We start from the raw sequence: 144,179 nt of genomic DNA on the forward strand, positions 1-144,179 counted from the left end.
TTTCTGAACTAGCACCAGTCTTCCTTCTGAACTAGCAACAGTCTTCTGAACTAGCACCAGTCTTCCTTCTGAACTAGCAACAGTCTTCTGAACTAGCACCAGTCTTTCTTCTGAACTAGCAACAGTCTTCTGAACTAGCACCAGTCTTTCTTCTGAACTAGCAACAGTCTTCTGAACTAGCACCAGTCTTTCTTCTGAACTAGCAACAGTCTTCTGAACTAGCACCAGTCTTTCTTCTGAACTAGCAACAGTCTTCTGAACTAGCACCAGTCTTTCTTCTGAACTAGCACCAGTCTTTCTTCTGAACTAGCAACAGTCTTCTGAACTAGCAACAGTCTTCCCTCTGAACTAGCACCAGTCTTCTGAACTAGCAACAGTCTTCCTTCTGAACTAGCAACAGTCTTCCTTCTGAACTAGCAACAGTCTTCCTTCTGAACTAGCAACAGTCTTCCTTCTGAACTAGCAACAGTCTTTCTTCTGAACTAGCAACAGTCTTCCTTCTGAACTAGCAACAGTCTTCCTTCTGAACTAGCAACAGTCTTTCTTCTGAACTAGCAACAGTCTTCCTCCTGAACTAGCAACAGTCTTCCTTCTGAACTAGCAACAGTCTTCTGAACTAGCAACAGTCTTCCTTCTGAACTAGCAACAGTCTTCCTTCTGAACTAGCAACAGTCTTCTGAACTAGCAACAGTCTTCCTTCTGAACTAGCAACAGTCTTCTGAACTAGCAACAGTCTTCCTTCTGAACTAGCACCAGTCTTCTGAACTAGCACCAGTCTTCTGAACTAGCACCAGTCTTCCTTCTGAACTAGTAACAGTCTTCTGAACTAGCAGCAGTCTTCTGAACTAGCAACAGTCTTCCTTCTGAACTAGCAACAGTCTTTCTTCTGAACTAGCAACAGTCTTCTGAACTAGCAACAGTCTTTCTTCTGAACTAGCAACAGTCTTCTGAACTAGCACCAGTCTTCCTTCTGAACTAGCAACAGTCTTTCTTCTGAACTAGCAACAGTCTTCTGAACTAGCAACAGTCTTTCTTCTGAACTAGCACCAGTCTTTCTTCTGAACTAGCAACAGTCTTCTGAACTAGCAACAGTCTTCTGAACTAGCACCAGTCTTTCTTCTGAACTAGCAACAGTCTTCTGAACTAGCACCAGTCTTCCTTCTGAACTAGCAACAGTCTTTCTTCTGAACTAGCAACAGTCTTCTGAACTAGCAACAGTCTTTCTTCTGAACTAGCACCAGTCTTTCTTCTGAACTAGCAACAGTCTTCTGAACTAGCAACAGTCTTCTGAACTAGCACCAGTCTTTCTTCTGAACTAGCAACAGTCTTCTGAACTAGCACCAGTCTTCCTTCTGAACTAGCAACAGTCTTCTGAACTAGCACCAGTCTTCCTTCTGAACTAGCAACAGTCTTCTGAACTAGCACCAGTCTTTCTTTTGAACTAGCACCAGTCTTTCTTCTGAACTAGCACCAGTCTTTCTTCTGAACTAGCAACAGTCTTCTGAACTAGCACCAATCTTTCTTCTGAACTAGCAACAGTCTTCTGAACTAGCACCAGTCTTTCTTCTGAACTAGCAACAGTCTTCTGAACTAGCACCAGTCTTTCTTCTGAACTAGCACCAGTCTTTCTTCTGAACTAGCAACAGTCTTCTGAACTAGCAACAGTCTTCCCTCTGAACTAGCACCAGTCTTCTGAACTAGCAACAGTCTTCCTTCTGAACTAGCAACAGTCTTCCTTCTGAACTAGCAACAGTCTTCCTTCTGAACTAGCAACAGTCTTCCTTCTGAACTAGCAACAGTCTTCCTTCTGAACTAGCAACAGTCTTCCCTCTGAACTAGCAACAGTCTTCCTTCTGAACTAGCAACAGTCTTCCCTCTGAACTAGCAACAGTCTTCCCTCTGAACTAGCAACAGTCTTCCTTCTGAACTAGCAACAGTCTTCCTTCTGAACTAGCAACAGTCTTCCCTCTGAACTAGCAACAGTCTTCCTTCTGAACTAGCAACAGTCTTCCTTCTGAACTAGCAACAGTCTTCCTTCTGAACTAGCAACAGTCCTCTGAACTAGCAACAGTCTTCCTTCTGAACTAGCAACAGTCTTCTGAACTAGCAACAGTCTTCCTTCTGAACTAGCAACAGTCTTCTGAACTAGCAACAGTCTTCCTTCTGAACTAGCAACAGTCTTCCCTCTGAACTAGCAACAGTCTTCTGAACTAGCAACAGTCTTCCTTCTGAACTAGCAACAGTCTTCCTTCTGAACTAGCAACAGTCTTCTGAACTAGCAACAGTCTTCCTTCTGAACTAGCAACAGTCTTCCTTCTGAACTAGCAACAGTTCTGAACTAGCAACAGTTTTCCTTCTGAACTAGCAACAGTCTTCCCTCTGAACTAGCACCAGTCTTCTGAACTAGCAACAGTCTTATGAACTAGCAACAGTCTTCCTTCTGAACTAGCAACAGTCTTCTGAACTAGCAACAGTCTTCCCTCTGAACTAGCAAGTCTTCATTTTCAACTTAAGTTGCACTTAATGACAGAACCAGTAAGATCCAGAACCAGTTATATATGGTTACAGCCACGGTGTAGCCATATATAACAACTGGGAAGTGTGGAAGGTCACCCCACACGCAGATATGAAGATAAGACCCACAAGAGACTGATAACAGTGATAGGAATCATGGCTGCTGATACTGGCTACATATCCCCCAGAAGTTGCACATCACATGTAGCGAATTGATAAAATCATCATTATTTAACATCTGCGTGTAAATATTTAAAGTTAAAAATATACAAAAGCTTTATGTAATATATATATATATATATATATATATATATATATATATATATATATATATATATATATATATATATATATATATATATATATATATAAAACGCACGACCCAGCAGCAAGGAATCAAGCCTTCACGATAAAATATCGCCAAGATCTGATTCGTGATCAGATATACAAGGCAGAAAATGAAATCAAAGACAACAAAGCGCAACTACTTCATGCTACAAACGAATGGAGAAACAGCAACATCGACGAAAGTCTCTCGTACTCGCATTGAACAACACCTCGACATCCTCACAGACCGACATCACCTCAGCACTGAAACAAGGATAATCAAGAAACTAACAACGTTATATGGAGGACCTATGGCAATTCCACGACCAAGAGATGGCTTCCTGAACCTTGCAGGAATCAACCTCACTGAGGACCAAGTCTCTCTCCTAAATCTGGGTATAAACTGTCACGTTATATCCAGACCGAGTGAGATGGCCCGGAAAGTGGAGCTGGAGATTCTGTTGGACGACATGTTCGACCTCGAAGCACAAAAGAAGGTCACCACCAAAGATACCTTACAAGCAGAACTGATTGCGGAAGGAGGAAAGAATCGAGGCAACTACAGAAGCACCATACTGTCCCCCGAGCTCAAAGTGGCAGCTAAGAGCCTTCGTGAGAACAAGGAGATAGTTGTCAGGAGAGGCGACAAGTCGCCAATATACGTCATTCTTAAAAAAGACGAATATCTGGCGAAAATGAACCTCATACTCTCTGACCAAACTAAATTCCAAAGGGTAACGAAGGACACTACAGCCGAACTGAAAGCGAAGGTCAACAAATTGATTGAAACTGTGAGCGCCAAGAAATCTGGACTCCACCTGCCAAAGATTATTGGGGAATATAAACCTGGATATGCGTATGGAAATGTCAAGACACACAAGGCTGGAAACCCACTTCGGCCAATCATCAGCCAGATACCCACACCCACGTACAGACTGGCTAAACGACTCAACGGCTTGCTGACTCCTTATGTCCCTTGCGCCTTCAGCCTGAAGTCTCCAAAGGAATTTGTTGACTTGCTGCGGGGAACACGGGCCACAGGGATAAGAGCCTCGTTGGACGTAGAATCTCTGTTCACCAACGTACCTGTGGATGAAACAATCGGGATGATAGCCGACAGAGTGTACCGTGATCCGGCCTGTACTTCTCTTGACATACCAGAAAACATTCTAAGGAAACTACTCCAAGCTTGTACTAAAGAGGCACCCTTCTTGAGCCCAGATGGGCACATGTATAAGCAAGTAGATGGGGTCACCATGGGTTCTCCCCTAGGTGTCCTGTTTGCGAACTTCTACATGGGTACCATCGAACAAAAGGTCTTAGTCGACATGAACTTGAAACCGGCCATATACTGCAGCTATGTTGACGACATTTTTACACAGGTACCTGATGTCAGACATCTGCAGGAGCTGAAGGAGGCATTTGAGCAGAATTCTGTGTTGCGTTTCACTTACGAGATGGAGAAGGATGGGAAGCTGCCCTTTCTAGATGTAACAGTCATGGAAAGGAGCGGAGTTTTCCACACTGCAGTCTACACTAAGGAAACAAACATAGGAATGTGCCTGAATGCCAACAGTGACTGCCCGGACAGGTACAAGAGGAGTGTCGTTAACGCTTATGTCGACCGTGCTCTCAGCCACAGCTCAGGATGGAAGCAAGTCGATGAAGAACTCTGTAGGGTAAGGCAGGTCCTAGTCAACAACGGCTTCTCCGATAGTTTCGTTGAAGACATCATGAAGTGAAACGCCATGCAACCTCTGAAGAGACAACTAACACAACACCTGTACCCCCTATTAGACTATTTTACAGGAACTTCTTTTCCACAGCCCATAAAACGGAGGAAAGGGTCCTGAAAGATATTGTCAGTAGAAACGTTATCCCTACAGACAAAAATCAGAAGATACAATTGACGATCTACTATAAAACCAAGAAAACGGCCAACCTACTCATGAGAAACTCTCCAGACACAAAGCAGAACGCTTTAAAAGAGACCAATGTGGTCTATGCCTTCAAATGCCCACTTGGGGACTGTAAGCCTCAAAGAATTCAGTATATAGGCAAGACAACAACATCTCTTTCCAGGCGATTAACGATGCATAAGCAACAGGGCTCCATTAAGGAACATATAATCTCTTCCCACAACCAGACCATCACCAGAGAAGTCTTAACAAAAAACACGGAAATCATCGATAGATATAGCGATAGCAGGCGGCTAGATATCTGCGAGGCACTACACATTAAGAAGTCGACACCAGCAATCAACAATATATATATATATATATATATATATATATATATATATATATATATATATATATATATGCGGAAAATCCACAGAGAAATATGAAATGAGGTGAACGTTTCGGCTTTGTTAAAGCCTTTGTCAACACCAGACTGATTGAGTCAGTCTGGTGTTGACAAAGGCTTTAACAAAGCCGAAACGTTCACCTCATTTCATATTTCTCTGTGGATTTTCCGCATAAAATGATCAGTGTTTTGTGATCGTCAATTGCATATATATATATATATATATGTATGTATGTAAAAAGTAACTTTATTAAAATGTTCATTACCTTAATTATTATTATCATTATGTGGAAGCTTCAGGGCCTCAACACACTGGGGAACCCTAAACAAGTCCTGGGAGGTGTGGAAGCTTCAGGGCCTCAACACACTAGGGAACCCTAAACAAGTCCTGGGAGGTGTGGAAGCTTCAGAGCCTCAACACACTAGGGAACCCTAACCAAGTCCTGGGAGGTGTGGAAGCTTCAGGGCCTCAACACACTAGGGAACCCTAAACAAGTCCTGGGAGGTGTGGAAGCTTCAGGGCCTCAACACACTAGGGAACCCTAACCAAGTCCTGGGAGGTATGGAAGCTTCAGGGCCTCAACACACTAGGGAACCCTAACCAAGTCCTGGGAGGTATGGAAGCTTCAGAGCCTCAACACACTAGGGAACCCTAAACAAGTCCTGGGAGGTGTGGAAGCTTCAGGGCCTCAACACACTAGGGAACCTTAAACAAGTCCTGGGAGGTGTGGAAGCTTCAGGGCCTCAACACACTAGGGAACCCTAAACAAGTCCTGGGAGGTGTGGAAGCTTCAGGGCCTCAACACACTAGGGAACCTTAAACAAGTCCTGGGAGGTGTGGAAGCTTCAGGCCCTCAACACACTAGGGAACCCTAACCAAGAGCTGACAAGGGTGAGGCTATGACTGACTTAGCGGTATTGCACCACCATCAACCATGCGCTCTGGTACTATCATAAAGTTAGCAATATTTCCACACTGATTATTTACAACTTATTAGCACTACGCGTAATATAATGAACAATACAAAGTATACACCCAAGGCCAGAATATATTAGCGTACCAGTATACTTACTAGCTGGCTGTAGGAGGTGCCGAGGACCCTTATCTTGCCCGGATGAAGAGGAGAATGGCGCACGTACACCCCAAGAGCCTTGCGGAAGCCGGCCGGCAGAGTGGCAGTGCGCGTGCGCCAACTCTCGTCACATTGTTTACATACGTTCAATTATTAATAATTCATTTTGTCGGGGACAGGGAGCCTGTGTACGTTAGGCTTATATCGAGGTCTACCCACAATTAAGGTCCATCTACTAATTCTATTGGTCCCAGGATGCAACCCCCACAACAGTTGCTTAACTTCAGGGTACCTATTTACTGCTAGGTGAAAAGTGGCATTAGGTGACAGGAAACGTGACAAAGTATTTCTGTCTCACACAGGATTCGAACCCGGGATTCGTGATTGTGAGTCGACAATGAACCCGACGGTACTACAGCTGGGAGACCCTGAATATAAATCCTGAGCCGGGATAAAATTATGACGTCATAGTGACGTCACACTGTGTGCCTTTAACTAAATCAGCATAAAATCTGTTTCATTAAGTTGTGACGATGTGCACTGAACTTTGTAACTAGCTCATCAAGATTGTAACTTGCTTAGCTAAATGAATTGTGGGGTTCTTCAACTACCACCCACATTCCTAGGCTTATTATAGCACATATATGTGTGGGTATAACACATATATGTGTGGGGTATAGCATATATAAGTGTGGGTATAGCACATATATGTGTGGGTATAGCACATATATGTGTGGGTATAGCACATATATGTGTGGGGTATACCATATATAAGTGTGGGTATAGCACATATATGTGTGGGGTATAGCACATATATGTGTGGGTATAGCACATATATGTGTGGGGTATAGCGTATATAAGTGTGGGTATAGCACATATATGTGTGGGGTATAGCACATATATGTGTGGGTATAGCACATATATGTGTGGGGTATAGCACATATATGTGTGGGGTATAGCACATATATGTGTGGGTATAGTACATATATATGTGGGTATAGCACATATATGTGTGGGGTATAGCATATATAAGTGGGTATAGCACATATATGTGTGGGTATAGCACATATATGTGTGGGTATAGCACATATATGTGTGGGTATAGCACATATATGTGTGGGGTATAGCACATATATGTGTGGGTATAGCACATATATGTGTGTGGGAATAGCACATATATGTGAGGGGTATAGCACATATATGTGTGGGTGTAGCACATATATGTGTGGGGTATAGCACATATATGTGTGGGTTATAGCACATATATGTGTGGGTATAGCACATACATGTGTGGGTATAGCACATACATGTGTGGGTATAGCACATACATGTGTGGGTATAGCACATACATGTGTGGGTATAGCACATACATGTGTGGGTATAGCACATACATGTGTGGGTATAGCACATATATGTGTGGGGTATAGCATATATAAGTGTGGGTATAGCACATATATGTGTGGGGTATAGCACATATGTGTGAGTATAGCACATATATGTGTGGGTATAGCACATATATGTGTGTGGGGTATAGCATATATAAGTGTGGATATAGCACATATATGTGTGGGTATAGCACATATATGTGCTATGTTTTTGTCTAGGTTAGCATGTATGAAGCCTCGGACAGGTATGTATGTTGGTATACAACATGATGTATGTTGTTTGGTTACTCCTAATTAGCTAGTAAGGCAGTTTGGCTAGTTCAGTAGTGCAAGATGTGAACATTTACGGTGCAGCAGTTAACTGATAGTTACGATAAGATAGTTCTTATAGGAACTGTCCTTTCAGGAAGTCTAGCGACTTTGTTCGTAATTTACACAAATCGCCTTTTTGATAGAGCGGTTTCGTTTCATGTCACTAGAGGCTTCGGTAAGAAACACAACTCTTAAGTATCATTTTAGAAGCGCACATAAACTAACATCAGCAGCGTATGCAACAAAAATATTTTTGAGAAGGTCCAGATACAAGAATGACGCGAGAAATGGCAGACCTGAACCACGACGACAAGGTCATTGACACCAGCCTGTAACCATTGGAGGGAAGAGGCTCCAGAGGAGACATTGTCACGACATACACGATACTGAGAGATGTAGCTATAGGGAGGACACAGGAGAAGTGGAATTAGAAGACACAGTTGCTAACTGGAAACATTTAAGGGTAGATACGACAGAGTACAAGGAAATTATGCCTTGTAGTACACTAAATAAAGGTAGAGGGGGAAGAGGCGGGGCCCAAGAGCTAATTCTTTCTACCCCACACACGCTCTTAGCAAGAACACACACACATACACACTCAGTTTTAACTGTTGCAAAGTTGATTCTGTGAGATAATCACAGCTACACGACTCTTAATAACTTGGCTGGGGCATGACCTGTCCGCCCTCCCCTCACCCCACCACTGGACCCACACACTGGACCCCACACACTGGACCCCACCACTTGACCCCAGCCTTGGACCATATATCGTAAGCAACAGAGTCTATATATATATATATATATATATATATATATATATATATATATATATATATATATATATATATATATATATATATATGAACCTCATACTCTCTGACCAAACTAAATTCCAAAGGGTAACGAAGAACACTACAGCCGAATTGAAAGCAAAGGTCAACAAATTGATCGAAACTGTGAACGCCAAGAAATCCGGACTCCACCTGCCAAAGATCATTGGGGAATACAAACCTGGATACACGTATGGAAATGTCAAGACACACAACCTGGAAACCCACTTCGGCTAATCATCAGCCAGATACCCACACCCACGTACAGACTGGTGAAGCGACTCAACGGCTTGCTAACTCCTTATGTCCCTTGCGCCTTCAGCCTGAAGTCCCCAAAGGAATTTGTTGACTTGCTGTGGGGAACACGGGCCACAGGGATAAGAGCCTCGTTGGACGTAGAATCACTGTTTACCAACGTACCTGTGGATGAAACAATCGGGATGATAGCGGACAGAGTTTATCGTGATCCGGCCTGTACTCCTCTTGACATACCAGAAAACATTCTAAAGAAACTACTCCAAGCTTGTACTAAAGAGGCACCCTTCTTGAACCCGGATGGGCACATGTATAAGCAAGTAGATGGGGTCGCCATGGGTTCTCCCCTAGGTGTCCTGTTTGCGAACTTTTACATGGGTACCATCGAACAAAAGGTCTTAGTCGACATGAACTTGAAACCAGCCATATACTGCAGCTATGTTGACGACATTTTTACACAGGTGCCTGATGTTAGACATCTGCAGGAGCTGAAGGAGGCATTTGAGCGGAATTCTGTGTTGCGTTTCACTTACGAGATGGAGAAGGATGGGAAGCTGCCCTTTCTAGATGTAACAGTCATGGAAAGGAGCGGAGGTTTCCACACTGCAGTCTACACTAAGGAAACAAACATAGGAATGTGCCTCAAAGCCAACAGTGACTGCTCAGACAGGTACAAGAGGAGTGTTATTAACGCTTATGTCGACCGTGCTCTCAGCCACAGCTCAGGATGGAAGCAAGTCGATGAAGAACTCTGTAGGGTAAGGCAGGTCTTAGTCAACAACGGCTTCTCCAATGGTTTCGTTGAAGACATCATAAGAAGGAAGGTGAAACGCCATGCAACCTCTGAAGAGATAACTAACACAACACCTGTACCCCCTATTAGACTATTTTACAGGAACTTCTTTTCCACAGCTCATAAAACGGAGGAAAGGGTCCTGAAAGATACTGTTAATAGGAACGTTATCCCTGTAACGGGGGGTGGGGGAAATTGCTCTATCTTGTCCATTATTCCACCCCCCAGTTAACTAACGAGGCCGGGGGAACAGCTCTCTCTAGTCCGTTATCCCGTCCCCAGTTAGCTAACTATTCTAGAGCACTTCCAGAGTTCCTAAGGCAACCTCTCTCGTTCAACACCTTGTAACCTAGGTATTTGACTACCTAGGTGCTAAGACTACAAGGCGTCGTAACTGGATCAGCTACCCGAAACTCTAGAGAGAACTCTAGAATACATTTCACTGCCACAAACGTATAAGAGAAAACGAAAGGAAAGAAATGAATAGTGAAGTAATTAGTGAGGGTTTGGGGTGAGAGGCAGAGAGGTCGGAGGAGCGAGGAGGGTCATTAGTTGAAAGTGAGAGTTTAGAGAGGGGTGGAGGGAGAGGTGTAGATAGGTAGAAGTAGAAGAGTAGGTAGTAGAAGTAGAAGAGTAGATAGTAGAAGACGAAATGCTGCCACCATCCATTCTAGACCATTACATACAAGACAAGGAATGGAACTTGTCTGTATCAAAATTCACAAAAGATGTTATTACCATGTATCAACTCCAAACATAGGGAACACAGTTAAAGGCCATTTAAATAATAAATTCAATTATATTTCACATACTAAGTATCATAATTTAAGCAATGTTCAAGATCTATATATGTAAAGTGAGTCATCCTCCAAGAATCTGAGAACACTACAACTGACTGCCCCTGATCATCACACCACACTTGTAAAACACGACCAAGTCACCTTACTGTTCAACTCACCAAGTGCCTCTGCCTATAGCTGGATAGAGGGGGGGGGTCTGTAGCTTGACAGACTGTCTCGCCCTGCCGGCCGACAGCCTCCCTGCTAGGACCGCCTGCTCTGCTCTGCTGGCTCGTCTGCTGTTCTTCTCTTAATGCTAATGCTCTCGAATCGATAGTTCTCCGAGTATATATTGGGGATCCTAGTAGCTAACTCCGCCCACAAGTAGATAGCCTCCGACTCTCTACCAAGCTACTCCTTAAACGTCGGCATGTTTGAAGGCTACCAGGCTCCAATTATAAGATTAGTAGAAGTAAGGTGAAATTCGCATGATCTGACCTCAGGTCACTTGGGGTCATTAACTCTTAAGAGGTGTGACTTTCTGGTGGACAAACTGGCGCCTTCTCAAATTCTTGTCTCTGACTCATGTATCTTTATGTATTTTAAATAAACTAAACCAAACACTTTTACAGTGTTACATCCCTACAGACAAAAATCAGAAGATACAATTGACGATTTACTATAAAACCAAAAACACGGCCAACCTACTCATGAGAAACTCTCCAGACACAAAGCAGAACGCTTTAAAAGAAACCAATGTCGTCTATGCCTTCAAATGCCCACTTGGGGACTGTAAGCCTCAAAGAACTCAATATATAGACAAGACAACATCTCTTTCCAGGCGATTAACGATGCATAAGCAACAGGGCTCCATTAATGAACATATAATCTCTTCCCACAACCAGACCATCACCAGAGAAGTCTTAACAAAAAACACAGAAATCATCGATAGATACAGCGGGAGCAGGCAGCTTGATATCTGCGAGGCACTACACATCAAGAAGTCAACACCAGCAATCAACAGCCAATTAATGCTCAACTATATTCTACCCACTTCAAGACTCCGCAATAATATAGAAGCATCAAGAAATATGGGCCAATAGGCCCTCTGCAGTTACTTCCATTCTTCCCTTAAAACTTACTCAATATTATACCCATTGTTTCGTGTTCTGTCTTGTGTTTTCACCTCATCCAAAACTGTTGTAACATATCACCTTACCCAAATGCAGGTATATAAAATGAGAACCATTTAAATTATAGCATAGTAAGATTCTGTTTAGTGTTTGCAGGTTATAGTTGTGTGTGTGTAAACTAAAGTCTTTGAAAATGTAATAAGTTATTACGAAACGCATTCAAGTGTCGCGTCAGACTAGAAATAAAAATGAATTTTGGAGAATTGATTTTTCAATTACCATCGACAGTGAAAAGAAACATAAGAAATATTGAGAAAATTCGTGTTAGAATTATTAATCTTACTTTTTCGGTCATATTTAATAATATATGTTTACAAGAAAGACTGCTACCAAAATATACTAATTATATATATATATATATATATATATATATATATATATATATATATATATATATATATATATATATATATATATATATATATATGCTAATTTTTATATGGGAACCATCGAAGACAGGGTCGTCAGTAGCAGACAAAAACCAACTGTATACTGCCGTTATGTAGATGACATATTCGTAATAGTAAAAGACTCAGATGAACTAATTGACCTAAAAAGCCTTCTAGAGAGAGAGTCAGTACTCCGATTTACACATGAAAATAGTGAAAATAACAGTCTGCCATTCCTAGATGTACTAATAACAAAAACAGGAACCTCTTTAAGCACCAACGTATATACCAAGCCCACCAACATAGGATTATGCCTAAACGGTAGAAGTGAGTGCCCCCAAAGATACAAAGCCAGTGTTCTCAATGCTTATATTCGTCGAGCGCTTACCCACTGCTCTGAATGGAGCAACGTGAGTAGAGAGTTTGAAAGAGTAACTCAGGTATTGGTGAACAACGGATATAGCAACGCGGAAATAAACGCTGCTATAAGAAGACACTTGGACCGTTGGTATAATCCAGACCCTAGAACAGAAACCACAACACCCCCAATAAAATTATATTACAAATCAACCATGCTCAGTGAACATATAAAAGAGGAAAGAATAATGAAAGAAATAATCCGTAAAGGAGTAAAAAGCACTACTCCTAACCAAAACATAAACCTGATAATATTCTACAAAACCAAGAAGACTTCCGAACTCCTTATCAAAAACAGCCCGAAGCCGACGGAGAACCCTCTACAGCAGTCAAGCGTTGTATACATGTACACTTGCCCCCACGAAGGATGTAACCTTCAATGTAAGTACATAGGTATGACGTCGACCAAGCTGACGAGGCGTTTGACATGCCATCTTCAATCCGGTGCCCCTAGGAATCGCATGAGACAAGCCCATGACATCACTCTAACAAGAGAAATGTTGAACAAGAATACTTGCATAATAGACAAACCCCAAGATGCAAGAAGATTACAAATTCTTGAGGCAATTCACATAAGAATAGAGCGACCTACCATGAACACCCAAATCACGGAACTATTTACTCTACCCACCATGAGAGTAAGGACAAGACAAGAACATATCGATGCCAACACAGAAGACAATGTCCAACATAACAGGCCAATTACACTGGATTAATCTTTGTGTTTAGATAGGAGCTGCCTCGTATGGGCCAATAAGCCTTCTGCAGCCTCTATGTTTCACCTCACATTTATCCCTTATGTATCCCCCCGTGTTTTCACCTTTATTGTATTATCACCTGACCCAGTGCGGGTATAAAATAAACTAGTATTGTAAGATCTCTTCACTTGAGAATGAACCATGGAGGTTCGAAACGTTGTGCAAATTATATAAATAAGTGTAATACACTCTAGTAAATCACTTCTTTTCTTCACCTTAAAAGTACGAAAATGAGTTTTGGAGAACTCCTATTTCAATTAAGCCCTGATGCTAAGAAAATAGTTAGAGGGATAGAAGCCCTAAACCAGAAAATAATAAATACAGAATATGCGGTCATATTCAATGAAACATGTTTGAAAGAAAACCTGCTGCCAGTATACACCAATATATATATATATATATATATATATATATATATATATATATATATATATATATATATATATATATATATATATATATATATATATATATAGTTGCATTAGTTGATATATGAATATGATCAAGTTCTTTGTTAAGCAAACACTTATAACCAGCAACAGTGATTAAGTTTTTTCTCCCCGTTTAAATGACTTTTTAGAAATAATTGTGTATTGTGAGAAATTTACCAATATGACACCTTCTCTTCAAGTAGATGACAGAATGCCAAAGTAATATTAAACTTACCATAGATAGTACTAAACTACATATGCTAATCTCTTATTTATTTTAAAAGCTGAAGTTTTCTTGTAACGATTTGGAGTTTTCCTTAATATATTTCATGTTCAATTTTTGTATCACGGGCAAATATTTTAATGTACTTTAAGCCTGTACCTAAAGCGTTGATATATATGATAAACAACACAGGTCCCAGGCCAGTGTCCTTAGGCACTCCATTTTTTATTTATTTATATATATACAAGAAGGTTCATTGGGTTTATGAGAGTACATAGTATTGATGTTTGTACCTTCTTGTAAAGCCACCGGGCAGGTCCTGTCGAGCATATGCAGCGTTTACCACTCTTATTTGTCTCCTTTTAAGCTTCATGTTTTAAACACATCATTTTTATCTTGTTAGTGGGATACCTTAACATATCCCACTAACAAGGTAACAATAGGCCCAAAACAATAGGGTTCAGAGAATCGTTGAAATTAGGAGGCTTAAATTGTTTACTCTTATGATGTTCTATTTTAGACAATAAAGTATAAAATAAATACATGTAAGTACTATAAATATACAGTAAGCAACTTACAGTTTTAAAATAAGTGTTCAATAGGATGCTTACTGTATTAAAGTAAACATTGATAGGCTATTTACTGAATTAAAATAGATGTACATAGGCTACCTTCTTTATTAAAGAAATCGTACAGGTGACACTTCTAAATTTACATAGGTGCAGAAGGCTAGTTTTTGCATTAAAATACTTGTACAGTAAACTGTTTTACTGTAATAAATTATTGTAATTTAAAAAATATTCAATTATTTGTATTACTTATTATTATAAAAATAAGTATACTTAAGGCGAGGTACTGTATTCGAGCAAGTGTACATATGATACAGTATTAAAATATATATACAGCATGCTGCTTACTGTATTATGGTAAGTTACAGTAGACTACTTATTGTATTTAATTATACATTAAGCATCTTATAGCAATAAAGGTCTGTCTAGGATCCTGTTTGATCATCATGATACTCATCATGGATTTGATTTTTTTTTTTTTTTTTTGAGATATATAGAAGAGTTGTTACATTGTTGTAGAGCCACTAGTACGCGTAGCGTTTCGGGCAGGTCCCTGGAATACGATCCCCGCCGCGAAGAATCCTTGTTACAACCAAGTACACATTTTACTGTTGCGTTAAACAGAGGCTACAGTTAAGGATTGGCGCCCAGTAAATCCTCCCCGGCCAGGATACGAACCCATGACATAGCGCTCGCGGAACGCCAGGCGAGTGTCTTACCACTACACCACGGAGACTGTATCATCATGATAATCATCATGGATTTGATCATCATGATAATTGGGTTCACTCGGACTAAGTCAGAGAAATTCTCAATATATAAAATGCTACTAAGATTACAACTACAATAGTTACTGTAAGATCCCTTAACTAATACAACAGTCTAAACTAATACAGTTGCCTAAACTAATACAACAGTGATACAATAAACAATATTAAAAATTTTGACTTTTTTGTTGAAGTGTAAAAAATGCTAGTATATAAATTTCCAAATCTATTCACACCAACATACCAAAACTTTTCATACCACCAGGTTCCCAAAGTGCATCCATACCCCCAGTATACCAAATCGTGTCAGTAAAATTTTGAGAAAGAAAAGATGAAAACTCATAGAATGAGGGAGGTAGAGGGAGGGTAGAAGGAAGGGCTAAGGAGAAGGAAAAGAAGGAAAGAGGAAGAAAGTGCTGCCACCATCCATTCAAGTTATTTATATGACAAGAACTTGTCTGTACCACAATATTATCTGATGTTATCACATAACAACTGTAAGCATGTACATGTATAGGTAATACAGTTACCTATATCAATCCTGCCAAACTTGTCAAATTTTTGAAAAACTAATCTATAAGCAGCTTTACTCGTATCTAGCCAAACACAATATACTTAGCCCTTGCCAATATGGCTTCAGACCCAAAAAAGCACTAACGATGCACTTATTAGTATGCTTAACTCGATTCATACAGCTCTTGATAAAAATGAGTTCCCTGTTGGGTTATTTGTGGACCTGCGTAAAGCTTTTGACACTGTCAACCACCAAAACCTTCTTCTTAAATTACATCATTATGGAGTCAGAGGTCACTCCCTGCAATACCTCAAATCCTACCTTACTGACAGGCTCCAGTATGTTTCTGTGAATAATACAATTTCTCCCACCCTACCCATCAACATTGGTGTTCCTCAGGGCACCATACTTGGCCCTCTCCTCTTTCTCATCTACATTAATGACCTTCCAAATGCCTCCCAACACCTCAAACCAATTCTGTTTGCTGACGACACAATCTTCATTTACTCCAGTCCTGACCCCCTTGCTCTAAATGCCACAGTAAATACTGAGCTAAATAAAGTCCATCTTTGGCTAACTGCCAACAAACTCACCCTTAACATTGACAAAACTTTCTATATTCTGTTTGGCAATAAATCCTCTAATCAAATAAATCTCAAAATAAACAATACCCAAATTTGTAACAAATTAGATGGCAAATTCCTTGGCATTCTCATTGACCACAAGCTGAATTTCCAGGGACACATTCTAAATATATCAAAAAAAGTTTCAAAAACTGTGGGCATTCTTTCTAAGATCAGGTATTATGTACCCCGCCCTGCCCTGGTGACTCTCTATTACTCCCTTATCTATCCATATCTCAACTATGGTATTTGTGCTTGGGGCTCTACTACCCAAAATCATTTACGTCCTCTAATTACTCAACACAAAGCTGCTATTAGGACAATATCCAACTCTGGCCCCAGACATCACTCGGTACCCCTACTCAAATCTCTGAATATGTTAGACATTAAGTCACTGCACATTCTCTCATGTGTATTATACATATATAAAACGCTAAACTGTAATGCCAATCCTGACCTCAAAAGCTTCATAGAAGGTTGTAACAGAACCCATGAGCACCACACCAGAAATAAATACAGTTTTGATATTCCTAGAGTACGACTTAATCAAACTAGAAATGTTCTACAAATCAAGGGGCCCAGAATGTGGAATGACCTTCCCAACCATGTTAAAGACTGTACCTCTCTCAACCTGTTTAAGATAAAAACGAAGCTATACCTAATAAATTCCCTGTAACCTACCTTACCCCTCTATTGTCAACCAATGTCTGTTTTTTTAAAGAGCGCTGTTTGTCGACAGAATTGTATTTGTGCTGCTTTTTCAGCTATGTTTTCATTTCTTGTTTTCATTTTACTCTTTATGCTCAATTAGTATTAAGCTTTAGTCATTTAAGTTTTTCCTGCCCGAAACGCTTTGCGTAATAGTGGCTTTAGGCATTGTATGTACTAGCACTATCTATAAATCTATCAACTTTTGTACCTTACCTTGTATGTATGTACTTTACCTGAATAAATATTTGTATTTGTATTTGTATCTTTAGTAAGTACACTTCAGAGTGCTCTCCACTCTAGCTTTCCCTATATCATAAAAAGGAATCCAAGATCTAGGGATCAGAATTAAAAACAATTAAAAAGTACGTTAATCCATTATATATTTACTATTATATTCATTTGTATGTTCAAATATCAACATTAATTCAGACTTTGAGTCATCACACAAGAATTTGAGAGCAACTATGGCTGACTGCCCCTGAAAATCACACACAACTTAAATTTGAAAACAATATATGTCAGCCTTACAATTTTACTCTCCATAGTCTCTGAGAATAAGATGGTTAAGTGGAGGGGGTGGTATGGCTGACAGAGTCCCCAACTGGCCTGGAACAGGACTGGTCTGGCTGCTGGAACCTACCTCTCTCTCTCTCTCTCTGTTTCTCTCTCTCTCTCTCTCTGTCTCTCTCTCTCTCTGTTTCTCTCTCTCTCTCTCTGTTTCTCTCTCTCTCTCTCTGTTTCTCTCTCTCTCTCTGTTTCTCTCTCTCTCTCTGTTTCTCTCTCTGTTTCTCTCTCTGTTTCTCTCTCTCTCTCTCTCTCTCTCTCTGTGTTTCTCTCTCTCTGTATATCCAGCTCGTCCTCCAAAAATGTGGAGGTAAATGTAACAGCCCCATAAGTGCAATTATGTACTATGTATGGCAGTCAGGAATTGCACTTATTTTCACTTAGTATTAAACCGTACTGTCAAATATATTGTGAATATTTGAGATTACTTGAAAAGCTGAATAGAAAACCATGACCTAACCGTCTTAGTTTTTGAAGATAATCATTTTATTGCTTCTTAATTACAATTAGTACTTAATCTATAGCTATATTGATATTACAGTTTTATAAAATAAATAAAACGAAACTAAAATATTTCAGTAAATTGTAAAGTAACTCGGGATATTTTCAAATTTTGTATAAAATCTCTATTGTTTAATAAAACTGAAAAAGAAATTCCTGATATTTAAAAATTTGTGTGTAACTAATTGAACTTCAAAACTTCATCCTAAAATTCTGAGTGTCTTAACAGAAAACGAGGAGAATAAATAGGGAGGTAAATGTAACAGCCCCATAAGTGCAATTATGTACTATGGATGACAGTCAAGAAATGTATTTATTACACTTAGTATTAAACCGTACTGTCAATTCGGAGGATGGGTTGCAGCATCTGTGTGTTCAATTCCACGGGTATTTAAGGGGGGACCGGGAGCTAATCTTTGCCTACCAGACCTACCACACCTAGACAGTGGCTTGTTTAATGGAAAGCACACAACAACCCGTCTGCAATTATCAGCTTAGCAGAGAGCGAGGTCACATGGTGCGACCTGACCTCTGCAACATGTGACAATTAAAACTTGAAAGGTGTGACTTTATAAATGCTAAGGGTCAACAGCCAATAGGTTATAATAGGAGCTGCCTCGTATGGGCCAATAGGCTTTCTGCAGTTCTCATTATTACTACTATTCCCTACACCTTACTTTCCTCCTCAGCTCTCTCTTGCCTATTTATTGCCTGTCCCTACCTGTCCTCATCACAATCGACTTGAGAATGGTCCAGGCCGGACCGAAACGTCGTCGTCCCTTCAACTTCTAGTGTGTGGTCTGGTCAACATACTTCAGCCACGTTATTGTGACTCATCGCCTGCAAAAGCCAACATTGAAGCAACTTGAGTTGCAAGTTGAAGCAGCAACATTGCAGAGATTGCAGGAGTACTTACCTAGTTTGAGGAGCCATTGATGGATGGTTTTAGTGGTGGGCCTCAGGACATTATACAGAGAATTATATGGACATCATTGTTGTTTGAGGGAATGCATGAATTCATGTTGTGAATGATGCAGTGCAAGGTGAGAGCATTTAGTATTTTCTCGTCTGAATTAATTTATATGCGAGTTGCTTGGCCCAGACTGTGAGAGAGGGGGGGGGGGGGGGGGGGGGTGCTGGCGAGGATTAAAGCAGCACCTTTGTGTACTGTACTCGTTGGAGCAGCAGTATTATATAAGCGTGATGTTAGTTTGTGGGACCTGATGATAGTAGGCTATTATTTCTTGATTCTTTGTATTTTTGTTAATAAATGTTTGTAGACAACTTGCCTTTGCACTTGTCCTGGTGAGAAATTTCTAGAAAGAGAGAGAGAAAAACAGTTGCAGATTGATCGAGAGCAGATATAATATTATAAAGGGGGAACTGGAAGGAGGTTATCCCAAAGCAAGATGAGTGAGGGTAAGTCACGGTGGCTCAGCGGGTTGTGTACTCATGACATATATAGGCAAGATTTGAGCCGATTCCCCAAATAATACCATACTACTTGTGAAGGAGGAAATGTATATGTTTATCTCTCAGAATGTTCGGTAATATGTTCATTGTTTGTGATGTGTGTCTATGTATGTATTAACACGATGTACTGAACGGGGTGAGAATAGCTTGAGCTACCTCATCCCTTTGTGTGTATTTTACATCAATAAACTTATTTCAATTTCAATTTCCCCAAATAAGGTGAACCCCTTCTCCATACATAAGACGCTTGCTTACAGGGAGACTCTCCAGTGTGTACTCCATTGTTGATTGACAACAGCAGCAAGCAGTAAGTTAAGTGTTAATATTATTAATATTTTATTTTATCGGGAGGAGGGGTGTCGCTGCTGGTGATATAAAATTAACCTCTTAGATATATCCTTGTACAGTATTGGTCGTCATCATGCTGGACCTCAACAGCCTACACTACATGAAGATGCTTAAAATTTTTAAGCAACACACCAACATTTTTGAGTTCCTTCTTTTTCCTCTTATTGTCCTTGATGGTAAGACAGAGGCAGTTGCCTTTGACGCCCCTCCGGTGAAGTTCTCGCAGAAGTCTCTTCCCTTTTTCACCTGTAGATGAGAGAGAACACTGAAGCCCACACCTGGCTGCTCTCCCCATGCCCCCACACCTTCAGATGAAAGGGAGCACTGAAGCCCACACCTGGCTGCTCATCCCATGTCCCCCACACCTTCAGATAAAAGGGAGCACCGAAGCCCACACCTGGCTACTCCACACACTTATGCCAAAGAAAACTTACAATAAGTAAATCTAGCTTGTATTACTCAAGACAATAGGATAAAAATCCACACTTATCTAATTTGTGATATGTATGTAAAGATTTACACCAAGTCTTTCGCACTCTCTTGAGTGCTTGTGTCAAGGTCTGAGTGTGTAATTAGGACGAGACTTGCATCTTAACAACTAATGCCAATCGTTGAGATGTAAGTCTCATTCTAACCACACACTCAGACCTTAACAAAACACTCAGGAGAGTGCGAAAGACTTGGTGTAAATCTTTACATAACTATCAGAAATTACCTAAGTGTAGGTTTTTATCCTATGTTATTATGTCTGTGAGAAAACATCACCTTTACTTAATTAAGACAATGTTTGTCTAAAACATTGTATGTACTAGCTCTATAAATTCATCAATATTTGTATCACACATTGTATGTATATACTTTACCTGAATAAACATTTGAATTTTTGAATTTGAATTTAAACAATGGCCGGGATCATTTTGAAGTATTGGGGCTGTAGCTTATTCCATAAACATTGTAGCTTGTTTTTCAATGTTTGTATCACACCTTGTATGTATGTACTTTACCTGAATAAACATTTGAATTTGAATAATATGTAAAATTAAACGGTTAATCTAGAAAGACTGTAACTAAACAACAAAGTCAAATACATTCGCGTGTTAAAATGTAGTCAATACGTACTAGTGAGATCTTTGAGTGTTAAGTCCAGGACATCATACCCTCCGAAAGTGCTAGGACACAGTTGAGCCGTCAGCTGACAGCACCAGTCTATGAGAGGGTTGTCAGCGGTTAGGGCCGGGCTGATCGTCACCTTGAGCTTCCTTCCCTTGTATAACTGACTGGGCATGTTAGTCAGCTCCGTGTCCTCCCTGGCGTCTACGGTAATCTCTGAAAAAGACACACATGAGATATACTCACTGTCATTACTGCTATGTTCTAAGATATAACAGGCAGACATGCTAAGACTCTTACTGGCGGGAACTCACCTAGTTGTGCTTACGGGGGGTTGAGCTTCGGCTCTTTGGTCCCGACTCTCGGTTAACTGGTGTGCAGGTTCCTGAGCCTATTGGGTTTTAACATATCTACATTTGAAACTGTGTATGGAGTCAACCTCCACCACATCACTGCCTAATGCATTCCATTTGTTAACTACTCTGACACTGAAAAAAAAAATCTAATATCTCTGTGGCTCATTTAGGTACTCAGTTTCCACCTGTGTCCCCTTGTGCGTGTTCCACACATGCTAAATAGTTTCTTAATGTCCAGCCTGTCAACTCCCCTAAGAATATTGAAGGTGATTATCATGTCTTCCTTTACCCTTCTATCTTCCAGGGACGTGAGGTTTAGCTCCCGCAGCCTTTCCTCGTAATTAATTCAACCTCTCAGCCCTGGGACTAGTTTGGTGGCATACCTCTGAATCTTCACTAATTTCGTCTTGTGTTTAATTAGGTATGGACTCCAGGTTGAAGCTGCATACTCCAGGATTGATCTGACAAATATGGTGTACAAGGTTCTGAATGATTCTTAACACAAGTTTATAAATGCAGTTCTTATGTTGGCCAATGTAACTGTTGCTGATGATATTCTTTTTAATTTTGTATTTATTTATGTATACAAGAGATTTTACATTCTTATAAAGAGACAAGCATGCATCGCGTTTCAGGCAGATTCTTAATGTTAATTTTCCCAGGAAATACGACTCCTGTGAGAGAATGGTCTCTCAGGATTCTCCCACAGCTGACTTGAATGGCTCATTGCAGTACACAGTGCACCGATCCTTGTGCACAAGCCCTATCTCTGTTAACCCTGGATAGTAATCTGTCGTGTTGGGTATCTCCGGGATGCCCACTTAAGCAAGCATGCGTTTATAATACGGAGGCCGCCGTATGTCCAGGCAGGAAGTAGATACAGGGAAGTTACTGGCCATAGGGTCAGTGAGTGCATAGGAGATGCAAGCGTGACAGAGGGAGAGGAGACGCCAGCGAGGCGACTGACCTCTGGGGTCAGCGCATTGGAGGATAACAACTGTGACGTGTTCATTACGTCACCTCTGCTACTGATCAGGGAACGATCAATATGATTGGTTCCCACTCATTTGCTGCAATGCTATTGATCAAATTGTAATCCCTTGTGTGTCCCACGAGATGCCCTACAGCCGCTGGCAAGGGCATTCACGTGAGGGAGCCCTTGCATAGAGGACGTGTCCTGTTCTTTCTATCGGCCAATAGACAGAAGAACACCGTCCATTCCTCACCGTCAAGTTAAACTCAGCGTCTTTTCGATTTACCAATGCTCGCCCAGAATCGCAACTGTGAATATATCGTTCAGAAGCCTAGTGACAAAATCACCAGAGTGAAACAGACTGGTATCAGGTAACCCCTGGTGACAAAGATCGTTGTGAGGGACCTAGAGTGAACTAAGGCAGTGCCGCTGCCTAAGTAACCTGTGTGTGACTTTAACACATTGTACCTCATGGTATCATATAATCAGCCGCCACTCGGTCCAGAGCGTGTACCTAGTACCTCGGTACCTCGAGCCGCCCTGCCTCACACTATGTGACGTCACCACCTTACTCACCGCCTGTGCCATCAAATGTGTGCGTGTGTCTGTTGACATACAGCGTGCCCTCCTGCGAGTACCCCTGTGTCAAGTATGGTTTGTGAGAAAGCCTGTCGCCATGTGGGACATTTGGGCTTGACTCTATTTATTTAATTATTAAAGTAATGAAATCAATTACGAAGGACCACCTGCTTTTATAGAAAAGAGGGAAACTAATAAAAAAGTGATCATTAGAAATTCCTGTAAGAACCAGTGTCTATGGCTAAATATTAGGAAGTATAATCACTTAAATAATTAATGGGCTGTATAGATAATTTACTTGAATCAAAGCCTCAAACACCTACATTGGGGGGTTATTGCTAGAACTTAATATACGTCTAGGAACTAGTGTGGTTCGTGCACCAGTTCATTGTGTAATAGCCTAATCTTATGACCAATTAAAGAAATCAATAGAAAATTTATCACCAGTAAATATATAGATCATTAACATCAGAAATTAATCGTTCTAATAAACACGTATTATCTCCAGTGTACACAGCATTCCATTAAATGATAAAATAATGAAAATCTGAATAATTAAGGAAATACGAAAAGTCTTAGCTTGAAGACGATTTCAAAGACATCAGTTACGAATCATCCTCGGGATCTCCGGAATTCCTCGTAGAACACTGGGAGATGAATAACCCGGGTAAGGTAACAGCTCGTGGATTCTTCACACGCGAGCTTTAATTTAAGAGATATTACGTAGCAATGCACTAGGCTACTAAAATATCTATATTCATGGAAATGGAAAATAAATTAGTTAGAATACTAACATGGGTTTTGTTGAGGTTGCTCAATGTAACGACAAGCTACCCCGACATATACAATCTCTAATGATGCATCAAAAGGGACTTATATATATATATACTTAGCTAAGGGGTACAGATTAAGTTGAGGCTTGCCGAAACCGCATCCCAAGCTCCACCCTGGAAACACAAACCGAAACTGTCTCTATTTTCCGCTTGTTACAACTTGTAATAAAGTTGTTACATTTTGGCTTAACGTGTTTATGACGTATTAGAACGTTGTTACAACTTGCTATATTGGTTGTTATAACTGGTTAGGTGTTAAAACTTGCTCGAACGTTGTACCAACGTCGTAGTTTCGGTGTGTGTTTGGCGGGCACTCTCACAATGGCGAACACGTGGTTGATAGCTTGGCTTGAATGTCGACGCGTTTAGTTGGCCGGTCACGACAGATCACGTAGAACAAAATTAACTAGTTCTATGATGAGTATCAGGTTAAATCTTGCTGACAACTTCACCGTAACGTGTCCTAGACTCTGACACCAAAACTTGTTGCTCAATTCCGCAACATGTGACTTCACGCCGCACTCTGGCGTCTTGTCCTCCTCGAGCCACAAATCACAATGGCGTCTCCCTCTCCGCTCGCGTCTCGCATTCGCCACAGAAATTATTTATCACGAATAATATTATTTCGCGTAGTTGTGGCTAAAATGCTTTAATAAAGACTGGGTTGTAATTCTAGGGAGTTAAATATTATTACTTTCTCGTCTTATGGTAGTAAGCAAGAAATGGAGAAGATTTTAGTGTTCTCCCTGGCATTCACGCGTGACGTTAAATTTATTACTTGATAACAATTGGAACTAAAAACTCTCGATTTGGAATTATTTGGGAGTTATGTTATCCGTAAATAATTATCACACAGAATACTGATGATTTTAGAGAATCACATTCAATTCTCTAACACACTGGATATAAATGTGTTTAACTAGGTAGAATCTGACGCAATACTGGAGCTTGGTTTCGTAAGAATTCCAGTATTATTATACAGATATGATTATTAGTTCATGTGAACCCTACTGTTAGTAAATTTTTAGTAACTACAGTAATTAGTATATTTTAACACTAGTTTATAATAATAATACAATAATATTGTATTAGTGTTGGAAATTTCCAACACGCCAATGGTCTCACATCAGAACGAGCGCCCAGCTGTCAGGCCACCTACTAGTTCTTGCATAAATGTGCCTGAGTGAGTGAATGAATGAGAGGTACCCTACCTGTAAGTACAAGATCTTGTCATTGTTTTATTGTGTCTGTCTGTGATGATCTGATGAATCAACTACAGTTCTCACCTTCTCATACCTGACACAGGTATAGGTGAAGACACCCCTGACGGTGTATGCGTGTTTATCTGTGTGATATCACGATATTACACTCGTCTGTGAATGTGAGCTTCACATACACCACACATTTAGTTATTGTGTAATATTATTATTGTGCATGTTATTGTCTGTCCCATTGACAGTGCCGTTGTTGAGTTATTGCATATCATCGTTCTGGCTCCCAACCCCCCCCCCCTCACTCGAAACTTGAGAACTACGGTAATTCGTCACTGGTCCTAAGTCTGTCAAATGGTTAGTGGCGAAGGCAGGAGAGGGGAAACGGATTGGAAAAGGGGATTGGAAGGACTGGGAGACAACGATTGGAGGAAATTGGAGAAATAGGAATATGGGGGAACAAGTGACTTGACCACCTACCTAAAGGGTAATTTGACTTGAGTAGGATATGGCAGGAACTGCCAACAAGGAGGGGGGGGGGAGAGTGACCAGAGGGTCGGACTGACAACTGGAGAGGGGAAGGGAAAAGGAATGAGGCAATGGGGGAAGGGGTGAATGGACAAGGACAAAAGGAAGGGGAGAAGGAGGGAGAGGGGAGAGCCATGAACTGAGCACCAGATTATTGCAGTGTGTTGTTGTAAGGTTAAATGATACCATACATATTATAGTATTTTCCATGTATACTGTATGTTCCTTTTCCTGGAGAAAACCAGTGAGATGACAGTGAGTAAGGGTTAGTCTGAATGATAACCTGAATTGTTGTATACTGTGTTATTATTGATTAATTTTTTTTTTGAGATATATACAAGAGTATATTCTTGTAGTATATATATCTTGTATGTATTCAAGAAATACATTGTTGTAGAGCCACTAGTACGCGTAGCGTCTCGGGCAGGTCCCTGGAATACGATCCCCGCCGCGAAGAATCCTTGTTACAACCAAGTACACATTTTACTGTTGAGTTAAACAGAGGCTACAGTTAAGGATTTGCGCCCAGTAAATCCTCCCCGGCCAGGATACGAACCCATGACACAACCCGTTCTCGCAAATTTAATAAGTCAATATTGACTTATTAAATATGTGCATAGGTGACATACTTAACATAATAGATACCCTTAAAAAGATTCATAGAAAACACCGACCTTACCTAACCTTGTTAGTATCTTAAGATACGCATCTTATTGCTTCGTAATTACAATTATTACCTAACCTATAATAGGTATAGGTTAAGTAATAATTGTAATTACGAAGCAATAAGATGCTTATCTTAAGATACTAACAAGGTTAGGTAAGGTCGGTGTTTTCTATGAATCTTTTTAAGGGTATCTATTATGTTTAGTATATCACCCATGCACGTAGTTAATAAGTCAATATTGACTTATTAAATTTGCGAGAACGGGTTGCATGACAAAGCGCTCGCGGAACGCCAGGCGAGTGTCTTACCACTGCACCACGGGGACTGAATTAATTGTGATTTATTAATTGCTTTGATATTGTGATCCGTGTTGTGTTTTAATCTTGTGGCGTGTTATTAATTAAGCAGTGTGTAGTGAAGCCTAGTGTTAACGTGTCCTGATTTGTCTGCGTGACAAGGAATTTAGGTAATCTTCAATTATTAATTGAAAAGTCAGTGAAGTAATTTCCATTGTTGTGATAACTGTCCGTTGAAGCATTGTATTTAACGTAATTAGTCCAGGGGGTGACTATAATTCTTGTTTGGTAAGCTGTCTTAAATGATAGCCTTGAGTTAATGTAATTTGCATTATTGTAATTTGTAAGGGGGTAGAAATAGCCTAAACTACTCTATCCCTTTGAGATGTATTTCTTTCTTATCTCAATAAACATACTTGAACTTGAACGTAATTTGCCTTGATTAATTAACTGTCTGTTTGACAGTAATTAATGTGGGTAAGAGAGAGAGAAAGGACAGGAAGCATCGTGAATCTTGCAGGGAAGGACAGGAAGCATCGTGAATCTTGCAGGGAAGGACAGGAAGCATCGTGAATCTTGCAGGGAAGGAGAGGAAGCATCGTGAATCTTGCAGGGAAGGAGAGGAAGCATCGTGAATCTTGCAGGGAAGGAGAGGAAGCATCGTGAATCTTGCAGAGAAGGAGAGGAAGCATCGTGAATCTTGCAGGGAAGGACAGGAAGCATCGTGAATCTTGCAGAGAAGGAGAGGAAGCATCGTGAATCTTGCAGGGAAGGACAGGAAGCATCGTGAATCTTGCAGGGAAGGAGAGGAAGCAGCGAGAATACAAAGCGTTGCATTAGATCTCATCAAGCAACAAACTATGCTGACGCTCAACAATGAAGCTTTTGTGTCTAATGTTGGAATTATTTCATATCACCAACATGTCTCAAAACCAATATGTTGTGAACATATCAGGAGGTCCTGTGTCATATTTTTATTATATTGTGAATGTCTTGACCAAGAGTCAAGGCCACAGTGGAAGGTCATTTGGATCAAGGTCAGAAGAAGGCAAAATGGACCAAGGATCAAGTTCTCAAGGCCATCTGTGTCATGAGTCAAGGTCACAGGTAAAGGTTATCTATAAAGGCCGCCAAAAGTCAAGGTTATCTTCTTGAGATGATTTCGGGGCTTAGTGTTTCGGCGACCCGTTCCTTGACCAGGCCTCATTTTTTGTTATCAGGTCAAAAATAAAAATCATGTGAACCAAAAGTATGGCGTCGCTAACTACTTCAAGTAGTTATTTATACTCAATAATATATACAGCTGCAGAAAGTTTGGAAGTTAGCTGTTCAAAGAGATGTGAAAAGATGATGATACTCTTCAAAACGCTAGTGCTCTCTAGAGTAGAGTACTGCTGCACAATGACAGCCCCTTTCAAAACTGGAGAAATTGCTGACCTGGAGAGCGTGCAGAGATCCTTTACTGCTAGAATCCACTCAGTAAAACATCTAAACTATTGGGACCGACTAAAGAGCCTAAAACTGTACTCCCTTGAGCGCAGGCGGGAGAGATACATAATAATTTACACGTGGAAAATATTAGAGGGGCTGGTCCCAAACCTGCACACAGAAATAACATCACATGAGACCAGAAGACATAGCAGGATGTGCAGAATACCCCCGTTGAAAAACAGAGGTGCAACTGGTACTCTGAGAGAGAACTCTATCAACATCAGAGGTCCGAGACTGTTCAACACGCTTCCACTACACATAAGGGGCATAACTGGCCGACCCCTCACAGTGTTCAAGAGAGAACTATCAACATCAGAGGCCCGAGACTGTTCAACACGCTTCCACTACACATAAGGGACATAACTGGCCGACCCCTCACAGTGTTCAAGAGAGAACTATCAACATCAGAGGCCCGAGACTGTTCAACACGCTTCCACTACACATAAGGGGCATAACTGGCCGACCCCTCACAGTGTTCAAGAGAGAACTGGATAAGCACCTCCAAAGGATACCTGATCAACCAGGCTGTGACTCATACGTCAGGCTGCGAGCAGCCGCGTCCAACAGCCTGGTTGATCAGTCCGGCAACCAGGAGGCCTGGTCGACGACCGGGCCGCGGGGACGCTAAGCCCCGGAAGCACCTTAAGGTAAGGTTCAGGGAGTTTGTCGCCCTTAAGGTGGCTATATTTGTAAGCAACGTGTCTGAACTATCATATTAAACCTGAGGAATGAAGCACTTCGTCTATTGTTTTGTTGTTAATATGACACTTAAAATTATGTGGAAAACATAAATATTTACCTAGGTCTTCTAGACTCGGAAGGCTTGGCAGGTGATGTATGAAGACAGGCAGTTGATGTAGTGTGAGGCGCAGGTCAAGGACTTCGAGGGTGTGAGGCAGGAGGGGTATGGCTGCTTCAGACAAGTAACCTTTAAACCACTTTAAAGTACACTGACTGCCAGGGGCTGTCAGCCTTTCCAAAAATTTGTATGATAAGTCGTTATTTCTATCTCTGCTGTAAAGAGGACCTTCAAATTGTATGTCTATGGTTACTACATTATTTGCAAGCTCAGACAGTGCAGACAGGAGTTGGTTTAATTGTGGTGTATCGTCTAAGCACAGGAAGATTTCCTCAGGCGTCACCTCCCTCAGAACAGGCGGCAGGAAAACACACGAGAGAACACTGCTTATTGACCACTTGTGTTTTGTACGCAGCTTCTCACACACGGCTTGGATGACGTGCTTACTCTCGCGGGACTCTGCTACGTGCTTCAACAGCTCGTCATCAATCGATTTTTTTTCCATTTCGCACAGAAGATCAACTATATGAGTAATGAACTTGTGCTCTTCTCCTTCGGCACTCAGCACACCGGTAGTGCTGAGTAAAATGCTCTGCCATCTGGAACGCTCAACAATTTCGTCTGTCATGACGTCTGATTCCTGCAGATGATCTGGCGAGAAGCTTATTTGCGTATGCACAACATCCTTCAGGAGGTCAGTAATTCTCGAGCTTTTCTCTGACACACACTGTTGTTCTCGATAGCCTCCTTCTCCCTCCTTCCTCAACTGAGCGACCAGCCCCCTGCTGGCACAATACTCCTGGTACCTGGCGTGAAAATAGCCAAACACCCACACCACATTGAGGCCCCGACGGTAGCTGGTTCTTGTGAAATAGTTGGACAAGACCTCCTCCTGCGGCAGTCCCAGAATGTTACACTTCTCCCTAATCTCCGCTTCCGTCTCCGGCCAAAGGTCGTACTCCTTCCTCTTGATCCCTCTTAAACTAATCTCTTCAAAGAACAACAAAAACTTATCACATTTTCCTATGGGGTCAACCACATGTTTGTCTGTGAGTCTGGACACCAGTTTGCAGGTTATGAAGCCATGAATCTTCTCATAGACTTGAGTGTTTGTGGTGAGATTGTTAAATTCTTTTGGAGCCTCGACACACAGCAGCGCCAACAAGGTCAAGGTGAGTGGAGTGTTGAGGTACTCGCCCAGGAACTCACTCATCTGTTCCAGCCGCTGGGTAAATTTCTCTTTGACACTCTGTTGGCTCTCTTCCTCCACCAGCACCTTGATGGTACTCTCGGCGAACTCCACGCGACGTTCTGGAGTGATGCCCAAGACGAGGATGTTGTAGCAAGGTCTGGTGTGTGGGACGAGCTGTGACAGTTGTTGGTCCCACCCCGGCCGTGTGGTTATCACCAACCTCACATCCTTGCCAGGCAGGTGCAACAGCTCCTTCACCAGCCTTCCTGAATGGTCGTTGACCTCGTCGTAGCCGTCAATCAGGACTAATATATTTAAGCTCAAGATTGTCTCCTTAAATAATATGAAGTCGGCATCAGAATCACAAAGTGTTTGAGGTAGCGACTGGCGGAGGAGATCATCGAAGGTATTAAGATGTAAGTCCCTGCACTGTACATAGAAAACGAGGTCCTCAGTGCCCAGGTGACGTATGGCAGCAGGGTCCTCTACCCACTTCTCGAGGATGAGCTTGAGTAAAGTTGTCTTGCCCATACCACCTTCCCCCGTCAGGATGACACACTGAGGGACTCTTCCGTCCTCTCGTCTCATACTCAAGATGTCTTCATACTTTATATCCTCATTCATGGTAGCATGGGAGGGTCTTGTGTTATCCTGACCCATGGTCGCGTGGGAGGGTCTTGCCCCTATGACGGGATCTTCAAGGAGTCGTAGTCGTGTAAAAGCAAGACTTGGGTTGTAGTTAATGTTGAGGAGGAGCCAGGGTGCGGGAACAATCTGGTACAGCAGTTTATACCCGTCAGTTAGCTCCTGCTTGCTCATCTGCTTAACCTCTTCTGTGATGTGGCTTTTGAACACCTTAATATCCTGGCGGAGCTGAGGCAAGTACGCCACATCTGAGGGATCCAGCGGCTCTCTGACCTTCGCTAGCAGACCACCAATATACTCGGTGACATCTCTGGTCACGTGGTCCACATCCTGGCTGTTTGTCCCACACCGGACGCCGGCCTCAGCCAGCATCTTGGCCAATAAGTCAATGAGCTCCGTCAGTGTTGACGTAAGATCTTGCTCTGACATCCCCACATTATCATTATGGGCCAACGTGTTTTGGTGTTGCTTTAGGCTGTAAATGAGGTGTTCAAGTGATGGTCCCCGAGGCCCTGGAATGGTCCACGTGGGGTCATTCATCTCAGCCAGACCACACATACGTTGCAGGAGTTTATACAACAGGGTGATGTCAAAAGTTGCCGCGTCAGGGGAAGCTTCGAGTTTATCCCTCTGTTGAGCATCGAAGACACGCCTGTACTGAGCATTGGTGTACCCCAAGTCCTGAGTGAGGTAAGTCACTACTGGGAAGGTGCCCCGGTACGACCACATAAACACACTTGCTAGCGCGTCTCGTCCTGCCTTAGTCACAGCCAGTCCATACCGCAGTCTGTTCACATCTTCCGGTTGGATAACAGGACTTAAGGCAGCCATATTGAGCTGTATGATTCTCCTCAAACAAGTGTTATCAAGTTTCACAAAAGCAGTAAATGTCCCACGCTAGTTTTGTTATTATATTATGTTAAAAACGATAAACAAAATCCCACTGTTGGGAACAGGAAACTTGTGAGGTTTATTGAGGCTTTCCTAAGCCAACGACGGTCCTTCCTCAGGATTCAACCCTGACTGATTTCCGGGTACTTAGTTACTGCTAAATGAACAGAGGTATCAGGTGTAAGGAGACATGTCTTGACGTCTCACACTGCCAATGAATCAAACTCGGGTCCAGTCGGTAATGATCCGGCTGCTCCAACCACAATACAGTTCACTTAATTGATTACAAAATATATGTGGTTTCCAAATAAACCATAATTAAGGAAATGTGTTCACGTGTAATTGTTGTTTATGCAATGTACTGTCCCAACTTTACTGGTTATTTTCAATTTATTCAGTTTTAGTTAATTTCTTCTGTCTTCCTAACTCTCAGATTTCTGGCATCTGGAAAAAAATATGTAGCATTTTTAATACAAGATATTAGTGTTAAATATTGGGTCAGAAATACATTTTTGAATACAATAAAACACATAAAATTCCAAAGCCTGCCTCCTGTATATTTGTTTTATTTTATATCATAAAACTTTCCATGTTTTAACATAACTCCTGTGATCACTGCCGTGTTGACTTCTGAGTTGGAGTAATAATGGTGCTCATTTTCTCCCACAGAAAATGGACGTGTGAAGTTGGGAATGTTATTATCTGCCATTATCTTGTTCTTTTGAGGGCCTATTAAGATTATGCAGTTCAATTTGGTCACCGTACAATATAAATGATATTGTATGGTGACCAAACTGAACTGCATAATCTTAACAGGTCCTTACAGAACAAGATAATGGCAGATAATAACATTACCAACTTCACACCATCCATTTTATCAAGCTAGAACCTTGGGGCTAGCCTCTCTCACCACTATATATAATGGACTAATTTCACTTGAACACGAAAAGGGAAGAATGACAAAATTGATCTCAAGAATTAGAACCCTCCCGTACGAAGAGAGATTAAAGAAGCTTTATTTAAACATTCTTTGGAATACGAAAATTATATGTGACATAATTCATGTACACAAAAGGATGAAAATTTATATAAAAGATAATAATAATTTGTTAAATATATCGCCACAAAATAGAACCCGAAACAATAAATCTGTATCTATAAAAATTAATGTCTATCAGAGGTTGAAGGCTAGAACCTTGGGGCTAACCTCACCAATTTTTTTAACAGTAATTGCTGTTGGGTACGTGCCCAACAGGGTATGGCATATATGAACCGAGTGCCATTTAACACAGTGCCAAAGTTACCCCCCCCCCATTACGATTTTGCAATATGTTAAACTGAATTTCGAATTATTAATTAATTTTCTTCCTAGGGTACCCAGCTGAACTTGTATTTTTCTTTCTCTCTACCTCCCCTCTCTTCCCCTCTCCCTTTCCAGCCTGTTGTCGTCGTGTCGTCGGGGTTAAAAGGCGCAGTAGTCACAATGAGACACTGAGCCGTGCCAGGTGACGAAGTGGTCACCACTGGGGCTTGGGGGCTCGAACCTACCACAGAGGAGGGAGGGGGTTAGTCAGGAGGATCAAAGGAGGAGCTTGGTCTGGGCCCCACTAGCAACAGTCTTTCTTCTGAACTAGCAACAGTCTTCTGAACTAGCAACAGTCTTTCTTCTGAACTAGCAACAGTCTTCTGAACTAGCAACAGTCTTCTGAACTAGCAACAGTCTTTCTTCTGACCTAGCAACAGTCTTTCTTCTGAACTAGCACCAGTCTTCTGAACTAGCACCAGTCTTCTGACCTAGCAACAGTCTTTCTTCTGAACTAGCACCAGTCTTTCTTCTGAACTAGCACCAGTCTTCTGAACTAGCACCAGTCTTCTGAACTAGCACCAGTCTTCTGAACTAGCAACAGTCTTCTGAACTAGCACCAGTCTTCCTTCTGAACTAGCAACAGTCTTCCTTCTGAACTAGCAACAGTCTTCTGAACTAGCACCAGTCTTCCTTCTGAACTAGCAACAGTCTTTCTTCTGAACTAGCACCAGTCTTCCTTCTGAACTAGCAACAGTCTTCCCTCTGAACTAGCAACAGTCTTCCCTCTGAACTAGCAACAGTCTTCTGAACTAGCAACAGTCTTCTGAACTAGCACCAGTCTTCCTTCTGAACTAGCAACAGTCTTCTGAACTAGCACCAGTCTTCCTTCTGAACTAGCAACAGTCTTCTGAACTAGCAACAGTCTTCTGAACTAGCACCAGTCTTTCTTCTGAACTAGCAACAGTCTTCTGAACTAGCAACAGTCTTCCTTCTGAACTAGCAACAGTCTTCTGAACTAGCACCAGTCTTTCTTCTGAACTAGCACCAGTCTTTCTTCTGAACTAGCACCAGTCTTCTGAACTAGCACCAGTCTTCTGACCTAGCAACAGTCTTTCTTCTGAACTAGCACCAGTCTTCTGAACTAGCAACAGTCTTTCTTCTGAACTAGCACCAGTCTTCTGAACTAGCACCAGTCTTCTGAACGAGCACCAGTCTTCCTTCTGAACCAGCACCAGTCTTCCTTCTGAACTAGCAACAGTCTTTCTTCTGAACTAGCAACAGTCTTCTGAACTAGCAACAGTCTTCTGAACTAGCAACAGTCTTCCTTCTGAACTAGCAACAGTCTTTCTTCTGAACTAGCAACAGTCTTCTGAACTAGCACCAGTCTTCCTTCTGAACTAGCAACAGTCTTCTGAACTAGCAACAGTCTTCTGAACTAGCACCAGTCTTCCTTCTGAACTAGCAACAGTCTTTCTTCTGAACTAGCAACAGTCTTCTGAACTAGCACCAGTCTTTCTTCTGAACTAGCACCAGTCTTCCTTCTGAACTAGCAAGTCTTCTGAACTAGCACCAGTCTTTCTTCTGAACTAGTACCAGTCTTCTGAACTAGCACCAGTCTTTCTTCTGAACTAGCACCAGTCTTCCTTCTGAACTAGCACCAGTCTTCCTTCTGAACTAGCAACAGTCTTCTGAACTAGCAAGTCTTCTGAACTAGCACCAGTCTTTCTTCTGAACTAGCACCAGTCTTCTGAACTAGCACCAGTCTTCTGAACTAGCACCAGTCTTCCTTCTGAACTAGCAACAGTCTTCTGAACTAGCAACAGTCTTCCTTCTGAACTAGCAACAGTCTTCTGAACTAGCAACAGTCTTTCTTCTGAACTAGCAACAGTCTTTCTTCTGAACTAGCAACAGTCTTCTGAACTAGCACCAGTCTTCCTTCTGAACTAGCAACAGTCTTCTGAACTAGCACCAGTCTTCCTTCTGAACTAGCAACAGTCTTCTGAACTAGCACCAGTCTTCCTTCTGAACTAGCAACAGTCTTCTGAACTAGCAACAGTCTTTCTTCTGAACTAGCAACAGTCTTCTGAACTAGCAACAGTCTTCTGAACTAACAACAGTCTTCCTTCTGAACTAGCAACAGTCTTTCTTCTGAACTAGCAACAGTCTTCTGAACTAGCACCAGTCTTCCTTCTGAACTAGCAACAGTCTTCCTTCTGAACTAGCAACAGTCTTCTGAACTAGCAACAGTCTTTCTTCTGAACTAGCAACAGTCTTCTGAACTAGCACCAGTCTTCCTTCTGAACTAGCAACAGTCTTCTGAACTAGCACCAGTCTTTCTTCTGAACTAGCACCAGTCTTCCTTCTGAACTAGCACCAGTCTTCCTTCTGAACTAGCAACAGTCTTCTGAACTAGCAAGTCTTCTGAACTAGCACCAGTCTTTCTTCTGAACTAGCAACAGTCTTCTGAACTAGCACCAGTCTTCTGAACTAGCACCAGTCTTCCTTCTGAACTAGCAACAGTCTTCTGAACTAGCAACAGTCTTCCTTCTGAACTAGCAACAGTCTTCTGAACTAGCAACAGTCTTTCTTCTGAACTAGCAACAGTCTTCTGAACTAGCACCAGTCTTCCTTCTGAACTAGCAACAGTCTTCTGAACTAGCACCAGTCTTCCTTCTGAACTAGCAACAGTCTTCTGAACTAGCACCAGTCTTCCTTCTGAACTAGCAACAGTCTTCTGAACCAGCACCAGTCTTCCTTCTGAACTAGCAACAGTCTTCCCTCTGAACTAGCACCAGTCTTCTGAACTAGCACCAGTCTTCTGAACTAGCACCAGTCTTCTGAACTAGCACCAGTCTTCTGAACTAGCAACAGTCTTCCTTCTGAACTAGCAACAGTCTTCTGAACTAGCACCAGTCTTCCTTCTGAACTAGCAACAGTCTTCTGAACTAGCACCAGTCTTCTGAACTAGCAACAGTCTTCCTTCTGAACTAGCAACAGTCTTCCTTCTGAACTAGCAACAGTCTTCCCTCTGAACTAGTAACAGTCTTCCTTCTGAACTAGCAACAGTCTTCCTTTTGAACTAGCAACAGTCTTCCCTCTGAACTAGCACCAGTCTTCTGAACTAGCACCAGTCTTCTGAACTAGCAACAGTCTTCTGAACTAGCAACAGTCTTCCTTCTGAACTAGCAACAGTCTTCTGAACTAGCAACAGTCTTCCTTCTGAACTAGCAACAGTCTTCTGAACTAGCAACAGTCTTCCTTCTGAACTAGCAACAGTCTTCCTTCTGAACTAGCAACAGTCTTCTGAACTAGCAACAGTCTTCCTTCTGAACTAGCAACAGTCTTCTGAACTAGCAACAGTCTTCCTTCTGAACTAGCAACAGTTCTGAACTAGCAACAGTTTTCCTTCTGAACTAGCAACAGTCTTCCCTCTGAACTAGCACCAGTCTTCTGAACTAGCAACAGTCTTCTGAACTAGCAACAGTCTTCCTTCTGAACTAGCAACAGTCTTCTGAACTAGCAACAGTCTTCCTTCTGAACTAGCAACAGTCTTCTGAACTAGCAACAGTCTTCCTTCTGAACTAGCAACAGTCTTCTGAACTAGCAACAGTCTGTCTTCTGAACTAGCAACAGTCTTCCTTCTGAACTAGCAACAGTCTTCCCTCTGAACTAGCAACAGTCTTCTGAACTAGCAACAGTCTTCCTTCTGAACTAGCAACAGTCTTCTGAACTAGCAACAGTCTTCCTTCTGAACTAGCAACAGTCTTCTGAACTAGCAACAGTCTTCCTTCTGAACTAGCAACAGTCTTCTGAACTAGCAACAGTCTTCCTTCTGAACTAGCAACAGTCTTCTGAACTAGCAACAGTCTTCCCTCTGAACTAGCAACAGTCTTCCCTCTGAACTAGCAACAGTCTTCCCTCTGAACTAGCAAGTCTTCATTTTCAACTTAAGTTGCACTTAATGACAGAACCAGTAAGATCCAGAACCAGTTATATATGGTTACAGCCACGGTGTAGCCATATATAACAACTGGGAAGTGTGGAAGGGCACCACACACGCAGATATGAAGATAAGACCCACAAGAGACTGATAACAGTGATAGGAATCATGGCTGCTGATACTGGCTACATATCACCCAGAAGTTGCACAACACATGTAGCGAATTGATAAAATCATCATTATTTAACATCTGCGTGTAAATATTTAAAGTTAAAAATATACAAAAGCTTTATGTAATATATATATATATATATATATATATATATATATATATATATATATATATATATATATATATATATATATATATATATATATATATATATATATATAAAACGCACGACCCAGCAGCAAGGAATCAAGCCTTCACGATAAAATATCGCCAAGATCTGATTCGTGATCAGATATACAAGGCAGAAAATGAAATCAAAGACAACAAAGCGCAACTACTTCATGCTACAAACGAATGGAGAAACAGCAACATCGATGAAAGTCTCCCTACTCGCATTGAACAACACCTCGACATCCTCACAGACCGACATCACCTCAGCACTGAAACAAGGATAATCAAGAAACTAACAACGTTATATGGAGGACCTATGGCAATTCCACGACCAAGAGATGGCTTCCTGAACCTTGCAGGAATCAACCTCACTGAGGACCAAGTCACTCTCCTAAATCTGGGTATAAACTGTCACGTTATGTCCAGACCGAGTGAGATGGCCCGGAAAGTGGAGTTGGAGATCCTGTTGGACGACATATTCGACCTCGAGACACAAAAGAAGGTCACCACCAAAGATACCTTACAAGCAGAACTTATTGCGGAAGGAGGAAAGAATCGAGGCAACTACAGAAGCACCATACTGTCCCCCGAGCTCAAAGTGGCAGCTAAGAGCCTTCGTGAGAACAAGGAGATAGTTGTCAGGAGAGGCGACAAGTCGCCAATATACGTCATTTTTAAAAAAGACGAATATCTGGCGAAAATGAACCTCATACTCTCTGACCAAACTAAATTCCAAAGGGTAACGAAGGACACTACAACCGAACTGAAAGCAAAGGTCAACAAATTGATCAAAACTGTGAGCGCCAAGAAATCTGGACTCCACCTGCCAAAGATTATTGGGGAATATAAACCTGGATATGCGTATGGAAATGTCAAGACACACAAGGCTGGAAACCCACTTCGGCCAATCATCAGCCAGATACCCACACCCACGTACAGACTGACTAAACGACTCAACGGCTTGCTGACTCCTTATGTCCCTTGCGCCTTCAGCCTGAAGTCTCCAAAGGAATTTGTTGACTTGCTGCGGGGAACACGGGCCACAGGGATAAGAGCCTCGTTGGACGTAGAATCTCTGTTCACCAACGTACCTGTGGATGAAACAATCGGGATGATAGCCGACAGAGTGTACCGTGATCCGGCCTGTACTTCTCTTGACATTCCAGAAAACATTCTAAGGAAACTACTCCAAGCTTGTACTAAAGAGGCACCCTTCTTGAGCCCAGATGGGCACATGTATAAGCAAGTAGATGGGGTCGCCATGGGTTCTCCCCTAGGTGTCCTGTTTGCGAACTTCTACATGGGTACCATCGAACAAAAGGTCTTAGTCGACATGAACTTGAAACCGGCCATATACTGCAGGTATGTTGACGACATTTTTACACAGGTACCTGATGTCAGACATCAGCAGGAGCTGAAGGAGGCATTTGAGCAGAATTCTGTGTTGCGTTTCACTTACGAGATGGAGAAGGATGGGAAGCTGCCCTTTCTAGATGTAACAGTCATGGAAAGGAGCAGAGTTTTCCACACTGCAGTCTACACTAAGGAAACAAACATAGGAATGTGCCTGAATGCCAACAGTGACTGCCCAGACAGGTACAAGAGGAGTGTCGTTAACGCTTATGTCGACCGTGCTCTCAGCCACAGCTCAGGATGGAAGCAAGTCGATAAAGAACTCTGTAGGGTAAGGCAGGTCCTAGTCAACAACGGCTTCTCCAATAGTTTCGTTGAAGACATCATGAAGTGAAACGCCATGCAACCTCTGAAGAGACAACTAACACAACACCTGTACCCCCTATTAGACTATTTTACAGGAACTTCTTTTCCACAGCCCATAAAACGGAGGAAAGGGTCCTGAAAGATATTGTCAGTAGAAACGTTATCCCTACAGACAAAAATCAGAAGATACAATTGACGATCTACTATAAAACCAAGAAAACGGCCAACCTACTCATGAGAAACTCTCCAGACACAAAGCAGAACGCTTTAAAAGAGACCAATGTGGTCTATGCCTTCAAATGCCCACTTGGGGACTGTAAGCCTCAAAGAATTCAGTATATAGGCAAGACAACAACATCTCTTTCCAGGCAATTAACGATGCATAAGCAACAGGGCTCCATTAAGGAACATATAATCTCTTCCCACAACCAGACCATCACCAGAGAAGTCTTAACAAAAAACACGGAAATCATCGATAGATATAGCGATAGCAGGCGGCTAGATATCTGCGAGGCACTACACATTAAGAAGTCGACACCAGCAATCAACAATATATATATATATATATATATATATATATATATATATATATATATATATATATATATATATATATATATATATATATATATATATATATATATATGTAAAAAGTAACTTTATTAAAATGTTCATTACCTTAATTATTATTATCATTATGTGGAAGCTTCAGGGCCTCAACACACTGGGGAACCCTAAACAAGTCCTGGGAGGTGTGGAAGCTTCAGAGCCTCAACACACTGGGGAACCCTAACCAAGTCCTGGGAGGTGTGGAAGCTTCAGGGCCTCAACACACTAGGGAACCCTAACCAAGTCCTGGGAGGTGTGGAAGCTTCAGAGCCTCAACACACTGGGGAACCCTAACCAAGTCCTGGGAGGTGTGGAAGCTTCAGAGCCTCAACACACTGGGGAACCCTAAACAAGTCCTGGGAGGTGTGGAAGCTTCAGGGCCTCAACACACTAGGGAACCCTAACCAAGTCCTGGGAGGTGTGGAAGCTTCAGGGCCTCAACACACTGGGGAACCCTAACCAAGTCCTGGGAGGTGTGGAAGCTTCAGGGCCTCAACACACTAGGGAACCCTAACCAAGTCCTGGGAGGTGTGGAAGCTTCATGGCCTCAACACACTGGGGAACCCTAACCAAGTCCTGGGAGGTGTGGAAGCTTCATGGCCTCAACACACTGGGGAACCCTAACCAAGTCCTGGGAGGTGTGGAAGCTTCAGGGCCTCAACACACTAGGGAACCCTAACCAAGACCTGGGAGGTGTGGAAGCTTCAGGGCCTCAACACACTAGGGAACCCTAACCAAGTCCTGGGAGGTGTGGAAGCTTCAGGGCCTCAACACACTAGGGAACCCTAACCAAGTCCTGGGAGGTGTGGAAGCTTCATGGCCTCAACACACTAGGGAACCCTAACCAAGTCCTGGGAGGTGTGGAAGCTTCAGGGCCTCAACACACTGGGGAACCCTAACCAAGACCTGGGAGGTGTGGAAGCTTCATGGCCTCAACACACTAGGGAACCCTAACCAAGTCCTGGGAGGTGTGGAAGCTTCATGGCCTCAACACACTAGGGAACCCTAACCAAGTCCTGGGAGGTGTGGAAGCTTCAGGGCCTCAACACACTAGGGAACCCTAACCAAGTCCTGGGAGGTGTGGAAGCTTCAGGGCCTCAACACACTGGGGAACCCTAACCAAGTCCTGGGAGGTGTGGAAGCTTCAGGGCCTCAACACACTGGGGACCCTAAACAAGTCCTGGGAGGTGTGGAAGCTTCAGGGCCTCAACACACTAGGGAACCCTAAACAAGAGCTGACAAGGGTGAGGCTATGACTGACTTAGCGGTATTGCACCACCATCAACCATGCGCTCTGGTACTATCATACAGTTAGTAATATTTCCACACTGATTATTTACAACTCATTAGCACTACGCGTAATATAATGAACAATACAAAGTATACACCCAGGAAAAGAATATATTAGCGTACCAGTATACTTACTAGCTGGCTGTAGGAGGTGCCGAGGACCCTTATCTTGCCCGGATGAAGAGGAGAATGGCGCACGTACACCCCAAGAGCCTTGCGGAAGCCGGCCGGCAGAGTGGCAGTGCGCGTGCGCCAACTCTCGTCACATTGTTTACATACGTTCAATTATTAATAATTCATTTTGTCGGGGACAGGGAGCCTGTGTACGTATATACGTTAGGCTTATATTTGTATCGAGGTCTACCCACAATTAAGGTCCATCTACTAATTCTAATGGTCCCAGGATGCAACCCCCACAACAGTTGCTTAACTTCAGGGTACCTATTTACTGCTAGGTGAAAAGTAGCATTAGGTGACAGGAAACGTGACAAAGTATTTCTGTCTCACACAGGATTCGAACCCGGGATTCGTGATTGTGAGTCGACAATGAACCCGACGGTACTACAGAGACCCTGAATATAAATCCTGAGCCGGGATAAAATTATGACGTCATAGTGACGTCACACTGTGTGCCTTTAACTAAATCAGCATAAAATCTGTTTCATTAAGTTGTGACGATGTGCACTGAACTTTGTAACTAGTTCATCAAGATTGTAACTTGCTTAGCTAAATGAATTGTGGGGTTCTTCCACTACCACCCACAAGATGGGTATGGGGTGCAAAATAAATGAACTAATTTAGAATTACCACCAATATTCTTATTATTATTATTATTTTGTACTAACAAGCATATGTAGTTAAACCAGCGGTTTACGGTTAAATTAATTTAGCTGTATCTAAGCCAAGTTAATTAGAGCTTCAGTCAGAAGTTATTTAAGTTCTAGATAATACAAACTTCAAATCTCATCTTATATCAGTTTTGTTCATTTACTGTGGACTCCCATCCTGTGAGTGGTAGTGGGCCCCATACCCATCCTGTGGGTGATAGTGGGCCCCATACCCATCCTGTGAGTGGTAGTGGACCCCATACCCATCCTGTGGGTGGTAGTGGCCCCTATACCCATTCTGTGAGTGGTAGTGGACCCCATACCCATCCTGTGAGTGGTAGTGGGTCCCATACCCATCCTGTGAGTGGTAGTGGACCCCATACCCATCCTGTGGGTGATAGTGGACCCCATACCCATTCTGTGAGTGGTAGTGGACCCCATACCCATCCTGTGGGTGGTAGTGGCCCCTATACCCATTCTGTGAGTGGTAGTGGACCCCATACCCATCCTGTGAGTGGTAGTGGGTCCTATACCCATCCTGTGAGTGGTAGTGGACCCCATACCCATCCTGTGGGTGATAGTGGACCCCATACCCATTCTGTGAGTGGTAGTGGACCCCATACCCATCCTGTGAGTGGTAGTGGGTCCCATACCCATCCTGTGAGTGGTAGTGGGCCCCATACCCATCCTGTGGGTGGTAGTGGACCCCATACCCATCCTGTGAGTGGTAGTGGGCCCCATACCCATCCTGTGGGTGGTAGTGGACCCCATACCCATCCTGGGAGTGGTAGTGGCCCCCATACCCATTCTGTGAGTGGTAGTGGACCCCATACCCATCCTGTGAGTGGTAGTGGGTCCCATACCCATCCTGTGAGTGGTAGTGGGCCCCATACCCATCCTGTGAGTGGTAGTGGGCCCCATACCCATCCTGTGAGTGGTAGTGGACCCCATACCCATTCTGTGAGTGGTAGTGGACCCCATACCCATCCTGTGGGTGATAGTGGACCCCATACCCATCCTGTGAGTGGTAGTGGGCCCCATACCCATCCTGTGGGTGATAGTGGACCCCATACCCATCCTGTGAGTGGTAGTGGACCCCATACCCATCCTGTGAGTGGTAGTGGGCCCCATACCCATCCTGGGATGGTAGTGGGCCCTATACCCATCTTGGGAGTGGTAGTGGGCCCCATACCCATCCTGTGGGTGGTAGTTATCCCCCATACCCATCCTGTGAGTTTAGTGGACTCCATACCCATCCTGTGAGTGGTAGTGGGGCCCCATACCCATCCTGTGAGTGGTAGTGGGCCCCATACCCATCCTGTGAGTGGTAGTGGGCCCCATACCCATCCTGGGAGTGGTAGTGGACCCCATACCCATCCTGTGAGTGGTAGTGGGCTCCATACCCATCCTGTGAGTGGTAGTGGGCCCCATACCCATCCTGTGAGTGGTAGTGGACCCCATACCCATCCTGTGAGTGGTAGTGGGCTCCATACCCATCCTGGGAGTGGTAGTGGACCCCATACCCATCCTGTGAGTGGTAGTGGGCTCCATACCCATCCTGTGAGTGGTAGTGGGCCCCATACCCATCCTGTGAGTGGTAGTGGGCCCCATACCCATCCTGTGAGTGGTAGTGGGGCCCCATACCCATCCTGTGAGCGGTAGTGGACCCCATACCCATCCTGTGAGTGGTAGTGGACCCCATACCCATCCTGTGAGCGGTAGTGGGCCCCATACCCATCCTGTAAGTGGTAGTGGACTCCATACCCATCCTGTGAGTGGTAGTGGGCCCTATACCCATCCTGTAGGTGGTAGTGGATCCCATACCCATCCTGTGAGTGGTAGTGTGCCCCATACCCATCCTGTGAGCGGTAGTGGACCCCATACCCATTCTGTGAGTGGTAGTGGACCCCATACCCATCCTGGGAGTGGTAATGGACCCCATACCCATCCTGTGAGTGGTAATGGACCCCATACACATCCTGTGAGTGGTAGTGGACCCCATACCCATCCTGTGAGTGGTAGTGTGGCCCCCATACCCATCCTGTGAGTGGTAATGGACCCCATGCCCATCCTGTGAGTGGTAGTGGGCCCCATACCCATCCTGTGGGTGGTAGTGGACCCCATACCCATCCTGTGAGTGGTAGTGGGCCCCATACCCATCCTGTGAGTGGTAGTGGACCCCATACCCATCCTGTGAGTGGTAGTGGGCCCCATACCCATCCTGTGAGTGGTAATGGACCCCATGCCCATCCTGTGAGTGGTAGTGGGCCCCATACCCATCCTGTGGGTGGTAGTGGACCCCATACCCATCCTGTGAGTGGTAGTGGGCCCCATACACATCCTGTGAGTGATATCTTTGGTATGAGTGGTATTAATATTCCATTAATGTTTGCCTCTTGCTGTATGTGGTCCTGTTGCATCCTCCCGGTAAGATTTTCCTGCTGAGTTTGTATAGAACTTTGAGACCCAGGTCCCGTCCGTCGTCGATGTCTCTGTCTCTGCGCAGTTTTCCGTTTGTTTCTCCTGGTCATTGCTACCTGAAAAGGCCTGGAATCGCCTTAACCGTCATCCATCAGTCACTGGATCACTGGATCACAACTTTCTAGAGCGCTCCAAGACGCACTCTTCCTCGACCACGGCTGATTGATTGATTGATTACGATTAAGCAACCCAAAAGGTGGCACGGGCATGAATAGCCCGTAAGTGGTGGCCCTTTTGAGCCATTACCAGTATCAATAGATGATACTGGAGATCTGTGGAGGTGCGACTGCACCCTGCGTGACGGGAGATGTCTCCCGTGGACCACGGCTGTGATAGAACCGTGTATATACCCATGGAACCGCCTACCCGCCAGAGCCGTTGATGCGAAAACACTTGAATTTCAAAATTCAGCTGGACAGAATCGTCAGGACAAATGAAGGAGACCTTTTAGAACCCCGCCGGCTTCCTGTCCTCATTTTTTGTATATATACAAGAGTTCAAAATTCCAAATTCAAATTCATTACAAGTTCTAATTACTAATTCAAGTTCTTACATTCTTGTAAAGCCGCAAACACACATAGCGTTTCGGGGAGGTCCTTAGTCCTAATTTTCCCCGGAATACGACTCGCCAAATCGTTTAACAACCCATTTACTGCTGGGTGAACAGAGTCTCCAGTCAATCCTCCCAACCCGTCCTCGGCCAGGATACGAACCCAGGCCGAAGCGCCGAGCGATTCGATTCCCGGGTGGGACAGAAATTGCAGCCCGTCCTCCAAACAAAGATCCAAAAGTGATTCTATCCACCCGCCAAACCCTTCAGCTGTTTATAAATGAAAAACGGTTTACACACGACTCACAACTGCTGACATTCGAACACTTCCGGAACAAGTGCTTCACTGACGAATTTTGTTCGAATCACAACGCTATAAATGCTTCACCCACGTACTACAAATACAAATAGAACCTAAACACCTAACCTAACCTATCCTATGCCTATATATACACAATATGCTAATATGTTATAATATTAATTTATACTTGAGAAAATTCCCGTTTTGAATGAACAGCATGTTAAAATTTATGAATGCGTCTGTGGGGTTGACCGCTGGATGTAATGGACTTGAGTCGAGGACGGGTTGGAAATTGTTTGACACGTTTCCTTTCAACTAATGCATTTGTTCACCTAGCAGTAATTAGGTACCTGGGAGTTAATTAGGCAACCCGTCCTCGACTCAAGTCCATTACATCCAGCGGTCGACCCCACAGACGCATTCATAAATTTTAACATGCTGTTCATTCAAAACGGGAATTTTCTCAAGTATAAATTAATATTATAATATATTAGCATATTGTGCATATATAGGCATAGGTTAGGTTAGGTGTTTAGGTTCTGTTGGCGATTATTTGTATTTGTAGTACGTGGGTGAAGCATTTATAGCGTTATGATTCGAACAAAAGTCGTCAGTGAAGCACTTGTTCCGGATATGTTCGAATGTCAGCAGTTGTGAGTCGTGTGTAAACCGCTTTTCATTCATAAACAGCTGGGGGTTTGGCGGGTGGATGGAATCACTTTTGGATCTTTGTTTGGAGGACGGGCTGGGCCAGGATACGAACCCAGGCCAAAGCGCTCGCGAAGTGCCGAGCGATTCGATTCCCGGGTGGGACAGAAATTGTTTGACACGTTTCCTTTCACTTAATGCATCTGTTCACCTAGCAGCAATTAGGTACCCGGGAGTTAATTAGGCGACTGTTTGGGGGGTTGCATCTCGGGGAGAGTCAGTGGTTCGACCTTGGGAAGACCTCGATACAAGCATAAACTATATATACACACACATACACAGGCTCCCTGTCCCCGACAACGGAAATTATGTATAGCCTGCATATACATCCCCATTTGGAATTAACTTTAAAGCCAGATTCGACAACAAATCGAACGAGATGAAAGTTAAATGTAACGCATTTACGCAAAAGTAACGCAATAGGAACAACAAGGTTATGTTAGACGAGGCATGGAGAGCTATAGCCACTTAGATCAGTTAATACGAGCTAGCCACTTGCCTAGCCACTTAGATCAGTTAATACGAGCTAGCCACTTAAATCAGTTAATACGAGCTAGCCACTTAAATCTATGACCACAAGAGGTCATAGATTTAAACTAGCTAAACACAGATGCCGAAGAAATGTAAGAAAATTCACTTTCGCAAACAGAGTGGTAGACGGTTGGAACAAGTTAGGTGAGAAGGTGGTGGAGGCCAAGACCGTCAGTAGTTTCAAAGCGTTATATGACAAAGAGTGCTGGGAAGATGGGACACCACGAGCGTAACTCTCATTCTGTAACTACACTTAGGTAATTACTTGCCCCGCTCCTGTGCCAGGTAAGTTACGGGTTCACCATATATAGCCCGTGCTACTTGGAACTTGTTCCGAGTAGTTGAATCTATAACAAGAGCTAGCCCCTCATTTCCTAGCAGTCACTGATAGTTAGGTACTGTCATGTAAGTACACCGACCCACCAAGAGCTTCCTCATTGGTCATACCTGTAAGTTAAAGTACCTTCCCTAAGAAATTCCCTAAAGTGCCTTCCCAATCGACTTGAGAATGGTACAGGACGGACCGAAACGTCGTCGTCCCTTCACCTTCTAGTGTGTAGTCTGGTCAACATACCTTCCCTAAGCTTCGCTAGTACCTTCCGTACTACGGGCTCGCCATAGCCCGTGCTGCTTGGAACGTTTTGTTCCAAGTAGCGAATCTTTAACAATAATTCCTTAAGCCACCCTCAAACAATTTACTCTATTCCGACGCATCAAAACAATATTTCCTTGTCCCACCAACCTAATAGTATATAAATTTGCAGTTTCCACCTTGAGGATAAGTCATTTTCATTCTAAAAATGACTTAAGTTGAAATTGAAATAAGTTTATTGAGGTAAAATACACACAAAGGGATGAGGTAGCTCAAGCTATTCTCACCCCGTTCAGTACATCGTGTTAATACATACATAGACACACATCACAAATAAACATATTGACTTAAGTTTGTATAGTAATTATGGAAAGGAATTCCCGTGTGGAGGGAGCGTCGGTGGGGTTGGCAGGCCTGCGCCACCACAACATTGGTGCACTTCCTCTCCAGCCCAGGGTCCAGCTCCGGGAAGTGGCTCCTCTCTGACACTGGCCACGGGTAAGTGCCACCCAGGGAGGCACTACAGGCTTGTGGGGGAGTAGTGGGTGTATGAGGGGGGAGTAGTGGGTGTATGGTGGGGGAGTAGTGGGTGTATGGTGGGGGAGTAGTGGGTGTTGGTGGGGGAACAGTGGGTGTTGGAGGGGGAGTAGTGGGTGTTGGAGGGGGAGTAGTGGGTGTATGGAGGGGGAGTAGTGGGTGTTGGTGGGGGAGTAGTGGGTGTATGAGGGGGGAGTAGTGGGTGTAGGAGGGGGAGTAGTGGGTGTTGGAGGGGGAGTAGTGGGTGTATGAGGGGGGAGTAGTGGGTGTTGGTAGGGTAGTAGTGGGTGTTGGAGGGGGAGTAGTGGGTGTATGGAGGGGGAGTAGTGGGTGTATGAGGGGGGAGTAGTGGGTGTATGGAGGGGGAGTAGTGGGTGTATGGAGGGGGAGTAGTGGGTGTATGGAGGGGGAGTAGTGGGTGTAGGACGGGGGAGTAGTGGGTGTAGGAGGGGGAGTAATGGGTGTTGGTGGGGGAGTAGTGGGTGTTGGTGGGGGAGTAGTGGGTGTTGGAGGGGGAGTAGTGGGTGTTGGAGGGGGAGTAGTGGGTGTTGGTGGGGGAGTAGTGGGTGTTGGAGGGGGAGTAGTGGGTGTTGGTGGGGGAACAGTGGGTGTTGGTGGAGGGAGTAGTGGGTGTTGGAGGGGGAGTAGTGGGTGTTTGTGGGGAATAGTCTCCGTGGTGTAGTGGTAAGACACTCGCCTGGCGTTCCGCGAGCGCTATGTCATGGGTTCGTATCCTGGCCGGGGAGGATTTACTGGGCGCAATTCCTTAACTGTAGCCTCTGTTTAACGCAACAGTAAAATGTGTACTTGGATGAAAAAACGATTCTTCGCGGCAGGGGATCGTATTCCAGGGACCTGCCCGAAACGCTACGCGTACTAGTGGCTCTACAAGAATGTAACAACTCTTGTATATACCTTGAGGTTACCTTGAGGTGCTTCCGGGGCTTAGCGTCCCCGCGGCCCAGTCGTCGACCAGGCCTCCTGGTTGCCGGACTGATCAACCAGGCTGTTGGACGCGGCTGCTCGCAGCCTGACGTACGAGTCACAGCCTGGTTGATCAGGTATCCCTTGGAGGTGCTTATCCAGTTCTCTCTTAAACACTGTGAGGGGTCGGCCAGTTATGCCCTTCAAAAAAAAAAAAAAAAAAAAGAATAGTGGGTGTAGGTGGAGGAGTAGTGAATGATGGCTAAACAGTGGGTGTTGGAGGGGGGAGTAGTGGGTGTTGGTGGGGAAACAGTGGGTGTATGAGGGGGAGTAGTGGATGTTGATGGGGAGGGGGGCGGGGGAACAGTTGATGTACGAGTGGGGGTGTTGGAGAGGGAACATTCGGTGTTGGACAGGGATCAGTGAGTGTAGGAAGTGGTGGTGGTGGAGCAGTGAGTGTTGAAGGGGGAAGCAGTGGGTGTAGCAGAAGGGAGCAGTGGGTGTATGAGGAGGAGCAGTGGGTGTATGAGGAGGAGCAGTGGGTGTATGAGGAGGAGCAGTGGGTGTATGAGGAGGAGCAGTGGGTGTATGAGGAGGAGCAGTAGGTGTATGAGGAGGAGCAGTGGGTGTATGAGGAGCAGCAGTGGGTGTATGAGGAGCAGCAGTGGGTGTATGAGGAGGATCAGTGGGTGTATGAGGAGGAGCAGTGAGTGTATGAGTGTGGTGGAATGAGCAGGTACTAAAGCAGACCTGCAGGTGACCCACTGGGGGACTTGTGTTAAGAGATTGATTATGGATAAAGTTTTACCCACGTTGTCACGATGCTGAGAAGATACAACTTATTTTCATAGTGAGAGGCACACCTAACACACTCATAAGAATATATGTAACAATTATTTTATACATAATCCAAACTTAACATTTTTACCTGCTAAAAGTAGAGGATAAAAACATACCATTGTCATGGACATAATGCTATGAAAGGCATTTCATAGCATTCCTGTCCCCCAACACAATTCATTATTATTTTGAATTATAAATGTCATGTACACATAGAAATTACAATAACATGGTGTATTTTTCTCAACACAATTTATACTTTAATCTAGGTTAGTATTAAGTTTTAGTCTTAGTGTTTTTCCTGCCCGAAACGCTTTGTGTAATAGTGGCTTTAGGCATTGTATGTATTAGCTCTATCTATAAATCCATCAACTTTTGTATTTCACCTTGTATGTATGTACTTTACCTGAATAAATATTTGTATTTGTTGTATTTGTATCAGTGAGAAAATCAGTAGGAACCATTAGGAGGATTCAAACCTATGGGCTGGGCACTCCCAAGCATACACTACACCACAACATGGTAAAAAAACATAGCAACCTAGGATTCAAGTGCATCCTCTAAGATTCCTGAGGCTTCCACAGAAGCCTAATCAGGGATTCACACAATGGGTTTCACACTACTCTTCTCATGGCTCTGTCTGATTTTCTCATAAATGTCATACAATATTTAATTTAACCCAGTCACTGCCACAAAAGGTTATGATACACTTGGCAAGAGTTCAACCTTGACAATGAGTGGATGTCTGGACATCTGCTCTGCCTGGGAACCGTGGGAACACGTAGCCAATTTTTACCCATTGAGCCTCGATTCTGCCTGGGAACCGTGGGAACACGTAACCCATTTTTACCCATTGAGCCTCGATTCTGCCTGGGAACCGTGGGAACACGTAACCAATTTTTACCCATTGAGTCTCGATTCTGCCATCAGGCATTCCATTTCAATGGCCCGGATTGTTGTGATGCCTACCTGTTTGTGATCCTGAAGATCAATGTTCCCGCAGCCTGGTCTCCTGGTTGCTGGGCTGCTCAATCAGTCTGTTTGGTGCAGCTGCTTGCAGCCCAATATGAGTCACAGCCTAGTTAATAAGGTATCCTTAAAGGTGCTTGTCTATTTCTCTTTTTAACACTGTGTAAGGTCGGTCAGTTATGCCCTTATGTGTAGTGGAAGCGTGTTGAACAGTCTTGAGCCTTTTATGTGGATCGAGTTCTCTCTCAGTGTACAGTACCTATTTCGCTTCTGCTTTTCAGTGGGACTGTTTTGCACATCTGCCATGCCTTCTGGTCTCATGTGGTGTTATTTCTGTGTGCAGATTTAGAACCAGTCCTTCTAATATTTTCCAAGTATAAATTATCATGTCTCTCCCACCTGCACTCTACAGAATATTGATTTAAAATTTTTAGGTGGTCGCAATAATTTAAATATTTTATTGAGTGAATTCTAGCATAAAAGGTCTTTGCATAATCTCCAGGTCAGCAATTTCTCCAGCTTTGAATGGGGCTGTTAGTGTGCAACAGTATTCTACTCTAGAGAGCAACAATGTCTTTAAAAATATCATCAGTGTCATGGCATCTCTTGTTTGGAAGAGACTTGTTATCCAACCTGTCATTTATCTTGCAGTTAATAGCAACTTTGTTAGTCTTCTTTAAAAGTAAAGTCTTCTGATTTATTTATTAATTTATTAACATTTGATCGAAGGTTTGCTGTGTCCTCTATATTGCATATTTTCATGACAATTCTAGTGTCATCTGCAAATTATATATTACTGTACTGTAGTTTGTGTCCTTGTCTATGTCCAATCTGAGGATGAGAAAAAGTACTGGAGCAAGCACTTGAGGGATCATCCACCACTTTTGATGGTGGATGGTCCAGATTTTTGCTTTTGCAAAATCTGTGTATATTACATCAGCTTTTTGTTTGTTTTCCTTGGCATCTAAGGCCATATAATGGTCTAGCAATTGTGAGAGGCAGTAGTGCCTTATTCTATATCCATGTGGCCCAGGGCTATGTAGACACTGTGATTCCATGTATTTTGTGATATTGCTTTTGAAGACACTTTCAAAGATTTTTATGATGTGGGATATTGAAGTTCAAGTATGTTTATTAAGATAATAAGATACATCTCAAATGGATAGACTAGCTTAGGCTATTTTTACCCTCCATGTGCGATATTAGAGATATTGGTCTATAATTTTGTATATCCGTCTTACTACCTCCTTTGTGTAGTGGTGCAATCTCTACTGTTTTAAGTACTGTATGTCGGGGATAACAACAGTATCTAACCTTCGTCTCTAAAAGATGTTTAGGACTTGTAATAGTTTTTTTTTTTTTTAATTCTTGATGAATATAGAATTTCAGGAGCCTGGGCCTCGTGCAGAGTGCATGGGAATGCTGTCTATGGCTACTTCAAAGTTGAGTGGGGCTACTCATCTGATACTGTATATGGTTTGATGGTAGGGTCACATTCATAAAGAATTCGTTTGGATCATTGATCTTCAATTTATTCAGGGGTTTACTGAAAACAGAATCAACATTGTAGCCTAAGGTCTTTCACTCATTTCTTTGTTGCAATCTGTGAAAGTTCCATCACCCTTGTGCAAGGTCCCAATCCAAGATGTAGTTTTGTTCTAGATTTTCCATTAGAGAAAAAGTATTTTTTATTCTTTTCTATTTCACTTGTAACATATACAATTTTGGGTGACACCCTTCAAAAAAGTATGGTGGTTTTAGAAGTTTACTTAACATAGGTTACAGCATTCATATGTTAAAAATGGTATGACGTGTCATGATAGGATGAGATGAGGATGCTTGTTACATGCTGCTGGTGGAGTAAGGTAGGATGTAGTGCTGATGGTGGCCGGAGATGGAGAGCTTAAGCGAGGGCTGGAGCAAAAGGCTTGATCAAGGCTGGGGGGTAGAGAACTCGTAGCAGAGACCTCGAACGAGGGTGGGATCTGAGAACCCAGATAGGGGTGAGAGCGGGTAGCTCAAATGCGCCTGGGAGTGGCTGTCTGGTCTGTAACTGGTCTGTAGCTAGTTTCTACGTGAGAACTGGAACTCATCTCATCATGTGTTATATCATATACCTGGTTGATACCTGGTTGATGGGGTTCTGGGAGTTCTTCTACTCCCCAAGCCCTGCCCGAGGCCAGGCTTGACTTGTGAGAGTTTGGTCCACTAGGCTGTTGCTTGGAGCGGCCCGCAGGCCCACATACCCACCACAGCCCGGTTGGTCCGGCACTCCTTGGAGGAATAAATCTAGTTTCCTCTTGAAGATGTCCACAATTGTTCCGGCATATGTTGATGAATATTAGTCCTGTTGGTGAAGATCCATGGCATATGCAGAGCATCTCTCGCAGAGTCACTAGTGGAGTTAGACTGATGATGCTGATTGATGGATTAAGATTAAGCCACCCAAGAAGTGGCACAGGCATGAGTAGCCCGTAAGTGATGATGCTACATTCCTGATCAGCTTATATCAACTCTTCATCTGACCTTGGGTTGGACACAGTTTGCTTCCTTATCTGGCAAGTTGATCATCATTTGGCCTAATGGGGAAACTCGCTAGTTACTTTTGGCATTCTTAAGTGAATTGTGAAAACATGTCAGTGATTATGGTGATAAGTAGCTGGCTTATTAGAAATAATTAATGTGGTATACTACACACTTGCAGCATTTTGCTCTCTTTGCCTTTACAACATTTTACATGATTCTTGCAACGTTATTTAGATCTTTTCTATTCCTCTACATAGCCTTCCTTGTCATTCTTGGGATAGAGTGGGGGATTTGAGATGGCCTGTGATTGGCCTGCCTTGCCTATAGAGGAAATGCTTTTCTCATTCCAGTTTGCATCTTTTTCTTTTTCTCATTAGTGGTATGTGACTTGCACACACAGTACTGTATTTCTAGTGCTACTGTGCCTATTTTCTCAAACCACTGGTTTAAGTTTGCATTATCTAGCTGTCTTTCCCAGCATGTTTTTGAGAGGTCTTGGTTTATTTATATTTATATATACAAGAGTTCTTACATTTTTTTACAGCCACTAGCACGCGTAGTATTTTGGGCACGTCCTTAATCATATGTTTCCGGAATACGACCCCCGGCCAAGTCGTTTAACAACCAGGTACCCATTTTACTCTTTGGTAAACAGTGAGTACAATTAAGGATTAACACCCAGTAAATTCTCCCCGGCCAGGATAAGAGCCCAGTACAAGGTGCTCCCGAAATGCCAGGCGACTGTCTTAACCACTACACCACGGGAACTGCTATTTATGATGTGGGATATTCAAGTTCGAGTACGTTTATTGAGACAATAAGATACATCTCAAAAAAATAGAGTAGCCGGTTGATACTGTGTTGAGTGGGGCCTATACCAGTTGATACCAGCCACTGGGATATTTGTTCCAGGTTGATTCGTTTGTTATTAAAATTTAATCTGCTGAATTCTCCTCCTCTTGGATTTGAGACTGGCTGATCAGGTCTATTGCACATGTGTATCTGTACTTCAATTAGGTTGTGATCTAAGTAACAAGTACAGTTTGTAATCATCGTCTCTAAGCAGTTCATCATTGTTTGTAAAAAAAATAAGATCTAGGGTGTTTTCTAGTTGGTTCTACTATTTGCTGGTTTAAGGCAAATCCATCACACATCTGCAATTGTTCATCTGTGTGAAACTGTTTGTGTAAACTACTTGCTGGGGTTCTTTCTGGTATAACTGTATTTACCCCATTTGTCCATTGTCCTCTCCAATCATGCAAAGTTTGGTCCAGTTATGTTCAACAAGGTTAAAATGCATACCAAACAAACACACTTAAATTTATTTACACGAGTAAAAATATATTTGCATCTCCTAGTGTCACTAGCTGATTAAGATTGTATATTTTTTTTTTTTTTTTTTTTTGAGATATATACAAGAGTTATTACATTCTTGTACAGCCACTAGTACGCGTAGCGTTTCGGGCAAGTCCTTAATCCTACGGTCCCTGGAATACGATCCCCTGCCGCAAAGAATCGTTTTTTCATCCAAGTACACATTTTACTGTTGCGTTAAACAGAGGCTACAGTTAAGGAATTGCGCCCAGTAAATCCTCCCCGGCCAGGATACGAACCCATGACATAGCGCTCGCGGAACGCCAGGCGAGTGTCTTACCACTACACCACGGAGACTGCAAATATAACTTGCTTAGCTAAAAGAATTTTAGGCTGAAGGTCATAAGCCTATTATGTGCCTCTGTAACCTTTTTCACTACCACCCACAGGATAGGTATGGGATGCATAATAAACTAAACTAACTTATTAGTGCACCAAATAAAGACATATTTTCATTTTTATCAAACAAAAAAGTTTCCTTTTAGTTGCATCAGCTAAATATATAAAAGTCACTCAGATGTTTAACCTCGTTTAAACAAAAACAACAATTTTGTTTGTTTCAGCGGCATTATCAAAATTGCAGTTTGTAAAAACTGGATTGGACATCTACCTAGAAATCTGACCACGTTATTTTGAAACTAATCCCCAGCAGTGAATTAGGAGACATGAAGCATGGAAGCAAGAGTAATCAATGTCACTAAAAGTAAATGTGTGGTAAGTAAGAGATACACAGAGACACGGTGGCGTGCGTATGTGCAGTCACTTGTCTTGCTGCTTGATCGACTAGTTAAATATGCCGGTGTTTGTATTGTGTTATGATTGATCAAATGGATATGATAGAGTGTGTGTGTCATGTTCTTGATGTATCAACTGGATGTACAATATAGTTGAGAGTGAATTGTCTTCCATGTTAACACTATTGTGGTCGGGAAGCAGTGGGTAGACGGAGCATCGAATGTGAATGTTTATCATTTTATATTTTTGAGTTTATTTACAATATTTCAGCATTTTTGTTGAAATAATAATTGGCTGGTTTGCAGCTCGGCCTTTCTTGAATGTTGTGTAAATGTTTTACTCTGAAAACTTGTTAATTGCTGTACAGGGTATGTATTTTTCTTTTACATATATAATACAGTACAGTACCTGTAAATACAGTGCTTCCTCAAATATAATGACTTCTATATAACAATGGATTAAATCCACCCACTGGCTTTTCTCTCTGAAATAATGGATTTCTTGAGAAATTTTTTTTATTAAAAAGGGGGGGGGGGATGCAGTGAAACCTAGATGATTGGGTCTATCATATAAAGTAATTTCCATCAAATCATAGATATGGTTTCCTTTTTTGCCACATCTATAATATAGATAGTGCTGTATTTTATTAAGCTTGTACTGTGCTATAAATTGTACAAATGAGTTTGTGACAGTTTTCCTGAGACATCTAGATGTTTTACAGACCGTAAGTCACAATAACATGGCTGAAAATTAGACACCCAACCCCCCACTCATCTGAAAATAAAAGACAGCAATGTTTTGGTCAGTCCTGTATTGGTATCAAGTCAGGTAATCTAGACCTACTGTAAGGGTGCGTCTATTGGCGGCGTGTATTCCTTGTGCGAGCGAGGACTGATCTCCCGTTCTCGAGCATTTTGACTGACTTTTCTTCTGATACATCATTATTTGCAAGTTTGAGACATGTGCAAAAAAAAAAAAAAAAGTATTCTTGGTACATCAGGGAAGGGGTAAAGGGACTATACTCGTGGCTAGTAAGGCAAGCAGCTGACAGAGGAGTATGGCATTGGTACTAGTGCTGTTTCTGGCATTGAAAAACCAAGGAATTTGATCACATATGCAGACAATGAGTCACAATAACGTGCCTGAAGATATGATGACCAAACCCCACACCAGAAGATGAAGAAAGGACAACGTTCCGGTCCGTCCTGGACCATTATAAAGTCGTATGTGATAATACTCCAGGACGGACCAAAACATCGTCGTTTCTTCATCTTCTGGTGTGTGGTTTGATCATTATTTGATCACATAGTTTGTGAATAAAATGGAGAGCAGACGAGAAAAGAAATGTCGTAGAAATATTTAAATTTAAGCACGAAGATTTGGATGATGTGGTTTACCAATGAGTCACGCCTTTATCAATGAGGGGGCCTGACAGCTGAGTGGACAGCGCTTCAGATTCGTAGTCCTGAGGTTCCAGGCTCGATCCCCGATGGAGGCAGAAACAAATGGGCAGAGTTTCTTTCACATTGATGTCCCTGTTACCTAGCAGCAAATAGGTACCTGGGTGTTAGACAGCTGCTACAGGCTGCTTCCTGGGGATGTGTAACAAAAAGAGGCCTGGTCGAGGACCAGTCCGCAGGGACGCTAAGCCCTGAAATCATCTCAAGATAACCTCAAGAAATGCTTTATTGCAGCCTGGGGTTGGCTGGGCATGGCTGTTGGTGGTGCACAGTTAATGTATGTAGCTGAAGAATGGCATTAACCAAGGGTATTGAGGACCTCAAGGCCAGTTCTTAAGGTGACTTAAGAAGTTTAACAGACAGCATGACAGTACTGTAACCACAATTTGCTGCCACTGGGTTATCAACACCAGCCTCTCCTACAAAAAGTTAAATGAGCAAATAGAATAATTTTTTTTAATTATTTATCGGGACACTCATTATTTGTAATTTGTGTCTGAATATGCTGAAACATGTATATCATTTCTTATCAGAACAAATATAAAAAAATGGTAATAAGTAGCCAAAAAATACAATTTTTTTTAATATATAAATCAGGCCAAACCCAGATTGGGTCTGGAACACTGTGATTTCGATTTTTGAGGGAGCTCTGTACAGTACAGTGTTTGCAAATGATTGCTTTGTTGTGTGTATGATAAATACTCTCCAGAAGAATCCATCTTACACCCGAGGTAAATTGGGAATTAAGTAGATCCCCGAATATGATTGTTTAGGTACATTTTAAATATTTACAGCTATTGTTATTCATTTTCTGGAAAGGGCTTACCTTGAGGTGCTTCCGGGGCTTAGCGTCCCTGCGGCCCGGTCGTCGACCAGGCCTCCTAAATTGAGAGGGCTCCCTTAATAATTCCCCGAGCTTAAGCACTGGTACTGCCAAATTGGAGGAAATCACTCCAGGCCTCTGACCCACTCATGCCTACCAGAGGGCAGAATCAGAATCTGACTCTCTGTGAGGCAAGGAGAGCTTGGAGATCAGAGATCAATCCAACACACAACAATCCCACCAAAAAAGAATTCGTGTAACAAAAGATATGAGAGCTTGAAGAAAATTAGAAAACCTGAGGTAAATAAGGCAAGTGATCGTTGTTGTTAGGATAAAGACTAATGATGATGCACTCGACCACCACCAGATGGAGGCCCAGGTCACTCAGGGTCTTGGCTAGCCTTCCAGCCACCTCATTCACCTGGTCATTGTTGAACACATACCTGTGACTTGGTCCATGCTCTGCTTCATACTTGCAGATAAGTGCTGGTTTTTCCTGGAATTATTGATTCAACAACAGTTATTGCTTTGTTATTGTTTCCTTTTTTATTTCAGGGTTGATTTTTATGCTGTCAGCATTGTATTTCACTCTGTAGGCCAGGATTATCTTCCCTCGTAGCTGACTTCCATTTCCCCACCCAGGATACATACTGTGTGAGGTTTGACATCTCTTCAGTCACCTCCCTTCTGGGAATTGTTCTTCATTATAAGGTCTATTGATGGGGAGTGTAGTACAGACAGCAGCATTTTCTGAGGGTGTGTTTGGGTTGTGCAAGTAATTGTACCTGTGGCATTATACTCTTGCTGGATGCTCATGTTTGGGGCTTGGTGGTTGCTTATCCGCGACACTTCCCTAGTACTGTACCTGGTATTCCTGCCTGTATGAGTGTCGGTCTGGGTAGCTGATGTTCCTCAATTATTTTTTTTACACTTGCCATTTTAAATTTTTCTGAATGTAATTCATTGTTTTTTAATGTCAATGGGCCTTCCTGTTGCCTTCATCATTCAACCTGTTGAATGATGGAGTTCATCATTCAACAGAATGATGAAATTTTTCACCCCTGGTTATGTGTCATATGTCAGTGCTAGACTTCTATTATTGACTGAACCACCAGCTTTGGCAGCAGCTTATCAGACTTTGGCTGCTTTGTGAGTCTGTGCAGCACCTGTCTGCAGCAAATGGCAGTACTTAATAAGCATCGTATCTAGGAAAATTGTGCAACATTTGTGTTGGCTTCCCCTATCACTTCTGCTTCATCTCTAGTAGCTGGTCTGCTGGGCTTCTCAGCCTCTGCCTTTAGTTTGGGGCCTTGACTAGCAGTGGCCTGAGAACTTGTAGGCACCGAGAGGTATGGAGCTGGTAGAGGAAGCTTCAAGCGTTGCCCTCCTCTTGGTATTTGCTTCTTTTGTATGAATTTGATGAAATTTCATATTTCTATAATGATATTGAAATGTAATATTTACATTTAGAATAGTGAGCCAACATTAATAAATATTGTCTGAACTTAAAGCCTCACACACCACAAGGGAGGTTAAGCTCTGTCCACGTATGGTTCCCAGCTGGCTAACATATGATTTATGCAATTTAACACACATGATGTACTGATGTAAATGTTACTGTATTTTTCTCAAATTTTAACAGTGATATATTCGTAGGTAGGTCTTCTGTTGAGTTTGCATTGGCATTTTTCATTATAGGTGGTGTGCATGCGTATTAAAGACAAGATGAGTTCGTGCGTGTGTGTGAATGGCAGGATGTGTACATGTGTAATTACCTAAGTGTAGTTACAGGATAAGAGCTATGCTCGTGGTGTCCCGTCTTCCCAGCACTCTGTCATATAACGCTTTGACTCTATTGACAGTTTTGGTTTCCACCACCTTCTTACTTAACCTGTTCCAGCTATCTACCAATCTGTTTGCAAAAGGCACTTTTCTAGTTATTTTTCAGCCACATTGTTTCCTATGTCCTCTTGGTCTTGAAGTTGGTTTTCATAAATTCTTCTTTCAGTTTTGACAATTCCTGTTACTATTTTGTACACAGTGATCATATTAGTGATTCCATCTTCTAGCTTTGGTATATTTAACCCCTTTAACCTTTCCTTGTAGCTCTTCTTTTCCAGTTCTGAAATCCATTTAGTTGCATGTCGTTGCACCTTTTCATGTTTAATGATATGCTTCTTGAGATATGAGCACCATACATCTGCTGCATGTTCCAACTTTGATCTCACAAAGGAGGTCATGAACAACTTCTTCAATATTTCATTATCCATGTATTTAAAAGCGATTCTAAGGTTGGAGAGCGTAGTATACACTCTTCGCACAATGTTCTTTATGTGATCCTCAGGGAATAGTTTTTTAAATCCAAAACCACTTCTAACTCTCTTTCCTTATCAGAATTCTGTAAAGCTTTTTCATGTAATTTGTTGGTTGCGTGTTGCCTATTTTCTCCTATTCCACATTCCCTAATGTTGCATCTATTCACATTAAATTCCATTTGCCAAGTGTTGCTCCATACACTTTCTGTCCAGGACTTCTTGAAGAGCATGACAGTTATCTAAGTTTCTTATCTTTCCTAGTAGCTTGACATCATCAGCAAAACATGTTCATGTAGTTCTGTATTCCTTTTGGTAGATCATTCATAAAGGCAATGAACATTACTGATGTTGGAACTGAACTTTGTGGTTCTCCAGTCTGATAAATTGTCTCTGATTATTGCCTTAATTTTCTGTCGGGAAACTTATCATCCATGTCAAAAGTCTCCATCGCTCCTCCAGCTAGCTCCAGTTTCCAGAACAAACAACCTCTTATACGGGACTCTGTCGACAGTTTTTTTTTTAGGTCCAGATAAATGTAGTCAACCCAACCATCTAAATAGAGTACTGAGCTCAAATGTATATTCTTTCAGAACCCAAAATGAAACTTCATCTGGGCTTTGTTCCTATTTAGCTCCTTGAGCATTTTTTTCCCACTTCATCTCGAAACACCTTTTTGTATTTTGTTATTGTCTGAAGTTCCTATGGTGTCTGGTTCTCTGAAAACTTCACCAGAAAGACAGGATGTGTAAATGTGTGTGAAAGACAGAATGTGCATATGTGTAAGTACCTAAGTGTAGTTACAGGATGAGAGCTACACTCATGATGTTTCATCTTCCCAGTACTCTGTCACACAAGGCTTTAAAACTACTGTCATTACTTTCAACTTCTTTCACACATTGTGTGAAAGTCATGATAAGTTCATGTGTGTGTGAAAGGCAGGATTTGTACATGTATGTGAAAGATAAGATTAATGTTATGTAAAAAGTAGGGCAGATGGATTGATATTTGTGCAGCCCATCCTCTCGAGACTTCCCAACGTCACTAAGTGATGTACTAAATTGCCCAAACCTAACAGAGTTACCACGAATAGAAAACAGGACATCACGTCAATTTTGGGAGCGATTTTGATTTGTAGTACATAAGTTTTTGGCCTTAGGGGATTTATATATTATAATATTATGTACTATTTGAGAGGATGGGTTGGTATATATGAAAGTGGCATAGGAAGTTTTCAGACTAGAAATTCTGGACTAAATGATTAACATGAATAAATTCTGGACTAAACATTATCTCATTTGAGCTTTGTCACAAATACCTATCGGAAATGTCTACCCAGTGGGCATCATTGGTCGCTTTCAATCAACGGTGCCCACTGGGTATAGTTCATTATCTGTGTACGAAGTATTCTTCCATCTTACATGCCTTGATTATTGTGCAAGCTTTCATTGGCTGAGTCATAAATTGGTTTTACCATCATGCAAAATTGGTTATGTTTAATATGTTCTTGTTGGAGTGTAGAAGGAAGTTACAAAATTGGTTATGTTTAATATGTTCTTGTTGGAGTGTAGAAGGAAGTTACAAAATTGGTTATGTTTAATATGTTCTTGTTGGAGTGTAGAAGGAAGTTACAAAATTGGTTATGTTTAATATGTTCTTGTTGGAGTGTAGAAGGAAGTTACAAAATTGGTTATGTTTAATATGTTCTTGTTGGAGTGTAGAAGGAAGTTACAAAATTGGTTATGTTTAATATGTTCTTGTTGGAGTGTAGAAGGAAGTTACAAAATTGGTTATGTTTAATATGTTCTTGTTGGAGTGTAGAAGGAAGTTACAAAATTGGTTATGTTTAATATGTTCTTGTTGGAGTGTAGAAGGAAGTTACAAATTTGGCAGTTAAAATATTCTTGGATGTGACTATATACCTGCATTTATAAATGCACAAAATCTTGTTTATGATTAGCATAAAATAAGGCTTATGTTCTTACACTTCACTAATGTGCTTGACTTTTACCTATGCATATTTTCTAATTATTTTTCACATGTATAATATGTACATATACAGTACAGTAATTTTATTATCTTTATATACAAAATATTTAATTTTGATATATTGTATTTTAATTAAAGATAGAGTAGAATTTTTAAGATTCCTTATATGCTATTTATATTAAATGTAAAACAGTGAGTTGCTAATAGAGTAATGTATAATGTTTATCAACAGCGGTCCAAATGGCAACAGCAACGAAGGCGACCAATGGGGCCGTGATACATTCTGATGCCCGATTTGCATCTCTGAATTCTATGACTGATCCTCTTCACTTGTGGCCAGGAGTATGTTTTAACTTTGTTTCACATACAGTGGATGAATGATACTTTCCCCTGTAGTACAGTATTTACATTTGATGATTAGTATGTCTTATAGTCCTTGTTTTATGCATTGTATACTTTAATATTGTACAGTACTGTACAGGACAATTTATCATAGACACGTACATTACTAGTTTTTATATCTGACATTTAATTTTTGCATTTCTGCTTTATTTCTACTTTATTAGAATTTTCATGGACATTTTTAGCCTACAAAGTGCATTTTTACACTTGTACTAACGCCATAACTGCGGCAGGTCGAGAGCCGCGTGGAACCGTATGAAGTGGTAGAACTATACTATGGAAGCAGTACAGCATCGCCAGCTACGCATGCATCTCAACTTTCCCCCAGATCAGCAGGAACCTCTTCTCCGGAGGTCATGCAGGTAGTGGAACTTGTGTGTTTTCTTTTGTGGTCTTAAAGTAGTGTTAGCAATTTCTGAGGGTGTCCCATGTCACTCACTGAAGTATTTATCTTGAAACTAGTGAGAGCTCATTCGCCCCACCTCCCTACTCGTTTGTGTGGAGGAGTGGGGAAGTGGCTCACCGCCTTCCAGGGTCTGAGATGTCTGTACTTTCGCTGATGTAGTGGTTCCTTGGGTTACCTTTCTTCCATGTAGGCTTACATGTAAAGTTGGTTCAGCCAAGGCTTAGTTGATTCAGCCAAGTGGTGTGATGTTTGCCCTTGGTGGCTTTTCCTGTACCCTGTGGTGTAGCACAAGCCTGGCTTAGAGCTGCATGTGCTCAGGGTCACCTTCCCTCCTGTGCTCTACTGGTCAACTGTAAAACCCTGGTTGGGCTCCAGTTTTGGGCCTCCAGAACCTCCCAGTGAATTCAGTAAAGTTCCGAGTTGGTCTACTTTCGTACAATCATGGCTGAGTCAGTTAGGGCAGGTGTCTGGGATTCACCAGAACGTGAGTTCGTCACTCCATTGCCTAAAAATTATTTTCATTGATAAACAGTATCACGTATCATTTCTTTCTTTACATGTGAGAGATTACAAATCACATGGAATCACAATATCTACATAACCCTGGACAACACGGGTTCAGAACAAGGCGCTCCTGCCTCTCACAGCTGCTAGATCATTGTGTCATAGCCATAGGTGTCATGGAAGACAAGCAAAATGCAGATGTAATATACACAGACTTTGCAAAAGCATTCAACAAATGTAACCATGGTGCTATTGTGCACAAAATGCATGTAAAAGGAATTACTGGCAAAGTAGGGAGATGGATCTTCAACTTCCTAATGAACAGAACACTGTGTAATAGTCAACACAGTAAAATCTGGATCATCTACTATGAAAAGGTACCAAGGTACTGTACTTGCTCCGGTACTTTTTCTCATCCTAATACTGTATCAGACATAAACAAGGATACAAACTACAGGACTGCATCATCATTTGCAGTGACACATGGATTTTCTTGCAACTAGACAATATAGAGGACACGGCAAACCTCCAATCGGATGTAAATCTGGTTCAATGGGCCACAAATGTTTAATATTAAATATATGATGTTTAATGAAAATAAGTTCTATCTCCTGCGCTAGGGAACAATGAAATTTTAAAAACGGAATCAAATCACACTATAGAACGAAAAAGCAATGTAAAGGATCTAGTTTTAAAAAAAAAAAAAAAAAAAAAAAAAAGACTCGTGTCAGAAGACCTTATACATAACACCATAAAGTAGTTGTCACGACTGCAAGAAAAATGACAAGTTGGATAACAAGGTCCTTCCAAACAAGGGCTGCCATACCAATAATGATACTTTTTAAAACACTGATGCTCTCTAGGGTGGAATATTGTTGCATTCTAACAATATTATTTCTCCGGATCCAACTGTGTCGGAGAAATTGCTGACTTAGAGAGAATGCAAAGATTCTTTACTGCTAGAATTCATCGTAGAAGTTATCTTAATTATTGGGACTGCTTAAAAGTTCTAAATCTGTATTCTCTAGAGCGCAGGTGAGAGAGATACATAATAATCTACACTGGAAGATATTAGAGGGACCGGTTCCAAATCTGAACACAGAAATAACATCAAATGAGACCAGTAGGCATGGCAGGATGTACAAAATAACCCCGTTGAAAAGCAGAGGTAATATGAGTATGCTGAGGAAGAACTCGATCAACAAGACTTTTCAATACTCTCCCGCTACACGTTAGGAGCATAACTGGCCGACCCCCTCACAGTGTTCAGGCGAGAACTCGACAAACACCTCCAAAGAATAACACCTGATCAGCCAGGCTGTGATTCAAACATCAGGCTACGAGCAGCCGCATCCAACAGTCTGGTTGACTAGACTACCCACCGGGAGGCCTGGTCGGGGACCGGTCCCCAGGCCCCAGAGCTGCTGTTGATCCCCGGAAGCTACACAAGGTAACCACAAGGTATGTGTGGTTAAGTGATATACAGTATACTGTATATCACAGTATACTGTATATCACAGTATACTGTATATCACAGTATACAGTACATATTACAGAGTTAATTTAGAAGCCTGCTGTGATTTTTAATTTGTGTAAACGTTAATGATTAATTCTAAATATGAAAATATTTTCTTCATGAGAACTATAATAATGAAAAAGAACACAAACCAATGTAGAAGGAAAAAAAGACAAATTAATTTGCAAATAAGGCACACCCAATTCCTCGGTTTTTCACCCAGTTATAAATCTACGGAACTGCCTCCTCTTGGGCTGGACAATAGAGCGACAATCTCGCTTTCTACAGGTCGGTGTTCAATCTCCAACCTTTCAAATGGTTGGGCACCATTCTCAAATCTCAAATCCGTCCCATTCCAAATCCGTATCCTGACTCCTTCCAGGTGCTATATAGACGTAATGGCTTAGCCCTTTTTCCTGATAATTATTTTTCCTTACCCACCAAAGCTGTAAATGCCAGGACATTACTTACTGCAGTTCAAAATCCAGTTTGAAAAAATCCTTAGGAAAAATAGGTGGGGGGGGGGTAAACAACCCACCGGCTTTTTGTCTCCGTCAAGTCCACTAGATAGACGATAGCCCTCAGGTCAATTTGGTTGTATTTATGATGATATTTCATGTATTAGGAACACTTGTACCACTGTTATAAACACTTGGGAATCATAAAATGAAGATGCAGAAATGTCTTTAATTTAGGTATTCAGCTGTGCTTTTGATTGTCAGAAACTTGGCTAACACCAAACTCCTTTACCAGCCTCAGTCATGATTCCTCTTCTCCAACAGCTCGTTTAGCCTGACACACTTGCAAGAATTCTTCTTTTCTTCTCATAAATAATGGAATATTAAAAGGAAAATGGGTGCAATTCCATGAGTACCAAGAAGTCACGTTGGCTAGCATGGAGAGTGATCACTCAATTGGGACGTGTCCAGTGCCTTAAGCATTGGGCCACCCGTAGACAAAATCTATATACAAGCTGTATTTTATGATTTATAGTATCTGTACAGCAAAATATTAAAAAAATATATATCCAATTTTTTAAATATTTGCTAATTAAACTAAGAATAGTTGAAATTGTGAAAACACTTGATCTGATATTATACAATATTTTCTGAACACTAGAGTCTGGTTTGGTATCTTAGACATCTTCAGCATGTCGTATACGATTAGACATTTTATAGAGAGTAAAATGATAATTTCAGTTTTATTTTTCAGTCTGTGGTATCATAAATAAAATCAGTGCTCCAAAGAGAATCTATTAAAATTCTATGTAGCCAGTTACTTTTTTCAGAAACATTTACCAAATTTGTTACATAAATTATCTTTCCGCAGGTTATAGAACAAACGGTTAAAGAAAAGCTTCATCCAGATTTCTACACCTGTGAAGTATGTGGGCGTAATTTCAAAGAAGCATCGCACTTCACTAAACACAAACGGGGAGCCCTTTGTAGAAAACTGGCCCAACGTATGGCCAAGAAGAATAAGAAGAAGAAGGCCTTAGGAAATCAAGATTCTACAGATAAGAGAAATAAACAAAGAAATCTTCATAAACCATATCAGTGTAATGTGTGCGGTGCTAAGTTCTGTGATAAAGTAAATGTGGAATTGCATCTCGAAAGACAACACAACAGCCGCCAGCAGCTATGGGTTGAAGTTGCAAAGAGTGGGGGTTTCTCATGTGCCGAGTGTGACAGGTGTTTTCAAGACAAAGGAGAGCTGACGGAGCATCAGAGACAGCACATGGCAACGTACCTCCACCACACTGAAAGGCTAAATCATGGAGCAGAAGCTCAGAATACAACTGTAGTGTACTACCATGATCCCCTACAACAGGTCCAGGCTTACGGGCAACAGCCGCAGCAACCTCAACACCTGCCTCCGCCACCTGCACCCCCACCCATGGCCCACATGCATACAAACATGACCACTATTCTTCACACTCCGCAGCTACCCCCGGCATCACTTATTCCTGTGTCACAACCTAACAATTCTCAACCCCCTCTCTCCACACATTCTACTCTGTCAAGTATGCCATCTATAGGAATAGTAGACAGTGTAACAAAAGGTTTAAAGAATAGTAAGACGGATAGATTAGCTGCAAATAGTAAATGGAATATATGTGGAGATTGTGGCCACAAATTTGTGGATCCCATGAATTTAGAGCTTCACATTCAACGGAAACACCCCGATTCGTATATGATAGAAACTATTAATTTAGGTGGTGGAACTATTCTCTATAAAACAAATAATACTCGTTCAGATGTACAGTGCTTGATAACTCAGACTGGTTCTGCTAATTCAGACTTAAAGTTAAACAAAGCAAATCCTCAAACATTTGATTGTATATTGTGTGGTTATAAAGCTACTTCTAAGAACTACATTTTGTACCACCTTCAGAATATTCATAGTACAAGCAATACAGACTTCATTCATGTTTTAGAGACCCTAGAATCTGGAAAGAAGGGAGTTAGAGGAATAAAGGGAAGGAAGGGTAGCCAGGATCCTCTTCTGCGTGAACAGCGACATGTTTGTGACGCATGTGGTGAAGTATTTCTTTCTAAAGCTGAACTCATTCGTCACCGCATCAAAGATAAACAGTACATGTGTGGAGTGTGTTGCCATGCATCATGTAGCCAACAGCAAGTAACGACCCACATGGCAACTCATCACCCACACCATCACCCATCTGTGAGTGGAGGGTTGTCATGTTGGATTTGTGGTTCTATATCAGTGTCGGCTTCGATTTTAGATGAACACCTAGTTACTCATGGTAAAATATCAGCAGTTTGTGTATCATGTGGAGAAGGTGGAGATAGACTAGGAGCACTTCTTCCCCATGTAGGTGTCCACCTGCCTCGACAGTCTACTCGTATACGCCTTACAGTGGACAGACCTGGACAGCCGCCTTCATCACACACACTCGAGGTGGCTGTGGACGGAACCATTCACAGTGGATTGAATGTGAACCGTACATCTCCGGTTTCTGTAGAGGCTGTGCCTACCCGTATTGCTCCAGCTTATGCGTGTAGTGAGTGTGGTGCTTGCCTGGCAGGAGCTGCACAGTTAGAGGCTCATCTACAGTTGCATCAAATTAATTCTGTCGCCACCTCTCAAGCAGCAGTATCATCCTCCAATAATTCTGGGACCTTCACCAGTACCACCGCCACTATGGTACCAGTCACGTCTTCAATGCAATCGGCAATAGGAGCTTCCGTTGATTGTGTTTTCCGAGTTCCTGGGTCATTTGAATTTCGTTGTGAAGAATGTGGATTTTGGCGTGAAGACAGCGAACCCGTTATGCGCCACATACAAGCTGTACATATGTCTGGCAATATGTTACATTCAGTAAAGCTTCAATCTGGTTTGGTACAGATTCATCCCATCCATGTTGTAACTCCTATTAGTTCTCTCTCCTAACAACGAAGCACTAACAATATAAAAGTAAATTAAATAAGTCGGCTGATAAAATCTAGTGGTTTTGAGTCCTGTACATTTTAATAATGCATTGTGAAATTACCAAATGCTTTGAAGCGTGGACACTAAGTGTGTTTATATGCCCCGAATACTATGATCATAGGGACGAGAGGGTTTAATTTCCCCATCTCCAAGGCTGCAGCGTGCAGGTGCCGACAACATGGCTATTGAGCCAAAACAAGGCAGTGTGTGTGTGTGGTATAATCCAAGGCAGCTTAGTATGCATCACAGAGATAATAAAATCACTTTTTTGAATTTCTAAAGTTTATTTTTTATATATACTATCACATATAGCAAAGTATGAGTGAGTTATATATATATATATAGAGTATAGTGGTTTATTTTGCATTCATCAGAGTTGCATGCCGAGAATGGTGAGCAGAGATACATCAAAACATAGAAACTGGTTTGTTTAGTTAGCTCATTAAATGAACTAAACACATCTGTTACTTGATAAATCTTTATCTTTGATAAAATGTTTTGATTATTCAATGCATTTATATTGAACATACAATGGAATCTTGTATTTGGATCATTTTTCTTGCTGGATTCTAGCAAATTGCACATTTTCTAAGTTGTATTCAGTATTCTAAAATGTGGACATTGGATGCCTTATGCCAGTTAATTCACCGAAAGTAGTGGCTCTTTCATGTTCTTTGTCAGCTTTGGACAATTCAAAGTGCACTTGTTTTGTATCAAATCCAAGGCCCTTGATACATTTTTTCTTGTGTTGGCCTAATTTTGAGTGCTGATGTCACCCCAGTGGCCACAATATCAAAGAGTGGCATTGGTTTGATGTTGAATCAATGTAATTTCAACATTGTTGATGATTTGGTATTTGGCGATGCACAATCCAAGGCCCTTGATACATTTTTTCTTGTGTTGGCCTAATTTTGAGTGCTGATGTCACCCCAGTGGCCACAATATCAAAGAGTGGCATTGGTTTGATGTTGAATCAATGTAATTTCAACATTGTTGATGATTTGGTATTTGGCGATGCACAATCGACTTGAGAATGGTCCAGGACGGACCAAAACGTTGTCGTCCCTTCACCTTCTAGTGTGTGGTCTGGTCAACATTGGTGTTGATCTTTGATATTGTGGCCACTGTGTTAGTGTTCCTCCAAGACTGCTAAGTAAATAATATTCCTCTTCAAGGACAAATTAATTAAGTGTTTAGAACATAATACTAGTACTGTAATGCCCAATTATGAAGATGGGCAAAATAGAATACTGCATATAGGGAAGGGATGCAGGCAGAGTCTTTGTGTGCTGTTGGCAGATTTTTTGTTTTCGTCCTGCTTGAATTCAATAAAATAGCGTCGCCATTTTGGGCGAGTTGCAGCCAGACCTGACCCACTGGGTCCGATAGCAATGCCAAATTCAGTAGTGAATCGACATAAACATTGATTTAATGCTGAACCAATGCTACTTTGATGATGTTATCACTAGGTACAAAGTGGTCCAACTGTATTAATCTAAAACTGATGTGACTTACAGAACATATTTAAGCTATAACCTCACCTCTGCTGAGTGTTTCTGGCACAATATGGGTATGGCTATGTTGCAATCACACTTCTATAGCAAAAATTTTAATGTATTTTTTTTTTTTTGGGGGGGGGGGGGGGGGGGGCAAAAATGTGCAATACAGTATATACCTGTATGTCATTGAGAAGAAAATTTAGGGTCTGTAAACTCGTTTCATATGGAGGGGATAAGATTTGTGGGGAAACCTTTGTGCAACTTCCGAGTTCTCAAATTTTGGCTGATATTTCTCGAGACTACAACACAAGGTGGTTTATTGGATGTTTAGAATTATTTCGTCCATTGAATAATTTTTATATTTGGTCTAGAAGTTAACTAATACATGTTTTACTGGGACTTTAAAGTTCAATATTGGTGGTGTAATCTGCAGCTACCGCTGGCCAGCACCAACTCGGCAGCTTTACTATACTTATTGGCATATACTGTATTTGCTATTTTTGGCCAATTGCAGTACATGTGTGTAAAACCACAATCTTGAGGTTATCTTGAGACAATTTCGGGGCTTTAGTGTCCCTGCGGCCCGGTCCTCGACCAGGCCTCCACCCCCAGGATGCAGCCCGTGACAGCTGACTAGCACCCAGGTACCTATTTTACTGCTAGGTAACAGGGGCATAGGGTGAAAGAAACAATGCTCATTGTTTCTCGCCAGTGCCTGGGATCGAACCCAGGACTACAGGATCACAAGTCCGGCGTGCTGGCCGACCGGCTCCCGGTCAATGATAAACATCGTTTCACATTTTCTTCTGTATATGTTGCACGAATCAACTATATTTTGCAAATTATTGTGCTCAGTTAAGTGAGCAATAATACAATTTGTTAGCCTAATCACCATAACCAAAATTAATTTTAATCACTCTTAATTGTGATAAAAATCTCAGATGTACAACAATTTCAAAGTCAATGTATCTGTACGAGTGTAATGTCATTCCACGAGTACTGTCTTGTAGGTTAGTTTTCTTATCTGTTGCTACTGTTATTTGTTTACTTCAGATATTCTTTGTGGATATTTAATACTGTTGACGTTTTATGATGATGAAGTCATGTTTAGGTTACATATTGTATTTTATTGACATTCTTGTTGCAAATCCTCATTATAGGATTGAGATTTTTGTGGCGTTCACAAATTTCTATTCTGATAGAAGTGTACACATTCAGGTTCATTACTTTTTGTTTTAATACTGTACAAATATTACAGTGGCTAATGTAAATAATATAAAGGTCGTGATTTGCTATCTCTGCCAGTCATATGTTCCTGCAGTTAAGGGTGAAACATATATAGTACATTTAAAAACAAAAATAATCATAAATATAGTTAGCAATTTTGTGATAACTAAGGTAAAGGAAGAAGATGCTTACTGGATATTTGGTGTGGTAGGTAACAAGGGCATTGTATGTAGTAACAGGTTTTAAAATGGGCAACATTTTTTATTAATGCCTATAAAAGCTTTTTAAAGTCTGGTTGTAAAACACCACTGTAATTATACTTTAAGTATCTCCTGTATAGTATTCATACTTATATTTATTATATCCCTTTATATGTGCCTTTGGGGTGATATCACATTGTGTATGTTTTGTACCCTGAGGGCATAGGAGAAAAAAAAATTTGCATTTAATTTTTAACCTTTCCATAATTTAACCTACCTTGAGGTTATCTTGAGGTGATTTCGGGGCTTTCAGTGTCCCCGCGGCCCGGTCCTCGACCAGGCCTCCACCCCCAGGAAGCAGCCCGTGACAGCTGACTAACTCCCAGGTACCTATTTACTGCTAGGTAACAGGGGCATTCAAGGTGAAAGAAACTTTGCCCATTTGTTTCTGCCTCGTGCGGGAATCGAACCCGCGCCACAGAATTACGAGTCCTGCGCGCTATCCACCAGGCTACGAGGCCCCCTCGTAGCCTGGTGTGAAACCAGCTACATAATTATGTTCTACCATCTTGTGATCAAATGTTAACCAAAAACTGCTTAAATTTTTATCTGGAGCCAAATATTGTGTGATTTCTTGTGTAAAAGCAAGTACTGTATATACCGTATTTATGAGCTACAACATGAAGTATTTATAGTACTTTAAATTTATTTTATATCATACGATGAGATTATAAGAGTAGAGGATATGGTAACAGGATCTGTGATTGGGGGAAGAAAAGCAGATACTTATCTTTAGTGTTTTCCCACCTCAGACAAAACTGATCTTGGATTGTAGTCTCTAAATGAAAATTGGCTTGTATGGCTATGTGGAATAAATTAACAAAAGTATAAATGAAAGTGCCAATCCTAGAATGTGAAAGGCTTTGTGTTGCAGAATGTTCATGAGTTCTTAGACATCATTCAGGATGTCAATATGAGAGAAAGTCCTACAGTATTCACGATGTCAATATGAGAGAGAGAGAGAGAGAGAATAAGTGATGTCGAAAGTGTCGCATTCACTCTAGGATTTTATCAAGGTACACACACATGACTAAAAATCAGCAATGTAATGGAACATCAATTTCAGGGCAAGTTACAGTGGCTCCCTGAAGCTATTATATACTGATATGGTACCATCTACAAGATTGCATCAGCCATGGAGTTCTAAAGACCTCCCAGGGCCATAACCTGACCCCTCACAGAGGCGCAGGAAGCAGTGACACTTATTTTCCTCACAAAAGAGGAGGAAGCACCACGGAATTCAAAGAATCGACACCTGGCCGAGAGATATTACCCAAAGCCACACAAGGGGGTCGAGGCCAAGGAACAGGAACACGTTACAAGGCCACCAAAAGCCCCGTGCTCAAATATCCATCATAGGCACAAGGGGAGACCACAGGCTGGCTAGACTTTGGAACACTGCGGATGAGCCGAGAGAAACTAGCCTTGGAACAGCGGGACAAGGAAAGAAGATTAACTCACATGGCATCCACCAAAGTAGAAATGGGGGCACAAAAGCAGCAGCGGACAGCCCACACTGGACACAGCACACGATGCACCTCAACTGAACCAATCACACATCAGTAACCAAAGGACCTTTCCGGAAGCCAATCAACTCTTTCTTTGCCAGAAAAAGAGGAGCCTGCCACAGTACCAACAAAATGCCCACCAAGTCCAAAAGAACAAAAAATGGCCACCAGAGGAGATCATAAAACTCCTCAACCTGACAAACAGAAGCATGAGAAACCAAAAACTAACACACAGGAAAAATATTGAATTGAGAGGAAGAAATATGAATTTCTTCTGGACAATAACATGGTCCAGAAACCAGGCTCAGGCAGCATGTGCTCAGGCTAGAGGTGAAACAATGCGTGAAACAGGTTGAAAAATGGAGCCGAGGAAGTATAGACCCCTGAATGTGAACTGCAGCAACTCTGCCAATGCTGCACAATATAAGGTAGCACTATACAGCACAAGAGGCTGATCAGTAAAAAGCCAAGAAAGAAAGGTGAGCACTACACACTCAGAAACCAAAGAACAACAATGAAGGGAAAGGAGTGCCACAAAACCCCATACTGTCGCTAAAGAGAATGTAGGTGGAACACCATTAACAGCCACTTGCTCACTGTAAAAATGGCGATAAATATACGTAAAAAAGAACGGAGAAGAAATCCAAACCATCAGTCACTGGGCCGACCTGATAGATGCCGAGCCACAGAAAATGCCCAGGTTCAGACCAGGCAAGCAGCACCTGAAACCAAGGCTGGACACGACCAGTCCAGCTCAACTGCATTCACCGCGAGGACTTTGCAATTGGGAAATGGAGCTGCATTTAACTAAGGCACCGATTCCAGGCTGACACGAAGAGGTACATAATCAGGCACCTGAACGCCTTGCAAAGACACGAGCAGGAGGCAGCATCGACGATCCACTCCATAGATATGGGAAGGAACTGGGACAGACGTGTCAGCGAGGGTGTTACAGGCCCCAACCCATAGCAGAGGCATCCCTGAAGATGTGGCCCAAGGATGATGGAAGGCGCCAGGAAACCAACCCCTGAATAGCATTAAAAATTAAAAAGGACCAACGAAACCTGCACCTAATGAACGTCACGTGACAAAAGACGGGCTGCTCCAGAGATACCAGGACAACTGCTGAAGCCATATCTTGTCCAGAGGAAAAATGAAGCAGGCAAAGTGCAGGCTCCCACCGCTGAGCAACCAGCACAGTCCGTCCTCCAAAGTCCACTCCAAGCACCCACCAAACCAGCCTGTTTATGAATGAAAAACAATTTAGACACAACTCACAACTGACGACATTCAAATACTTCCGAAACAAGAGCTTCACTGATGAATTTTGCTCGAACCACAATGCTGTAAATGCTTCACCCACGTACTACAAATAATCACCAACAGAACTTAAACACTTAACCTAACCTAACCAGTGCCTAAATATGTACAATGTGGTAATATAAAATAATAATAATTTATATTGAGAAAATTACTATTTTTATTGAACAAGTAAAAATTGATGAATGCATCTTTGGGGTTGACCACTAATGGAATGGACTTGATCTGAGAACAGGTTGACCAGCAAGTTTTTCGGGGCAAACACAACACAGACGGCAGTGCTGCTACTGGATGCAAGGCCGCCAGAGGCATGGAGTGCGACTCTGACAATGTGTCCAAAACAAGGCCCAGTCAACTCTGAACCAGGGAGGGAACCAACTGGGACTTTTGCCAGGACACCAGGAAACTGACCCAAGTAAGCTAGTAAAAACCCTGATCCCAGAAACCCACACTAGCCATTCGATGACGTAGGCCAAAACACGATCCCCCAACCAAAGATGAGCCTAACATATGAACACACATGAACCCAGATCAAGACCAAACATGAGAGCCCAAAAGTAGAAAACCTGCCACCTGACCACAAAACATAGCCAATCCCCGAACCCTGAAATGTATGGAGATGTACCAAAACATGCCCCAGAGGTCCAGGAACATTGTCCAAGTATCTGTCCCGAGAACAAGATGGACCAGGGAAAAAATGGTCTCCCAGAAGGATAGGCAAGGAATGAACTGGCCCAGCTGCAAAAGATAGAGGATAAATCAGAGGTCCAGCAAGCCTCATTTTGGGATCAGGAAGAGGTGGATATCCCACAAATGGAACAAAGTCATTCCGACCACACCAGAAGCCATGCACTCAGAGATGACCTAATGCAAGCGACGAGTGAAAGCCCACGCAAAACATCAACCTCCCAAAGAGGGAAGGAACAGACCAACTACACTGTGGGAAATGAGCCAAAAAGTCCAGGAGTCAGGAAACTGGGAAAACCGCCCCCTCATTGCCCCATCAAAAAGGCAAACCACAAAAGGGTTAGCTAAAAGGAAAGCACATGCAACCTGGCATTTGTTTCCACAGACGCTCTACCTTGACCAACAGCAGTCGATTCCTGACTGCCTCTAAAGAAAGCGAGGGAGAGGAGAGCAAGACCCATGGCAAACCCAAAAATTGGGCCAACGCAGCTAGTCAGCACATGAGTCAGGTGGCAAAAACACGGTCTGAAGGTCTGAAGCTATACTGTGGACTGCTGAAGTATGGTCTGGTCTGCTTGAAGTATGTGCCTCCGAGGAGGATCTAAAAAGAATGCACACGACTATACAGGAGGAAGGAAAAAAAATCACATGCTTAAACAGACACGACTTTTTGCAGCAAAGAAAAATAAATCTAAACAGGGAGATTGAAGAAATAGGGCAGATGCTAAAGTGATCATATCAGTCTGAAGAATTAGAACAGATACAAGAGATAAAGAAAAATCCCAAATATTTTTTTAACTATGTGAAATCAAAATATAAAAACTTCCACTAGTATTGGACCTTCATTTACAACTGAAGATTCGTACACAGAGGATCACAAACAAATTAGTGAAATCCTAAAAGCCCAGTATGAGGCTATGTTTAGCACCCCCCCCCCCCAAAATGAAAGTTGAAGATCCAGATAGCTTCTTTATGAATGACATCCAAATATATAACTGATATTAACACAAATGCAGAAGACTTGAAAGAAATTGACAACATGCCCATGCACTCGGCCCCTGGTCCTGACTCGTGGAATTCAATATTCATAAAGCAATGTAAAGTACCAGTAGTGCAAGTGCTCAGTGTAATATGAAGAAAAAGCCTAGATACAGGGTAGATACCAGCAGCACTTTAATCAGTATATATATAGCTCCACTACACATGGGAGGCAGTGGAGCTATATCTATGTATAGTGCAACTGGTCTAGTTTTTGGCTTTGGCAAAAACTATAGACCATTTGTACTAATATCAAATATAATAAGTTTACGAACGAGTGATGAGGAATCAAATCGCCAATTTTATGGAAAATATTGAACTTCACAACCCAGGACAATATGGATTTAGAGCGGGAAGGTCCTATCTGTCACAGTTACTCAACCACTATGACAAAAATCACAGTAGAAGAAAAAATGCAACAAATACACAGACTTTGTAAAAGCATTTGTTAAGTGTGACCATGGAATGATTGCCCATAAAATGAGATCATTATGAATAATGGGTAAAATGGGGCATTGGATATTGAACTTTGAATGTTACTCTTTGCATTCTGTTTGGCAATCAAATAAGATTAAGTCCAAGTGCAGTGAAAAGCACTGTACCCCAGGGCACAGAACTTACACCACTGCTCTCTCATTTTGATCTTGGATATGGACAAAAATACTAGTCACAGCTTTGTCATTCTTTACAGAAGATAACAAATCAGCAGAAAATCTCTTCTGTAGAAGACACTGAAAAACTACAAGCCAATATTAATAAAGTCTTTTATTGGGCAATGGAAAATAAAATTATGCTTAATGGTAATAAGTTCCAGGTACTTGGGTATGGTGGAAATGAGAAACAAAACACAGGGTACAGGACACAATCAGATCTACTCATAGAAGGAAAGCAACATGTAAAAGATCTTGAAATTATGATGTCTGACGACCTAATATTTAGTGAACATAACCCAGAAAATACAGTGGCAGCCAAGAAAATGATTGAATGGCTTATGAGAACGTACAAATCCAGAGATCCAACAGCAATACTAATACTAGTATTTAAATCATTGATGCTGTCCTGTCTCTAGTACTGCTTGGTACTCACTTCCCCTTTCATAGTAGAGATTTCTGAAATAAGTGTAGAGGGAATACAGAGAACCTATACGGGATGCATAGACTTGATAAAACACCTAAATTATTGGGGCTCTCAGAGCTCTCAAAATGTACTCTTGGAAAAAAAAGACAAGAGTGGTATCAAATAATACTGGAAGATCAAATCCCAAATTTGCACAGCAGAATAGCAACATGTTGGAGCAAAAGATACAGAAGGAAATGCAGAAATGTAGAGGTACCAGAGGCAAAATCAATCATTCTAATGTCAGAACATTAGAAGTCGATGGCTGTTCAGTACCCTCCCAGCATGCATTAGAAATATTGCCGGAACAAAGGTGGATGTATTTGACAATCTTTAGACAAGTTCCTGTAAGAAGTGCTGTACTATCCAGGCTGTAGTGGTAATGTGGGCCTGCAGGCTACTCCAAGCAACAGCCTGCTGTACCAAGTTATCAAGTTGAGCCTGGGCCCAGGCCGGGCTTGGGAAGTAGAAGAACTCCTGGGAACCCTCTCCAGGTATGGCCACCAGTGCCCAGAGCAGGGGGGTGTATAACTGGGGCAGCATAGCTGATGCAGCAATATAATGGAGGCAAAGACCCCCTTTCCCACATGATAAAAGCTAAATGCAGAGGGCGTGAAAGCCAATGACAAAGAAAACCTGGGCATGGGGCTACCCGAGACTCACATTCTGAGAATAAGTGGGTGCAAACAGGCACAAAAGAAAGGTTCCCCCACCCCAAAGAAATTCCTGCAACATACAAGCAGACAGGTATGATAAAATTGCACCATGCAAAACAAGGATAGACCATCAGCCACGCACACCCCAGAGACTGTTAACGCACCGAAAAGGAGAAAAAGACCCAAACGGCAAAGATGAAGGATCCAGTAATGAAGCGAAACCAAGAAGTACAGGAAAAGGTCCCCTGAGCCGCAGGAGGAGGAACCAGAAACAAATCTCCGGAAGGACAATCCTGTCGAACCAAAAGCACATGGCACTAAACCCTAGGGGTAAGCCGTTCCTTCCCAGTATTTCTGTGCCTGTCATATTTGCATAGCTTCTCCATCTTGTTCTTCTATATCCACTGTGAGCTCCTCTGACTCTCGGTTCCATCTTCCTTCTCAGCCCTTTTATCTTTTGCTCCTCCCCAGCCTATGACTGTCCAGGCTGATATCCACCCTCCCCAACCATCCTCGTTTGACCAATTATATAAGGGTTGTAGGTTGACCCCCCCCCCCAGAGTCAATGCAAGGTAGTGCGAGCCATTCAGGAAAGCTTACACTATAAGCAACAAAATGCAGTTTAACAAAAACTAAATTTAGCCCCCTAGCTCAATATTATAGTCTTCCATATAATTTTTGTCAATAGTTCAAAAGAACTCAAAACATGATTTTTATACCTTTTATTATAAAATAATAATACAAGTATGAAGATTGATGAAAACTAGTCAGAGATAAATTAAAATTTCAAATGATGTTTGTACAGTATATGCTAGATAATAATAATTTGCTGTTAAATATGTTTACTATTTTATTTTATCAAAGCAAAGTACCTGTATTAAGATTGAAATTAAAATGCACTATTTACATATGGATAAAAAATTACCAGATGCCTGTTGACCAGACCACCAACCACAAGGCCTTGTCCGAGACCGGGATACAGGGACGTTGATCTTCAGAATCAACCTGTCGACGACTTAATGTTCTATAAAAATGATACAATAACTTGATACTATTCACTCTATAGCCATCCCCAAACTCCCATACTGTACCTACCTTCCCATTAAACTTATCTTAAATTCAGCAATACAAATTTCAGATAAATTATATTTCGTCCAAACCACTGCACTGTTACCAGACACTTATCACTCACTTGTAATTATAGCTACCGTCTAAACTTCATGAAGAAAAGTCAACAAATATACAGGAAAATGAGGGCAAAAAAATAATATTGCATTAAATCTTCAGGCATGTTTAATGTGCTGCCTAGCATATAACCTCACCTGTTTCATCTTACTCTGTACGGTTTTCTGTAATTTTGCAACCTCTTCACAAATTTCTTTACCCCTGTATTTGCTGGCCACCCCCCACTAAATCCTTTCTTCTTGTTTCCTCGCGGCCTGAATACACTGGCTACCAAATGTTGCCTCTTTTCCTGCTCCTCCTCTTGTAAAATTTCCTTCATCTTGGCTAAAGCATTAACATAGAGAGACTCGTAAGGTTTAAGCTCCTCCATGGAGATATTTAACTGAGTTGCTCCATTTAAATTATTTGAAAGTGCAGCTTTGAAGTCGCTCATCTGAAAATAAAAATAAATGATTACTACATTACATGTCTTGATAATAGTCCAGGACAAACCGAAATGTTGCAAATTCTTAAATTTTGGGGATTTGTGAGTCGATATCTTATTACTACATGTAATTACAACATACTGTACTGTAGACAAAATATACAAGACAAGTCATATAAATAAATACTATATTTGTTACATACCCATATTGGCCTAATGTTTTTTTTTATAATTGCAGTACTGTACAGTACTGCAATTATACAGTTGCTTCTACAGTACTTGTACTTCACTTTATAAACACAAGTAACGATGCACAGAAAAGTACCTTCAGCATCGGCAGAGCATGTAATAAGCACAATACAATTTTCAGAAACAATAATAGGAATTCAGAGATGGATCAAAGCAGCATCGAGTGGACAAAGACTTGTGTTAATAAAAGAAATAATTAAAAATCCCCAAAACTGTAAGCAAAATTGTTATTTAATCCACACACGATTAATAAAAGAGCAAAGAAATGTGGCAACCCCAGTGCTAACCACACAAGGTACTGTATCTCAAATTCTTTCCCATAATAGGCAAAAGCAGGTCTAGATACAAGACCCACAACTGCCCCAGAAAACAAATGCTGGCTAACATAACTGGAAAGAATGTTGGAGGAATACATAAAGAACAAAGGATGCTGGAAGTGATGAATATTGTTTAGAGCCTAGAAAATATTATCACAATCAGTAATACTGTCATCGCTAAATAATAGCAGTTACATATTTATTTTGACATTTTTAGGCGATGCTGTGGTCACAAGCTGAACAGCAATGCTGTTAGCTCATGCTGCGTGCACCACCCTTGGTTGCTCCCACAGTACTGTGGCTCTCACACTGGACAATATAAGCCCAATATTTTTTTTAAACATGGCGTCTACATTAGTTCATTTAAATATACTGTACAATGTCTACAAATATAGCTATTTTTTTTCCCCTGGCGGTAGTGTTACTTTCTAATTCCTGATGCCTCTAAAGTATGGAAAATTAGAGCTGTGTTGACCAAACCACACACTAGAAAGTGAAAGGACGACGACGTTTCGGTCAGTCCTGGACCATTCTCGCAATCAACTTGAGAATGGTCCAGGACGGACCGAAACGTCGTTGTCCCTTCACTTTCTAGTGTGTGGTTTGGTCCACATATTTCAGCCACATTATTGTGACTCCTCATCTGCAATTAGAGCTGTGACATTGTGACAGCTCTAGATAAGCAATCTGCAGCTTTCAATTACAGTACCTTCAAGACGTCTCCTCTAAGTCGTCTGAGGCAAAGGTCAAATTAAAGCTTCAGGGAAATAATAGCCATTTCCTATACTTTGGACGCAAAACCAATTAGAAAATAACACTTACTACCCAGGGACAAAATTGTCCTACATAGTTATTCACCCCAATATGAATTATTAAGGATTATAATAGGGTGAATAATTTATAATCCCTATAAATCAATGCACATGTGCATACAGATAAATGCACATACAATGCCTTTCTTTTGAATATGATCTGCTTCAAGTGGCAGAACTTTAAGTTTCTAGAGGTTGATCTATGCATTAACTGCATACTGTTTACCAAAGATTTTCATCATGGGTCAATAGTTATGTGATCCTGGGCCAGATGTCTACAGGGTAGATTTATTCCCTTTTTTTTTTTAGTAGTTTGCAATACATAATTCCTTAAGCAACAAAGTTTGATAACTCAGAAATGAAAAGCATCTTTCTGTTGACAACAGTGAGTAGATGGAAGTGTTGTTGGTGTGGTGCTAACAACAGTGAGTAGATGGAAGTGTTGTTGGTGTGGTGCTAACAACAGTGAGTAGATGGAAGTGTTGTTGGTGTGGTGCTAACAACAGTGAGTAGATGGCAAGGCAGACCTACTGGAAGTTAGAATATGCCATTAGCAGACATTTGTGATGCCACAGTGGACTTAAGAGCAGCTTTATGAATAAATCATCTAGCAGTCATTCACGGCTGGACTCAATGTTGTTTTCCTAGTACAGTATCAACCTGACTCTGCAATGTCATTTAAAAGGTTCTTTATGGCATATGTATAGAACTATAACCTGCTTGATATTTGCTTGATGGGGTTCTTCTACTCCCCTAGCCTGACCCAAGGCCAGGCTTGACTTGTGAAAGCTTGGACCACTGGGCTGTTGCTTGGAGCGGCCCGCAGGCCCACATATCCACCACAGCCCTGTTGGTCCGGCACTTCTCGGAGAAAATTATCTAGCTTTTTCTTGAAGATGTCCACGGTTGTTCCGGCAATATTTCTTATACTCGCTGGGAGGATGTTGAACAACCGTGGACCTCTGATGTTTATACAGTGTTCTCTGATAGTGCCTATGGCACCTCGTAGGCATGCCTACAATCACATGCTGCTCCTTTTGTGCCCATGGAATGTGTGAACCATGGGCACAAATGTCACCATTTGGACCACTCGACTTGGAAGGATCATACCATAGGGAGCAATCAAGTGCTCCATTTGGGAAAAGTGCTTTGCATACTCACTCAAAAGTACTATGGCGCACTTTTCCTTAAATAGCAAACTTAAAAGGAAAAACGTATATCTCCATACCGTATCTTTAGTAACAAGGGAGAGTGCCGTTCCAGGTTTGCCAGCCCTAGCAGTCCTTCCTATACGATGAACGTAGGTGCTCACAGATGTAACATCGTAGGACACTACATATTCTATGTCTGGGATATCCAAGCCACGAGCCATCGCATCACTAGACACCAGACTGTAAGAAATGGATAATATTGATGAGAAATTAAAGTAGAGTAATTATACTACATTAAAACATCTTGCAAAAAATTGAAGGTAATACTGAAAGGGAACTTTGTTTTAGTGCCATACAACAATGTTGCCGGTTTAAAATCCATACAATAAAGCATTCCAAAGATGTAAAATAAAAACAAAACAAAATGGTTAATAATGGGATAATGGGACGTAATTTGCAATTTCAACGGAAGCCATACGTGTTGCTTAAAAGTAGACTTTTAGTTTAGCATCAATGTTAGGGGTGGTTCAAGATACATTAATTAAAAAAAAAAAGCAAAATAGGGGAAAAAATGAATTATATTCTACGAGTGATTTAATACTCCACTTAAGTGTGGCATTATAGCAAGCTGACCATTCTAAATCCACCTCAATGAAAGAATGAAACATGCCCATTCACTGCTTAATAACTTAAAACTTAATTGAATAATAAAAATGATTTATTACTTACACATCAATTTTTCCAGCAGCAAACTGAGACACAATCTTATGCCGCTTATTCTTTTGAATTGAAGAAAATTCGGCAATTTTCAGGTCCTCGGACATAGCTGCCATAAGAACTGTAAGTTTATGGGTTGCTTGAATTGAATTTGTGAAGATCAGAACTTTGCGCCAAGATTTTGTGGTCAACATGTAATAAATTAGCAGTGGCTTCACAGACTCCTCCACGACTACATACTCTTCCTTCATCTCTGCTGGTCTGGTGTACTGATCAACCGTAGTGCCTACAACAGAAGCTTCCTTTACCTTCATTCCTGAAACGTTGAAGTTGAATTTATTATAACTATAAACAAAAACAAAAAGATGTCTTCTCAAGTTAATAAAACGAAATTTTATCTCACAGAATGGAGAGAGAGAGAGAACGAGAACACCAACAAATCTCATAGATAAAACAGACCAACTCATATAACCTGTGTTAAATGTAATGAAATGCCTCATTCTGCTGGGTAATTGGTGGTTCCTATTGCTTGCTACCTAGCAAGCTTCACCCAGTTCAGTCCATGCAAGGCCCTCGTGAGTCGCTAACCCAAGTGGGAGCCAGAGGCCAAAATCTGGCTCCCTCAAAAGACACATGGACCAGGATTTAAAGATCTTCCTAACCAAGAAAAGGACACCAGAATGGTAAACATAACAAAGCATAGAAAATGAGACAGCAAAGCCCTGAGATGCACAAACCACTCAATTGAGAAGCAGTTCTCTCATTAGTTCCACCTGCACACTGCCAAGGGAGTGCACACCTTCTTCCTAAACCAACTAGCCTAAATTGCCTCAAGTCATTTAGCCAGGAAGAACCTGTAGCCCCTGAACAGGAAAGGAAGGTCCCAAGGACCCACCACAAAGAGACATTTCATTACTTTCAACACCAGTCTTTTGTGAGGGATTCCAAGGCTGGCTCCTTGGTGCTTCCTCACCACAAAGGAAAAACAAAATGGAGTACTCACAAGGAGTGGAGGAGAGCAGCAGAAAGTAACCTTAATAAAAGAGGACATTAGCAATGAGTTAATTGTTTCAAAGCCGAACAAGCCCGACATAGACCAAGAACGTTTACTAAGTAGCAAGTGAGCTGCCAACACCCTGCTAGACAGCCAAAACCCAAGCACAAATATCTAATCAAGACACATTCGAAAAAAACAGTCAGACTCGCAAACTTACGAACATCATGGATCCAAGGGAAAAGGAGCATAACAGCAAATGTCATAGACGTAAGCACCAGGCAAAATGGCAAGGTTCAAGGCTAGGGTTATTAAGGAAGTTGGTGCACACTTGGGAAGTGTGCACCAGGTGGAATTAACGAAAGATCTGCTTCACGGCCAGGTGGTTCGCAAGTCCGAGAGCTTTGCTCTCTCCATTTTTAATGCTTTATTTACCTTGCTGTTTGCATGGTTTCCCCCGCCTCTTGTGAACTTAGTTTCCCTACCTCTTGCACCTCTTTAGAGATAACCAGGTTTGTACCGTCAGTCCCCAGTACACTTACAATGACTCACAAGAGCCTCGCATGGGTTGAATTGGGTGGGGCTTGCCAGATAGCAAGCACCAAGAACCCACCTTAGGAACCCTCCCAGAAAAAACAATAACAACAACTTACTTTTATCTGCACTAGAAGTACTGCTAGCGGTAAACAGTTTTGGCCTGTATAACGGCACGTGCTGTAGCCGTTCGGGATCATGGGAGAGAGTTGCAGAGAAAAGCAGGCGGTGGAGAGGAACGTGTGGGAACTGAGTGGTACCACTTCCCTGAAAACCACCAATAAGGACATTCTCTGAGGCAGCCTCATGTTCCTTTACATACTGCTCCACACGGTTAATCCAGTCGCCACCATCTGCTGCAAGCATATGGTCAGCCTCATCAAAAACAAGGTACCTGAAGACAAAACAAACTAGTTGTTTTATTTGTATTAAAATTACATTTTTCACATGCAGTTTAATGGAAAAAAAATAACCAGGAATTATTATTTTTCAATCATGGTGGTGACGGGGAACGGGTCAGCCGAGCAGACAGCACGCGGGACTTGTGATCCTGTGGTCCTGGGTTTGATCCCGGGCGCCGGCGAGAAACAATGGGCAGAGTTTCTTTCAGCCTATGCCCCTGTTACCTAGCAGTAAAATAGGTACCTGGGTGTTAGTCAGCTGTCACGGGCTGCTTCCTGGGGGTGGAAGCCTGGTCGAGGACCGGGCCGCGGGAACACTAAAAAAGCCCCGAAATCATCTCAAGATAACCTGACGGGGTGCGAGGGAAGCAGTGGGGTGGGGTGGAGTTGAGCAGAGAGATGGAGAGAACAAAGGGGGTTGGGGCATGTGGCAAAATAGACTACACAAAGTTACTGGTGAGTGGAGGTCAGGGTGGGGCTTATTATGCCACACTTTACTATTACAGTATATCTATTGAACCTAATTTGATATCTGGTCCCAATCAAGCCATAATTATAAAAAATAAGAAAGAGAATGGCTAATTCCAAACAAATTTAAAATAATCTAAAAGTTAGATCCTGAGATAGACATCAATGACAATTTTCATCTTTGGCAACACAAAGAAAACTAAGAACATTTGATATATAAACATATTATGACAATGATGATAACACTTTAGCTTTTACACGGAATACTATAGTTCCAAGACCAGCTCAGAGACCAGCGTAATGTCTACAACTGACAACACTTGAAGCATCACCTGGCACCAGGTCATTCATGTACATGGAACTATTTTATAGCAATGCTTACAGATTTTTTAGATAAATGCTTAAGAATGATTTCTCTGTACATCATAGTTATGTATTTCTGGAAACAAGGGGCTTCACCACCCAATAATGAAGGGACATTCCTAGCATGATTGTAAGTCTTGATAAACTTCAATCGAATATACAAAGCCATTTTCTAAAAACATGAACACTAATTTTTGTATAAACAAAAATACAATACAATTTTGACAAAAAAATACACTTGCACCTGCCAGCGATACCTAATAATTTAGAATACTGTACGATTAATAGAATAACCTGTTATAGATTTAGAATTACATGAATTTGTCTGCCATTCTGGCCAGTGTGCTAACTTCCCACATAAATAAGGAATGTTAAAATACAAAAAAATAACTTATTACAGTAGATTAGAATTTTGCATCATTTACCTTCATTAAAAGAGGTTATAATGCAAGTGTTTAATTTTCAGTTGTCAAAATCTCTAAAAAATAACATTCGAATTTGCAGATTTATCCCTTTACTGTACGTAGACCAGGTAGGAGGCCTGGTCGACGACCAGGCTGCGGGGACGCTAAGCCCCGGAAGCACCTCAAGGAAGCACCTCAAGGTATTTCCAATCACAAAAGTGAACCAAGAGCTTTAAGCTTTACAAGACCATCACACACAGTCCAGACATTTTGATTAGCATAAAGAACAAAATGGGCACTTTTCCATATTGCTCCAAAATTAGTTATTAGGCAATTAGACAAAATTTCATCCATACAATTGGTTTCACTTTGTATGTTCTACAATTATTCCTTTGCCATAGCCACCTATGGCAAAGCTAAGGCACCTAAGGGAGCCGGTTGGCCGAGCGGACAGCATGCTGGACTTGTGATCCTGTGGTCCTGGGTTCGATCCCGGGCGCCGGCGAGAAACAATGGGCAGAGTTTCTTTCACCCTATGCCCCTGTTACCTAGCAGTAAAATAGGTACCTGGGTGTTAGTCAGCTGTCAAGGGCTGCTTCCTAGGGGTGGAGGCCTGGTCGAGGACCGGGCCGCGGGGACACTAAAGCCCCGAAATCATCTCAAGATGACCTCAAAATAACCTACACTATCATTATTCAACCTGTTCTCGCAAATTTAATAAGTCAATATTGACTTATTAAATATGTGCATAGGTGACATACTTAACATAATAGTTTCCCTTGAAAAGCTTCATAGAAAACACCGACCTTACCTAACCTACTTAGTATGTTAAGATAAGCATCTTATTGCTTCGTAATTACAATTATTACCTAACCTATACCTATAATAGGTTAAGTAACAATTGTAATTACGAAGCTATAAGATGCTTATTTTAACATACTAAGTAGGTTAGGTAAGGTCGGTGTTTTCTATGAATCTTTTCAAGGGAAACTATTATGTTTAGTATGTCACCTATGCACACAACTAATAAGTCAACATTGACTTATTAAATTTGCGAGAACGGGTTGCATTATTTGGATTTTACCTATTACTCAATACTTAAATGTTTTAGGCACATTATTTTGTGTTTTCCTCCTATTGTTTTTGCCTATCGGAGCCTATAAAAACTTACATCATCACACAAAAGAGTGCTAAAGGTCTCTTTTTTTTTTTTCACAACAGTTGCACGTCACTTGAACAAAATTCTATTCCCCAGAGGTCTGTATCCATAAAAAGGATTACGCTCTGATTATAGTCTATCGTTCTTTAATTATCCAGATTATGTATTACATTAAAAGTTTGAAATTTACACAATCTGGATTTGCTGTAGCTATTAATTAAGATACACAAATGAAATTTTTACCGAATTTATTTTATACAAAATATACTTTATCCATGCAAGTTTATTATTAAATTTGTACCAATGTCTCTCCTATTATTTGCACTAATAGAATCACATTATTTCTCACAGAAAAACAATGAACACTTGAACACTACACATGTTTTACTGTAACGGAAATGCCTCTGTCAAGGACCTAGAAACAATTAATTCTAGATAATCAAGACATCACTATTTCACATGCATCATCCTCTCCACAACTCTCTTCTCTGCAATATTTACTTTCGCTCCTGCCATCAACACACTGCTCCCATACTGACTTAATATATCTCAACCTTTCGCTCCTGCCATCAACACATTGCTCCCGTACTGACTTAATATATCTCAACTTTTCGCTCCTGCCATCAACACATTGCTCCCATACTGACTTAATATATCTCAACTTTTTGCTCCTGCCATCAACACATTGCTCCCGTACTGACTTAATATATCTCAACCTTTCGCTCCTGCCATCAACACATTGCTCCCGTACTGACTTAATATATCTCAACTTTTCGCTCCTGCCATCAACACACATTTCCCGTACTGACTTTTGAAACCTGGGGTATCTCTATATCTCTTGTATCCTATATCTCAACCTGGGGTAACACGCGACAAGCATGGTTCCTTATGTTGAATCACAAGAGGAAATGCACAATACAATTACAGTAGCTGTTACTGTGAATTGAATGATGAACATATTAAAATGTACAGGCAGTTGACCAGACCACACACTAGAAGGTGAAGGGACGACGATGTTTCGGTCCGTCCTGGACCATTCTCAAGTCGATTGACAATCGACTTGACCACACACCACCTAGTGTGTGGTCTGGTCAACTTACTTTTGCCATGTTATTGTGACTCATCGCCTGCAAATGTACAGGGAGCACTTGATGTGCAAGAGGGTTATGTTTCTGTCAATAATGAGCAGTTAGAACTTTGCAAATCTAATATATAGATATGAGAACATTTGGGTTATAGTCCAGAGACTTTCAAAAGTCCAAATTTTCTCCCTGCTCTTTATTGAATATGCACATGCCCAAAGCACTACATATAACAAGTGGCTTTATATAATAAACCAATTACTTTACCCATTATGTAACCAGTTTAACTTGGCCAATGTATTGGCTAATGTATTAATAAAATTCTATTAAAATACCTTTTTAATCATTAATATTTGATGCTTCCTAAACTTTACAGTGCATATACAGCACATAAGCAAATCTTCAATGCTTGCATTGATGCAAAAATCTAATCCAGAAAGTTTGATATCATAAGAATATGATGTGTATGGGAAGTCCAACACACTGGGACCAAAGAGCCAGAGCTCAATCCCTACGGGTTCACCACAGCCTGTGCTGCTTGGAACTTTTTGTTCCAGGTAGCGAATCTTAAACAACAACAATCAATCCCTGCAAGCACAATAAGGTGAATACACAGCCAAGAACACTGCAAATCCACTAACTTGTGAGATTGTCCCACATCAGAGTACAGTACACTGAAATATTCACCCACCAACTTTGAAGAAGTTATAAAAGTACTAACCCACGTATCATCAAATCCTCATACTCTACAGCCACGACAATTGAGGACTGTCTGTAGTAATAACAAATTTCAAATAAGAGTAATTTGAAGTCTTTCGAACAAATCCACAATGGCCGTGACGAGGATTCGAACCTGCGTCCAGGAACATCCCGGACATCTTTGAAGTCTTTCCCCTTATCACAATTCATCTTCTTGATATAGTCTCAGATTGTAATATAAAGTCAAACTTACCTCAGCGAAGAAAGATCAATGCCTTTAGTGAGCCTCAGATGATCGGCCAGCTTCCCAGGTGTGGCCACCAGTATGTCAACACACGAATGATAGCCTCCATAGTCTTGACGAACCAAACTTTGCTGTTCCTTCACAAATGATTTCTGTCCAACTGCTATGCCGACCTTAAGGTTGCTGACTTTTACATACGTCTGGAAAACTTTGTACACCTGAAAGGAATGAACAGTATCAAATGGTATAGAAAGAAACAAAACTAAAACTTATTAATAACTAAAAATAAAACAAATCATGCATAAGTTCTCTAAATAGAGTACTGTATTAATAGAGCTGAACAACAAGAGGGCCAAGCTCATATTGGCAATTTTTATATTCTTAAGACTTCTGTTTGCTAAACACATTTTTGTAATTAAAAGTCATCTTTGAAAATATTGCCCTCATCACGGAATCAAGGGAACATGGGCAAAAGATACACACACTCACAATTCAGTCAGAGATGTATGAAAATTCTCATTCCTTGTAAGAGTGGTTGGGAAGAGGAATGCATGGAAGGAAGAAGTTGTCGAAGCCAATTCCATACATAAATTTAAGAAAAAATATGATACAAATCTTAATGTTGAGAGAGAGAGAGAGAATTAGCACGCCAGTTATAAATGTCTAAGCAGCAGGGAATGAAGAGCTAGATCTCATTTCTCGGTAGTCACTGACAGGCAGGCATCATCACAGTAATTCACTATAGTACTTAAACGTATTCTCAAACGCCACGATTACATTTATTCACAATGTTAACTGACTGTGCTATGGCAATATGAAGTTAAATATTTAAAATTAATACACCCAGGATATAACAAATATATTTATTAAAATATATTTCACATTTAATCAAATACTGTACAGTTTATACAAGTACAATATAAATACTATAACAGTAATACAAAACAAATAGCTTTAAGCAGTATATTTTTTCCTGGTCACAATGTCCTTTAAAAAAAAAGCACATTAGAAAGAAGAAAAGCCATAATAAATAAATATAAATCTTGAGGTTATCTTAAGATGATTTCGGGGCTTTTAGTGTCCCCGCGGCCCGGTCCTCGACCAGGCCTCCACCCCCAGGAAGCAGCCCGTGACAGCTGACTAACACCCAGGTACCTATTTTACTGCTAGGTAACAGGGGCATAGGGTGAAAGAAACTCTGCCCATTGTTTCTCGCCGGCGCCCGGGATCGACCCCGGGACCACAGGATCACAAGTCCAGCGTGCTGTCCGCTCGGCCGACCGGCTCCAAATAACCCAATCCCATACATATTTTTCCCCACTTCTAATACATGGGTTTAGTCTTTATTTGTCCCAGCTACATTACTGCTACAGTGACTTTAAGGCCTTTAAAACTGCACATTATACTTAGCAGTACCTGAATCGCAAGCTCTTGCACAGGTAACAGCACCAACGCACGTATTCTTGGCACTGTTCTGCCGTTGAGCGCCTGGATGATCGGTAGAACATAGGCAAGAGTCTTTCCACTGCCAGTAGGTGCAGATACACAGATGTCGTGTGGTCTATATCTGCTAGAAATAACTGTATATACAATTTGCATATAATTTGAACTCAGATGCACTTACAAATATTTTCCATGTAATTTAATTATTAAAAAATACAGAATAGTACAGTACTGCACCATATATCACTAAAACAGCAATTAGTATACAGCAATACAAGTATAATAGAGAAATCATAAGAACTAGACATGAATACACACACTATCAACTGGGTTATATTAAATATATTTAAGAAGTATAAGCATGGGGCTGTGAATAACAAGTGCATTGATTTTTTTATCAGAATGCTTAAGTGCCAATGAAAGCTTCAGCACCTTATTGCATTTAACATTAATGACCATGGATTGAAATGCAGCTGGAGACCAGATGGACATGTAAACAAAGCTGCCACACGCACCCCCTCAACACACCTGATAGACAGAGAACTAGCACTGGCGAGAATCTCGGGGATAACAGCTTTCTGGACAGGGAAGAACCGCTCAATCTTCTGCTCCACTAATATTTCCTTAAGAGATTTATCTAGTCCTTGAATGGAATCTATGGAAATGCTGTCCGACTGCAGATCTCTACCAATAACTGTGGGGTTGGCCAGCCACTGTGGTAATGTCCGATGTAACTGAATTGGACAAATTGTTCGTATTAATAACCAGACACTTGATTTATATGAATATAATTTCATAATACATATAAAAGAAAGTAAGAGTGCAGAAGTACACATTTAAAACTAGTAAAGGTGTATTGAAATTAAAAAATACAAAAAAGCAAGACATGAAAAATGAGAAAATACAGAAGAATACTCCTGTATATTTTTTTTTAAAGAATCGAAATCAATAATCATATAGGAATCGAGACGTTTTAGTGAAATCGGCATCTTTACTGGAATCTTTAGAAATTTTAGTATCCCATCATTAGTGGTTATGTTCGTATTGGTGGTGATTGCGTTTGTAGTTCAGTAGTTATTTGTTGGCGTTTTCATGGATGTAGCAGTGATTACAATTGTGCTTATAGTGATTGTGGTAGTTATCATCATGGTAGTTATAGTGATAATTTAGTAGTACTGTACATTAGTTATGGTATTTGTATTGGTTATAATGTTTGTAGTGATACAGCCAAGAACCAAGCATGCCAGGAGGCACTCGGATGTTTCCCTCCCCACTATGCTGTCAAGTCACCTGGGCATAGCACAAAAGAGCTGGTTGGATGAACCACACCAACCACTAGCGCTGCATGAACACCGAGAATGACCCCGTGGCCACACCACAAGGCGCACACCAAATGAGGACAGATCCAATTCAAACACAATGTCCCAGTTCTATAGCAGGAACCAAAGCAAGTCCCTCTTGAGTCATTCTCAGAGGAAGCAAAAGAATCGATTGAAGGATAGTAGGCTCCCTAGCCTCTGTCAAATCCCTGGAGGAGACAGTCCTTGTTGCTGCCTCTACCATCCCAACATCCACTGTTGCCTGCAAACTCAAATCACGAAGCCTCTGAGGAGTCTGAACCAACGTAGGAGACAAACGTCAGGAGAATTGATGCTGTCGGCCAAACCAGTTGATCTCGTATCCCTATCTCCACCGCCTCATAGCGAGCCAGATTATGATCCTAGCCTATTGTAGGTAAGGATGGGTTTCAAAGGCAGGATGGATTTAACCATGGCTTGGTAGTACTGTATCAAAACAGGCTCAAGTAGCTATTGAGGGGTCCATCCAAGAAAATAAAGGAACTAAATATAAGCAAGGGAAAACCAAAATCCATCCCTCTACTCATTCCTGGACTCTTCAGCAAGTAGAGATGTCAAGAGGATAATGCAGCTGTATCTCTGTGACATAACTGTAATAATGGATGCCTTTAAACAACAGATCAAATCCATCCACTGGGGCACCTGTGGGTGGAGACTGATCTGTTCCGTCTATTGAACATTGGATATATGATAAATCCACCCAATATACAGTATTTTGTAAATATGTACTGTATATTGAAATATACATTAAATCACTTATTATAATAAAATCAAGAAATTTGACACTAAATAACCAAAAAGAAATTTGGGAGGAGGACTTATTTTTGTATTTTATACAAATCCAATAGGGTTTAGATTTTCTGTTATCCAGATTTTTTAAGGGAGCACTGTATTACATAGTCTAAACATTTATACTGTACAAGTTTGTGCATCATATGATACAATACCTAACCAATCTTATTTAATTTCATGACTGACCTCAGCTTCTAGTCGCCATGCAGATGATTTTACAATATCAAATAAAGCACTTGAAAGATTCATACATACGTACAAATATTAGCTTATGTTAGTATGAGAGGCAACAACAAATAATTAATTACCGTTTCTTTTCTAGTCGCATCCACTTCTCGCATGAGAGTAAAACCCCCAATTTCTCTGTCTTTCGTACTTCCTGACTTATCCTTGCCTTTCATTCGTTTCTCTTTTCTCTTTTCTTTTTTCCTTTCTCTTTTCTTTTCACTATTCTTTTTCTTTACGTTTTTCTTTTTTTTATTCACTATGTCTTCTCCAGGTGTAGATGTTTCATTTACATTAGACGCATCTAATTCACTATTTATAATTTTTGAGTCTACAGAACTTTCCGCTTGTGGCGTTTCATGAATGTCAAGAAGAGTGTCGTGTGGTAGCTCTCCTGGCCGCAGAGGTCCCTCATCACCATCACGACTTGCACCACAAACACTGCTATCAACTTCATTCACAAAATCTTCGGGCACTTCCTTCATCTTTTTTCTCTTTTTTTTCTTCACAGACTCGGGGGTAGAAAAGTTTACAGGCACATTCCCATCTTCTGGTTCAATAGCTTTGCTGTCTTCAGTGAATTGATCTGTGCTTTCTTCCATTCCTCTCTTTCGTTTCTTTTTCTTTGACGATTTCTCGGCATTTATCTCCTCGTGGGTTTCTTGAGCCTGCTCTATAACACTAATGACTGTGTCTAAATTACTTTTCTTACTAGTATTATCATAGACTTTCTTCTCCTTTTTCTTCTCTTTCTTTAGTGATTTGACGAGACTCTCATCAGCTGGCTCGCAGCTCGCAGCATCTAATCTGTCCACCTGACTGTCTTCACCCACCTCCTCATCTGCCTTTTTCTTTTTCTTCTTCTTCTTCTTCTTCACCAGACCCTCCTCCATCCTTTCCTCAGTATTATTTAATGTGTCAAGACAACTAGCATGCTCTATTTCTTCACCATTTTCTTCTCTCTCTTTTCTGTGCTTTTCCTTCTTTTTGTGTTTTTTGCCCTTTAGGTCATAAATTATTGTTTCTTCCTTAACCAATTCACTTGTTTCTTCTTCAAGTGTCTGGTTTAATTCACCGCTGTTTTCCTTTCTTTTGTGCTTCTTTTTCTTTTTCTGCTTTCTCTCTACATCACTAGAAACTTCCTCAATTTTACCAGTAAAGTCCGACTTACTGGTGGTAGTGGACACAGGTGCCTCTACTAATTTAAACCTCCCCACTGCCACATCTCCCACTCGATCATCCCCATTCATCTCTTTCTCTGCCTCACAGGTTTCCTTTTCTTTGAGTTTTTTCTTCTTTTTCTTTCTACGTCCCTCACTGAAGCTATCCTCGCAAGTAGAAACCACTTCACTTGTAGCTGTAATGTTGCCCTTGGCACTAAGGTCAGCATGTGCTTCCTCATCAACGATGCTCTTGGTGGATGCAGGTTCGTCAACAAATTTACGCCGAGCCTCCACAAAATCGTCTCTCTGTGGCTCATCACTGCTTGTCCTTTGCTTTGCCTCGCTCAACAGCCTGTTATCTAGTGGTGACTTGCCAGCCTTCAAAGCCCTTGCTCGTGCATTGATACGATCCAATATGAGAGAAGCTTGGCTCGTACCACCTGGTGAACCGAGGCCTCCCCCACTATTCGATGAAGGACCCCAGTACCGACCTGGTGTGATAGGAGCACTCTGTGTCACCCTCATCTTTATGGTTGACTTGAAACTGAAAGAGATTTCAAATGTAATACTCATTTTAATTTTATATATACACAGTAGTACAGTACTGACATTGTACATATATATACAGTATGTCATGAAAATCATAATCTTAAATACATTAATTTGTATTTATGAAAACCCACTGTATTGTGAAATAAGGCCAAGCTAAAATGACTAGCAGTGGATATGATACAAATACCAACAACCCACTTACCGAAATCTCCAGCACACTTGTTATCTATTAAATGCACAAGCAACGGTACAAGGACGAACTACAGGCATCTCTCGATTTACGAGTACAGTACCGTATTTTAGAATTTGGATTCAGTTGTGTGTAGGAACATTTATATCAAGTTTCATAGCCTGAGGGTGAATTTGAAACATATGTGACTATAGATCCGATTAGTGTAAGTTATCAGACAATGTGCAAATTTACTGCATTCTCAACAGTGTGTCGGGCTCCCACACACATTCATTTTTAACATTTTGGGATTATAGTCTTGCATCACTGCACATCACATGTATTCTGATCTTCATTATGTAGCTTACTGTTGTCGCTATAAATGTAGCATGATGCAATGATTGAAAGATGTTACCAATGTATGTAACGATGTGTCACGAGTTCAGGGAAGCACAATGCGTACAAGCTATATAATGATCACAGCAATGGAATGGATCTATCAGGAAAAAGTGCCAAGCCATTACGACTATATAGCACTTGGAAGGGATCAGGATAAGGATTTGGGATGGGATGAGGGAAAAGGAATGGTGCCCAACCACTAGGACGGTCAGAGAGTGAATGTTGAATTGCATGAAGTGAGACCTTCGCTTCAAGTGGCTGGGTGGTCACTTAATGATTGCAGCAAATATAATAGGCATGCCGTAGCTGTGATTGTAGTGGTTATTGTGATTTTTTTAATGTTGTATCTGTAATGAAATTTCAAGACTACTCTTTTTGCTCCTACAGCCTTGGTGATAACTTGATGAACCTTAATATGTTTACCTTAACCCATCCTAACTCCCATTTTGTTGGGAGCAACCTACAAGCCCATACAGCCACAGCCAAGCTGATCAGAAAGTTCCTACAGGAATCTCTCTAGCTCCCTCATGATAGCTAACTCTTGTTCCTGCATTATTCGTTACAAGCTCTGTACAAGTAGAAGGTTCAATAGTCATGAGCCTCTATAGTTCATAGTATTCTCTAATACTGTAGTGCTCATGGTACCATTACTTTTCATGGGGTACTGTATATTCTACATTCCTACCATCTCTTTCATTGCATAGATCAGTAACTTAACCAAGTGTATTTTTATATACAGTATATGTATAAAATATGAGATATTTCTATCGTTTCTATCATCTTTAGTCTTGGGAGTACTGTAACTAGATTCTGCAAGCCTTGTGTGCATTATTGTCAGCAGTGATGAATCTGAAAACCATCTATTTGCATATGTCTTGACAGTCTTGAAAGAGCAATTCCAGATCATTATTCCAGGGGAGATGAAGAATATGATTAACACGAAGGTATCCCTTGCTTTAACAAATTTCATAATCTACCCAACCATTTTCCTGGTAGATGCTAAGTTGGCTTTGTTGAATTCAACCATCACCCGTCAATTTTTTACACAAGTATTTAAATGCTATGAAAAGATTTTACTGCATCTTCTAACCTACAATAAATTTAAGTTCTTAATTATTTTCCATACCTAACTTCAGAACTATACAGTAGCTGGAATGTCACTTGAATACAGTATCATATATTTTTCCCCTGGTCCAATGAAAGATTTTCTAGATACAGTACTGTATCTGAATGTATTTAGTGTCTTCGGCAAAGGCAATTCTCATGCAGGTTTGCATAACATTCACAAAGAACAACATAAAGCTGTTTTGTGATCTGGTCTATACTATATATGATATGAGGTATAGTATAGACCAGATCACAAAACATCGCAACAGTGTAACAGCGCAAGCACTGTATGTTCTTGCGCTGTTACACTTTCTTATAGTGTAACAGCGCAAGAACTGTATGTTCTTGCGCTGTTACACTTTCTTATAGTGTAACAGCGCAAGCACTATGTTCTTGCGCTGTTACACTTTCTTATAGTGTAACAGCGCAAGAACTGTATGTTCTTGCGCTGTTACACTTTCTTATAGTGTAACAGCGCAAGAATATGCAGTACCTTGAAGCACACAGCATTTAACAGTGCCCAAACTGGATATTGGTATACTTATGACATTTGTAACCCCATGTGTTAGAAAACTTAACATCTCCCTCTCTATTGCCCCTTCTTTTTCCTTTGGATTCATTTTAAGGGTTAATGATCATTTTATCAATTATCTTTTCAAAATCTGTGTATACATCAGCACTCTCATTATCGTACATGGCTTCTGTATTAACATTATCTTCAAAGTCAATGTGAATTTGCAAAGCTTTCGCCATTTTTTTTCATGGTAATTGAGGTTTAACTCGATCACACACTCAACTCGGATAATAAAATTGTGCGACTTGTCTATAAATTTTACCATCACCTTGCTGCCTCAAGTGTTTTTTTCTATAAACCTTGCTGCTACAAGCAAGGTTTATGAAAAATTGTCACTTCAATCTACCTTTTTTTTTTTTTTTTTTTTTTTTTTTTTTTGAGATATATACAAGAGTTGTTACATTCTTGTAGAGCCACTAGTACGCGTAGCGTTTCGGGCAGGTCCCTGGAATACGATCCCCTGCCGCGAAGAATCATTTTTTCATCCAAGTACACATTTTACTGTTGCGTTAAACAGAGGCTACAGTTAAGGAATTGCGCCCAGTAAATCCTCCCCGGCCAGGATACGAACCCATGACATAGCGCTCGCGGAACGCCAGGCGAGTGTCTTACCACTACACCACGGAGACTGCTTCACATTGCCTATCCGGATACTAAACATAAATTCATAATGTTCTTTCAGGACTTTGCTAATTTCTGTCACCAGTGAATGATGCCTCATGTAAGTAAGGGATCAATACTTTGGTTTATTTTTCTAATAGGCCTACCTGTATTAACAAATATTGTGGCTATCTTCCTTGCTTTTGGATGACACTCTTATACTATCCATTTCTGAAGTCTGGTACAAATGTTTTAGAATTTAGATTTAGAATTTAAATAGATTAGCCTAATTTTCCGTTATTGGAATAATTGTGCTTGCTTTAGCATTTCAATAATATTTTTCCATATTCTGTAGAACTGTCTGCACTCTTTCTGTTAGTGCTGACAATTCTTTATCAACAAGGGAACAGATTTCATGCAGATTTGGTATGATTATGTTGTTATTCTATGCCTGTGGATCTGGATGCTGGGTGTGTGGGTTTGGTGGTGGGGGAAGGAAAGAGAGAGATAAGATTACACTGTACCATGACCATGATAGACCATGATGGACCATGACTATAGACCATGATATTGCCAGGCCTCACTAACTATACAGTATATACCGTAGATCATTTTAAATACCATCACAATTGGCATAATTATTAGATCAAATCTTTTATTTTTTTAATGTTTGCACGTGATTCATTTCTACCACTGTTAAAAATAATTATCAAATTATTGATTATTGTTTATTCAATAAATTAAAAAAAACTATTTTGTGAGCAGAGCTAGGGAATGTAGTCACTGCAATACTTTCTCAAGTTGATACTAATTTTCATTTTGCAAAATTATTTATAAGAAACCAAATTTTTGGAAATGAAGTCATCAGTATAATACAGTATATTGAATATAAAATGAAAACAGATAACCAGTGTCAGGTGGCCGAGATATGCCATATCATGTAAATTACAGTAATGGTAATTTAAAAAACTTCAGAATACTCTATTTTGTATCAGATGGTGTGTTAATGTGTCATAAGAATGTGTAAACTAAATAATAAAACTCTTTATAAATCATATTACTTCAGATTAGGTTATAGATAAATGCATGTAGATACAAGATAAAATGCATATTGTTATCTTTTTGGTGATCCACTATGTTCAACAGACATTTGTGGCATACCTGGAGCATACCCGGAGCATACCTGGAGAGGATTTTGAGAGTTCTTCTACAGGGTAACTTTTTTTTTTTTTTTGCATTCCTGCATGGGTCCTAAGCCTCTGGCAGGCCCACTAAGTGTTGCTTGTTTCTGTTTTATGTGGGCGGAGTACGAGTACAGTATTTATGACTCGTATGGTCGCTTTTGATTTTGTCCCATGTGTTTAACTAACACTGATACCAGTACAGTACTTCAGACATTTTCAATAAAACTAGACCTATGGCGAACAAATCCACAAGTCGTAGCTCGGTCGATAAAGGCAGCATCTGGGATGATCTCGGACGTAGGTTCGAATCCTCGTCATGGCCCTTAAGGATTTGTTCATTTGATGCATCATGCTATTGTAATTTGTGTGTGTAATGAAGTAAGGGCGAAGAGGGAGAATGGCCTATTGACATAGCTCGAGTGCATGGGGGAGTTGTGTAAAACTTTGGTTTGTGTCTCGGAGAGGCTGCAGGATCCAGTAAGTTCAGCAGAACTTCGGTTTCAACTCTTTTGACCACGTTGTAGCTCAGTCGATAAAGGCAGCGTCTGGGATGATCTCAGACGTAGGTTCGAATCCTTGTCACGGCCCTTGTGGATTTGTTCATTTGATGCATCACACTATTGTGATTTCTGTATGTAGTGTAGTGTAGACCTAAGGCCTTTGAATACAGGCCCATGCAACACTAAATGTACCATTTGTTTAGGCATATGGAGGCAATGCACTGCTTGAATTTATTTATAAAACAATATTATTGCCATGCTCGTACATATATAGTCATGTCTTTCTAATTTATCCTGTGCCCATAGATTTGAATCCAACAAACAATCCCTAGCTTAGGTTAAGGTCAATATTGAGAACTCAAAACATTCTAAAGGTAAGCATTTTATATTTTTGAGCATGACCACCTATACAAAACAGAACATAATGACCACGGTAGAATCCACAACTGGCACATCCATTGAAGTTGAATACTGTACTCTACTGTATATGTTATTAACACGGGGGTCCGTGGTCCCAGTCAGATCAACTACACCGTGACTCCAATTTCCCACACTCCCATGTCTGAGAGAGAACGTACTGGATAATTCCTACAACAACCTAGTTTGTTACAATGTCGACCTAACATTTGATCAATATTATTGTTGACAACATTAAAATGGTGGTACTTTATGCAGTGAACCTGCTGTGGTACAGCATGGTGTAATTCCTACACAGTATGCAGGTTAGATATTAGCAATACAGTACTCTACTACACTACAGTATTACTGTATTTACAGTATTAATCTTTTATTAATTAAATTAATAAAAGATTATTCCAATTTAGCTGTCTGTTAAACATCACATTGATGTAAATTACCAAGCAGAATTTTTAGGAATACAATTTCTAAAGAATTACCATATTCAGAATACAAAACAGAATTTAAGGAAGCAAAGGATGCAAAGGATTATACAAAAGGATACATCTTTTGTAAAAAGATTTAATTCATAATTATCCTTCGTGCAATATCATTTACATTATTTACAAAAACTACAATTAATAAAGAACTAATTAATAATCCCTCAATTTCTAATTTCATATCCAAATTAAATCAATATGATAAAAAACATTAGGCTCTGAATGTTATTTTTTTTCAACATCTTCAAGAACAACAGCAAGCAAAATCCTCTATTTTACTTCACATGACCCTGTAATATGGTTTACTTGAAATAAATGACTTATGGTGTGATATGTTTTTTATATTACGATAATTGTCAAGAAATGCTATGCCCGAAACGCTATGCGTACTAGTGACTTTAGGTATTGTATGTACTACCTCTATCTTCAAAATCAAACAATGTTTGTACTGTAACTCTTCAACTATGTATGTACCTTTCCTAAATTATTATTATTATTAAGAAACTCAATTAAGTTGAATTACGTTTGACTAGGCTAGGTCCGGTTAAGTCAGGCAAAATGTTAGCAGCCGACTCGCCACTTCTATTTTATCTCCCTCACAACAAAAAACAAGAATCTCTATTTAAATAGTAAAAAACCCACCATGTAGCTATACACAGTAATCAACCAAAATAAAATAATTATCTACCTTAAATTGGGGGCCACGTCGGCCATCTATGTGTTCTTGCATTTTTTTACCAGCGCATGAACCATTATTAAGATTCAGTTAATCAAAAGTACAAGACAAAATTATTTTCAAAGTAACAGCTTATACAGTATTATTGTTTTATGCTACTTGTAAGGAATATATAACAATAAAATAATGGACACATACCAGATAAATGTACATAAGAACATAAGAACAAAGGCAACTGCAGAAGGCCTATTAGCCCATACGAGGCAGCTCCTATCTATAACCACCCAATCCCACTCATATACTTGTCCAACCCGCACCTGAAACAATCGAGGGACCCCACCTCCACCACGTTACGCGGTAATTGGTTCCACAAATCAACAACCCTGTTACCGAACCAGTATTTACCCAAGTCTTTTCTAAATCTAAATTTATCCAATTATACCCTAATCATGTGTCCCATGATTAGTCTGTTCTGAGCAGCAAACCTATTTTACATGTATATGATCTCAAATTTACTTTAATATTATTTTCCACCCTATGTTGCAACTCAAGAGATCAAATTTAGCAGCCTCCGTGGTGCAGTGGTAAGACACTCGCCTGGCGTTCCACGAGCGCTATGTCATGGGTTCGTATCCTGGCCGGGGAGGATTTACTGGGCGCAAGTCCTTAACAGTAGCCTCTGTTTAACTCAACAGTAAAATGTGTACTTGGATGAAAAAACGATTCTTCGCGGCGGGGATCGTATTCCAGGGACCTGCCCGAAACGCTACGCGTACTAGTGGCTCTACAAGAATGTAACAACTCTTGTATATATCTCAAAAAAAAAAAAAAAAAAAAAAAAATTATATTACGTAAATTAACCCATAACCAACTCTTTTCATTAAAAATAAACTTTAACCACTGAAGCCAAGAAAATTACATCTCCACATTCCAGTCACATGCTAACAGGCAAGGCTAAATAAATGAATTTAGTAGATGCTTACTACCTGTACTGGCAGAATGTGCGTAAATATCAGCGGCAGCAGCTTGCCTGTATCTACATCACTTTCAGATCAAAAATGAAAATGATGATTCTAAGCATATTTATTCCACCAACTAGGTAGTAAACCCATGGAATCACCTACCCGCTGAATCCATAGTGGCTAAGACAATACTTCTGTTTAAAATTCAGCTAGAAAAAAATTCTTAGGAACAATGGTGGGACTTTTATTTATTCATTTATCAACTGTGCCAGGGGTCAGGCAGACAAGAGTGTATTCATACACATTACGCTTATATCGAGGTCAAATTACCGACGTCACTCAGGATACAACCCCACAAGAAGCTGACTAACTCCTGAGCAGGCGATGAGTCACAATAACGTGGCTAAAGTATATTGACCAGATCACACTAGAAGGTGAAGGGACGACGACATTTCGGTCCGTCCTGGACCATTCTCAAGTCGACTTGAGAATGGTCCAGGACGGACCGAAACGTCGTCGTCCCTTCACCTTCTAGTGTGATCTGGTCAACAACTGACTAACTCCTGAGTACCTACTTACTGCTAGGAATAAGGTGAATGGAAATGTGCCCAACCATTTCTGTCCCACCCGGGATTCAAACCCAGAATTCTCGACTGCAAGTCCAGAACGAACCCAACTGTACTAGCTGGTGGTTGACAAACCACCAGCTTCCTGTCCCTGTCAAGGCTGCTAAAAAAAAATAGCAGCCCTCAAGGTAAACACTGTTCAGTGTGCTTATTACTTTCGTAGGTTTACCACCAACCTATTTGGATATCAACACGTGTGTATTGAACTATATACATAATGAAAATGTTATAACAAAATGTAAACTATACATATAACCAGAAAACATGGCAAAATACAAAGTGATACCTCGTACAGCAATGACAACTATCAGGTTCTAGTTACTACCGCAACAAAAAGTTACCTAAACGACAAATAACCTTTAATATTACCCAAGCAATTCTCATCGCCCTTTAACAGCCTGGCCCAAGTGAGTACTGCCCAAGGAACAAAAAATTAACATACCGTTAACACACTAAGATCACCGCCCGGTCCTCTATGCTAGCTGTTGACACAAGACCACATCTACTGAGGTCTGAGCAACACTACACACATACACTATGATCTACCGCCAGTATTGTAACTAGAGGCAGTGTACAGTACACTCTACACCTGCAGTAGGGCACACAGGGGTCAGAGTGCCACCTGTTATGGGGTCATGGAAGGACACCAGAGGCCAAAGCGTCAACATTCACGTGGGTGTTGTTTTAGGTTTCAGGCAGCAAGTAATCCGCCAAGTTATCTCAAAACCGGTAAATATGTACAGTCTACAAATGTAAAAATATGTCAATATAAACATCAAACTATGTTTGATGTTTATATAAAAACATAAATATATATAAAACATAAATATATATAAAAACATAAATATATATAAATACAGTACTAACATATTCTATATGTAATTGTTAAAGCTTCATTAACTTATATGGAAACAAATTCAATTTGATTTCTCCATAAAATTCATGAAATAAAAATAATGTAAAACGTAAAAATATGGTATAAATTTTAGACATTTACACATATGAGGACTTCGTTAATAAAATAACAAAATGCTATGATAAATGTGGGGGGGGGGGGGAATCCCAATGCCAAAGAACTTTAAATTGGTTTTATATCATTTCCATTTATCAGGGACGGTAAACCGATTCACGAAGCAGTTACGCAAGAACTTACGAACGTGTACATCTTTCCTCAATCTTCGACGGCTTTGGTTACATTTATTAAACAGTTTACAAGCATGAAAACTTCTCAATAATCTGTTGTTATTGTTATAAACAGCCTCCTGGTGCTTCGGAGCTCGTTAACTGTTTAATAATTGTAAACAAAACCGCCAAAGATTGAGAAAAGATGTACAGGTTCGTAAGTTCTTGCGTAACTGCTACGTGAATCTGGCCCCTGCAGAATGCCGGGAGCTAGGCAAGACTGGCTGGGTGCTGGGGGGGGGGGCTAGGTCAGTAGTTGGGCCTAGCCCCTAGTCCTCCCTGGGCTAGGCCAACTACTCACCTTCCTCAGGATGCAACCCACAACAGTTGCCTAACTCCCCGAGTATCTATTTTAACTGTTAGGTGAACAGAGGCATCAGGAAACGTGCCCAACCGTTTCTGTAATGTCCTGGGATTGAATTCACTCAGGTCTCTATACTGTGAATCAGTGGTCTGCGTTCTTTCATCTAATGCCTCTGTTCACCTAGCAGTAAATATAGGCGCTCGGGAGTTAGTCAACTGTTGTCGGAAATTATATTACCTGAATTTACCTTAGGGACACTAACACTAGTGGCCTCGACTGGGCGGGAAGCCGGCGGCTTGTCGAAGGTCCCCTCCATTTGCCCTAATGATCTTTTCCAGTTAATAATAAATAATAATAATAATAATTTTTATTTAGGTAAAGGTACATACATAAAGAGATTTTACAAAGTTTGTTGGCTTTATAGATAGAGCTAGTACATACAATGCCTAAAGCCACTATTACGCAAAGCGTTTCGGGCAGGAAGGGTTAGGGTTAGGTTATAAAATTCAACAGTTCTGACATTGACGGCTTCAGCGGGTAGGCGGTTCCATGGGTTTATTCTGTAATGATGTGCATGAGGTAACGATGATAGAGGACAGTCAGCAGGAGAATACACTTTCTAGTAGTGTCTCCAGTCTCCAGTTCAACCAGTCTCCGTGGTGTAGTGGTAAGACACTCGCCTGGCGTTCCACGAGCGCTATGTCATGGGTTCGTATCCTGGCCGGGGAGGATTTACTGGGCGCAATTCCTTAACTGTAGCCTCTGTTTAACTCAACAGTAAAATGTGTACTTGGTTGTAACAAGGATTCTTCGCGGCGGGGATCGTATTCCAGGGACCTGCCCGAAACGCTACGCGTACTAGTGGCTCTACAACAATGTAACAACTCTTTGAGACTCTTCTATAAACAACTCTTCTATATATCTAAAAAAAAACAAAGAAAAAATAGTGTTAGCGGTGTTCAACCTCCTGTAGTAACAAATGTTGAAACAAAGGTTAAAGTAAAACGGTATACAGAAATAACAAAGAAAATAGACATGAATAATATTACCTTCGATGTTAGTAGTAGTTGTGCAAGTGAGGAGAAAGAAAAATTTGTAGAGAGAAATCTCAATTAGTATTAAGTTTTAGTCATTAATGTTTTTCCTGCCCGAAACGCTTTGCGTAATAGTGGCTTTAGGCATTGTATGTACTAGCTCTACCTATAAATATATCAATTTTTGTATCACCTCTTGTATGTTTGTACTTTACCTGAATAAACATTTATTTATTTATTTTTAATTTATTTATTTATTTATTTATTTATTTATTTATTTATTTATGCATATACAAGAAGGTACATTGGGAATGTGAGGATACATAATATGGTAATTACAGTCTTGTAAAGCCACTAGTACGCGCAGCGTTTCGGGCAAGAAAAATTTGAATTTGAATTTTTTTTTTAAACTGTTACGGTGTTGGAAGGAAGTTTCTAAGGTACTCTCGTATCTCATGGAATGTGACGGACAGGGCAAAGGTAGTTTTATTATTAATCATGGATGAAAGTAGATTGAGAATATTATCTTGGAACGTTAATGGATTAAAAACTAGAGCGGTAGATGTAAAATAAAATTAACGAATTAAATGCTCTTGTCTGCACAGAAAAAATAGATATTATTGCACTTACCGAAACGTGGATGAATGTAGAAAATAGAGAACTATTAGCTGAATATCAAATATATGGATTTAAACTATTTCACACAGATAGATATATTAGACGAGGAGGTGGAGTAGCCATATATGTTAGGGACAATTTGAAATGTAGTCTCAAAGAGGGAATCAAAACAGAGCCACACACAGAAACTATTTGGATTGAATTAAACGAAAAAGCTAATAATATTATAATAGGAGTAATATATAGGCCACCAAATTTAGACATGATGATGAAGATTAAGCCACCCAAAAGGTGGCACGGGCATGAATAGCCCGTAAGTGGTGGCCTTTTCAAGCCATTACCAGTATCAAGAGCTGATACTGGAGATCTGTGGAGGTGCGAATGCACCCTGCATGACGGGAGATGTCTCCCTTATGAATGTGTTTAAGATGAAGATGAAGCAACCCAAAAGGTGGCACGGGCATAAATAGCCCGTAAGTGGTGGCCATTTTAAGCCATTACCAGTATCAAGAGCTGATACTGGAGATCTGTGGAGGTGCGAATGCACCCTGCATGACGGGAGATGTCTCCTTTGTGAATGTGTTAAGATGACGATGAAGCAACCCAAAAGGTGGCACGGGCATAAATAGCCCGTAAGTGGTGGCCATTTTAAGCCATTACCAGTATCAGGAGCTGATACTGGAGATCTGTGGAGGTGCGAATGCACCCTGCATGACGGGAGATGTCTCCCTTGTGAATGTGTTAAGATGAAGATGAAGCCACCCAAAAGGTGGCACAGGCATGAATAGCTCGTAAGTGGTGGCCCTTTTGAGCCATCACCAGTATCAATAGATGATACTGGAGATCTGTGGAGGTGCGACTGCACCCTGCGTGACGGGAGATGTCTCCCGGACCAAGTGGTGACCAAATGGTGGACCAAGTGGTGATTGATTGATTGATAAAGATTAAGCCACCCAAAAGGTGGCACGGGCATGAATAGCCCGTAAGTGGTGGCCCTTTTGAGCCATTACCAGTATCAAGAGCTGATACTGGAGATTTGTGGAGGTGCAACTGCACCCTGCGTGACGGGAGATGTCTCCCGTAATTATTAATTTTTTTTTCTCTCTTTTTTTCTTTTTTTTTCCCCCCAGTGTTCTGAGGTTGCATTTAACCATCAAGCAGTTATCGCGGGGGAGGATACTGCTTCACAGTCTTTATGAGGGTGTCCAGCTGCTGGACACCTTTGTTGACCAGGAGAGTGGCTGTGTTGATGGCTTCAGGGTGGCCACTGCATGATTCAGGAACTCTTAAAGCTCTTCTAAGGTCATTGGTTGCTTCACATTCCAGAAGATAGTGAAGTAATGGCTTTTCTGTGACAGTTTGGCAGAAGATGCACTCTCTCTGTCGGGGTTCACCAATCTCCCAGTGGCATCTGTAACCTAGACGTAGTCTATATAACCTAACTGCTATTTCCCTGTGGATTCCTTTTGGGATATTTAACCTTTCTAATTTGGTTGCCTGAAGATACCATGTTGCAGATGGCGAACCTTCAGCTATTCTCTGGTGTAGGTAGGCTTTGTTGAGATGTGAGAGTTTTTTGGTGATGATGTTTTTTATGTTCTCTAGGCTGGGTTGAATTGTTTTATGTATCACTGGATGACGAGTTGCCAATTTAGCAATTTCATCAGCTTTCTCATTTAATGGGATTCCAATATGGGATGGGATCCAGTTTAATGTTATGTTGAGTCCTTTGCCTTTAGCGACTGCTCCAAGATACAAAATGGTGGTAATTATTTCCACATTATCTTTCCACTGTTTTTGTCCTAGTATTTGAAGTGCAGCTTTTGAGTCTGTGTGTATGATTGCATTTTGAGTGTTTTGTGCAATCACATATGCGAATGCCTGTTGTATGGCGAACAGCTCAGTTTGGGTTGATGATACTAGTCCTCCCAGTCTCCAATATGCCTGTACGCTGGTCGTGCAAAGAGCAGCGCCAGCACTCTCATATTCTGTGTCCACCGATCCGTCTGTGAAGATGGAAGACGTAAATAAAATAAGGGGTAAAAAGCATAATTTTGTTGCACATCTTGACCCGCAAGGAATTGCAAATGGGCTCGTAAATAAATGGGCGGAAGCTGCCAAACTTAGTTCATTACCCGCTGTAACGAGAGAGTCATTAGATTCGTGGAAAGATCTAAGAAAGGATTTTATACTTACAGCAGGTAACAGTGGTGATGTCACTTGCACAGGTATTACCAGAGAAGAACTAATAACGGCGATTAAAGTTGGGAAATCTACCGCCCCTGGGGAGGATGGAGTAACTTATGAAATACTTAATGAACTTGCCACTATGACGAAAAGCCCACTTTTAGACCTCTTTAATATTAGTTATAAAGAGGGCAGTATTCCCAGTAAATCAATAAATCAATTCTCAGAAACTAAGTTTGAATGTAGAAGTCGGAGGCCCATTATATTGAAAATAAACGGTAAAAATATAGAGTTAATATATATAAATATTTAGGCATATATGTTAGATATACCCATGAGAGTTTGGAAGCTGAGATGAACAGACTGTTGGGTCAATGTCGGAAGAGATTACAACCTCTGAAGGCCTTGGCATGCTGTGGAAAGGGAGTGGGAGTCCCTGTGCTACGAATGATATACTTGATGATGATGATGATAAAGATTAAGCCACCCAAGAGGTGGCACGGGCATGAATAGCCCGTAAGTGGTACAATTTTTTTTTTCCAGTGTTCTGAGGTTGCATTTAACCATCAAGCTGTTATCGCGGGGGAGGATACTGCTTCACAGTCTTTATAAGAACATAAGAACATAAGAACAAAGGTAACTGCAGAAGGCCTATTGGCCCATACGAGGCAGCTCCTATTCTATAACCACCCAATCCCACTCATATACTTGTCCAACCCGTGCTTGAAACAATCGAGGGACCCCACCTCCACAATGTTACGCGGCAATTGGTTCCACAAATCAACAACCCTGTTACTGAACCAGTATTTACCCAAGTCTTTCCTAAATCTAAACTTATCCAATTTATATCCATTGTTTCGTGTTCTGTCCTGTGTTGATACTTTTAATACCCTATTAATATCCCCCCGGTTATGTCCATTCATCCACTTGTAAACCTCTATCATGTCACCCCTAACTCTTCGCCTTTCCAGTGAATGCAACTTAAGCTTTGTTAATCTTTCTTCATATGAAAGATTTCTAATTTGGGGAATTAACTTAGTCATCCTACGCTGGACACGTTCAAGTGAATTTATATCCATTCTATAATATGGCGACCAAAACTGAACTGCATAATCTAAATGGGGCCTAACTAGAGCAAGATATAGCTTGAGAACCACACCAGGTGTCTTGTTACTAACGCTGCGATTAATAAATCCAAGTGTCCGATTTGCCTTATTACGAACATTTATGCATTGATCCTTTTGTTTTAAATTCTTACTAATCATAACTCCCAGATCCCTTTCGCAATCCGACTTCGCAATCACAACACCATCTAGCTCGTATCTTGTAACTCTATCATCATTACCTAACCTCAGAACTTTACATTTATCAGCATTAAACTGCATCTGCCAATCCTTTGACCATTTCAAAACCCTATCTAGATCAACTTGAAGTGATAGTGAGTCCTCCTCCGAATTAATTTCCCTACCGATTTTCGTATCATCGGCAAATTTGCAAATGTTGCTACTCAAACCTGAATCTAAATCATTTATATATATTATAAACAACAGAGGTCCCAGAACAGAGCCTTGAGGCACTCCACTTACAACATTTTCCCACTCTGACTTGATTCCATTTATACTAACTCTCTGTTTCCTTTGGTATAGCCATGCCCTAATCCAGCTTAATATAGCACCCCCAATACCATGAGACTCTATTTTTTTAATCAGTCTTTCATGTGGCACTGTATCAAAAGCTTTGCTAAAGTCAAGGTATACAACATCGCAATCCTTACCACTATCAACTGCCTCAACAATGCTAGAATAAAAAGATAACAAATTTGTTAAACATGAACGGCCATTTATAAAACCATGTTGCGACTCAATTATTAATTTATGTTTTTCAAGATGAAGACGAATTTTATTTGCTATTATAGATTCGAGTAACTTTCCCACAATAGACGTTAGGCTAATTGGTCGATAGTTAGACGCAAGTGATCTATCTCCTTTCTTAAAAACTGGTATCACATTAGCAACTTTCCAAAACTCTGGCACTCTGCCTGACTCTATTGATTTATTAAATATGGTTGACAGTGGGTCACAAAGCTCCTCTTTGCATTCTTTAAGCACCCTAGCAAACACTTCATCCGGCCCTGGGGATTTGTTTGGTTTGAGTTTTACTATTTGTTTAAGAACATCCTCCCTGGTAACTGCTAAACTCGTCAACCTGTCCTCGTCCCCACCCACATAGACTTGTTCGGCTGAAGGCATATTGTTAAGTTCCTCTTTAGTAAATACAGATACAAAATATTTATTAAAAATACTACTCATCTCTTCATCACTATCTGTTATTTGACCTGTCTCAGTTTTTAATGGACCTATCCTTTCCCTAGTCTTAGTACGATATAACTGAAAAAACCCTTTAGGATTTGTCTTTGCTTGCCCTGCTATGCGAACTTCATAGTTTCTTTTTGCTTTCCTTATCTCTTTTTTAACATTTCTAACCAGTTGTACGAATTCCTGTTCTAAAGTGACCTCCCCATTTTTAATCCTTTTGTACCAAGCTCTCTTTTTACCTATAAGGTTCTTCAAATTCTTTGTTATCCACTTTGGGTCATTAGTATACGATCTATTCAATTTGTATGGTATACTACGTTCCTGTGCTTTGTTTAGAATATTCTTAAATAAGTTATATATTGAATCCACATCGAAATCCCCATTTAAGTCACCTATCGCTGGGTTCATGTCTCGCTCCAAGACCGGCCCACACCCCATACCCAAGCCTTTCCAATCAATTTGACCCAAAAAATTTCTTAGGCTATTAAAATCAGCTTTTCGAAAATCTGGCACTTTAACAGAATTTTCTCCTACTGGTCTATTCCATTCTATGCTAAATCTGATTTCTTTGTGATCACTGCTCCCTAGCTCACTCCCTATTTCGATGTCATTAATTTGCGTTTCCCTGTTAGTTAACACTAAATCTAAAATATTGTTTTCCCGTGTTGGTTCCTTAATGTGTTGCGTAAGAAAGCAATCGTCAATTAATTCTAGAAAATCTTCTGCTTCACTATTCCCTGTTTTGTTCAACCAGTTTATTCCGCTAAAATTAAAGTCACCCATGACATAAATACTGTTAGATCTAGATGCTCTAGATATTTCATCCCATAGATGCTTTGCTTCCATTCTGTCTAAATTTGGTGGCCTATATATTACTCCTATTATAATATTATTAGCTTTTTCGTTTAATTCAATCCAAATAGTTTCTGTGTGTGGCTCTGTTTTGATTCCCTCTTTGAGACTACATTTCAAATTGTCCCTAACATATATGGCTACTCCACCTCCTCGTCTAATATATCTATCTGTGTGAAATAGTTTAAATCCATATATTTGATATTCAGCTAATAGTTCTCTATTTTCTACATTCATCCACGTTTCGGTAAGTGCAATAATATCTATTTTTTCTGTGCAGACAAGAGCATTTAATTCGTTAATTTTATTTCTTAGACTTCTACTGTTAGTGTAATATACCCTAAGTGAATTGTTATTTTGCGGACCTTCTCTTTCCCTGATCGTTTTGCCAATTCCTTTCTCCCACAAACACATACTTTTATTACCTCCTTCCTCCAAATCAATTCCCATACCTCTATCTACTAACAGTTTAAACCCAAACAAACACCTCTAACCACTTCTTCTAACGAGTTCGCAACAGCAACAACCCCAGCTCTCGATAGATGCACCCCATCACGAGCATACATTTCATTTCTTCCATAGAAGTGTTCCCAGTTGTCTATGAAAGATATTGCATTTGATTTGCAATATCTTTCCAGCCGGCAATTGACACCAAGTGCCCTCGATATCCATTCATTTCCCACTCCCTTTCTTGGAAGAATGCCACATATGATCGGGATTCCTCCCTTGCTCCTAACTAACTCTATGGCTGTTTTATACCTCTGAATCAGTTCCTCACTCCTGACTCGACCAACATCATTTCCTCCCACGCTAATGCAAATAATGGGATTGTTCCCATTACCAGCCATAATATCATTCATGTTGTTTATAATATCACCAATGCCAGCTCCGGGATAGCAAACCCTTAACCTGTTCCCCCTATCTCTAGCACAAAACGTTCTATCCAAATACCTTATCTGGGAATCTCCCACAACTAATGTTTGCTTAGGTACTTCCTTTACTTTCTGAGGGGCCTGCGCTTCCTCTCTCTTCGTTGCTTTCCCTTTTGCGCGATCCACAGTCTCTCCACAGCACTCGTCCTCCAAAACGTCAAATGAATTTGAAGTTGCTATGGCGTTTGAAGGCGGCTTTATCAAAGTCTTCTTAAGGCCCCTGTCTTTCGCAACTCTCCAAGACGAGGTCCCTTTACTGCTGGTCTCCTCCTTCGTTACTTCTCGTTGTTTTTTAAGCTGACGCACCTCCTCCCGCAGAGAGTCCAACTCTGTCCTCAGGGCTCCCACTAGAGTCACCAGGTCCTTCACTACAACTTCCATATTGCAATGATAATATAACAACACTCAGGAGCTCCGGTTAACACAACCTCTCACCTGTGACTTCACTTGTAAACCTCTATCATGTCACCCCTAACTCTTCGCCTTTCCAGTGAATGCAACTTAAGCTTTGTTAATCTTTCTTCATATGAAAGATTTCTAATTATGAGGGTGTCCAGCTGCTGGACACCTTTGTTGACCAGGAGAGTGGCTGTGTTGATGGCTTCAGGGTGGCCACTGCATGATTCAAGAACTCTTAAAGCTCTTCTAAGGTCATTGGTTGCTTCACATTCCAGAAGATAGTGAAGTAATGGCTTTTCTGTGACAGTTTGGCAGAAGATGCACTCTCTCTGTCGGGGTTCACCAATCTCCCAGTTGCATCTGTAACCTAGACGTAGTCTATATAACCTAACTGCTATTTCCCTGTGGATTCCTTTTGGGATATTTAACCTTTCTAATTTGGTTGCCTGAAGATACCATGTTGCAGATGGCGAACCTTCAGTTATTCTCTGGTGCAAGTAGGCTTTGTTGAGATGTGAGAGTTTTTTGGTGATGATGTTTTTTATGTTCTCTAGGCTGGGTTGTTCTCTAGGCTGGGTTGAATTGTTTTATGTATCACTGGATGACGAGTTGCCAATTTAGCAATTTCATCAGCTTTCTCATTTAATGGGATTCCAATATGGGATGGGATCCAGTTTAAAGTTATGTTGAGGCCTTTGCCTTTAGCGAATGCTCCAAGATACAAAATGGTGGTAATTATTTCCACATTATCTTTCCACTGTTTTTGTCCTAGTATTTGAAGTGCAGCTTTTGAGTCTGTGTGTATGATTGCATTTTGAGTGTTTTGTGCAATCACATATGCGAATGCCTGTTGTATGGCGAACAGCTCAGTTTGGGTTGATGATACTAGTCCTCCCAGTCTCCAATATGCCTGTACGCTGGTCGTGCAAAGAGCAGCGCCAACACTCTCATATTCTGTGTCCACCGATCCGTCTGTGAAGATGTGGGTGGCTCCTGCTACTGCTATGCTATACATTTGCTCTTCTATTATGCGCCTTAGGATTGTCGGATCATAGGCGGCCTTTTTCATTGGGAGACTTTCTATTACTATTTTGAAAGTAGGCTCTTCCCACGGCGCGGAAGGAGTGTAATTTGGGTGTGGATGATCACCCTCTCTATCAAGAATCATGTTTTTTAAATGTAGTCTGTTTAGGACTTTTCCTGCTCTTGCAACCCAAGAGTTTCCATTGTTTTGGCCTAGTCCAACCACCAAGGCCTGCCGTACTGGGATTGGATCAGAAGAAATAATTATCTTACTGATAATTGTAGCTGTCCTTTGTGATATTCTTTCTTGTAGAGAGGGCAAACCCGTCTCCAGTCTAAGAGTTTCAAGCCTGGTCCACATGGGGGCTCCCAGTGCAGCTCTCATAGCATTGTTTTGGGCAACTTCAAGCTTTTTCCACTGTTGGTGTGATAGATTTGTGAGTGCAGGTGCGGCATAATCGATCACTGATCTGACTGCCTGTACATAGTATGTACGAAGGACTTGCAGATTGGCTCCTCCAGAGAGGGAGGTTAGCGACCTGAGGATTGTCGTCCGGGCCGCAGTTCGCTCTCTCAAGTATGTGACCTCAGCATTAAAATTCATGTGTGTGTCCAGGATGATTCCTAGATACTGATAGGTGTCGACCCATTCTATTGGTTGACCCTGTACTGTGAGTTGGATGTTGGGCTTCGCTATTTTTATGGGCATGGCCTTTGACTTTGAGGGGTTGAGTTTGATCCCAAGATATACTTGAGTACTGTAAGATCTCTTATTGATTATGCTGCACCTGTCATTTCTTGTTTTGGTAAAGGTAGGATGGGCAAGTTAGAGAAGGTACAAAATGAAGCCATGAGAACTATCTTAGGATGCCCAAGAAATGCTATGATTGAGATAATGAGGATGGAGTTGAATCTGCAGAGTATTGGGGATAGAATTTCAGAGATAAATGTAGCCTCTGCCATTAGAGTAATGAGAGGTGGGGGAGCTAATGAATTAATCCTCTCGGTTCAAAAGGTGGGAAGTAATGAACAATGTATGATGAAGAAGAGAGTATATATGAATAACTTATGTTCTAATGTTATAAAGTATGATGTTATTACAGAGTGTATTGTTGTGCCCAAGAGAAAATTCACACCACCATGGGAGGATTGTAATGTAGATGTAGTAATTACTCCCTTGCAAAAGAAAAAAAGTATGTATGAAATAGGAGAGCTGAGGGCAACACATGATTGTATAATTAGAAAACTGCCTACGGAAAACACTCTACATGTATATTGTGATGGGTCAGTAGCTAGGGATGGGAAGGCAGGATGTGGAGTCTTGATCAGGGAGTACACTGACATCGGCACTGTAGATACTGTTATTGGACGCCGCTTAACTGACAATGTCTCTTCAACGCAGGCTGAACTCCAAGGTGTATTAGCAGGATTACAGGAAGTAGTCAAATGTGGTAAAAATGCTTGCTTCTTTATTGACAGCAGAGGAGCGTTAGTCTTTAAATAGCAGACGACCAGTATATCAGAATATTGTGATAGAGTGTAGAGAGAATGTTAAGATATTAGAAAAAACTGGGTATAAAGTAAGATTCATGTGGATCCCTTCACATGTGGGAATACTGTTGAATGAGGTAGTTGATGACAGCGAAGAGAGCCACTGAAAAAACTCTTGTTGATGTTGTATGTCAGTTAACCTTGAAACAAATAAAAACAAGAATCAAGATGATCCAGGAGGGTGAAGAAATGATAAAGAGAATGGCAATGGTGGACAGTAGTAACACACTTAAGAATTATTCAATAATAAATACAAATTCGTCCTTCACTTATGGTAAAGGAAAGTCTACTTGGAAGGATTCAATTTACATGAGATTAAGATTAGGATACAAATATATCCTAATCAGAATGTAAAGTTCTGAGGCTAGATAATGATGATAGAGTTACAAGATACGAGCTAGATGGTGTTGAGATTGCGAAGTCGGATTGCGAAAGGGATCTGGAAGTTATGATTAGTAAGAATTTAAAACCAAAGGATTAATGCATAAATGTTCGTAATAAGGCAAATAGGACACTGGGATTTATTAATCGCAGCGTTAGTAACAAGACACCTGGTGTGGTTCTTCAGCTATATCTTGCTCTGGTTAGGCCCCATTTAGATTATGCAGTTCAGTTTTGGTCGCCATATTATAGAATGGATATAAATTCACTTGAACGTGTCCAGCGTAGGATGACTAAGTTAATTCCCCAAATTAGAAGTCTTTCATATGAAGAAAGATTAACAAAGCTTAAGTTGCATTCACTGGAAAGGCGAAGAGTTAGGGGCGACATGATAGAGGTTTACAAGTGGGTGAATGGACATAACAAGGGGGATATTAATAGGGTATTAAAAGTATCAACACAGGACAGAACACGAAATAATGGATATAAATTAGATAAGTTTAGATTTAGGAAAGACTTGGGTAAATACTGGTTCGGTAACAGGGTTGTTGATTTGTGGAACCAATTACCGCGTAACGTGGTGGAGGTGGGGTCCCTCGATTGTTTCAAGCGCGGGTTGGACATGTATATGAGTGGGATTGGGTGGTTATAAATAGGAGCTGCCTCATATGGGCCAATAGGCCTTCTGCAGTTACCTTTGTTCTTATGTTCTTAAGGTAGTTAGTGTGGATTGAGTCCCATGTATAGATACCATAAGTTAGATATGATGGGTTGGAGGCAGTTACTGGTGATTAAGCCCAATGTATAGATACCGTAGATGAGATATGGAGAGATACGTGAGTATAATAAGATAAAGGCCAAGTGTAGGTCATATTATGTTATTTTCAAGAGTATCCAAAGATACCTTTAACAGCATTAAACTGCATCTGCCAATCCTTTGACCATTTCAAAACCCTATCTAGGTCAACTTGAAGTGATAGTGAGTCTTCTTGATAGAGGTTTGACATGATAGAGGTTTACAAGTGGATGAATGGACACAACAAAGGGGATATTAATAGGGTATTAAAAGTATCAACACAAGACAGAACACGAACCAATGGGTATAAATTGGATAAATTTAGATTTAGGAAAGTCTTGGGTAAATACTGGTTCGGTAACAGGGTTGCGCAGGTTAGACATGTATATGAGTGGGATTGGGTGGTTATAGATAGTAGCTGCCTCGTATGGGCCAATAGGCCTTCTGCAGTTACATTTGTTCTTATGTTCTCATATGGGGCACGTTAATATTATATTTTCAAAAACTGTAAATCATTTTCTAAATTTCATTAACACTTCTCATGTGTGTTAACTTACTCTATACATAGCATTAATCATTATCACCTATTTAAAACTACCAATAATTCACCTATTATTTTAAGTTATGCCTGAACACTGGCTTTATATAATTCATTAATATACAGTTAGTGTACCTGCTATAAGGAAGCACTGTAACACATGCCTTTGTATATATTATAAATCATTATTTTAATGTATATAGGGCTAAATGCGTTTTTTCACAGGTGACCAACGGTCTATACATGCACCCCTATAGGCCTATACATGTTGATGGAGAATGCTTTCAAGACAGAGTGGAAATCTGGTAGCGGTTGGGGGGGTTGAGGATGATATATGGACAAAATGAGGTAGTGTCCGGACATATGGCGATGGATGATGTGGAAATATGTATTCCACGTTGGTCGCCGCCCGTCCAAAGTTGGCGGTAGGCGCCGTGTTGGAGCCAGGTGGCGCTGGCTCTCACCAAAGCTGCCACATCACCATTCATGTCCCACTTTTAAACACCCTCGCTCACTTGTTTCCCAAACCAGGCCTATAATTCCGTCAAGTTTGTAGAGCTAAATTGACCAAGCTACACAAATTTAAGTCGAATGATATAGATCATGCGCAAGGAATTATCACAGTGAAAACTCATCTGTTTTGAGCTCAACTATCCAACTCATCTAAAAAAAAAAAACCACACTTGGAATATATGAAATCTCCACGAGATGTTAATTAGTAGATGGGTATATGGTGGGTGTGAGGAGAGGTGAAGGATAGGTATAAAAGGGCCGTGAGGGGTGAAGGGATGAGAGTGAGAGAGACAGGACGGAGGGTGTTGGACGGGTAGTTGAGCACCACAGCTGTCAGCCGGCGTGGTCACGTGACTGGTCGTCCCGTCAGGCACAAGTGACAACATGGCCGCTCCTCAGACACCGCAAGTTTGCCGCGGCATTGTTAAACAGGTTAGCTCGCATATCCTTGCCCCCGCTGCCGTTGGCATCAATGAAAACCTGCCTCGTTGGCAGCCTGGCGTGTGAAATAGGTGGAATGAGAGGCGGGTAGAGGGAGAGTGAGGGTGTGTGAGAGGGCCGAGTACCAGCCAGATGGCCTCCTATCACCACCTTCCCAAACACGTGTGATGGCGTTTTAGTGCTCTCTGGCCTCTGGCTGGTCCTCCATGCCCTAAACTCTCTCCCCCTCGAGGCCTCGTAGTGGTTTGTGAGAGGTGAGGACCCTAGGGGGTTATAGGCAGCAGTTATATACTGTAGCTTCGTCAGCCTAGGGGGGCCTCCGTCGGCCCCCTGCTACCTATAATATGGGGGTAATATTGACCCTTGTGTGTAGTGATGAGTTGGGTAGTGATGACTGGTTGATGAGGGGGCCGTTGTGTCGCGTCCAGTGGAATGTGATTGAAATTGAAATCTATTAAGGTGTCAATATACACAAAGGGATGAGGTAGCTAAAGCTAATCTCACACCGTTGAATACAACGTGTTCATATGTATATATGTGTAGTTTTCAGTTGCATGTAGTCCTGGGGACCATTCAGGCTTGTTCGCATGTGTGTATATACAGTGAGCGTGATTGGTGTTCAAAAGGTCAATAATCACTGTTTACGAACGAGGTTATTTGCATTAGTGAACTAAAGTGTGATCTTGTGAATACATCAAATAATACATTATAAATTCAGCAACATTGAGGTTGGCACCTCAAGGTAACAGGATTCTATTGTATACACTAACATAATGTATGTAGTATTGTATCAGCAACACTACCATACCTTGGGGTTACCTCGGGAGTTGTTCCAGGGCTTAGCGTCCCTGAGGCCCGGTCGTCGACCAGGCCTCCTCGTTGCCTGCGTCTGTGACTTTTTTTTTCTTCATACATTGCTTTGGCGATGACTAATGAACCTTATGACTGGGAGAGTATAGAATTTTTGTTCATAAATAGGATTTTCAAATTATATACTGGAGGTCAAAAGATTTTGATATACTGTATAAAAGTTCAACATTTATTAGCATTGGTTAAGTAAAACATTTTAAGTAAACTTAAAATGAAGTTCATGTGCATTCTGAACACTGAGAAATGTTTGTTTGTTTTCACAACTATTGGAAACCAGAAATAAGGACTAGTATATATTATATTTGTGTGTGTATTATACTTCTTATATTTTGATATCTTGTATCTATCTAAAAATAATGACTTATTTTGCAGGTTCTATCTGGCGATGCTGTCATTGTCCGTGGACAGCCTAAGGGGGGACCGCCCCCTGAGAGACAAATCAACTTCTCAAATGTCGTTGCGCCTCGTACAGCTCGAAGAGCAACAACAAAGTGAGTACATATATTTAGTAATTAGTATACTATCGATCACATTGGCTGTCTTGGCGTCAAGTAGATTACTGACCTCGAGGGGCTGTAGTGATATGATAGGTTTAGGTGACACTACCTAAAGTGTCTCCAGGCTCCAGGCTTTTCGATAGGGGGGGCGCTTGTTTGATTTCCTGTGGTTGGGGTGGTTAGGCTTCCATAAGGGTGGTGGATGTGTGTGTTCTGGTCCCAAAAAAATCATTTAGTGAGTGAAAGTATTTGGATATGGTAAAATTGATACACTAAGTTCACTTGAATGAACCTTGCTGTCAAATTCCTTAACAGTTTGTGTTAAGGGATAATTTTTTAGTGGCTCAAACAAGTTTTTCTGAGAGGATTGCTTGCCTAGTCCATTGCCGAGTCGGTTCATTACGAAGAATCCAGGTCAACTGCCAACTTGTCTCGTTCAAACTATCTGTATGGGGAGGGGGGGGAGTAACAAAATCGGCAGACTTATGGATGTCATTGCTCGAATACAACTTTGGTACAGGTGACTCTGGGTGTCCGGCTTGTATAGGAAACTAAATGAAGCAGTGTAAAAATGTGTGGACAAGGACGGGGGGGGGGGGGGGGGGGGCACGCTAGAACATTACATTTTAGACTGAAATTTTTTTTCCCATTTAGAGATAAATCTAAGCTCGCACGACATGAAATGGCAAACCATTTTATTATAAATGACCAAATACTCAAAATCCTTGCACTGTATGATCCTATGAGCCCCATGCCTACAATTTATGTACAGAATATATTAGCAAAAGACCTACCTTCAGTGTACAAGAATTTATTTTAAATACAGTACAAGACATGCAATGAAGACATTTCTGTAACTAGCTGACATAACTGTAAGGTGTGAAGGTTAGATATAATTGCTAACGTAAAATTTTCCGAGGTCTGATTAACATTTTGTGCCCTCTGTGACACTATATTGCACTACCACTCGCAGGACGAGTATGGAATGCACAGTAAACTAGCTGCCTCTGGCATCGACAAATAAATCTAATATAATGAAAACAACTGCCAAAAATTATTGTGCCATGTGCAGCTGCCCATGTCATCATTGTTCTTGGGCAGCACATCTTGTCCAGGGAATTGCAGTGCTAAAGTTTAATACATACTGGAAAAATCCATAAAAAAACGCGAAGACGACAAATTATTAGACGACTGGATTATCACACTTGAACTACACTTAAAGTAATGAAAACGGTGTGGAAACATGCCCAAGCCGAGGTCATTCTACATCTTGGAGAGCGTGGGTGCTTGCTTGAGGTGTACACTGTTATTGTTAAATATTTACATTATCTGCAATATTGTCTTACTGCAGCAATAATGTTGTTGAAGGTGGCAAGATAATTTGACTACATTTCCATTGAGCAGAAACTGATATGATACAAAATGTTACACAACACTATAGTGTTATCATGGAAGAGGTGGCTCCCGCAGCCACCTTACTCCCACCACGCCTTGTCTCACTCCCTCGCACCTTGCGTCACGGGGCGAGAACTATTCTTTATTTTTACATTATAGGGCTCGCTAATGATCATGTGTGTGAATTTTGTCGTCACTTTTATTGCATGTTTCAAGACAATGAAATGAGTTTGTAGTGAATTTTTGTATAGACTGGCTCTTTTGAGTGCATATCTTGCTAGTTGAGCACGGAAAATACGCACTCATTTATAATTGATACCGATTTGTTTGGCAGTTTAATTGCTCTTTTGTATGCTATGGGCAAAATTGCATAATTTTTTATTAATTTGGTGGACAAACGTTGGTTATGATGGATTTGTCCTTGCCTAATTGTGCTGAGTTATGAATGTTTCACTACTTTCCTGATGAAGTAATCACATGTAGCCTGTATATTAATTTTTTATTTAATTGTTTATATACAAGAAGTTATATTCTTGCAAAGCCACTAACACGTATAGCATTTCTGGCAGGACCTTACTCTAAAAAGATAATTTTAATAGGTAATTTGTAGCAAAATTTGAAGAATATTAATAGGTACAATGTAGTAAAATTATATGTAGTACAGTACAATGTAGCGCGAAAGTGTTAACGAGTACAATTGTAGCATAATATGTTGGCTGTTAATGTGCATTGTACAGTGGTTACAGGCCCTATTAATTAGCCTTACTCTAAATAATTTACTTCATTAGAGCAAGTTATTCTTTTATAAATGCAGGCAAATTTAATCTTAAAGGATGCATTGCATTATTAGAAAATAATAATGTAATTGGAATAAATAACTTTAACTGCTGATTTTTAGATGATTTTTTTTTAGTTTTCATGAGGGGACTATGGGGGGGGGTTCTATTATAAATGTTAGATTAGTTTTCTAGTTTTACTTCCCACTATTTGTATTTAATAAAGATTCTTTTGTGCTCTTAATGTTGCAAAATTAGTCATGCCAATGATTGTTTATTTTCCACCCAGTGCCCCAGAGACGGTTGACGAGCCGTATGGCTGGGAGAGCAGAGAATTTTTGCGCAAGAAGGTGATTGGCAAGGAGGTTCTTTTTACCGTTGAAACCAAGACTCCTACTGGAAGAGAGTATGGTGCTATTTATCTTGGAAAAGGTAAGTGTTTAATGTTGTGGATAATGGCTAGACTTTAAGACATTTGTGATTTGTTGGAATTTATATTGATTGTAAGTTATGTCGGCTTTTAAAGGTTGGTGTCGGTTAAGTTTAATATGAAATGAACAAATCCACAATATTCTACAAATCAAATCTTGTTTAATATTCTTCAGAAATATCTGAATTTTTTCTAACAGTGGTTGTAAACAAATTGCTACTTGTGCCCCCCTCTTGTCTAACAGTATTGATAAATGTACCATCCTGTCTTGCTGTTATGCTTTATCTCTTGGAGCACCTAATACTGTATATTATTTTGGTAGGGAAGTTTTTGTACGTGTAACTTACCAAGCGTCATTTATTTCTTTACAGATATAGCAACGGGAGAGAACTTGACGGAACTTATGGTTCAAGAAGGCCTGGTGTCAGTTAGAAGGGAAAGCATCAGAGGAGAGTCACCTCTCCTAGAATATGAAGATTCTGCTAGAAACCAGGGCAAAGTGAGTACCTCGGCGAAGAGAGGGGAAAGGGAGGGAGCGAGAGTTGGGTGGGGGAATTGTCGGCTTGCCTGTGTGTTTGTGGGGGGGGGAGTTGGTGATAGTTATCTCTGGCCTGGCTGCTTTCCGCCTCGTAAATGTGATAAACTGGGAATCGTCATCTTGGCTTTAGAAGAGGTGCTGTGTCTTCACCATAATATAAGGATACTGTACTAATGTTTATTCAGATAAAAGTAGAGGGGTACATACATAAAATGTTACAAGCAACATTGTATTTCTAGATAGCTTGTGTATACTATGGTTAAAGCCATTAATTTAATATGCAGTATTTCAGGCAAGATGTGGGAAAAACTTTAAAAACTAAGACTTTAAACTAATTGAGACAGGATTTTAAGTTTTAATGTTTATATAAATCTTCCTAGAAATTTTTAGCTATTACCAAAGATATTTTTTCCCTGTGAAATGCCAGTATGGGGAGAGCAGTAGAAAGTTGGTCAATCTCTCACAGATGAGGTAGTGTGTATAAGGCATTAGGTCATATCACACATGATTTTCTCTGGAATGTTGCCTCTTTCATTTCTGTATATAAATGATGTATGTAATTTAGTAAGGTAGTTTTCTACATGTCGTATTATGTTGAATATTTGTATTAACTGCAGGCCTTGCATTCTAGTGATTGCTGAAATATATAGTTAACTAGTTTGATAATGCTTTGGCATTTAAACAAATGATTAAAGATAGTCGTCATTTTAGGCTTGAACCAGACGATTTGCACCGTTATGATGCTCCCTCGTCTTTTAACATTAACCATCTAGATGAGGAGTAACAATAACGAGGCTGAAGAATTGACCAGACCACACACTAGGTGTGTGGACCATAATCAACTTGAGAATGGTCCAGGACGGACCAAAACGTCGTCGTCCCTTCACCTTCTAGTGTGTGGTCTGGTGAACACCTAGGAATTTTGTTGGTGAATTTACCAGTTTTTCTAATGAGTCTTTATTCACCCAGGGCAAATGGGCCGGTAATGATGCGAAACATGTTCGCAATGTGAAATGGGTGTGTGAAAACATGCGTTCGTTTGTGGACAAAGCAAAAGGTAAACCCATGGACGCGATCATTGAGCACGTCCGTGATGGTTCCACTGTCCGCTGTTTCCTCCTCCCAGAATACCACTACATTACCTTAATGATTTCTGGTATTAGGGTAAGTTCGTGGTAGTTTAAGTTAAACGTTAATGTCATTTATTATCCTAATTTGCCACAAACCCTTTGTCAAAGGAATAAATCTTGTGCTGTAAACTTGTCGAGTAAATGTAAAATATTAAGTTTGAGTTCATATATTAAGTGAAATATTAACTGAAGAACAGTCCTTGTATTATACATAAATTGAGCCTCACCCCTCCCCTTCCCTTGATTACCAAAGGGGGGTGAATATGGATCGAGTTGGAGATCAAAGTACGTGGAGATATTTTTCATGGTGGGATGGGATGGAGTGAGAGGGTGCATACAAATATTTGATTACTGTATTTTATCCTTTCAGTGCCCAATGAACAAACTGGATGCTGAAGGCAAACCTGACAAATCCAGCAGTGAGCCATTTGCCGATGAGGCTCGCTTCTTCACAGAATCTAGGCTTCTCCAGCGAGACGTTCAGATTATTTTGGAAACCTTCAACAATAACAACTTTGTTGGCTCCATCATTCATCCGGTTAGCATTTTTAATATCTAATTGTGTAACTTTAAAAACAGAATCGGTCATGTAAAAAATAATTATTTCCTGTGATTGTGGTGGTGTTGACAATCTATTGCACTTGCTATAGATTAGGATTGCAGGTGGGTGGTGAAGGAGTAGAGGTACATTATTTGTATGACAACGGGTTCTGTCACACATTAACCCTTTGGCTGCAACTAACGTAAATTGACGTTTAATGATACTTAATAACCATAAGAATAACATGATGGGACAATGATGATCAAGAAACTTATTTCATCTCTATCACTTTGAAGGGCATTTCCTATCTTTCCCGGTATCTTGGCATCATCCACAAATATTATCATATAGTAGTGAATTCCTTCTTGTATATTGTTTACGTAGACGAACATTGATGGCACAAGAACTGAACCCTGTGGTACTACGCCAATAATGCTCCTCCAGTCAGATAGTGTCTGAATACCACACTCATCTGTCTGTTGGTTAGAAAAAAACAGGAAAACTATATGGGTATTACTTTCTCTCCTGTGCATATAACTAATGTACACAATTTTCACATTGCACAGGATCCTTGCTGCACATGACATGTCATGATGACTTCAAGGAACTGAGCCTTGGGTACAATCACTAAATATGGAAAATATGCTTAAATCCTATGACCTATCATTGCAAATTGTGTATAATTCTACTTTTCACTTCTTGCAGAACGGGAACATTGCAGAAGCATTGTTGCGGGATGGCTTTGCAAGATGTGTTGATTGGTCCATAGCAACAGTAACTGGAGGACCAGAAAAATTGAGAGCGGCCGAGAAACAAGCAAAAGAAAAACAGGTTCGTCTATGGACGGATTACAAGCCCTCGAGCCTATCGGTAAGGTGATCGGTACAGTATTGGTACACCTCTTGTATTTATGCATGCACCTTGCATATCACCATATTATGAGTGCTTACATATCAATGGCAAGATGGTAAGTACTCTTTGCCCTATCTACTAGTCATTCATACCGGGTGCAAATCTTGCATTTCTTATGCCTCATAAACTATTTTTCTCATTTTTCAGTTTTTCTTAAGATTACTGAAATTATGTATTTATAAGTATTATATTTATTTTATTTATAGATAGCCGACAAAGACAAGGAATTCACTGGCAAAGTCGTAGAAGTTGTAAATGGTGATGCTCTGGTTGTTAAACGTCAGGATGGAACAACTAAAAAGATTTTCTTGTCCAGTGTAAGGCCTCCGAGGTGAGTTTCCTGGAGTTTTTCCTTGTGTATACTTGAAATACGTTAACAAAACCAAACTATCTGGATAATTTGTGCTGTGTATATAAATGTTGCTTTTGTTATACAGTATTAAATCGTGCAAGTTGTTTAGGAAGGGATGACCTCGGTAGCTTGCTTGAGCTTCATAGTTGTCCATTGTATGTTAATTTTTATCACACTTGTTTGTAAGGTAGATGATTTTTCTTCTGTTCAACTGTAAACGAATGTTTGTTTATATTTGTGTTTTGTTATTTAGACTTCCAGATGCAGATACCCCTAGGCCCCCAGGCAAGAACTTCCGCCCTCTCTACGATATTCCTTGGTTATTTGAGGCAAGAGAGTTCTTGCGCAAGAAGCTTATTGGACAAAAAGTTCAGTGTACTGTTGATTACATCCAACCAGCTCAGAATAACTTCCCAGAAAAGACCTGCTGTACTGTCAGAATTGGAGATGTGTAAGTATGACAAATGTGAATTATTCTTTAATTTGTAGTTTTTCAAATATCTGCACGTTTTCCTTTTTTATCTGCACGGGAGTATTTTTCCACATGTTGATTGTCCTCATTTTATCTTTGTACTCTTTCACAGTCCTTATAACTGTATTTTTTTCCTCAGTAATGTTGGAGAAGCAATGGTGAGCAAAGGCTATGCAACAGTTATTAGATACAGACAAGATGATGACCAGCGTGCCAGTTGTTACGACGATTTGCTGTCTGCGGAAGCCAAGGCAATAAAATCTGCGAAGGGTCTCCACAACAAAAAGGAAACTCCAATTCACAGAGTTGCTGACATTTCTAGTGTAAGTTTGTTTATTATGGGTATTTCATGAACATAGTAATGCTTTAGTGGTCAACCTCACTACTTCGGGTTTGCAACACTTGTAACCCATTACTTGTGCAGAGTCTTGCAATGTGGTGCAAATGTCAAGTGAAGTACAAGTGTTTAGTGTGATGCTATTTAGTATTTAGCTTCTTTCCCTATTTTCTTCTGTATTAAAAAAATGATGTAGTAATAGTTAAAATTTATAAAGGGCTACAACTTTAGATAGCTCTTTCATAATTATATAGTTAGATAAATGTTGACTGACATGATGCCAAGACTGTGGGAGTCGTACGCAACCCACCATTGTTGTTATTAATGTGACTTAATACATTGCTCAGTTCAGATCCTGATATGCTCACATGGGGGACTTTTTATCACAATATTTCTAATTTTCTATATAAAAATTAAAATGCCTTTTATTTTTATTTCAGGATGTCGGAAAAGCCAAAGGTTTTTTGCCATTCTTGCAACGTGCTGGTCGCACCGAAGCAGTTGTGGAGTTTGTGGCTTCAGGTTCCCGTGTTCGTCTGTTTATACCGAGAGAAACGTGCCTCATTACATTCCTGCTGGCAGGCATCAGCTGTCCCAGAGCCACGCGACCTGCTCCTGGAGGTGTTGGAGGCACAGTGCCGGGTGAACCTCATGGAGAGGAAGCACTTGCGCTCACCAAAAATCTTGTATTGCAGCGCGAGGTTGAGATCGAGGCAAGTATCTTGAAGGCTCATTTGTCAAAAGTGGCCGTTATCACACTTGCAATTACTACAGGAAATTGAAATAATTGCCTTCATATTTTTAAAGTTTTGGTGTTTGTGCTGTATTGAAAATAATACTTTACTACTGAAGTAAAATTTAAAAAATACCAGTATTGGTAATATTCAAGGAAATATAATGAAATAATTAAATATACTGTAATAAGGCAACAACACTGCATTCATAAAAATGCTTGATGCTAACTGTCACTCATTAGATGCAACCCAGCCATGAGCTCTGGTAAGATAGGCAAATCACTAGGAAAAAACTGATTAGTGTAATATCAGAAGAAATGTTCAGGCAATTCGGTTGAAGTGGGTGGTCATGCATAACAAAAATGCATTCAGTTTTTATCATATGGATGCAGATCTTGCAGGGAAAATATGGATGTATAGGTGATCAAAAATTTGATCGAGTACCAGAGAGTAAGATCCCAAAAGTTGGCGGAGACTACATACACTAACTAACATATGTATGAAATGTATACGTGTGCATGTATGAAAAAGTGATAGTGTTCTAATAATTGGTTTTTAAACATAAATTCTTTTGTTATATTTAGGTTGATTCCATGGACAAAGGCGGAAATTTCATCGGGTGGCTTCATGTGGAAAACAAAAATCTTTCCGTTCTTTTGGTTGAAGAGGGTCTGAGCTCGGTTCACTTCACTGCAGAGTCGTCCAAGTTTTATCATCTACTCACTGCTGCTCAAGACTCTGCCAAACAAAAGAAAATTGGTATTTGGTCCAATTTTGTTGAAGAAGAAAAAGAGGAAAAGGTATGATTTTTATAAATTATTTAAATGTATTTGATATGATACTGTGATTGGGATGGAGAATAATAATTTTATTTTCTGCTTCTTTCTACTTTCTACTTTAAAATCCAAAATTGTTGTTTACATTTATAAAAGTCCTATCTTTTGGTAGGACCATAGGTATAAGGCCATTTTGCATTAGGCATAGGAATAAAAGTGTATTGTGTTAGAGGAACTACAGATTATAAATTACAAGAGGCTAATATTAGAATACCAATTATGCCTTCCTTTATCACTTTTATGATATCATTCAGTTTCAAAGGATATTTTTTCTTATAGGTTGAGGACGCAGTAAGCGAGCGCAAAGTAGACCACAAACCCATGATGATTAGTGAAGTGACTAGAGAAGGTGTATTGTATGGTCAGTACTGTTCTGAGGGACCTGCCCTTGAACAGATGATGGACAACCTTCGAACAGAATTTGCCACGAAGCCACCTCTCGGGGGAGCATATATTCCCAAGCGAGGTAAGTGTGTTGTTATTGTGAGGGTTGTGTGTGGGGGGGGGGGAGTTGGTGTTTACAGAAGTGTTTTAAAAGCAGGGGGCTATCTTCTTGAGATGAGATGATTTCGGGGTTTTTAGTGTCCCTGCGGCCCGGTCCTCGACCAGGCCGCTAAGAAATAAAATGATAAGAGTAGGTACGCGAGACATTTACCTATTTCTGTTTTTACATCAACAGGTGACTTGTGTGCTGCTCAGTACACTGATGGGCTCTGGTATCGTGCTAAGGTTGAAAAGGTAGCCGGAAGCAACGTGTCTGTACGGTATATTGACTATGGTAATAGAGCAGTGACTCAAGCCATTAAATGCGCATCACTTCCTGGTAGCTTCTCGTCTGCACCACCTTATGCGCATGAACTACATTTTGCCCTTGTCAAGTTCAGTAAAGATGTAAGTTTCATTGGTTGGGTGACTGATGGTTAAAATTATCTTCGTATGTTGATTTTCATGAGAAAAGTGTTGTACTGTTATTATAGATACAAAGGTGAAGCGGAAGTAGGCAAGCACAATGTATCACAATGCACAATGATTGAATATTCATTTGGTTTATGGAATGAAAAGATGCCAAAGTTTCCACTCTTGCAGGAAGACTATGTTGAGGATGCATTGACATCACTAATGAATGAAGTAATGGAGCGAGAGGTGTTGGTCAACAGAGAATACCGTATTGGAGGTTTGGAGTATGTGACTATTCAGCGAGCAGACACCAAAGCTGATGTAGCCCGCACTCTTCTTGCACAAGGTTTGCTGCTTCTCGATGAACGCAAAGACAAAAGATTGCAATCTTTGGTGAGTTGTAAATGTATTCAGTTTTTTTTTATCATTGCTTATATTGGTAGTTCCCACCTTGTGACTTCAAACAGGAGTTGCTGGTAGCAATATGCATAGTATTAGGTAGGTAGCAATAACACAGTATAAAAATTGTCGAGAATTTTGAAAATAATACTTATATGAAAGAAAAATGTGAGGATTAATATTTTATAATCAATATACATGTGACAAATAAAAGTATTAGCAGTGGTGATTCTCAAGGTGGGATTTTTTTTGTATTAAATGTAGACAATTTTCTCAGTTTATATCTAGGAATGTACATGACCTATGAGTTTGGTTATTTTTTAAATTTTGATTGCATCATCTATGACAATTTAGGTAAAGATGCAGTGCGTGGATACAGCTGCAGGGTAACAAATGTGCACACATCATTCATAACTCAAAATTTCACTTCATTTCCCAAAGCGTGTTAATAACTGGAGTTAAATTGTTCTTTAAGGTGACCGATTACCGCAGTGCCCAGGAAGAAGCGAAGAGGAAACACCTAAGCATCTGGCAGTACGGCGACGTTACCGACGATGATGCCCACGAGTTTGGCATGGAGCGGTAAAGAGGGCTGCAGTCTGCACAACTGCAATGCAGACATGCTTCATCAAGAGTGGTGACTGAGAGTTGAGGATAACATTCTGTATGGGGAGATACGTCTGATGCGAAATATTGGTGATACTCAATTGAATTATATACTGTGGTATATACACAAATTATTTGGGTGATATAAACAATGCACTTCAAGTAATTTTCACCATTTAATTCTCCAAAGTAGTTTGAAACTTTACCTCACAAAAAAAGTACCAATATTACCTATTGGTGAAGGTTGTCATCAATGCTCTCTTGCCACAGTCACTTGTGTATTTATAGTATACCTAGAAAGTTTTTAAAATGGAAACATTGTATACACTGTCTTCAGTTGAATGCGACTACCAGAGCCGTTAATTTTTTATATGTTGAATGTTATCAACAGGTTGGTCGGTGTATGTTCATAAAGCCCTTATGTTCATATGTTAATTTTTTTTTTTTTACTTTGTGGTCTTTTTGTTTCCTGAAGGTGTGTGTAATAGTCCACTAGCTTTCTAAGTTTACTTGGTGTCTCCTCAACCTCAGCCCCTAAACTCTGGTAGCGAAATATTTGGCTGAAGGTGACGTAACTAATGTAACGGAACTTTTGGCATCTGTTGCATCTTGCAAACAAAGGTTGTTTCTGAATCCTACATATTTATGAATGACTGGGCTCTCAATCTAGGGGGGTTCAATGTTATTAAATTTTTTAATTTTTTTTTAATATTTTGTATTTTTTTTGTTGCATGTATGAAGGCTGCAATTTATATAAATTTATACATGCCAAAATAAACAAACATAGATGCTGTTTCAGCATCTTATAAGACAATTTTAGTCTTTAACTGTGACGTAGGAAGTTGTAATTAGTATATTGCGCAGAGATTATATGCAGATTAATGGGTACCAATATTCTTCTACGTTTGAAGATGTACATATGAAAGTTATGACTAGAGTATTACATCCATTGACATTATCATTGTCTACAGTTTTTGTCCATGTCCAGTGACTTCTACACCACTTTTATATGATTCAGAAGTTTATTTTTTGAAATTGTTGTTATTTAAATCCAGTTGTTTTAAGGTTAGAAGGAAGGGACACCATGGGTGATTTTGAAATTAATATAAATGTCTTCTACTGTATGTTGTCTTTTATTTAACCACATATGATTATCAGCGGAATGACTTGCTTACTTGAACTAAGACATGTTAATTTTTTAATTTAAGACATGCAGTTGGCTAGATGAGGCATAACAAAGCATGCCGGTAAATCAAGAAATATGAGCTATAATGCTATAAATTTGTAGTATTTTTAGAGTAAAGATTGTAAGTATCTTTGAAGACTTGACTGCGGGGCCAATAAATTGTAAAATTGACTAGTGTATTGAGACTAGTGTATTGTATCACATCAAATGATACTGTCGAGGAAGTACTAGTGAATTTAATGGTAGGTGGAGGAGAGGTAAGCCTGGATGATGGGCAGACACTGATGAGGCAAGGATTGTGAGCAGCACACAGGATATGGTAAGGGACAAGGCTGGATTGTACAGTACTGCATTTCGAGCATGACGAGTCACAAGGAGCACTGTACTGTACATGTGTGTTTTAACTAGCAATGTATTGCTACTGTCTTCGCTATCTTGCGCGGTCCTTGCAACATCCTTCCTCTCGCCTCTGTCGTGCTTTAACTTTTACCCCTCCTGCGGTTCCTGTTCCTCTTCACCACCTCCCTCTTTCTGTCCGGTTATCTCGCTTACAGGATTCTCTCTCCGTTCGTATTTCTGATGTTTCTCCTCGTGTTGTTCCTTCTTTGCCCCCGTGGCCCCCTCCCCGCTCAGCTCGTTGTCGCCGTGTGGGGGCTTCGTGGGCGGCTGCCGGAGTGTGATGCTCCTTCGGACAGTCCTCTGTCCTTTTCTAGCCTTGTGCTCCTGCTGCCGTCCTCTCCAATTCTGCTGGGCACCTTTTCCTTTTCCTTCTGTTTCGTTTTTCTCCCCCCTCTTCTCCTATCTGCTTGCCGTTTCCTGCCGACCTTTTGCTCGTTCTGGTTCTTCCATGGTTTCTTCTATTTTGACGCCCGGGTGCTTGAGGAGGCATACTCATGCACCCGTAGAACTGCAGTACCCGACGTCGAGAGCGAGGGGAACCTTTTATTGTCAATCCCCACTTCGTCACTGAACCCGATCTCGACGGACTGTCGGTTTCTTAAGGTGGCGTTTGTGGGGCGTATACTCACGACGCACCCCTAGGGGGCCCCGACAAGATCGGCGATAGCTTCTTGTTGGGTGTCCTGCCTCTAATTGTGGCTCCATGGTGGATGTGGGGGCACATTCGTGAGTGAATTTTTCTTTTCGTCACGATGAAAACCCCTGTTTCGGCTGCTTCTGGCTTCCTTTCTCAGGCTCGTGGGGTGGGCGACCAAGCCCCCGAGTCGGTCCGTATTGGAAGACCGGGCTCTGTAGCCTCCGCTGCATTGGGCCCCGACCTTGCTCCTCCTTTGGCCTCTCTGACTCCTTCCCCTGGCTCCCTTCCCTCCTCTGTGGTTGGGTCGAGCCCCAAGCCCCCAGTGGTGACTACCTCGTCCCCTGGCGCGGCTCCTTCTCTAGTTGTAACTACTGCGCCTTTTAACCCCTCTCTCTCTGGGGGTTCTCACCGCCGTCCTCGTCACGGCCGCCCTCGCTCGATTCCTTCCAGTTCTGCTACCTATCAAGCCTTGTTTGGTCCCGCTTCGTGGGCCAAATATTTTGATCTCCTCCCTCTTGATTCTGCGCCTCCTGACGATTTCTCCCTTCATCGACATCTCATTGATTCCGTGGATGCCTCCATTACTTTCAACCCCACTCGTCTCGGTACACGTGTCGTTGCTGCTCCTTCTCAGGATGCTGCTTCCCGCTTGGCTGCCTTGGCGAGACCCCTGTTCGGGTCTCGAAAAACGCTCAGTTGAATGCCAGTGTTGGCACTATTTTGCTCCCGCCCCATGTTGCGACCGGTGTTCGGGACCTGCGCGACTGCCACGACGATATTCGACATATCCTCGCTGTCCAGGGCCATTCTATTCTCCAGGTGGACACGTTTACTCGTCCCCCTCGTGGTAGTCGCCGTCAACCCCTCCGGGTTGTGCAGATTACCTTTGATGGTAGGACCCTTCCACCCTCTGTCATTCTTGCTGGTGCCAGGTGCTCTGTCCAGGAGTACATTCCTTCTCCTCGGCTCTGCAACAAGTGCTGGAGGTTTGGGCATGGTGCCCTCCGCTGCTCCGGGACTGTCTCTCTCTGTCCTTTGTGTGGTGGCGAAGGTCACTCTAAGTCGGAGTGCGCTTCTCCCCAGGCTCGTTGCCTCAACTGCGGTGAGGCCCATCCTACCTTCTCCCGTGCATGTGTCCATTACAAGCTTGAGGCAGCCGTCCTCAACCTGAAGCACCGGGAGCGTTTATCTTTTCCTGAGGCGAGGCGCCAGGTTCGCCGGCTCCCGCCTTATGCTAATATCTCTTATGCTCGCGTGTTGCGCTCTTCCTCTCCTCGTCCTTCCCGCCTTCCTCAGACTCACAACCGTTTCCGGGCCTTGGACCCTGATGCGCCCACTGCCCCCTCCTCTGTTCCTTTGGGTTCTCTCCCGAAGAATCCTCCTCCTGGTCCTCTGTCTGGGGTTCCCCTTCCTTCTACCCGGTCTGTCGTGTCTTCTGTGTCTTCTTCCTCGTCCCCCTCCGATCCTCCTTCCCATCCTCTTCCTCCATCTATCGGCTCTCCCCGCCGCCTGTCGGTGCGGGCGGATGTCCATCGCTCTCCTAACGGCCGTCGTGTGTGCTCTCGTTCGGCTTCTCCTGTTGAGACACTGGAATCCGTTGCCCGGTACGTAGTTGCTGGGACACCGGTCTCTTTAAGTCAGAAGCGTAAGCCTGGCTCCTCTCCTTCCTCTTCCCCGGCGGGTAAGAAGGCTTCGCTTTCTTCCTCAGCTCCTCCTTCTGGCTCTGTTGCTCCTTCCCCTCCCGTTTCAGTGCTTGCGCCCCCTGTTCCTGCTATGGAGGTTTCTTTGGACCCTGCTTCCCTTACGGTTGCTGCTCTTGCTGGGGTGCGCTCCCCTCTTTCTACTGACGGATCCTCTCCGTTGTCTCCTCCTCTTCCTCCTCCTCCTCCTCCGGACCCTGCCCGCCCACCTCTGCTCTGTTCTCCCGTTTCCTTCCCTCCGTCTTTGCTCAGTTTACCCATGCCCCCTAACCCTGACTTTGCTGACCCTGATCCCGACCCTGATATTCTTTAACGTGCTCTGTTGCTCTTTCGCCTTTGTTTCTTCCTTGTTCTCTGTTTTTGTCCTTTCTCTTCTCGTCGTTGTCCATTCTTCAATGGAACGTTCGAGGTTATTACGCCAATTTCCTCGAACTCCAACTTCTGGTTTCGCGGTTTTCGCCCCTTTGTGTCTGTCTCCAGGAGCCAATGCTTGGTGCTCGTCCTGGTCGTTTTCGTGGCTATTCCTTTCTCTCCCCCCCCCCCCAGCCATTGCTGGGGCTTCTAATTCTTCTGCTCTCTTGATTCGGGCTGATGTTCCCTTTGTTCCTTTACTTTTTCCTTCGCCTCTCCATTGTTCTGCTGCTCGTATCTTTGTGGGGAAATGGTACACAGTTTGTTCCATTTATCTCCCCCCGAGTGTTCCGCTCTCTCTTCCTGATTTGAAACACCTCCTCGACTCCTTGCCGGAGCCTGTGCTCCTGCTGGGTGACTTCAATTGTCGTCATTCTCTTTGGGGTGACGTTCTGACGAATACCCGGGGTCGCCTCCTTGAGCCGTTTCTCCTCTCTTCTTCCCTGTCTCTTCTGAATTCTGGTGAGCCCACTCATTTGGACTCTCGAACTCGCACCCTTTCTTGTCTTGATCTTTCTCTCTGCTCTTCTTCTCTTTACTTAGATTTCACGTGGCAGGTTCTTGATGACCTCCATGGAAGTGATCATTTCCCCATCCTTGTTTCCTTTTTCTCTTTTCGCCCTTCCCTCTCTTTCCCTAGGTGGCAGTTTGCTAAGGCGGACTGGACCCTATTTACCCTCAGTGCTGCTCTCCCTGACCTCTCCCTTCTGCCCCTCTCTCGCGCTCTCCTCCTTTTTCATGACACTGTCTTCGACGCTGCCCTCCGCTCTATTCCTCGCTCTTCCTCTCGGGGTCCACGGAAGTGCGTTCCCTGGTGGAATGCGGACTGTGCTCGGGCTGTCCGCTGTAAGCGTGCAGCCTGGAAGAAGCACCGCCGTAGGCAGACGACCGATTCTTTTCTTTTCTTTCGGAAAGCGAGTGCGGTGGCCCGTAGGGCCATCCGTACGGCTAAACGTGAATGTTGGGCATCTTATGTCTCGACAATTACGTCCGAAACCCCTCTGGCCCAGATCTGGAAGCGTATCCGCAAGATAGCGGGTAAGTTCGTTCCCGATGTTTCACCGGTCCTTCACCTCCATGATACTCTTGTGGCGGACCCGTTGCAGGTCGCTTCCGAACTGGGTTCCCACTTTTCTTCTGTTAGCTCTGGTCTTCATCTTCCCCAATCTTTCCTTCTTCGTAAACCTGTCCTTGAGTCTTGTCCTTTAGATTTCTGCACTCATCTTCAGCTTCCCTATAATGATCCCTTCTCTCTCTCTGAACTTCGTTCTGCCCTGGCCCTCTGCGGTTCTACGGCGGCGGGCTCCGATGGTATTCATTATGAGATGCTTCGCCATCTCCCTCCGAGCACGTCTCAGTATTTACTGAGTCTGTATAATCGGATCTGGGAGTCGTCGTCAGTCCCTGAGGACTGGCTCGATGCCGTTGTCCTCCCTGTTCGCAAACCGGGGTCTCTGGGTACTTCCCCTAAGGACTTTCGCCCTATTGCTCTCACAAGTTGTGTCTGCAAACTCTTTGAACGTATGGTTAACGTTCGTCTGATGTGGTTCCTGGAACACCATCACCTCTCCCCTTCTCAATTTGGTTTCCGCAAGTGCCGCAGCACGACAGATGTCCTGGTGAACTTGGAGGTCTATATTCGTACTGCTTTTGCTGCGAAGACCTCCGTTGTTGCCGTCCTTTTTGACCTAGAAAAGGCTTACGACACCACTTGGCGTTATCATATCCTATCTCAACTTCATTCTTTTGGCCTTCGTGGTCATCTTCTCTTTCTCCGCAGCTTCCTCTCTTGTCGTTCCTTTCGGGTGCGCCTTGGTACCGCTCTGTCTCCCTCTTTTCAGCAATACGAAGGTGTGCCCCAGGGTAGTGTTCTGAGCACTACTCTTTTTCTGGTTGCCCTCAATGGTCTTCTTTCCTCTCTTCCTTCTGGTGTCTTCTCCGCTCTCTATGTCGATGATCTTACCCTTTGTTGTCAGGGTGATGATTCGCCTCTCCTTCAACGCCGGCTTCAACTTGCAATTGATGCCGTGTCGTCTTGGGCCACAGGTCATGGCTTCAAGTTCTCTACTTCTAAGACTTGTGCCATGACTTTTACGCGGAAACGGGTTGTTCTTCGTCCCTCTTTGTCACTTTATGGTCATCCCCTTGAATACAAAGATTCCGCGAAGCTTTTGGGGTTATTCCTTGACACTCGTTTGTCTTGGTCTCCCCATATCTCTTACCTCCGTGTTGAGTGCTCTAAGGCCCTTACCCTCCTTCGGGTCTTGTCCCATACTTCTTGGGGGGCAGCTAGGCGCACTCTCCTTGCTTTACATTCCTCTCTCGTCCTGTCTAAGCTCGATTATGGTTGCCCTGCTTACTCGTCTGCTTCTCCTACTCTTCGCCGTCTTGATGCTTTGCACCATACTGGGTTGCGCCTCAGTTCTGGTGCCTTTCGTTCGACTCCCGTCCTTAGCTTGTATGTTGACACTGGCTTCCTGTCTCTCCAGGACCGCCGTGATCGCTACTGTCTTCGCTATCTTGCGCGGTCCTTGCAACATCCTTCCTCTCGCCTCTGTCGTGCTTTAACTTTTACCCCTCCTGCGGTTCCTGTTCCTCTTCACCACCTCCCTCTTTCTGTCCGGTTATCTCGCCTACAGGATTCTCTTTCCGTTCGTATTTCTGGTGTTTCTCCTCGTGTTGTTCCTTCTTTGCCCCCGTGGAGGGTCCCTCTTCCGCGGTTTTGTACATCCTTGACTCGTATCACTAAAGCTTTTACCCCTCCTACGGTTCTAAAACGCCTTTTCCTTGAGCACTTTTCTTCTCACTCCCGCTCCGTTTCTGTCTTCACCGATGGGTCTAAGTCAGCGGACGGTGTTGGCTACTCTGTTGTTTTTCCTGATCGCACTTATATGTGTCGCTTGCCTCCGGAGACTAGCATCTTTACAGCGGAACTTTATGCTATTCTCTATGCTCTTCGTCTCCTGCTTTCTCGTCGTCAGTCTTCCTTTGTGGTTGTTGTTGACTCTCGTAGTGCCCTCATGGCTCTCGGGTGCTTTAATCCAGTTCATCCAGTAGTTGTCGAGATCCAGCATTGGCTGTTTCTCGTTCACAGTAAATTTAAGTCGGTTGAGTTTTGTTGGGTTCCCAGCCATATTGGCGTGTCTTTAAATGAGCGTGCGGATGCTGCCGCTAAGGAAGCTGTCCGCTCTTGTCCCATCTCTCGTAAAGGCATTCCGTATTCCGACTTTTACCCGGTTATCCATTCCTCAGTCCTTACCCGTTGGCAGGCTTCTTGGTTGTCTGTTACTGGTAACAAGCTACGTACTCTTAAATGTTGTGTTTCCTCGTGGCCGTCCTCCTTCCACCGTAACCGGCGGTGGGAAACAGCTCTGGCGAGGTTGCGTATTGGCCATACTCGCTTAACCCATGGTCACTTGATGGAGCGCCGCCCTGCTCCTTATTGTCCTAGTTGCATTGTCCCTCTTACGGTCGTGCATGTCCTTCTTGAATGTCCTGACTTCCAGGACGAGCGTGTGTCTTGCTTTCCGACCGCCCCTCGCGGTCACCTGTCCCTCGATAGAATTCTTGGTGACTCGGATACTTTTGATATCGTTCGCCTTATGCGTTTTTGTTCTCGTATTGGCATCCTTGGTGATATTTAGCGCCCTCTGATTATTTTGCGTATTTGATGGTGCTACATAGCCTTCCCGGTTTGGTGCCTTCTTTTGATAATTACTTACTTTGCCCCCGTGGAGGGTCCCTCTTCCGCGGTTTTGTACTTCCTTGACTCGTATCACTAAAGCTTTTACCCCTCCTACGGTTCTCAAACGCCTTTTCCTCGAGCACTTTTCTTCTCACTCCCACTCCGTTTCTGTCTTCACCGATGGGTCTAAGTCAGCGGACGGTGTTGGCTACTCTGTTGTTTTTCCTGATCGCACTTATATGTGTCGCTTGCCTCCGGAGACTAGCATCTTTACAGCGGAACTTTATGCTATTCTCTATGCTCTTCGTCTCCTGCTTTCTCGTTGTCAGTCTTCCTTTGTGGTTGTTGTTGACTCTCGTAGTGCCCTCATGGCTCTCGGGTCCTTTAATCCGGTTCATCCAGTAGTTGTCGAGATCCAGCATTGGCTGTTTCTCGTTCACAGTAAATTTAAGTCGGTTGAGTTTTGTTGGGTTCCCAGCCATATTGGTGTGTCTTTAAATGAGCGTGCGGATGCTGCCGCTAAGGAAGCTGTCCGCTCTTGTCCCATCTCTCGTAAAGGCATTCCGTATTCCGACTTTTACCCGGTTATCCATTCCTCAGTCCTTACCCGTTGGCAGGCTTCTTGGTTGTCTGTTACTGGTAACAAGCTACGTACTCTTAAATGTTGTGTTTCCTCGTGGCCGTCCTCCTTCCACCGTAACCGGTGGTGGGAAACAGCTCTGGCGAGGTTGCGTATTGGCCATACTCGCTTAACCCATGGTCACTTGATGGAGCGCCGCCCTGCTCCTTATTGTCCTAGTTGCATTGTCCCTCTTACGGTCGTGCATGTCCTGACTTCCAGGACGAGCGTGTGTCTTGCTTTCCGACCGCCCCTCGCGGTCACCTGTCCCTCGATAGAATTCTTGGTGACTCGGATACTTTTGATATCGTTCGCCTTATGCGTTTTTGTTCTCGTATTGGCATCCTTGGTGATATTTAGCGCCCTCTGATTATTTTGCGTATTTGATGGTGCTACATAGCCTTCCCGGTTTGGTGCCTTCTTTTGATAATTACTTACTTAACTAGCAATGTGGTAGGCAGGAATAGGCATTGGGTGTATTAAGAAATCCATACCGTTTGCACTCTCCTGCTACCAGTCGAACACCTTTTAGAATGACCTGATTTATACCTTTGACACCACTTGTAGTTTTGCTTGTGTTGACATTCTGAATGATAGCAGTTATAATATTACAAAATTCCTAACTAAATATCTTCCAGGCTTGGCACCTTTTGGTTATTACATTTTCCTTGAATAATGCACTGAGTTCTGGACACATTTCATGGAAAATATTTGAACCCACAAAATACTTTTTGTTCAAAATTCCTTTAGTCGAGTGTTATTTTTAGAAGTAGAGCAACAAAAATGGATCTCATGACCTTGGAGCCGGTGACATTATTGAACATATATTGAATATATATTAGTGACAAATTGTCAAATAACGGTTACAATATTGCACTAGATGATCAATACGTGAAGATTATCACAATTTTAGTGTTTGACACTACAGAACTTCCTCAAATGTGTTTCCAATATGGGGTACAGAGGTAAGTACTTATCAAAAGAAGGCACCAAGCTGGGAAGACTATGTAGCTATGGGCACCCGGGCGCCGGTGAGAAACAATGGGCACCCGGGCGCCGGTGAGAAACAATGGGCAATAGGTATGCCCCTGTTACCTAGCAGTAAAATAGGTACCTGGGTGTTAGTCAGTCAGCTGTCACAGGCTGCTTCCTGGGGGTGGAGGACCGGGTCGCAGGGAGACTAAAGCCCCGAAATCATCTCGAGATAACCTCAAGATTGGGGGTATGAAGTTGTACCTCGGGGCAGTATAATATTTGTTCCCACCTCTGGTTGTCCTGAATGGCCCTCTCACATCTGGAGTTTATTCATCACTGTGTTAATAATATCACTACTGTTTTTACTGGTACAGTACTGTAATGGTTGCTCTTTTCTTCCGTACCAATTCTAGCTTGTGATCAAATGTGTCGTCCTAGGTTACCTGGAGCAGCTTCAAGTTCAATGCGGTGAAAACCTGTGCTATGATTTCTACCAATTGCCCCTGACCCTAGTGTTGAAGTAGACTTGTACAAATATCATGCAAAACTATTGGGGGTGATCTTTCACTTGCCCCCATCTTGATAATGAAATGGGGTGTGGATAGGCTTCATAGTGTGGGAGGGGAAGGTTTTCATTCTTTCCCAAGCCAGAACTAATATAGTACGTAGAAACTGATGATGTGTCATTACAAGGAAGGGATATTTGACATTACTATATATTATTATAATATATTACCTTGATATGTTGTGTGGATTACAAAGCCCTAATTCATGTGTGTACTGCACCTTAACCAATACCTGCATTGAAAAACTGCTACCTTCTCTCTGCAGTTTTATTATATGGATTGCCTGCTTGAAGGCTTCTCTCGGTGTGTCCACCGAATGTTCCCCTTCGTACTGTGCTCACCTTATTCCTGGGGAAAGAGTCGTGCCTGCTATATTTTTGTACCTAATCTGTACAGTCGAAGGCTTACAACCCTTGTATGTTGAAATGCCTTTTCCTTGAATATCTTTTACTGCTGTTTACAAATGAGTCAAAGTTTGCTGCTGGTGTTGACTTCTAATCTTATTTTTCATCACTAAACCTTATTCAATGCCTAGTAGTAGTGTAGTGTTGAACTCTAATGTATTCAGGGCAATTTCCAAAGTAACATCTTTGCTCTTGAGTAAGAACTTGAGCAAGCCACACCATGCCAAAGAGGCCAGAAAGCAAGCCTAATGAAATTTGTGGATAGGCGAGTCCAGTCCCCAAACAGGGACTCAGAAGTGTACCTTTGTACCTTTGGGAGAGAAGTGCAGCATCCAGCTCAAATTAAAATTGAGGGTTTTGAGCATGTGCTGAAATTTTGACTAACGAGCACAAAAGTAGGGCAATACCATGATACATTGGTACATTGGTACACTTCTAAAAACACTTGGCAAGAGTTCATGTATTACATGATGTTACAATATTCATATTTATGAAATTAATTGAATAACTGCATGTAATTGCTGTAGAAGGGCAGAAAATCCAAGTGAAACATTTGCATCTGTGCTTCAGCATATTTAATGTACAGTACACTTTCAAAAGACATTGAATACTGAATTAGAAATTCAAGGTGTTCTCAGTTTGAATAATATTGCAACCTGTTCTCACAATAAATGCATACAGAATACAATATTTTTGTAGACAAGGGGGAGACATGTACAAAACTTAAGACAATGATCAATATGCATAATCAAAGCATATATGCAAACGGCTCTGATCACTATCTGCAAATTACCTCCTGCGCTTGAATCAGCAAAGGAGTTTTTATTTAGTTTTTGTCATCTGAACCACAATGTAGAACTTTTAATTAGAGATGTTTAAGGGTTATACCAAAGGGAGTGGACTATGATTAAGGGTTAAACATGATACCAAAGGGAGTGGACTATGATTAAGGGTTAAACATGATACCAAAGGGAGTGGACTATGATTAAGGGTTAAACATGATACCAAAGGGAGTGGACTATGATTAAGGGTTAAACATGATACCAAAGGGAGTGGACTATGATTAAGGGTTAAACATGATACCAAAGGGAGTGGACTATGATTAAGGGATTTGCTAGGTCCATACAGTATATTAATTTTACATAAAGCTGGATGCTGATGATCATGAGAACAGACTGCATCTTGAATTAAATACACACTAGCTATGCTGCTTGCTTTCAGATGGGTAATTATGCTACATAGAAGTATTAGGCAAACTTTTGCAATCAATTTACAAAACAAATAATTGCACACATTAACAAAAATATTAAAAAGTAAAGTAGTATTTCTTGCTGTATGGTTTCCTTGACTTAAAACTAAAAAAAAAACATTGCCACATATATACACAATGCAGTTGTTTACCATATTATTTGATCACCCAATTTGGGTGCTGTGTTTTGCCTTAAATAAAAAATTGCATAAAGGTTAACAAATAAAAATATGGGTACTCTACCTTACACAGTGCAAAAAGTGACGCTTTACAAAAGATGTCCAGTGCCGTACAAGCTGAGAAGTTGGTTTAAAGCTCTTATCTTAAGAGAGTATATTCTCCAAAACCTTTTATTACACTCAAACAGTACACCGCTTGGTCACAAAAATAAAAATGGTGCAATAAGTGCACAAAAGATACAGGTTTGGGGAACTTGTTGCCCATGACATGTCTAGAATCTTGACTGCATAGTTATAGTTTGTTCAGTACTTAATACAACAATTATGTATTCTCAAAACTTATTCCCCAAATATTTTAACTTTCTTAACCTTTTAAATTTAAATTAATGAGGTAAGGTAATTACGAGGACAAAATGCTAAGCCACTGTGACTATATAGCACTTGGAACGGATACGAGGACAAGGAGCTGGGATGGGACAGAGAGAAGGAATGGAACCCAGCCACTTGGACCGTCTGGGATCGAATGACGACCTGCAAGAAGCAAGACTTTGCTGTACCAATGAGTCAAATTCCTTAATAATTACTTTGATTTTTCTTAGTCCCAATTTTCACTGAGAATGTTTATTTTACAATTCATAAAATCATCTACATGTGGCAATCATGTCCACTATTTTCAAATCCTCTTACTTATGTAACTATGTAATTGAAGTACAGTACTGTAATTTCTTTGATCACAGCAGTGAAGCGCTCATGAAAAAGGTTTACCGATAGTATATGATACAGTAATGTGAAAACTGTTATTCAACTTAATACCACACATATTTTGTAATTACTAACTAGTAAAAATGACTAGGAATATAATAATGTGTTGAAATGTGGAATAATTAAAGAATCATTTTTATGTTTAAGGTGGGGAAGGGAAGCCAACATTGGAATGCTTTCTCTTTACCGCTACTGCGTACACCCAGAAAAAGAAGACATTTTATATTACAAATTAATCTCCGTAATCTTCCGTATATGCATAATACAGTTGAACATTGAATTTACGAGATCATAACTCGTTAAAGTAACTAGACAGTAAATGCTTGAGCCTACACAGTTTAATAAACTTATAAACATTGTTGTTAAACACAAAAATGTATTAATTCTTGTAAAAATAATGTAGAAGAATTTGGAGCATGTGGCACCTCTGTATCCAACAATTTTTATTCAAAATATTAAAATTGAGACCATTCTTCATATTTTTCTTTATTCGCCCATATTTATTTCATATTTTCTATGAAACCCTTAGACAGTGGTTATCGTCAATTGTTGGTTCACAGGGTACTGCGGTTACAATCATATGAACATTAAATAATTATTGTCTGGGTTTTACATGTATGATGCAAATAATAGGTCTATGTGGATGTAATGGAGTTTACCTTGACCCTTGAAAAAAGTCCTGCTACCATTTCATGGTACAAATGTGGTTATCTTCACGAATGATGGTTTAAATAATGAATTATTGTCTGGGTTTTTCACGTATGATACAAATATGGACATAAAAGCTCACCATGGATGTAAATAAAGAAAAACACTTGAAAGAACAATCAGTGAAATATCAGAAGATAATCAAAGAAGCGTCCACGTAGTTGAGCACTACACGTTGACACGTGCCAGGCTCAGCCTCGCACAGCGCCTCCACCCAGTGAAACAATAAATATTCCCTTAATTGTGTTTTCTTACATTCTGCATACAAATTAATAATTCTATAATAAAAACTATTTGTTGGAATTGTTTTTTTTTTAAATTTTGTGCATAGGCAGGCATGACCATTTCTCTATGGCTGTGTCTAAGGGTTAATGAAAATAACAGACTCTGTTATCAACTGATGGACTTTGTCAACAACACTGAAAAACCTAATCAAATTTAGTCAATCATCACCACCACCACTATCCTATATCTCTCATTGATAGGGCACGGATGCTTCAGCCCAGAAAATATAGAAAATAAAAAAATAAACAATGGAGACACGTCTACCATTCACCACGTACACACTGCAGCATCACGTACCACTAGCATCGTCACACCCCGACAATACAGCCACAGCAGCGCCCCACTACTTCATACAACTAGAAAATTTGGACACGTCAATTTTACCAGTTACTAGTGATTACCAGTTCCCCCAATTTAAAATGAAAGCATAGTAAAGTACCAGACCAAACATTATTCTGCTACAGTACCATAAATAATACTAGACAGCACTAGTATTATATGTTCTCTGTTAATAAAACTGAGGTCTTCTAAAGACTTACTGGTACACAGAATAACATTTTACTACTAAAATAAAAAAAACAAATTGGAAAAATATAATACGTGGGTATGCCTACAGCAAGACTGACTGGTGAACTGAGGCAAGGGGTTCGCAGAAATGCCCCGTTCTGCATGACCAAGGTGTATCACCACTGCCAAATGTTTTTCAGACCATCAAGAGGGTTTTGATCTATTACAAGCCATCCTTTCAAGGTTCCAGTGTTCTGTATATAATATTTTTTGTTTAAGTTTTCAAGAAACTCAACATTAAATAGATCAACCATCATATGTTGTGTACTGTATTTACAAGAGAAGAATCTGAAATCAACCCATGGGCTAAAGGCTCCCCATGCCTAATAATAATAATAATAATAAAAATAATAAAAAAAATGTGTCACTACTGACAGAAGCCTAATTTATTTAATTTATTTTTATTTGTTATTTGTAGACATCAGAACACAAGCACAAAGTACTTTTTTGTTAAGAGTACAGTTGTTACACAAAACTGAGGGTTTTGTGTCCATTTGACATCTAATTGACTAAGAGTAAGGCGCATTAACTCTGCTAACCACATAAACGTACGGGGCACTGTTTTAGTCCGGCACAAAATATCCTAATACACAAAGACTCACACACATACCCTGCCATAACACTAAACATTTTACCTCCTCATTCAATTACATCTTCAGTTCAGTAGATCATTACACATTAAAACTTTGCAAGACATGTTTATGCAGAAAAAGTAATGAAATAACCATTGCCTGCAACAATTCTTCTTTTCCATATAACCAATGATTCCTTATAACCATATAGCCACACAAATTAAGTATCTTGCTTTTAAACATTCAGACCATTATATTCTTAAGAAAATACTAGATAAATAAATGACTAGCTTTTAGGATTTTGGTTGAAACTGATGTTGTAGCCTCCAGTACTCGAATCCTGTTTGAGTTCAAAATTTGATGTTGACAGTCCAAACGGTCGAAGAAACACATTTCCTAGATCCTTCAGTTTACCTGTGGACAAAACAAATGCTGTACATGAGAATTTAACTACAGTATATAGTTTTGTCACCGAGAAAAAATCCACAGGCCAGCATATCTCTCAATACAAACAGTGTAGTTAAATGAGTGCTAAGAGTACAGTGGTGTAATTAATACAAGGAGGTGAAACGAGCACATCTTGAGGCAATGTCCATTGAAAATGTAATAAGGGGAAGAATGGGAGGTGGTTAATTTTGTAGTGGTCATGGTGGTAGCTGCTGTGGTTATGGTGACGAGAAGTGGCGGGTGGTGGCTGCAGTGCTCATAGTGATGAGAAGTGGCGGAGGTACAGTAGCTGCAGTGGTTATGGTGACGAGAAGTGGCGGGTGGTGGCTCTCTCTTTAATCAAGATAGTTTGCTTTGCTTTCCCTGTACTTTCTGGGTGGTTTTGCTTAGTTTTGAAGTTGATAATGCAAATTATTGGGTATTAAATTTGGCTTCCACAATGATGATTAAATTTTCAGATTTTCTTCCGTGTTTGGAGAAAAGTGACCATTAATAATTTTGGAAATGATAACCAGCTATTCAGACAAAGGACTTTTGGTAGATGCAGTTTACATGAACTTTGCTAAAGCTTTTGATAAGATACCACACAAAAGACTAGCAAGGAAATTATAAGCACATGCAATAAATGGTAGAACACTAGAATGGATAAAACAGTGGTTAAAACAAAGTAAGCAAAGGGGTCTTCCTAAATGGAAATGAATCTGAC

The 144,179-nt window shown here is 41.2% G+C and overlaps 6 protein-coding genes across 22 annotated transcripts in view; 2 read left to right on the top strand and 4 right to left on the bottom strand.

Moving 5' to 3' along the window:
- LOC138350661 (uncharacterized) overlaps positions 1-6,312 on the bottom strand; it is a 34,762-nt gene extending 28,450 nt beyond the window's left edge. For 3 of the 5 annotated variants that reach the window (XM_069301787.1, XM_069301785.1, XM_069301789.1), the window contains exon 1: positions 6,210-6,312. The gene's annotated coding sequence lies outside the window, so the exon portion shown is untranslated. The remainder of the gene's footprint in view (positions 1-6,209) is intronic. The other 2 variants (XM_069301786.1, XM_069301788.1) reach the window with 2 other exon arrangements.
- Positions 6,313-14,645: 8,333 nt separating this feature from the next.
- On the bottom strand, positions 14,646-41,125 carry LOC138350662 (uncharacterized). Of its 2 annotated transcripts, none has more exons than XM_069301790.1 (4): positions 40,970-41,125; positions 28,900-32,071; positions 21,176-21,382; positions 14,646-20,302 (listed from the first exon to the last, which is right to left on the bottom strand). In XM_069301790.1, exons 2-4 carry the CDS (start codon positions 31,565-31,567, stop codon positions 20,148-20,150), a joined length of 3,030 nt encoding a protein of 1,009 aa, XP_069157891.1. In that variant the 5' UTR covers positions 31,568-32,071; positions 40,970-41,125; the 3' UTR covers positions 14,646-20,147. The 2 variants fall into 2 exon arrangements, with proteins under 2 accessions (XP_069157891.1, XP_069157893.1); XM_069301792.1 differs by having other exon boundaries at positions 40,958-41,068.
- Positions 41,126-46,809: 5,684 nt separating this feature from the next.
- LOC123770474 (zinc finger protein 624) lies at positions 46,810-72,329 on the top strand. Of its 2 annotated transcripts, XM_045762357.2 has the most exons (5): positions 46,811-47,322; positions 54,558-54,708; positions 61,546-61,655; positions 61,949-62,077; positions 65,471-72,329. In XM_045762357.2, the coding sequence occupies exons 2-5, from the start codon at positions 54,702-54,704 to the stop codon at positions 67,553-67,555; spliced, it is 2,331 nt and encodes a 776-aa protein (XP_045618313.1). In that variant the 5' UTR covers positions 46,811-47,322; positions 54,558-54,701; the 3' UTR covers positions 67,556-72,329. The 2 variants fall into 2 exon arrangements, with proteins under 2 accessions (XP_045618314.1, XP_045618313.1); XM_045762358.2 differs by lacking the exon at positions 54,558-54,708 and having other exon boundaries at positions 46,810-47,322.
- Dbp73D (putative ATP-dependent RNA helicase Dbp73D) lies at positions 69,233-102,032 on the bottom strand. 7 transcript variants are annotated; one of them, XM_045762340.2, is made up of 10 exons: positions 101,777-102,032; positions 92,010-93,633; positions 90,080-90,285; positions 89,525-89,678; positions 88,118-88,326; positions 83,408-83,682; positions 81,773-82,076; positions 81,121-81,283; positions 78,228-78,523; positions 69,233-73,329 (listed from the first exon to the last, which is right to left on the bottom strand). In XM_045762340.2, exons 2-9 carry the CDS (start codon positions 93,612-93,614, stop codon positions 78,233-78,235), a joined length of 3,207 nt encoding a protein of 1,068 aa, XP_045618296.2. In that variant the 5' UTR covers positions 93,615-93,633; positions 101,777-102,032; the 3' UTR covers positions 69,233-73,329; positions 78,228-78,232. The 7 variants fall into 7 exon arrangements, with proteins under 7 accessions (XP_045618296.2, XP_045618294.2, XP_045618295.2 ...); XM_045762338.2 differs by lacking the exon at positions 69,233-73,329 and adding an exon at positions 77,613-77,910; XM_045762339.2 differs by lacking the exon at positions 69,233-73,329 and adding an exon at positions 93,844-93,992 and having other exon boundaries at positions 77,613-78,523.
- A 14,034-nt stretch (positions 102,033-116,066) lies between these two features.
- Positions 116,067-129,246, top strand: Tudor-SN (Staphylococcal nuclease domain-containing protein 1). 2 transcript variants are annotated; one of them, XM_045762356.2, is made up of 16 exons: positions 116,067-116,391; positions 117,643-117,761; positions 120,228-120,370; positions 120,740-120,867; positions 121,876-122,070; positions 122,407-122,574; positions 123,283-123,447; positions 123,696-123,820; positions 124,095-124,292; positions 124,453-124,636; positions 125,091-125,363; positions 125,969-126,184; positions 126,500-126,686; positions 126,900-127,111; positions 127,307-127,510; positions 127,992-129,246. In XM_045762356.2, exons 1-16 carry the CDS (start codon positions 116,344-116,346, stop codon positions 128,100-128,102), a joined length of 2,676 nt encoding a protein of 891 aa, XP_045618312.1. In that variant the 5' UTR covers positions 116,067-116,343; the 3' UTR covers positions 128,103-129,246. The 2 variants fall into 2 exon arrangements, with proteins under 2 accessions (XP_045618312.1, XP_069157896.1); XM_069301795.1 differs by lacking the exon at positions 116,067-116,391 and adding an exon at positions 116,636-116,654.
- Positions 129,247-139,264: 10,018 nt separating this feature from the next.
- LOC123770476 (tetratricopeptide repeat protein 1) overlaps positions 139,265-144,179 on the bottom strand; it is a 19,241-nt gene continuing 14,326 nt past the window's right edge. For 2 of the 4 annotated variants that reach the window (XM_045762361.1, XM_045762362.2), the window contains exon 7: positions 139,265-143,440. In XM_045762361.1, coding sequence (XP_045618317.1) covers positions 143,313-143,440 — 128 coding nt within the window. In that variant the 3' untranslated portion in view covers positions 139,265-143,312. The remainder of the gene's footprint in view (positions 143,441-144,179) is intronic. The other 2 variants (XM_045762363.2, XM_045762364.2) reach the window with 2 other exon arrangements.

Source organism: Procambarus clarkii, chromosome 46, assembly GCF_040958095.1.
Source record: "Procambarus clarkii isolate CNS0578487 chromosome 46, FALCON_Pclarkii_2.0, whole genome shotgun sequence".
NCBI classification, from domain to species: domain Eukaryota; kingdom Metazoa; phylum Arthropoda; class Malacostraca; order Decapoda; family Cambaridae; genus Procambarus; species Procambarus clarkii.

Bases quoted from the DNA above. Each gene is read 5' to 3' on its own strand.
- Tudor-SN (XM_045762356.2), top strand. From the start codon at position 116,344: ATGGCCGCTCCTCAGACACCGCAAGTTTGCCGCGGCATTGTTAAACAG. The intron at 120,868-121,875 runs GTGAGTACCTCG...TTATTCACCCAG, and splicing joins CTGCTAGAAACCAGGGCAAA to GGCAAATGGGCCGGTAATGA. The intron at 122,071-122,406 runs GTAAGTTCGTGG...TTATCCTTTCAG, and splicing joins TAATGATTTCTGGTATTAGG to TGCCCAATGAACAAACTGGA.
- Dbp73D (XM_045762340.2), bottom strand. From the start codon at position 93,614: ATGAGGGTGACACAGAGTGCTCCTATCACACCAGGTCGGTACTGGGGT. The intron at 83,683-88,117 runs GTAAGTTTGACT...TTTTGTCTTCAG, and splicing joins ATTGATCTTTCTTCGCTGAG to GTACCTTGTTTTTGATGAGG. The intron at 82,077-83,407 runs GTAAGTTGTTGT...TCAACGTTTCAG, and splicing joins TACTTCTAGTGCAGATAAAA to GAATGAAGGTAAAGGAAGCT.
- LOC123770474 (XM_045762357.2), top strand. The intron at 61,656-61,948 runs GTATGTTTTAAC...TAACTGCGGCAG, and splicing joins CTCTTCACTTGTGGCCAGGA to GTCGAGAGCCGCGTGGAACC. The intron at 62,078-65,470 runs GTAGTGGAACTT...ATCTTTCCGCAG, and splicing joins CTTCTCCGGAGGTCATGCAG to GTTATAGAACAAACGGTTAA.
- LOC138350662 (XM_069301790.1), bottom strand. From the start codon at position 31,567: ATGGCTGCCTTAAGTCCTGTTATCCAACCGGAAGATGTGAACAGACTG. The intron at 21,383-28,899 runs GTAAATATTTAT...TGTCTTTTTCAG, and splicing joins TCCGAGTCTAGAAGACCTAG to AGATTACCGTAGACGCCAGG. The intron at 20,303-21,175 runs GTACGTATTGAC...TCTCATCTACAG, and splicing joins AACACTCAAAGATCTCACTA to GTGAAAAAGGGAAGAGACTT.